Consider the following 127,389-nt stretch of genomic DNA (forward strand, 5'->3'; position numbering starts at 1 on the left):
CTTATGGGCACCCAGGTGTACTGGATTATGGACCTAAGTATAAAGGACTAATGTCTCTGGGACACTCTGGGAGGTCACTAGGGTGGCTGCTCCTAGCTCTGAATGAGGTCTATTAATTTTTTACTCACAGCTCCCAGGATCTTTTCCTATTACCTAACTCATGGACCTGCATGTGAAGGGTTTGTGACCCAGTCTGTACAACGGGCTTGAGTGATCTGTAAGCCCTAGACTTATCTTGACACACGTTCTCATTAATAATACTATCTAAGTTTAAATTTAGGCTTTCTGCACCTTCAGTACCCAAAGATTCTTCTGAATCACATTTGTCTCTTAAGGGTTATGTATATAATCATGGTGATATACTGTTTTTCATGAATTTGAACTGGGACTCTATTGCAACTTTTGATCTGATGGTAGAATTTTGAGGCTTATCAAACTATACCAAGGTTTTAACTACATTTTCTATTTGATTAAGTTCATAATATTATGGGTTTTTTTTATTTTGTCTTGATTGTTTTTAATTTAATTCCCTATCATTGAAAGTAAAATTGTTTCTCTCAAAATCAGTTGGAAGCATTTACAGACAGAACACTGCCTAGAATGCTACTATATTTAAAAAAGCTTTTTTCCTCCCCCTTTTAGCAGCTCCACTACACCCTGTGTTAAATGCTAAAGCTAGGTAGCATTTTAGTACATAATAATGAGATAATGTTTTCCTCTAATTGTTTAAAATGATAGTGTTCCCAAAGAATGGTTTCCAGTTGTTTTGTCTGATTTAATCAAGAACTCAACCTCATTATCTGAGGATTTTATTCCCTATCCATTTGCAGTTCTCTTTATAAAGCACAGATGACTGAGACATTTGGCTCATGGGATAATCAGTAATGTGATCCTTCACCATGTCCTAGTTGGCACAGAAAGGCATGGGTAATGACCTTCTGGATTAGAGGATTATTTTTTAAATTTGTTCCCATGAGCGTATCGAACTACTTTGCTTGGTACGTGGATGAGAAAATTACTCTCGAATTGAGAGTGCAGTCGTCTCAAAATGTAGGAGCTTAACCAGCCACAGAAATGGCCTAATGATGTATAAAGTGCTCTGAATTAGAGCCTCATCCCGCTTCAACTCTTCTGAATGCAATGGAGCACAATGTTGTCTGCACCTTAGAAATACCTGGGGAACTCTTAAACTAGGCCAATGCCCAGGCCATGCTGCAGACCAACTACATTAGAATCTTGGGAGTGGGAACGAGGCATTGGGATTTTTAAAGTTTCCCTGGTAATTTCAAAGTTCAGTCAAGGTTGAGAACCACTGCCTTGAGGAAATTTACAGAACGTCAAAACAAGGGAGTGTTTCTTCATTTTGAAATTGAGGAGAATAAAATCTAGACAGGTTAAAGATTGCCAAAAGACCAGGTAAGGGAAAGGCAGGATTCACACCCAGGTTTTCTAAGTCCAAAGTCTGTGCTTTTTATGCTTCATAAGAATTGGAAAGCCTGAGCCACAGTTAAGCAATGACAGAAATAAAATGGAATGAAATAAAACAAAAAGAGCATATTACTGATATAAATATTTAGTGAGAAAAAAAACTAAGCAACAAGAGCATCAAGTCGCATCATTATGACTTTTTTGGGAACAGGCTTTTAGGAGAAGTAAATAGCCTGTAGTTACTTCCTATAAACTGTAAAATTTCTGGCAATTACCCTTGAAGCACTAAAGTATTTGCTAAATGACAGTAAATCATCTGTGCACAGTATATAGAAACTGGAACAAATACTGGACTAAACTGGAAGCAGAGCTATTTGGGGCAATAAGATAATGCTCTAATAGGATGTCAACAATGACCTTTCTAATACTATTTTGATCTTTTAATTATTTTCCAAGAAGGAATAAAACACCAAGGCGGAAAAAAATCTTCCATTTTTAATAGCATATATTCTGAAAATATATGACATTTCTGGGAGTCCCTGCTACCTGACATTCATCATGAGAGGCACTGGAGCTTTTCAGAGATATGATGGAAGTATGCAAATTAGCTCTGGCATCTTGAAAGAAGTACCTTAAAGCTAGCTTAGGGGTCTAGGAAGGTCTTTTTAGAGTTAGTGATACTTGGAAATAGTTTGTCTTTTTTTTTGTCTGAAATCAGGTACAAAGAGGGGCAGTCACACTAATTCATTGTATGTTATCACCCATCTGTGCAAGGCCCTTTTGTTAATTTTTCTCACCCTTGTGAGAAATTCTCCAAGTTATATACCCAGGAGGATGCTCACTGGGTCATCGGGCATACTCAATTACATTAAACACTCCCAAGGAGTTTGGAAGGATGAACAGAAGTTAGCTAGAATAAGGTGTAGAGGAAAGGCCACCATAGCAGGGAAAACAGCATTGGTAAAGGAATGGAAGAGTGCCACAGCATGGTGGGTTCTGGGAACTAGGAGTTCATCGGGGCCAAGGGAAAGCTGAGCGTGGGGTGTGGTGTAAGGAAACTGGAGAGATCTCAAGACTAGGTTTCGAAAGGCCTCCTATGCTAAGATAAAGGGTTTGAATTGTAGACTGGACACTTCACTGAGCCCTTGACAAGTGTAAAGCAGGTGAGAGGCATCATAAGATTTGCATTTTAGGAAGGGCACTCTGCCTGCCCTGCACCCTGACAGAAGCATGACCTCACACACCGAAGTGGCTCAAATGCCAAGGCAGTGCATTCTATCTTGAGAGATCAAGAGGCTCATCTCCATGTCTGCCACACATAGTGTGCAAGGGCAAGGACTGGGCAGTGTGGGGACTGATGACGATGGCTAAATCCTAGTTCCTATCTCTCCAAATTGGGCTTTAAGAGAGGAGGAGCACAGAGGGGTTGGCCAGGTCAGGGCGTATACAAGAGAGGATGGAAGTGGCCCAGGAGAAGCTAGTGTTCCTACATCAAATACCAAAGAAGGTGGTGGCAGAATCATTGTTCTCAGAAGTGGGGATGGATGGACATAAAGGCAGAACTCTGATCCGGAGGGTTTGATAGAGAAAGGGGGTCTGTATGGTAATAGTGCTACCCAAATCCTATGTGTACAGACTAGGAAAACAAAACACATAGGTAAGATGTGTATAATACAAGCATTACGATACTACTACTCCTGACTTTCAGCTGTCCTTCTTCACAAATTGGCTGCAGTTTTTATTTCCGGCAACAATACAAAACCTAAAGACCAAGAAGATTTTAAAAAAACAAGAAAAAAAAAAACAAAAAACACATTATGAACCAGTCTATCTCTGGGCCTTTAGGATCTTCATTTTGACAAATGTAAGCAGAGATGTCTGCCTTTTAGAATTGTATCTTCCTCTGGCTTCTGGGGCACTATGTCCTCTGGATCTCCTCTCTTACTGTGCCTTTGCTGGCTCCTCACCATCCCTCACAGGGCTGTCTCTGACACCTGGCTTCAGCTTCTGCCCTTGAACCAAAGATTCCCAAGTCTCCCACTCTGAGATCCCTCAGCCTGCCTTCAGCCTGGCATGCACAGCTGCCTTCAGATCTACTCACCTCAAGGTGAACATGTTAAAGAGAAACTCACATCCTCTCTTCACACCCTCTCCCTAAAACAACATTCCTTCCCAACTTGTCTACTGCTCTCCCGCACTGCTGCTTTCCTTGTTCCAACCTTGGAGTGACATAACTAACAGATGCTTCTCTATTGCTCCCAAGTCAGCAGCCAACAAACCCCAGGGATTCTTTTTCTGCAGTAAGATTTGGCTCTTTCCTTTTCCACTGCCACCACCAAGACTAAGCACCTAATACTCTCTTCGGTATTGGTATTGAGGCCTCCCAGTTGGATGCCTACCTCCATGGTTTCTCTACCATGCCATGCACCCTGCATAGCCCTGCTTCTGATAATTTAATGCTACTGTCCCGATAAAGAACATAGAGTGGGCTGGTTGGTTAGCTCAGCTGGTTAGAGCATGGTATTAGGACACCTAGGTCAAAGGTTAAAACCCCTGTGCAGGTCAACTGCCAAAAAAAAAGTGTATATATATATATATATACACATATATAGAATGTTTTCTTAAAGAACAAATTCACTTGAAGCTCCTGTATAAAGTTGCTTATTAACTAGTTCTATTTTATCTGTTTTGTTTTCATACTCTTGAATAAATACACACTTTATAGTTATTGAATTGATATGCTCTAGCCCTCTACTGTGTGCCAGGTAAGGATACATAAATATGAACAGAATATGGTTTTTGCCATTTTTCTGAAAAGTATATAGTCCAATTGTAGAATACAAGCACTTATCACAGTTTAATTAGGATTCAAGTAGAAAAGTGCTACAGTAGAGGCAAATCAAGATACCCCAAAAGTCTTGGGGAGAAAACTGGGAGCAGGAAAGATTTTATAGATGATAAAAAAATGTAAGAGTGCATTGAAAAATAAGTTGGCCAAGTACTTGGTACTTTGGCCTTTACTGTTAGCAAGGAACAGTCTCTTATAACTCCTGTGCACACTCTCCTCTCACCAGCTTCTATGACTCAGTCAAAATTGCCTTACTCCTCCCACCAGCCTCTTTAAGGGCTCCCCAGGACTTTGCTAATTTAGATTCTGCTTTCTTCCAAGTCCACCTCACGACCAATTTTCACCAAAGCTCTTCCTGGCTATCATCTTCATCTTTTTCTCCTTTCAGTACTGCACAGTATCACTTTTAACCAGAATGTTGGCACCACTCTTTAGGACAAAGACTCTCAAATTTAAATGTGTATTTAAGTCATCCGCACATGTGATTCAGTAGATTGAGCTCAGGGCCTAGGAATCTGCTTTTTAACAGGTCCCCAGGTGATTCAGGCACAAAAGGATCCTGGATCACTTTGAGAAAACTGTGTTCGATCTCTGCGGCTTGCTTCTATTTCTCTATAGGGCCTGTCCACAGCCCGCGGTGCCTAGCAAAGTGCATGTGCGTTGCTGAATGCTCTGGCTCCAAGAGACTGCTCGGCGGATGACTCTTAGCTACATCAATTATTCATGATATCCTGAGAGTCAAGAAGAGTGTCTGGGCCAAGTGAACCGAACCGCCCTCTCCAGAGCATGCTAAGTCCTGAGGCGTAAGATCACTCTGACAGCCACCAGAAGAGCAAGAAATTACATTTTCTGTCCTCTCAAAAAATGCGAAGCCATTACCCAAAATGACCTCAGTGCATGTTAAATAAATCATGTTCTCAGCAAATGTAGAATGCACTGCAAGTTAAATAGCTTATACAAGAAAGTCTACAGGTACTCAGTGCACTCAAAGCCATCATCCTTAACGCTCACGCTCATAAAGTGGGGCACCCCAAACAGGGATTAATGAAAACAAATGCCACGCAAATCCCCAGGGTTTGCAAACAGAATGCCGCCAGAACTCCTTGTCTGCGGTTATGCCCTGGCCACCCCCCGCCCCGCAAAGCGGGCTCCTGTGCAGAGCTTGGCTCCCCGGAGGGGGCGGGGCCGAGACGTCGGCGACGTGCTGACGTCACGGGCGTGGGGACGCCCGACGCGGGGCCAGAGCGGGGCTGGCGGCGGCAGCTTTCTCTGGCCTCGTTGCGTGAGCAGCGGGCCCGCTTCGCTCCCTCCGTCCTTCGCCCTTCGCCCTTCTTCGCCTCGTTTGGGCCTTGGCGGTCCCGGAGCCGGCCGTCATGGTGCCGTCGGCGCGCCCTGCGCGACCCCGCTGAGCCTTGGTGCGGCGGCGAGCGCGGTTCGGGGTCACCATGCCTACCCGTGAGTGGCCGGTCAAGGGCCGGGCCGGGCCGGGCGGGGGGCGTTGGGAAGCGGGGGCCCGCTCGGCGCGCACTCGCCGGGTCGTTCGTCCGCGGCGGCTGGGGAAGCCGGGACAGGCTGAGTGGAGCCAGGAAGTGCCCACGAGCGGCAGACTTAGTTTCGTTTCTGCTTAGCCTTACCCGGGGGTGGCGTGAGCCCGTTGTACAGATGGGGAAACTGAGGCCGGAGCGTTTAGGGAACTGCTAGGATTCCCGGCTGGTAGGTGGCAGAACTGGTGGTGACCTAGACCTGGGGAACTTGGAAGTTCAAGCTCTTTTCCCAGCCCGCCCCACAGCTTAGTGGGATTTTATGTAAGTGCTGGAAGTAACTGCTGTCCCATTGTCCTTCTTTTTCCACTTCAGTGACCAGGCATCCCCTCTTGGGACGCACCGGCTCAGATCCCTTACTGCGGTCCCGAAAGTCCCCAGCAACCTTGACTCTCGGTGATACGTCCGGGGTGGATGATGCAGGAGCTCTCTTGGGAACGTTTTAGGCATAGATGCCTCAGTGTGTGCCTGTGAGACCACCTGCTTCAGATTCACCTGGGCAGCTGATTTAAAGTGCCGGTTTGGGGCTCCTTTCTAGCCACGTTAAATATGATTCTGGAACTTGGGCCCTGGAATCTGCTTGTCTAATAAGCGCTCCAGGTGTTGCCAAGGGACCTTAAATAAGCGCTCCAGGTGTTATCAAGGGACCTTAAAGTTTGAAACTCATTGGGTTTTGGAGGCTTTTTGGACGAACACAGTACTACGGTACTCCTAGTGACCCATTTTAAAGTGACCCAGAAGATACATTGTGGTTTTAAACCCAGTGGTCCATATGGATATATGCAAACAAAGGAAGCTCTTGATCTTCGTTTCAGAGGAAGCATGATGGTGGTTGATTTGACATTCTTTTCAGATAGGGCTCTTTCGAGTAAATGTTGCATACTACAGAATCATTAAACACTTGTGAATATGCTATTTCATAGAATTTATAACTCTTTTTAATTGTCCTTACTTTTGTAGACATGGGACACTGAATTTCCTGGTCAGCCTCAAATTCATGTTCCGTCTAGTGGAGGGAAAAGAGGAATTATTTCCTGATACTAGAAAGGATTATGTAATGCTGTGGCAAATGATCAAATAAACTTTTAACTCTTCATACTTTTAACCCATACCACGTGGGGGTAGTGTGGATTTTTTCCTTACACAATACTGTGTGTCCTTAACTCAAGTTTTCCGACTTTGCATCTAGTAAATATGTCAGCAGTTTGTATTTTTGTTTTATTTCTCCAGGCTGGATGAATATCATTTACCATCATCTTCAGTATCATTGTCGTCAGTTTATTATTTCTAAATTCATGTTCACGTTGTTCAGTGAATATTTGAGATTAGCACTGTGCGAATTTTTTACTGTCTGGGAAAGCAAAGAGGAGGAAATAGACACGTACATATTCTTGAAAGTTAAAGCTTCAAATAGAATTTATTGGTAAAATGCCAATGTAAGCACCCTGTGAAATTAAACAATGTTTAGTAATGTTCTAGGGTTATCTAGCGTCCTAGAGTGGATATAAAAAAAACTTGTTTCTTTTAAAATGTTTGATTTTAGTCTGCAAAAGGATGAGCAATGGAGTAGTTTGCATAGTTAAGAATGCAGATTTCACTCCCTGACTGAAGACAAAAGAAATGTTTGTTTTTATCTGTAATTGTTAATATTTGTCATGGTACATTTTCTGAGACTAGATACAAGTGTGCTACCGATTGGGGATACCAGTGTGAAATGAGCAGTGTACGTATTTGCCTTTTCTCCCCCTTTGTGGTCTGAGCCACCAAAATTGCTGGGATAGTGTAGTGGACAGTAGTACTTATTAGAAATTCTGTTTGTAGAATACATTTCTGACATTTTAAGCAGAGACGGCAAATTGTCACTTTCTTCAGCTATGATTTTAGGAAGAAAGTCCTGTTCAAATAAGCTAAGTTTTTTTTGTTTGTTTGTTTGTTTTTGTTTTTTTAAATGGTTGAGGGGCTCATTTACAAGCTTAGCCAGTTAAACTTTAAGGGTTTTAGTTAAACAAATGTAATGCTTTTCTGTAAAATCAGAGTGTTGGAGCTGATGACTTTGGTCTCTCAGACTCTATAATTCCAAAAGCAACCCTTGCTAAGTCATAGAATTATTCTACTGTTGCTGTTTCGTTGCTTATTTGGAATATTGTTACTCAGTCATTGAAACTGGTATTCAGTAGAATTCTTCAAGCATGGTATTCTCCTACTGGCTAAACAATTGTGTATCCCATGAATGTTAGTAGCTCCTTCGTTGGAGTTATTTCAGAGATCTATAGACTCTTTTTGAGAAAGCAACTATCTGGAAGGATACCTGACAGGAAGCTAGCTGCTGGGACACAGGAACAGTTCTGTGGTCCTGTCACTCTCTATTCAGCCTGTAGTTTGAAACAGTCACTAGGCACAGATTTCAAGACTGTGTCACTGAATGATCTTTTCAAATCTGCCAACCTATAATTTGACACATCATTTTTCTAAAGGCCTTTATTTCATTCTCCATTCAAAGGATCATTAAGAAGCATTTTGATTTTAAAGATTTTCAAACTCTGAATAAGAATTTGAGTTGGAAGCAATATTAACACTACTTAATTCAGTCATTTTATTTTGTGTATCAGGAGACCGAAACTCAGCTAGTTTTGGTGGTTTGCTAAGGTCACACATGGAGTAGAACCAGAACTTGAACACAGATCTGGTCCCTATAATCAGTAACCACAGTGAACATAGATGACGTTTATTTTCTCTAGTGCTAACTTGATAATAGTTTAGCTTTTTTTTTTTTCTTCTGTCTTGCGTTACATTAAGACAAATGTAAGGTTGGTCAAAATTTAAATCATTTTGTGAGCTTAGGAGAAAGTTTGACTTTCTTCCATCGTATCACAGGAATCTGTGAGAACAAGGCTGTGAATTCCACTGGTGTTATAAGTAGATGCTTGCTTATATAGGCGTAGACTTAAACTTTTTAACAAACTACTTGTATGAAAGAGATTCCTTAGTTCACAGATAACTTGCCTCAAAACAGGTCCAATAAAATATGCTGTTTTGTTGTGTATGAAAAGTTATGTATTGGCTAGGGGAAACCAAAACTCAGCCATTGTTTACTATTAAACTTTGCTTTCAGAAATTATGGGTGGTTAATGCTTTCTTTTCTCATTTAGATGATGGCATTGATATCTGGGCAAATTTGTTAGGCTGTGGTAATGTGGTCACTCCATTTGTTTTTACTTTTTTTCTTTGATGAGGCTAATTATATTTAACTTATTTTTCAATCCATTCTTATGAAACAAATGCAGAATGAATTGTGAAATAAAGGATGGGTTCTCGTTGAAGTGTTTTCCTTTTAGAAACATGGCATGCAAACTTGATCTGCACATTAATGTCACTGGCTTGTGAGCCTTTTGTGTTCTTCATATTCATTCATTCATTTCTTTTGCTGTCTCCCCCTCCCCCTGCTCCCTCTCCTCTCTGTCTCCCTTCCTCCCCTGCACCACGCCCCCCTTCCCGCCTCCCTGTGTATCTTGCCAGGGTTGTAGCTGAAGAATTTTCATTCTCACAGTGACCTTTGGCTTGATACTGCTTTGGTTGCTGCCCAGATCTCATCTTTCAGTCCCACTCATGGGGCTGCATTAAAGATTATGTACATGGTGGGAGATAAGGCTGGAGAAGTGGAAGGGAGCCAGAATTTGAAGATTTGTTTTTTAAATTTTAATTAATTTGTTTTTTCATTGTACATGTTTATGAGGTACAGTTTGTTGTTTCAATACATGCATATATTGTACAATGATCTAATCAGAATAGTTAGCATATCTATTACCTAAACATTTATTATTTTTTTGTGGTTATAACATTCAAGATCCTCTTTTCTGGTCATCTCGAAATACACAGTACAATATTAACTATCGTCATCCTATGGCACCTGAACTTATTCTTCCTATCTAACTGTAACTTTGTACCAGTCTACCAACCTTTCCCAGGCCCCCCCACCCCCTCCTTTTCCCTTCCTCTGGTAACCACCATTTTGTTTCTCTCTTTTTAATTGATTTTTCTTCATTGACCCAGTATCTATATATATTTATGGAGTACAATACGATATTTGGGTACATTGATATTGCGTGCAATGATCATATCAGGGTGTTTAGTATATAGATCACCTCAAACATTTGTCACTTCTTTCACTTCTTTGTGTTACATTCAACATCATCTTGACTAGCTATTCAGAGATACACCGTACTTTGTTGTTAACCGTAGTCTCCTGTATTACCAGAGAACCCTTGATTTTATCCTTTCTGTCTCTCTAATATTTTGTATTCCCTGACCACCCTCTCCCCATCTGCCTTTTTCCTCATCCCCACCAGTCTCTAGTAACCACTATTCTACTCTCTACTCCTATGAGATCAACTTTTTTTGTTTCCACATATGAGTGAGAGCGTGTGGTATTTCTTTCTCTGTGCCTGGTTTATTTCACTTAACATAATTTTCTTCAGGCTCATTCATGTTACTACAAATGGCAGAATTTCATTCATTTTTATGGCTAAGTAGTATTCTGTTCTGTATACATACCACATTTTCTTTATCCAGTTATCCGTGGAAGGACACTTAGGTTGGTCCCAACTCTTGGCTATTGTGAATAGAGCTGTGATAAACATTGGACTGCAGGTGTCCCTTCATCTTGTTGATTTCCATTCCTTTGGATATATACCCAGTAGTGGGATTGCTGGATCATATGGTAGTTCTATCTGTAGTTGTTTGAGAAATATCTGTACCATTTTCCATAGTGGCTGTACTAATTCATGTTCCCACCAACAATGTATGAGTTCCTTTTTCTCTGCGTCCTTGCCACCATTTGTCATTTTCTTTTTGATAATAGCCATTCTAACTGGGGTGAGATGATATCTCATTGTGGTTTTGATTTGCATTTCTCTGGTAATTAGTGATGTTGAGCATTTTTTCATATGCCTGTTGGACATTTGTATGTCTCCTTTTGAAACATGTCTATTCAGTTCCTTTGCCCATTTTTTAATTGGATTATTATTTTTTTTAATATTGAGTTGTGAGTTCTTTGTATATTCTGGATATTAATCCCTTGTTAGATGCATAGTTTGCAAATATTTTCCCCCATTTTTTTTTGCTCTGTTGATTGTTTCCTTTGCTGTGCAGAAGCTTGAATGGTTTTATATGCCATGCAAAAAAGCAGTTAACTTTATTGAAAGTGTGTTCAAACTGTGGCAATCACAGTTACACTGGCTGGTCTATTTTATAGGCATACTAGCAATTTCCAACTTATTGGTTACTTTATAAAGACTTATAGTTTGCTAGTAGTAATAGGAATTAACTATTGAATACTGATTGTGTGCCAGGCAGAATACTTTGTGCCCAGCAGAATACTTTGTACTTTATGTGAATTATCTTATTTAACACTCTCACTTTGAGGGAGGTTCTATTTTTTTCCTGTTTTAGATATGGAGAAGTTGAGGTTCAGGAAAGTTAAGTAACATGCCTAATGACAGTAAATGGTAGAGGTGGGATGGGAACTAGAATGGTCTGACTTCTAAGTCCTAGTTCTTTTTTCATAATACTCTGCTCTGAGCCAGACAGGAGTTGAATCAGGTCCTATCAGTTTCTTTTAACACTGTCACTTTTGCTTAGCACTGTGCTTGGTTCCATAATAGGTGCTTGGTAAATGTTGAATAAATGAACAATTGAATTTTAACTGGAGTCAGAGAAGTTATTCTTTGGATACCATAACCTGAAATAATTTTTTTATAAAAAGAATTGTTGCTTTGCCTCTCATGGGTTTGTCACCACTTTTCCCTGGGTGATGGAGCTGCCAAAGATTACTAAAAGCCCATCTCTTCTGAGCAGTGAGAAGCCTCAAAAAGGGGTTAATATCCCATAACCCTCAAGAATGAGGCGTTCCTTCCATTTGGGAGATTAACCACGAATTGGGGTTCTCTTCCTGCATTTATTCTCCAGACCTCCAAGTTACAGGAAGAGACATAGTTTTTAACAAGTTTAACAAGAGAAGCTGGTAACAGTCAGTAAAAACAAATCAGATGGCATTCTATTAGGCAATTAAGTGATCCACCAATAAAAGCTTGATCTAGCAAACATTCCTTCTCCCTCCAGCAGCTTCCCAGTAACTTTACAGATCAATCAGTAACTAGTCTGTCTTTGAACCAGCAGCCTTGCTGTGTTACAACTCTTTATCTTACAACAGAGACTCAATGACCTGGGGAAAATTTCCTGTTTTTTATAAGGTCAATATTTGAAACTGCAAAGCTTTGGAAAACCAGGCCCTGTGAAGTACATTAGCTTTATGCATACTTCACAAAGAATCATAAAAATTTGTGATTAGGTTTGTAGCAGGCCTGCCTGTAACATTTTCAAGGTCTGGGATAAGAATACAGATGGAGGCCTGCAAATCATAGTCTAAATCAGGGGTTTTCAATCTTTGCACTATTGACATATTGGACTGGATAATTTTTTGTTTGGGTGGTGGCAGGGATTGTCCTGTACATCGTAGGACTACTACCCACTAGAAGCTAGTAGTAAGTCCCACCCCCCAAGCCTGTTGCATCTCCAGATGTTGCCAAATGTCCCCTGGGGGACAAAATTGTCCCCTGTTGAGAACCACTGATCTAAATATGTAAATGTTATAGATCAAGCTATGCTCACAGCCTGGCCTGCTTTCCCATCCAGGCTCCCTAGCCTGCTCCTCACAGATTGTCTTCTCAACCCAGAGGCCCAAGCAGCCTGCAGACTATCATCTATTTAGATAGAGCTGGGTCTTTCCTGATCCTGGACTGGGATTGATGCTGTTACATTCCTTCAGGGAGCCAGGGTGGACATGTTCCCCTTCCCCATACCTCACCTTTCCATCTCAGGATTTCCAGACAGTTCTAAGCACCTCCCAAAACTATACCATCTGAGCAGCTGGGCAGAAGGGAGGAGGAAGCCTAGATTTCTAGGCAATTCAGTCTGCCTAGATTCCCACTTAGGGTGATTTGGAATGGACAACTTTAAACAAAAACAGCAGCAACCATTTTTATGGTTTTCTAGGACCGTAATTTTCTTGTTTCACAGCTCTGACCCCTGCCTGCAGAGTCCATAAAAGAATAGAAAATCCTTTGTGTTTTGGAGGTAGAGGTCCTTTTTCATGGCTCAAATGAAGATACTAGTTCTTAGGATAAAACCACGTTTTACTTGTTCATGGCTCATGTTACCTGTTTCTATAGTAGTGGGATGGATTGCAGTAGACAAATCTGATTCTGTGTAGGCTATTATATTCTTCCTTTTGCATATTTATTTACTGCTCTCTACCTTTAGATATTAGATAGCATGATTCCAATTTTTATTAAAAGAGGAATCACTACTCAGTTATTTTCGTTGTACTTCGGAATCATAGTTTCTGTATGAACATTAGTTCCATTGCATATTCCATTTTTATATAACAGGAACTATCCTGGAGGAGCCCCTGTATAGGAAGTGAGCACCCTTTTATCCTATAGTGGTAGAAGAAAGATTCTTATTGATATCACTGAAGGAAAGTGGTTCCTGATATTCTTAGAAATGAGAGGGGGGTGCAGAAAATCCAATTATGGCTCCCAACTGCTTCAGGGAGGAAAGGGTGAACCAGAAGACAGGACAAGCTGTTTGTCTACGTTAAGGAGTCTTAAATATTTTTGCTAAATGAACACTGTTGAGAATCTAATGAAAGCCATGATTATTCTCCCCCATAGAAATGCTGATTTTCACAAAGTTTTGCATATAATTTCAAGGGATTCAAAGGCATACTGGGATGGAAAAACAGAAATGGAGTAGATCACCAGAGTGGCAGTTGTTCTCTGACCAAAGCATTGCAACTCAAGTTGTGGAAGAATATCATTTACTAAGTATATCATGTCATTCTGGTACTTCTGTTTTTTATTTTTGTTTATTTTTCTCCTAATTTTTTTTTACATGCTTTTTCTTGTTTTTCTTACTTTCTCTGTTAGCCTAGTGAAATCTTTCAGTTATGTGGATGAATGTTTACTAAGGCTTTTCAAAAGTAGGTAACTATGAAGAGTTCATTTAGGAATTGCAGGATCACCAGACAAGAGAAGGAAAACTGAAATAAAGTAGAATTTTGGAGCTAAAAATGGCATTTAGTTTGATTAGTAAGGGGAAAGTGAAACCGAGATATGTGGTGTGTGGCGTACAGCTGGGTAATGGTATGATATGAGAACCCAGCTCATCTGAATACTGGGTGGGTATACTCACAACTATATATTTCATACTGCCTTCAAGGGAGATAGAAGGCTGTGGGAGAGAACCATTATAAAAATTGAAGAAGGATTCAAAATTAATATCAAATAGAAAAAAATTAATGTTTATAGTAATTATACAAATCTTAAAGCAAAACACTACTTAGAGTACACAACTACAGTTATTTTAAAAGACTGAGTACAATGACTGATAAAGATTTTGGGGGAATGATTCAATTTCATTAATAAAGGAATGATAATTAAAAGCTAGAATCATTTTTGGATTACCAAAAGACTTTTAATAATGACATTGCAAAGGTAGTGAGGTACAGTGGAAAAGGCAGAAGTTTAAATTGGTACAGCATTTTTGGAAAGCAACCTGACAATATATTATCAAGTGCTCAAATAATGCCTATTCCCCCTGACATGTAAGTTCACTTTTGGGAATGTGTTTTTAAGAAATGATTAAAAACAGACTGTACCATGATTTCTGCATCAAGATGTCTGTCACAGTAGTGTTTATAAAATAGTGAAAACCCAGAAAAGTAAATATTCAGTAATGGAGAAGTGGTACAAATTGATTACAGAACATCCTTACGGCAAAATAACATGCAACCATTAAAAAAGATATTTATGAAGGTTGCTGGGATTAAGATTATTTTTATCTTCTTCATATTTTGTGTTCTCCAGATTTTATCATTAGCATTCTGCAATCAGAAAAGAGGTGTTTTTACAACTTTAATGTAATTATTTTCAAAATTTTCAGTTTTTTTCAAAAACCTGAAATGAAATATTAAAACAGTAACCTGAACTAGTTCTTCCTTTAGTCTGTGGAAAAGAACTTTAAGTAACTGATTAAATAGTGTTGAGTGTTTATACTGACTTAGACAATCAGACAGCAAATGCACTGTTTTCCTATCATATACTAGGAAATGTAAAATTCTGTGAATGATTTTATTGGTCAATTATGTTGTTCCTGAATAGGAAGTAAAATAATGGGGCTTTTTTCTTATCACTTGTAATTTTTTTTTTTTTTTTTGAGAGGAAGAAATAATATCTGCCTTTTTAAGTTGTGGTTTCAATTATGAAAACCTGAACAGTGGAGATGAATCATTATGTGGGGTTTCAATTTATTGGGAGTTTGCAGGCTTTTGTTTTTGGCAATGATCATGCATTGTAGAGTGAATACAATTCTAGGGAAGTATGATCACAAAATGAATGTGCGCAATTCCTCCTATGATTAATATATCAAACCTGTCAACGTTCTCTCATGTATATTTGCGGGTTCATTCAGTTCTTTAAATGAGCCAGCTTTCAAGTACATTCTAAAACAAACAGATTAATATTATTTTTCCTTTTTCCATGTAGGATATCATATTCTCCTCCTGCATATTTATTTGTTGCTCTCTAACTTTTGGTTTTATTAAATAGCATGAAGAAAGAATTACTACTCAGTTTTTTTTCATTGTATCTCTGAATCAAGAGTTTGCTGTATTCTAAAATTAGGCATTAAATCTTTTGCTGTATAGTTTTCAAGAGGAGTTCTGTCCTCCTAAATGCCATTATTTTTGTTATTATCCTTAGTCGGAGTGATTCAGCTATACCTTTTTATTACCTGGACTCCAGGGTTTTTCCTCTTCAGTGGTTTTCTGGATATTGCTAAGTGTTCTTCATACCCCTGCTATTTAATTGGCTTTTTTGAACAGCTCTCTTGGCAGTTTTCTACCAAGTTCTCTGTGCTGTGGTCGCAGTTAACTTTAAAAGGATCTCACTCCTGCTGAGCAGGAAAAAATGTAATGTAAAGTGTCTAAGTTTGCCATGGTCAATTCCTGGGACCTCATAAACTTTGCAGAAGTTGCCCCAGGCTAAAAGAATGGCCTGCAAGTTGAAAGGATTGGCCCATTTATGACGTCTGACTTAAATTGATTTATTTTATGAACTCAGTTAAAGGTATTTTTACTAGCTATTTCACCCACTAAATGTAAAAAGATAGTATCTCCTAGGGATATTTATATGCAATAGAATTTATGTAATCGTGCTTTGTAGGTAGAAATGCTTTATGAACATGTTAATAGAATCAGCTTGTTATCAGAACAAGATAGTTGCTTCTTGTATTATCATCCCAGCATTTGTTACAGCTGGTTCCAGAAGGGCATCTGTGGAAGGGAAGGCACTCCAGGAAAGATTCCAGGTCTAAGTTTCTACGGCTTCTCCTGTTCTCTTAGCTGTGCTGGATGATGAATTTCAGAAGTCTACTTTCTTCTTCAGTTCACAGCCCAGATTAGAAACAGACTTAGTGCCATGTCTACTCCATGCCATCTTTTCCCTTGGTTTCATTCTGGTTCTTTGCTTTATTTTCCAAGGATGGGGCACCTTTGAGAAGCTGTCCCAGCTTTGTCTTACCGAACCTGCTTCCTGAAATGAAACAGCTTAGGTCCAAGAGAGTGATGTGAGAAAAATGGGTGTATGCCCCAGGTCTGTTCTATTTATAGTACCATTACAAAAGCTCCTTACCCTGGCACCAACAGCATTGTTGGTTCCTCAAGATTTCATTTCTTTACATTGGAGGGTGATACAAGGGAAGCTTGAGCTGCCTTTGGCGGCAGATTTTCAAGATGTCTTCCATGGAAGTGTAATAGGGACTGTTGTGTGGAAAGGGTATGGAAGAGACTGAGCAGGTGGCCCTCTGTACCCCACCCAGCTGCATCTCGAGTAGCTTTCTTTTCATCGCATTTATATTGCTGGGATTTTGCATTTGATTTCAGTAGGGAAACAATGTTGGCTACTTTTAAAAAGTTTGAATATTATAGTCTTAGTATTAGAATATGCTCTCTGACAAGAACATAAGATGTTTTACAATCAAAAGCTCAGGAACCTGGAGGTAAAAACTGAAGCCATTTAGCTGATGATGTTTTACCTGTTTTGCTGCAGTGATCTCCAGGATTGGAGATTTTATGATCTCTACTTGCAGTCATTTCAGTCATAGGTACTTTCAGTGTACTCTTGGAATTACAAATGTTCTCAAACTTTTCTTGTTTTTCTGTTGAATTTCTCTTAGGCATTCATTCATTTAACTAAGTGCTTATATCTGCAAGGCACTGCTAGGGAGAGAATACAGAGGTGAATAAGAACTTTCTAGCTTCACAAAGTTTATCCCTTTATAGAAGGATGTGTAGACAGCTATAACACATGTCCCATGAGAACGGTGCTGTGGGAGGTCAGGGGAAAGACTGCATCAGTAACTGGAAGAGGAGGGCAAGGGGAAGATGAGTGGAAGACAGCTTCATAAGCCCGAGTGTGTTAAACGATATTACTGAAATAGTGATCATAGGAGAAGTGCTTGTTTGGGGAAAATGTTTGAGGTGAGTCATGCAGGTAGAAATAACCAGCAGGCAGTTGAAGTGAGACATTAATGCCGGGGAAGGTGAAGACTGTAAGGCTGTGTGTGTATATGTGTGTATATATAGACAGATTTGGTAATTTTGTCTTTTATTCAGCACACATTTATTCAATACTTTGTGTTATTTATTGTGCTTGACACTGAGGACAGAGTGGAATCCCCGTGCTGTACATATATATCACGGACATCGTCTTTGCTGTCATAAAACTTAGTCTGAAGGAGAAGAAAGGTACAGGGTACTGACCAGACCAGGAGCTTAGTGAGGGCCTATAGCTGTTTCCTTTACTGCTGTATACATAGCTTTTGGTACGGTGATTGGCCCATGGTACTCATTCAGTGTATATTTGCAGAGTGAATTAAAAAAAATATAGTGGATGTTATAAATAGAGAAACACAGGTTGCTGTGGAAACATGTAAATGAGGTTGGAGGGAGAGCAATTCGAGGTTATTAAACTACAGTAGTCTTAGTGGTGGCTGTGGACTTGGATGGTGGTAGGGGGATAGATTGCAGTGGAAAGATCTGAACACTATTGAGGAAGTATAATTGATAGGATTAATTGGACGAAAGAGTTGAGAGAGAAGGAGGAGTCAGGATTCCCTCTCAGGTTTCTGGCTTTATCATTTGGGAGAATTGTTCTGGTTTGATACAGGGACTTTTTGGATGAGGAGCAGTTTGGGGAAATTGAGATGGAAGATGAGTCTATTTTAGGATTTGATGAGTACGTGGTGCCTTAGGGGCATTCAGGGTACATTTGTAGGAATGACAGTGGATAAAATTGCCAAAGGATAGGTTGTAAAGAGAGTAAAGAGGCTGAAGGCAGATCCTGGAGGAATATGTTCATTTAAGGATAGAATGATGCAGAGGAACCAAAGAGGGAGCAAGTGGGACATTTTTAAAACAAATATCATTGCAGCAAATGTTTGCATAAGAACTGTGCAAGACTCAAATGACAGTCCACTTATTTATGGTAGCGTTTGAATATAACAATACAGCAAGAAAAAAAACAACTGGACAGTCTCACAGTTTGATCTGATGTTACAACAATAAAGATAACTCATGAAGTTTTAGTTAAAGAATTGTTGGAAAGTTTTAGGGCTTAAAGATAATCATTGTGTCTTAGTAATGGTGTGTACTGTCATATACTTAATGTCCTTAATTGTCTTGTCATTACTTCCTAGCTGGGGGAAGAGATTGTCAAATTATAATTGGGTGACAGGATGTAAACTGCTAATTTTGCAGTTTGCAAGTAGAAATTATGGCAGCTCCACATATGTAATCTAAAATAAATCATATAGAGCTAAACTATTAATAATTTATCATCCCGTTGCTCTCTTGTTTGAATCTCATTGTAATATGTATTTGTAAAGAACTGAATGATTTGCTGCCAGCAGATACAGTGCTATGTAAAGTTGCTGAGAAACTGCTTTTATTTCAAAGAACTGAGGGGCATTTAGAGACTTGAGCTGTTACCTGAGAGCATCGTTTAGCTGTTTGAGTTTTCAGTAAGATTTCCTTCCCTTACACAGCTAATACTGTTCTCTTTTCCTTGCCTGTCCATTCATCTCTGCACATTTACTTGGCATAACACAGTAAACAGGCTCTCTTCTTTTTTCAGCAACACAGAAATATTCCTGCATTTTGTTGAACCTGCCCCAATAGAGTACAGCAATGTGCTGATTAAGGGCTGAAAAATTTTGTACAGTGGTTCAGAGAACATTAGGGAGGATTGCATATAATTAAGTGTGGTTTGGCTGCTGTGCTTTTGCCAAAATGGCAGTTGATTCAACCATTCTTAATATTTTTTATCTAAAATTGCAGTGTAATTCAACCTTGTTAAATACTGAGTATTTGCATAGAGGTGAGATTATTTTCTGTTGATTCTTTTAATTTTCAAGCATAAACTAAGTTTCTTTTTACAGTGGCAGTGTTAAAGTGAATACTACAAATGTACATATTTCCAGGTCCTTTCTTTGTATGCCACAGAAAATAGGTTGGTTCGTTTTCACGCATCAGTAGAAATAACTCTTAACCTTTGAATTTGAGGTAATTTAGTAATACATTAAAATCTTATGGAAGCATCAGATTTTGGCTTTTGATTCATTTAAAAATATTTATCAGAAAAGATTCAATTGCCTTCTTAGAGTTTTGGTTAACATAAAAATCAATACTTTTTGTATACTGTGACCACAGTGTGTTTGTGATAAATTAAAAGAATATGTGAAAATTTAAAGAAGTATTAGGTTTTTGACTTCGTCTTGCTAAAAATCTCGTGTATGTAGTGAATACAAAACGTTGGGAGTTTCTATGTTTTAGTTGGAAGTTTGGAGAGAGTATATCAAGCATTGAATCTTGAAGGTTTAAATTAGTAATTAATTTTTAAGTTAAACTTTTTACTTAGCTAGGCCTGCTCAGCAAATCCTGTGTTATATTTTGCTATCTTCAAACTTTGGATAGAGAAATTTCTTAAAACATATATATATATATATAATATATCTTAGATATATATAATTAGAGTGCTACCTATTTTTTTAGTTACTGTTTAATCAGAAAATTTAAATTTCAATTCAATTGAAAATCTCTAACATATGGCTTAGATGCTGTGGGTGTTGTGGAATCTATAAGAAGAATCAATGCTGTTGGTATATTAAATGTATTTCTTTTAAAAATAACTTTGGAAGCTACAAACACTCCTACAGATTTAACACTTTTGTTACTCTATGACTAATAGGAAATAAAAATTTGTTAAAATTTAAGTAGTTGGGGACTTTTAAAACTGTTTTGAATTTTGCCTGAAATAACTCATGTACTACCTATGAAATATTCAGAGGACTTTTAATTAAAAATAACCCAAACCAGCCTTGATAGCTGAGAAAGATCCTCAGTCATTCCCTGTGAGAGATTCTTTATGCTCATAATTGCGACAAATTAATATCTTTTGATTTAAGGGTTTATATTCTTAAACTATAGTGCCTTGGTTTATTTAAGGAGACATTGTATTTGTCAGTGCTTTTTTTTTTTTTTTTTTTTAAAGAGCTTAGCTTAGCAAAAAAATTGCCAAAAACCCTATCCTTATCTTTTTTTTCATGTCCAGGTGTTCATTGTGGACAGTAGGGTAGCACAGTGGGGTTTTAAACTGTGATGTTAGTATTACAAGTACATATTAAGGTCATAATAAGTATACAGGAAGAAAGAATTGGTTTTTTAAAAAAAGCTTTATTGAGACGTAATTTTCATTCCATAAAATTTACCTGTTTTGAGTATATCAATAGACTTGAGTTTTACGTTAAACATACTAGGGATTACCTTAGCAGTTATTGCAAATGTGAATTCTCGGATGCCCCACTTTTCCTACCCCCAGTTTTGGTTCATTAGTACTCACACTTCAATAAATATCAGAAGACTTGCTAAAATTAAAGATTCTGAATTCCCAGTTTTAACCTCTTTTACCATCTTTTTAACCTCTTAATTGTAAAGAAGATATTTTTATCCCTGAATTTTAAAATTTGCATAGTATATTTTAAAATTTAAAAATCTGAAAGCATCCAGTATCAGATTCCTCTAATTATAAACGTTTCAGTTTGTGGAGGGAAGAATTAAATGGACTTTTCCTCTGCATGCTCAGGTTACAAAAAAGCAAAGAATTCCCACCTTATCTTTACAAGGTAAAAATGGGCTGTAGATTCAGAACTGGAGCTTGCTTAAGGATGGATTTGCTGCTAGAATTTTGTGAAAGATTATGTAGAAATACTTCCATTTTTTTCCTTGTTAGTTTTGGGACACTCGTGCCAGAGTGTTGTAAGCTGAAACTCACAGTGCTTCGTGTTCTGTGGGTAGGAAAACTTTATGACATCCTAGACAGCAGTGGCTATTTGGCTGTGAGTTTGTAAAGAAATGGAGTTCTTTCTCCCTTTCCCAAGAGGGGCATGTAGCAAGGATGGTTGAATGCTCCCTGCAGCTCTTGTTGTCTGATATGTTGAGAGCTTACAGTAACTTCTTGTAGAGGCATTCTACCAGAATCACAAAGGCTTCTCATTATTTTTTTCATACATGTTGTATTTTTAGGGACATTTTAGAGTTCAGAGTAACCTATAATAGGAAAAGAAGATAATTTCTAGAAGTGGTAGGTTTTGTAATATGACAGATTCTCAGGCTGGGTGTCACTTCTCCATTTTCTACCATCTGACTTGATTCTTGTACCTCCTGGGAGCTATGGTAATAATTTTATAATTCTTTGGAAGCTACAAAATATTTCGACTATGTTGCTTTAGTCTGTAAATTAGACAGATTATTATTATTTTTTTTTTAAAGAGTGATCTCAAGGAAGGCAGTATAGTATATAAAGTTTTAAGAGCACGCTCTTAGCTGGATCTAGCACTTCGAGTTGTGTAACTTTAGACAAATTACATTTACCTTTCTGATTCCCTGTTCGTAAAATGTAAATGTCAATACCTATCTTACAAGCTCATTCTAAGGATTAAGTAAGATAAAATGTAGAATATAGTGGACACTCTAACATTTGTTGACTGCTTTCTGAAAGAATCAGACTGGCAGATGAGGGATCGATAAGAGCAGAGAATTCCAGAAGTCCAAATCGGTAGTTTATGTGTCTAGAAACTTATCCATATCTTCCAGATTTTCATATTTGTTGTCATACCGTGTATAATAGCCTCTAATGATTCTTTATATTTCTGTGGTATCAGTTGTAATGTCTCCCTTTTCATTTCTGATTTTTGTTATTCGGGTCTTCTCTCTTCTTTTTTTTTTTTTGTTAACCTAGCTAATGGCATAACTTATTTATCTTCTCAGAAAACCAACTTTTAGTTTTGTTGATCTTTTCTATTGTTTTTTGGGTCTCTATTTCATTTAGTTCTACTCTGATCTTAATTATTTCTTTCTGTCTACTACCTTTAGGTTTGTATTGTTGTTGTTTTTCAAGTTCCTTGAGGCATAGTATTAGGTCATTTATTTGAAGGCTTTCCATTCTTTTGATATAAGCATTTACTGCAATAAATTTCCCTCTTAGTACTGCTTTTGCAGTATCCCACAAGTTTTGGTATGATGTATCTTTATTTTCATTAGTTTCTAGAAATGTTTTGATTTCCTGTTTAATTTCTTCTTGGACCTATAGGTCATTCAGGAGGCTATTATTTATTTTCCATGTATTTGTATATCTTCCAGTGATTTGCTTATTGTTTATCTCCAGTTTTAGTCCATTGTGGTCTGAAAAGATTGTTGGAATGATTTCAGTTTTTTAAAAATTTGCTGGGACTTGATTTGTGACCTAATATGTGGTCTATCCTGATGAATATACCATGAGCTGATGAGAAGAAAGTGTATTCTTTAGCTGTTAGGTGAAATGTTCTGTATATATCTGCCAAGTCCAGTTGGTCTAGAGTGTAGATTAAACTCTGTGTCTCTTTTGTTGACTTGTTGCCTGGAAGTCCTGTCCCATACAGAGAGAGGGGTGTTCAGATCACCCATTATTAATGTATTACGACCTATCTCCTTCTTTAGGTCTAAGAGTGTTTGATTGATATATCTGGGTGCTCTGGTATTGGGTGCATACATGTTTATGATTGTTATGTCCTCTAGCTGGATAGTTCCCTTTATCATTATATAATGGCCTTCTTTGTCTTTTTTAATGTTTTTTGGTTTAAAGTCTATTTTGTCCAATATAAGAATAGCTACTCCTGCTCATTTTTGGTTTCCATTTGCATGGTATATCTTTTTCCATCCCTTCACTTTTAGTCTATGAGTGTCTTTACAGGTGAGTTGGGTCTCTTGAAGACAGCATATACTTGGTTCTATCTTTTTAATCCAGTCAGTTAGTCTCTGTCTTTTGAATGAGGAGTTTAGTCCATTCACATTTAGAGTAGTTATTGAGAAGTGTTGTTTAATTCCTGTCATTTAATTGCTATTTAGGTGGTTTAAACATCTTTTGATCATTATTTCCCCTTTTATATCTCTTCTTCAATGTGAGTTGGGGATTTAAGGCAGAATGGTTTAGCTTCTTTCTCTTTCTTACCATCATTTTTGTTTTAACTATAGGTTTTGCTCTTTCTTGTGTATTCTTGTTGATGGTCACTATTATTCAGAATCCAGATGAATGACTCCTGTGAGAATTTCTTGCAGGGCTGTTCGTGTGGTAGTGAACTCCCACAACTTTTGTTTGTCTGGAAATACACTATTTCTCCCTCATTTCTGAAGGAGAGCTTTGCTGGATAAAGAATTCTTGGCTGGCAGTTTTTTTCTTTTAGTATTTTGAATGTATCGTTCCCCTTTCTTCTGACCTGTAGGGTTTTGGTTGAGAAGTCTGCTGTTAGTTTGATAGGGGTTCCCCTATAAGTGACCTGACGCTTTTCTCTTGCTGCTTATAGAATCCTCTCTTTGTCTTTGAGCTTTGCGAATTTAACTATAATTCTCCTTGGGGAGGATCTTTTTGGGTTGAATCTGTTTGGGGACCTTTGACCTTCCTGGATCTGAAGGTCTGTATCTCGCCCTACACCTGGGAAGTTTTCTGTTACTGTTTCCTTGAGTAGGTTTTTGATACCTTTTCCCTTCTCCTGCCCTTCAGGAATACTCACAATTCAGATGTTAGAGTGCTTGCTATCTCCTTAGGTTTTCCTCATTATTTTTAATTCTTTTTTCCTTTTTTTTTGTCTGCCTGAGTTATTTCAAAAAGACCATCTTCAAGCCCTGAAATTCTTTCTTCTGCCTACTCTACCCTGCTGCTCCAGCTCTCAGTTGTGTTTTATTTCATTGTGTGAGTCTTTCATTTCTAGAAGTTCTGCTACACTCTTTTTTATGGTGTTAATCTCTTTGTAGATTTTCTCCTTCATATTCTGGATGTTTTTTCTTGTTTCATTGTGTTTTCTATTTGAGTCTTCCTTTATTTCTTCAAGTTTTCTTAAGATCATTGCTTGAAATTCTTTTTCAGACATTTCAAGGATTCCCTGTTCCATGGAGTCTGACTTTGGGGCATTACTGTATCCTTTCGGTGGTGTCATTTCTTCTTTATTGTTTGTAATTCTAGTGTTTTTTTGCTGATGCTTGGTCATTTGGTAGGGGGTTTGCTTCTTCTGTTACACTGAGGTTGGCTGTGGAGTGGCCTTGGTTGCTACTGTGGGGAGTGAACTGTCTTACTTGACAGTAGGTGTGATGGTTATGTTAAACCTACTTGGTTCCTGTTTGAGACTTGTTGGTTGTAGAATGAGCCCCTAACGTGTGGAGTTCTGCTCAGCCAAACTTGGTGGGTCGGATCTGTAGGCTGGTGCTCCCCCCTGGGTCTGCGGCGGGATGGGGGGCCACGTGAAGCCACGTGGTTCTGCTGGCTGGCTGGCACTGGCGGGCTCACCTGTGTGGTGCCGGTTTGGGGTGATGCGGCGGAGCCTGGAGCTCCCCCCTGCCTGCGTCCAAGGTGGCGGAGTGGGGGGGGGGGCACGTGGAGCCATGCGGTTCTGCTGGCTGGCTGGTGCCAGTGGGCTCACCTCCTTGCCCACTGCTCTTTCCCACTTTGTCTAATTGTCAACCCCATTGCCTTGGTTTTCCAGGTGCATAATTATGCTTCAGTTTTGACTCTTTGTCCTTTGGTTTCAGTAGTTTGTTGGAAATCTTTTTTTAAGTTCTTTCTGTTTCTTGCTTTGTTTAACAACTTATGGTTATAAGTTGTGTTTGAAATTGTGAAGCTTTCTATTTTATAGCTTACAATAGATTTTACCTCCAGAAGCTTTTTGTAATTGAAATGCATATTATCCCATTACTGACTGCGTATTATGTGTACCACTTTTTATTATGACAAGGATATTGTACACAGAGAATGGTATGTGCTAATTTGGAGTGAAAAAGTTTGGGGCTTGATATGAGAGGTGTGGGTATTTTACCAGTAATACTGTGAAAAATGTTTTGTTTTATTGGAAAGTAAGAAAAGGTAGAGAAAAGGTAGAGATTGTTCCCAGGTTCACCTCTAAGACCAGCCTATCAATAAAGCATAAATACATTGGGGAGATCTTTATTTTGGCAAAGTATAACTGACTCAACTTTTTGAAGTGTGTGTGTAAAGCTAAAATAAGCTATTGAGCATGTATACTTTTTAAAATGGTTTGTGTTTAGTAGGTATGCTCTGAATGAACTATGTTATAAATTGTCTACTTGTGGATACTATATTATTTTTTTCTATTATATTCTCAATATATTTGTGACATATAATAAAATGTTTTGTACTTATATTCCTTCTAACGTGTTCGTTTTGCCTTATATAAACTTTCAAGCCTTTTCAAAGGCATCTGGGAAAATGTCAGGGCTTTTGGTTTTTGGTTTTACTTTGACAAATTGGAAATGCCACATTCAGATGATTTCTCAGGGAGAATAAAAGGCTGTTATTGTGAGTCTAGATTTGAACTTTTAACATTCATTTGCTTTTAATATAAAGTGTTTTGTTTACCAAGAACTTCAGTAGGCCTTCTTCTCACCTGCATAGCTGATTAATTCAGAAGAAAGGTATCAAAACAGAATGAAAAAAATGGAAACCAACTTAGCTAACTGAGTCATGGCCCCCTACTAAACCTTCTGCTTATGTAAAATCTGAATGGGGATGTTCTCAGGAATAAGTTATTTGTTTCCTGTGGCAGAAGAGAAGAACTAATTTTAAAATTTTTTAATAAAGTCCTCTCCCACTCCCCCAAAGCATAAAACAGAACAGTAAATTTATACAACAGTGGTGGTTCAGGCTAATGCTGGTATTCACCATGGCTAGACAATTTTTTTTTTTTTTTCAGTTTTATAATAAATGCAAAAGGTCAGTAATCACACTTTCAAAATTAAAGCCAGATCAGTCAGTGAATAAAACAGTTAAAATCTGTTATGGCATTATATATGATTATTAGCTTTTTTTGTGTGTTATATAATTGGTTACATGTATGTAAGACTGAAAGGAAGGATTATTTTAACTCCATGTTTTAAAAATTGTGAACCATACAGTTAGTTAAAATATTAGTACTTATGGCTGTTTCAGAGTCTTGGTTTGTTGACCACAGATGCAATGTAATCACAAAGTTTACTAACTTCATTAATCACAGACTTTCATAATATATTATGTTGACTTTAAAAGGCCATTTGTATCTTCCATAATTTCAAGTTCATCTCTGTTTAACTTCCTTGTAAAATATATATGATGTACTTTGTGGTTAAGGTCAACAGACTGCAATATTGCTTTTTGTGTGTGTAAAGTAGCACATTTTAAGCACAAGAACCACATCAGCAATGATGAAATTTAAGAAAGAAAAAATGTGTTTGTACCTTATTTTATGTGATCATGAAATCAAACCCTTAAAGCTTTATTGTGGCACAGTAATGCACAATGAAGTATAATGTCATACATGTGGTGCCAAATACTAAAAATTACATTTTAAAATATATATCTATTGACTACTTAAGAAACACAATTACAAGCTTTTATGATAATCTATTTAAACTTTTTATGTATTTAAGTGTGGGAGTCAAATGCTCTCAGTTTTGTCTATTTTGACTGTAACTGATTAAAGATAAAAAAAAAGATTGCTTAAGTGTAGTACGTCAAAGAGGATTCCACACTTCCAAGGTTGCATTTATCTTTTATAGAAAGGATAGATGTGCCTAACTGTAGACATATCAGGATCCTTACCCTTTCAACATCTTTCACCCTCTGAGTCTTTCAAAAATGAGTTAGCCACAGCCTTGCCCTTGAGGGACTTATAGACCTCTGAGAAAAATAGATTGATAGGTTATTTAACCAGGTGGTGGTGATTGTGGTGGCAGAGAAGAGTGGTGCCTGCTCAGCTTTAGGTGGTAATCAAAGACAACTTCCTTGAGGAGTAATGCTGGCAGGTAAGTTAGCTGAAGGAAGGAACAGCATGAACAGAAGCCTGCCCTATTCTTCATATACTTAATTTGCAAATGCCTTTTTATAATGTGACATTCAGAACATTTTCTCTTTGCTCTATATCCAAGCTGTTGAGTAGTTAAGCAAAAGGGCTAAGTTTGGAGCTTTGTGGCAATGTCTAGAAATCTTCCTCTAGGTTATTGTTTCTCAAACTTGAGAACTTTGACCCTGACAGTGTTCTCTCACGCTGGATCAAAAAGTACTACGTGAAAAGTTAAATACTGTTATTTTAGGTGATTACTTGGTGCCAATATGGTTTTAGACAAAGAGGTAAGCGTGGGCACCAAAATCAATATGACATTACTTGTTTATAAGATGATCATACATATACTCATATACAAAAGGAAAAGGTTTTTAGCAAGACATTTTCTAAGGAACCAGAATGGATTTACCAAGAAGTCATGAACCATTGCTTAATTTGTGCTATAATTTTGTTAAGGGTTGGTGTAATTTTATTGATTTGCACTTTCCAGACTCACCTTTGATCTCCTCACTTATTGGAAATTGAATTATCACATGTTCATTTATTATTTCAGAAAAAAAGCAAAAAAGTGAACATACAAAAAGATAAGAATAGCCCTGCCCTTCTGAAACTACATAGAAACAGGTTAAACAGATTCAGGTGTGGTATTACAAAACTATGAAAGCCTTGTAAATCCAATCTTTTATTTATTTTTTTTATTTTTTTTTTAATTATCAAATGCTTTTTATTTTTTTTTATTTATTTTTTAAAAAATTTTATTTTGTCGATATACATTATAGCTGATTATTGCTCCCCATCACCAAAACCTCCCTCCCTTTTCCCTCCCCCCTCCCCCCCAACAATGTCCTTTCTGTTTGCTTGTCGTATCAACTTCAAATAATTGTGGTTGTTATATCTTCTCCCCCCCCCCCCCCCCCCGGTTTGTGTGTGTGTGTGTGTGTGTGAATTTATATATTAATTTTTAGCTCCCTCCAATAAGTGAGAACATGTGGTATTTCTCTTTCTGTGCCTGACTTGTTTCACTTAATATAATTCTCTCGAGGTCCATCCATGTTGTTGCAAATGGCAGTATTTCATTCGTTTTTATAGCTGAGTAGTATTCCATCGTGTAGATGTACCACATTTTCCGTATCCACTCATCTGATGATGGGCATTTGGTCTGGTTCCAACTCTTGGCTATTGTAAAGAGTGCTGCGATGAACATTGGGGAACAGGTATACCTTCGACTTGATGATTTCCATTCCTCTGGGTATATTCCCAACAGTGGGATGGCTGGGTCGTATGGTAGATCTATTTGCAATTGTTTAAGGAACCTCCATACCATTTTCCATAGAGGCTGCACCATTTTGCAGTCCCACCAACAATGTATGAGAGTTCCTTTTTCTCCGCAGCCTCGCCAGCATTTATCGTTCATAGTCTTTTGGATTTTAGCCATCCTAACTGGGGTTAGATGGTATCTCAATGTGGTTTTGATTTGCATTTCCCGGATGCTGAGTGATGTTGAGCATTTTTTCATATGTCTGTTGGCCATTTGTATATCTTCCTTAGAGAAATGCCTACTTAGCTCTTTTGCCCATTTTTTAATTGGGTTGCTTGTTTTCTTCTTGTAAAGTTGTTTGAGTTCCTTATATATTCTGGATATTAATCCTTTGTCAGATGTATATTTTGCAAATATTTTCTCCCACTCTGTTGGTTGTCTTTTAACTCTGTGAATTGTTTCTTTTGCTGTGCAGAAGCTTTTTAGTTTGATATAATCCCATTTGTTTATTTTTCCTTTGGTTGCCCGTGCTTTTGGGGTCGTATTCATGAAGTCTGTGCCCAGTCCTATTTCCTGAAGTGTTTCTCCTATGTTTTCTTTAAGAAGTTTTATTGTCTCAGGGTGTATGTTTAAATCCTTAATCCATTTTGAGTTGATTTTAGTATACGGTGAGAGGTATGGATCTAGTTTCATTCTCCTGCATATGGATAGCCAGTTATCCCAGCACCACTTGCTGAAGAGGAAGTCCCTTCCCCAGTGAATAGGCTTGGTGCCTTTGTCAAAGATCAGATGGCAGTAAGTGTGTGGGTTGATTTCTGGATTCTCTATTCTATTCCATTGGTCAGTGTGTCTGTTTTTATGCCAGTACCATACTGTTTTGGTTATTATAGCTTTGTAGTATAGCTTAAAGTCAGGTAGTGTTATGCCTCCAGCTTTATTTTTTTAGAACAAACACCTTGTTCATCATGATTTCCCCAACTACTGACAGTAATTCTGCAACCATGCTCTTAAAATTATCTATTGATAATGAAAAATAAAATCTGACAACTAGAATTTTTTGAATTTTATCTTTCTAGTTTGAGAACTTTTGAAAGAAACATATCCTATATTTCTGGCTTCTTGCATGTAGTCGATACCCCATAAACCTATTTGGATTGATTGGCTGTTCATGAAATAGTTTGAATGTTCCTTGAATGTCTTTCTTGGAAGAACTCCTCAAGGGTGGAACTTCTGTTACTATATCTATTATTAGAGTATGACCAGTGCCCAGTTCTTAATACTGTTAGAAGAAATCTCTGTCTTTATTATATGTTCAACGTCAAGTGTCAGATGAAGGGTGGGGTTTCTGCAGACATTGAAGACATTTTTTTTTCTTCAGATATTTACTTTAATGGAACTTTTTTGCTGTTGTCTCATTCTAGTCAATTATTTTATCCTTCAACATTTACTTGGAATTACAAAATATAATCTTAAATTCCATATTTTAGATAGAAAAATTTTAGTGAAAACTGATTAAAATAATAGTAAAGTATATCAGTAGATTCTTAAAAGGGACATTTCATGTTATACATTCTTTTTTAAAGAAGTTACAATCTTATGGCTTTTTTAAAAAAGAATGTGATCAGTCTCTTTTTCTACATCAGATGTACAGTCTATAGAACAATGATTTTCATTCTTGGTATTCTGAAACTGCCATATTTTGATTTATTTTTTGTCAAAATGTTTAAGTTTTGTCAAACCAAAAATCTTGATATTTTAAATTATATATTAAATCATGTGTCATGTTTACTTGGTGTGTTTGAAATGCTCTTAATTTCTTTTTCTGCTGTTTCCCCATTCGTGGAGCATTTTTTAAAGTCCCTGTATCTTTTATATGTGTAATTGGTATTTTGTAGGAAGTACAGGATTAGAAAAATTCTCTTTTATTTTCTCTAACACTATCTTGTTATAGTTTTCTTTGTATTTCTTCAGAAATCTTCTCTTTCACTTCCTCCTCTGCTGATCATCCCTTAAATGTTTGCCTTTCCCAGGATTCCCTAACTTTCTATTTTTCTTCTTTGGTAGTCTCAGCTACTCCAGTTGCTTTTGCTATCACTTAAATGCTTTTGGTTCTGAAGTTTCTATTTCTAGTCTAAGTCAATTGCCTATTGTTTTTGTCCGTTTTGTGTTGCTATAACAAATACCTGAGACTGGGTAATTTATAAAGGAAAGAGGTTTATTTGGCTTACGATTCTGGGACAGCTGCATCTGGCATGGGCCTCAGGCTGCTTCTACTCTTGGTGGAAAGTGGCAGGCAGCCAGCGGGTACAAACAGATCACATGGTGAGAGGAAGCAAGAGAGAGAGAGGAGGTGCCAGGGTCCTATGAACAACAAGCTCTCGCCAGAACTAACAGAGCGACAACTCACTCATTACTCCCCTCTCCCCCAGGGAGAGCATTAATCCATTCATAATGGCCCGCCTCCATGACTCAATCAGTTTCCAACACTGCCACATTGGAGATCAAATTTCCACATAAGTTTTGGAGGGGACAACACATCCAAACTCCGTCATTCCACCCTGTTGCTTTGTGTTGCTTCGCCCCCCATGGATTTGTCACCCCAATTCCCCTGGGTGATGGAGGTGAAAGGATTACTCAAAGCTCATCTATTCTGAGCAGTGAGAGGCCCTGAAATGGTTAACTTCCCTTGGGAATACTCAAGCAAGAGGCATCCTTTCCTTGGGAAATTAATGCCAAACTGGGGTTCTCTTCCTGCATTTATTTTCCAGACTAGGAACTTACAGGAAGAGAACAAAGGTGGGGTTATAGTTTAACAGTATAGGCTGGTAACTTTCAATGAAACAAGCCAGATGACATTCCAGTAAGGCAATTAAGTGTTCTTATCAACACAAGCTTGATCTTAGCAAACATTCCTTCTGATAGCAATTTCTCAATATCTTTACATAACAATCAGTAGCTAGGCTGTCTTTGAGCCAGTAACCTGCTGTGCCACAAATCCTATCTTGCAACAGAGACTTATAGCCTGAGGAAAATTTCCTGTCCTTGCAAGGTCAATATTTGAAACTGAAAGGCTTGGAAAACCAGGCCCTGTGAAGTACATATGCTTTATAGTATATTCCGCACCATCCCTGGCCCCCCAGAACTCATGTCACTCTCACGTACAAAATACAATCATTTTATCCTAACAAGTCCCCAAAGTCTTAGCTTGCTTCAAAGTCCACAGTCATCTGAGACCAAAAGCAAAAGTTCTTCCAGCTGTGAACCTGAAAAACAAAACCAAATTTATCTACTGCCAAGATACAATGGTGGAACAGACGTTGGGTATACATTCCCATTCCAAAAGGGAGGAATAGGCCAAAAGAAAGGAAAAAACAGGTCCCAAACAAGTCCGAAACCCAGCAGGGCAGACATTATGTCTTAAAGCTCCAAAATAATGTTCTTTGACTCCAAGTCCTGCATCCTGGGCACAATTGGGCATCTGGACCCCCAAAGCATCTGGCAGCCTTGTTCCCACAGCTCTGCCAGGCACAGCCCAGTGGGCCACGCTGGTGCCTGTGGCTTTTCTAGGCCTGTGTTGCACGTTACCAGTGGCCCTGCAGTTCTGAGGTCCTGGTGTCAGCCCCGCTGCCTTGGCTCTATTAGACATTTTCCTGGTGAGGTCTCTCTGTGGGGGCTCTCACTCCACTTTCCGGCTTGGCATTGGTCTAGTAGATGTCCTCTGCAGTGGCTCTGCCCCTGCGGCAAGTCTCTGCCTGGGCCTCCAGGCTTTTCCATACATCCTCTGGAATCTGGGTGGAGGCTGCCACGCCTCCACTGCTCTCCTATCCAGCCTGCAGACTTAACACAATGCGGATGCCACCGAGATTTCGGGCCTCTACTCTCCGGGGCTGCTGCACGAACCACACTTTGGGCCGCTCCAGCCAGAGCAGCTGGGATGCAGGGAGCAGGATCGTGAGAGCAGCTGCGCCCCAGGTCTGTCCTCCAGGATAACTCAGTCCTTCTAGGCCTCAAGGTCTGTGATGGGTGGGGCACCCTTCCAGACTTCTGAAATGCCTGCAGGGCTTTCCTCTCATTTTCTCAGCTATTAATGTCTGGCTGCCTCACCACCAAGAGAATGTCTTTAGCAACCAGTTTATCTGCTTCACCCTTGCATTGTTTGCTGGCTCTCCACTTTTTTACCGCATGGCCAGGCTGCAAATTTTCCAAATCTTTACACTCCATTCCCTTTTAAATTCAGGCTTTACATCATGATTTTGCTGCCATAACTCAGAGTAGGCTCTTAAAAGCAACCATGCAGCTTGCTTAATGCTTTGCTACTTAGATATTTCTTTGGCCAAATGCTCTGGTTCACAACTCTTAAGTCCCACCTTCCACAAAGTCCAAGGGCATGGACACAGTGCAGCCAAATTCTTTGCTGTGGCGTAGCAAGGGTTATCTTTTGTCTAATTCCCAATAAGTTCTTTATTTCTATCTGAGACCTCATCATCTGAATGACCTTTACTGTCCACATTTCTATCAGCATTCTGCTCACCACCACGTAAGTCTCTAAGACATTCCAAACTTTTCCTCGTCGTTTTCTCTTCTTCTTAGTCCTCCAAACTCCTCCAACCTTTGCCCACTACCCAGTTCCAAAGCTGCATCCACATTTTCAGGTATTTGTTTAGCAGCACCCCACTCCTCATACCAATTTTCTGTATTAGTCTGTTTTGTGTTGCTATAACAGAAATACCTGAGACTGGGTAATTTATAAAGGAAAAAGGTTTATTTGGGTTACGATTCTGGGACAGCTGCATCTGGCATGGGCCTCAGGCAGCTTCTACTCATGGCAGAAAGTGGCAGGCAGCCGGTGGGTACAAGCAGATCACATGGCAAGAGGAAGTGAGAGAGAGAGAGAGAAGGTGCCAGGGTCTTTTTAAGCAACAAGCTCTCGTGGGAACTAATAGAGCGAGAACTCACTCATTAATCCATACATGAGGGATCCGCCCCCATGACTCGGTAAGTTTCCAACACTGTCACATTGGGGATCAAATTTCCACATGAGTTTTGGAGGGGACAACACATCCAAACTCCATCACCTATTATAAGATGTCCCACTTTCAGATTTGCCTCAAATTTAACATGTGCAAAATAGAATTTTTTGATACTCTCCTTTTAACCCAAAGTGACTCCTCCTGTGTTCCTTGTTGGTCAGTGATACGACCATCCAACCAGTTGTTTGAACTGTCTGTCTCCTTGTTATTTTTGGATCCTCCCTCTTTTCACCTCCTACACTGAGTTGGTTTCCAAGTCTGCTTCCTGCCAGTTTGTAGCCAAACTTTATGCTTATTTGCAAATTAAGCCACACTCTTGTTTAAACCTCAGAGCCTTAACATATGTGGTCCCTTGCACCTGGAAATGATAATCCTCTCCTCTTTGCTTAATTACTACTTTTTCTTCAAGACTTAATTTAGTCATTCTTGCAGGAAGGTTCGGTGTCCCACTGCTATCATCCCATGGCAACATGTTCTGTCATAGTTGTTCTAGGCAGTTGTTATTGTCTCAGGATGTGATTATCTTCTCCCACCAGATTATGAGCTACTAAAGACCAGGCACTGTGGCTTCTGTTTTGTATTTCCTGCATTTAGCTTAGTGCCTGGGACATGGTAGGCTTCACTAACTGCTTGTTAAAGGAATAAATAACATGGTGTTGATAACATGGAAGTCAAGGGTTTGGATCCCCAAACCAGCCAGCCACCAAAAAATAAAAAGAAAAGAAATCAAGAATAAATGAGGTTGAGTATAAGGGTTTTTTCTAGTCATATATTTTCTGAGGTATATATTTGTTGGTTTTCAGAGGATACCAGTCTCATCTTTGTCCTCCTCTGAGTTTGGAACCAATTGAAATATAGAAATAGAAATATAGAAGTATAAAGGTCAATCTGATACAAGTCAAAGCATCAGCATTAGTAGTAGTAAAGCTGTGTTGGAGAATGCATCTTGACTTTTGTCCATCATCACGCTTCCTACTACTTTCCCTCCAAATCTAGACCTTCCAGTGGTATAACTAAGGGACATCCCAGGTCAGCGGAGCAAACACGCTTACCCATAATTTTGCAAGGAGGGCACACTGACTCAAATTTCTATTCTCTTCCCCATGCTGGCCATGTAGAGAGACAGGCCTCCAGACCCAAATATGCTTATCACATTGAGGCAGGAAGAGTGAATTGCAGAATACAGATCTGAAAGAAAAACGCTTGAAGGTTCATTTGTTTGTTCATTCATTCATTAAAAAAATAGATTTTTAGTTCTTACTATGTGCTGGGCACTGTGTACATGCTGAGCATACAGATATGGGGCTTATGTTTTAGGGCATGCTCTGTTCCTTCTGGATTCACCAGTGAAGTAAATTACTCTTACTCTTTTATACTATAGCAGGACTCTTCTCTAAGGAAGATTGGGACAGGGAGACAGAATGGTATAACCCTTTCTCTAGCATGTAAAATAAATCCTGAGGACTATGATAATTTTAAGGACACAGTGGTACAAAATACAGAGAAGCATACTAGAACAATCTTAGGAAAGAGAAAATTTCCAAGGTCTGGTCATGTTTTAGAAAAAAATGTGAAAAATCTGATCATGATCATTTCTGTTTTCCTTTACTAGCAATACTTGGTTTAGGATTTTAAAGGTCATTTGGTACCTCATCCTGGTTTATTTCTAGTGTGGGTCTGCCCAATATTCATTTATACAAGTTGCTTAGAAAATCTACCCCCCAGGGAGGTATGGTTGCAGCACTGGAAAGTAATGGGGAAGTTCTAGAGATCTCAGCCACAGATACCAGTGCACTGTTGCCAGTGAGAGGTCTTTATCACGTCAGTGTCTTCTGTGAAATCTTTTCTGAATGCCCTAACATTTATCTTTTCTGTCACTCATTTAATCTCCTATATAGTGCTTTGTATGATGCAGTTATTGTAATATATAAGATGATCTTATAGGTGTAGCTAGTATGATAACTTTTTGTCTATTGCATGACTTAGGTAAGGGCAGTGTCCCCAAAACCTGAAGTTACACAGTAAGAAAAAGTCGTTTGCTTAATTCTTTGAATCATTATATAAGAGGAGTGGTTCTGTAGAGCAGTGGCTCCCAAACTTGGGTGTGCACAAGGGTCAAGGTGGGAGGGGTGCTGATTTTTAGAAATAGTAATTCTGGTATCTGATCCCAGAGATTGATTCAGAAGGTTTTGGGTGGGGCCAGGGAGTATTCACTTTTAAAAGTCCTCCAGGATATTTTTCAGATGGCTCACAGGCCACCCAAGAGAAGAATTGTGCTGTGGAAACATAGTTTGCTTAAATAGGGCTTATTCTGATGTGACCTTTTACCATAAGAGAATAAATACAAACAGTAAAAGTAGAAGACTGTGTTGAATGTTGATTTTGTTAGATAGTTTGAAGTAGTGATAATTGTTCCTTAGAGATGCGTTAATGTTAAGAGTGTGGTAGAAAAACTGGCATAATTATGTATATATAATTCTGCTGAGAGACTGAGGGTGAATTCAGTCATTTGCCATTATTATGATTTTATTTGCATCTATGTTGTGTTCTGAGTGAAGGAATTCTCATTTTCTGTAGCTTTGAGTTCTTATTATCTTGATGTATTTTAAAGGTCTTGATGTCAGGAACCAGTTTTATGAGTTGTTCGCACATTTCACAACGCCTAGCTTAGTATCCTGAATGTAGTAGACATTTTATAAAACATTTAATTACAAGTGTTCATTTAATGAGCTTTCTACAAAAATTATTTTGTTATCTGATATGTTAAGTTAGTAGTTATTGTATACCAGAAAAAGTAAAGCTAGGCAAACTCTTAAGGTTTTTTTGTTGTTGTTTTAACCAGTCTTTCATGTTTCTTTTTTCCTTACCTTTCTGTTTATCTGCCCTGGCTGAATTGTTGCTTTTTCTCATTTTGTAACTGAAATGTTGACTACTTTATTTGATGCCTTTAGACATATCTCAATACTAAAAGGGAGTAAGTAGGAAAATCCTAGGTCTTGGTTTGCCTGGGATGGTCAAAGTTTATGCTGTTAGTCCTGATGTAATTATTGATAGCACCCTCAGTCACTCTCAAGATGCTAAATTGTGTAAGTACATTTGAACCTTGAAACCATCTAAATCACTGATTTGCAAATTGAGTTCTTCCCTTCACTTGTTCACAGGGGCTCTGTGAGCCCATTGCTTATCCTGTTAGTTTCTTGCTCCTTCTGTATTTTGACTTCTAATGTAAGTGTTTTGTAAACCCCCAATTTTGGATGTCCTGTTTAACAAGTAACACTAGTAACATCTTTATTTTTGGTGATAATTTTTGTGTTTTGTGAGTGGGATTTTAAATTTATTATGATTGTATTTTTGAACTCTGGGAAGTTTTGGCTGTCTCATGAAATTTTTGCCCTTTCAAAATGGGTGAGAATTCCTGGGCCATTAGTTTATGTCCAGGCATTGGTTTAAAAAAAAAAAAAAAAAAAAAAAGTTTTCAAAAAGTCATTTAACAGTGTTCCATGAAAATTTGTTTTGGTTGTTTGAGAGTCCTTTGCAGGAAATGTTCAACTTATAAGCATACTCACTAAAGGAAAAATTGCAAGTTCAGTTTCTTTTGTCCTTTCAAATAAAATGAAACTGTCACTGGTCATTGGATATACATTGATCTCAGTTTCTGTTTATTTTTATTTTTATTTATTTATTTATTATTTTTTTAAAAATCATTTTTTTTTTTTTTAATTTTATTTTGTCGTTGAATGGAATACTACTCAGCTATAAAAACGAATGAAATACTGCCATTTGCAACAACATGGATGGACCTTGAGAGAATTATATTAAGTGAAACGAGTCAGGCACGGTTTTTGTTTATTTTTAAAGAATACTTTTGCTTTTTAAAGTGAAATATTCCTCTTCTTTTTGCTAGCTTTGTTATTTTGTGTATTTAACAGACTTTGCTCTGAGAAATGGAAAGTAAGTTCCTGTAGAAAACTGCAAATACACTGATTTGTTGAAATATACTCCAGAGATTGAAATTGTCACCTTAATGACTTTGCCAACTGTTTCTCTGACTGGACATTGAAGTTTTTTTTGTTTGTTTGTTTGTTTGCCAGCTGATGTTTTTGTTAGATTGTGCTTTAGTGGGATTCTTAAAATACATAAGTGCTTAGTATTTTACTTTCTCAATTCCAGTATACAGTCAGTGTAGTCTGATTTGCCTTTTATCTTTTCTGTATTTTTCTCCCACTTAATCATGATCCCTAACATTTATCTTAAACCACTACATTACTTCCCTGCCTCTAAAATACATTATTTGTGCAAAGTAAATATAAATATAGTAAGTAGTACAGTCCCATAGTTTGGATTAATCAGGAAAGTTATTCCTTACGTACTTTTTTTTTTTTTAATTACACATGGAGAAGATGTGATTTCTTTTGTAATTTTTTTTTTTTTTTCCTGGTGGCTGGCTGCTGCAGGGATCGAAACCCTTGAACTTGTTCTTACAAAGCTGTGCTCTAACCAACTGAGCTAACAGGCCAGTGCTCTATTTGTAATTCTAACAGGGCTACTGACATTATTGTAGAGGATATCAGTTAATATTTTATGTATTATAAAAGGGAATCACATACTATTTCTGTTTTCAATTCTATGCCATCTAATTACTTACCTCTGGAGATTGGGACACAGGACTAGTATACTCCTCTTACCAGGACTCTGCCACCTGAACACATTTGAAGATAGTCTGTGACATGCAGCGTCCAGGGACATGGTCTTAGAAACAGGGGTAAACCACATGCAGTATCCTGTGGTGGTGGGGCAGAGCTCTGAGTACTTTTCTTTCTTGGTTGTTGCTCTGGTTTCTCTGTCCCTCACTGCATCATTTCTTATTTGTTTTGCAAACTAAGCCAACATCAGAAGAAATTAATAGGGAATTATATTTTTTTATTTTAATATTTGCATTAATATTGTTCTTAATGATGATACCAGAAACTTTTCAGATGAAATCTCTCATAATGATATTTTCTAAAAGCCAGGATTATTATGTACTTTATTACTCTTGCCCTTGGGTAACTCTGCTGAGCAATATTTAATTTATTTTCAGGTAAGTGTGAAAGCATACGGTAATGTTTAACCTAGGTGTAAATCTGTAAGCTCACTACTTACATCTAGGGGGATATCTAATTAATACCTTTTTTAATTAAAAATTGCGATAATGGAAAAAAATTAGTTGTTGAATATAGACCAATCACCAGTTGACTCAGAAAAAAAGCTGTTTAGTGGTTTTTTTTATGCAGGTAGTATTCTCAGAATAGTTCAGAAAAAGTGTACCAAAGTTTTTTCTGTTACGCCTATTACAAAGTACTGTAATGCAAGGGGAAAACCATCTTTTAAAACGGATTAGAGCTTCAATTCCAATTATTGATTTGCTGTCCTATTTTCTATAAGGTTTATGTGCCTGAGAATAAAAAATTAGTAGTGAAATTGAGAATGAAAGGAGAGGAGGTATAGAATTACACGTGGAAAGAATTGTGTAATAAAATACTCCTCTAATGGATTAAAATCCTTTTAAAGGGAGCACTTTCCTGAAGATAAGACTGTTTTGTTCCCTTTCCTTTGACCCTGTGTCTAATTAGTCACCAAACTCTTTTCATGCTTCCTTTGTGACGCTTCCCCTGTTCCTTTTAAAGCTCTGAGTCACTAGAATATGCGTTTTGGTTTTTCCATGTCTCATCCTTTATAGTGATGCTTGCTTGCATTGTTCCATTTAATTACAGTTATCCTTCACTGTCCCCAGTTTATTCTTGTAGTTAGTCCAACTCATCCTTTAGGGGAGCCCTCAGCATTCCAGTTCAAGTCTTATGTCCTTAGTAAAACCTCTCTTCACTTGAGCTAGAAATGTTTTCTCTCTCCTCTGAACTTCTGTGGCCCTTATAGCTATGTGGTTCATTTGACATTGGATATTTCTTTTCCTCAGATGTCCAAGTCTTGTTTTAAAAATTTTTAAACCTTTGTCTTCTCAAGTAGATTGTTACCTTTTTAGTTCCCTATAGTTCTTATGCTTAGCACAGTGTCCTACGCACATGTAATTGAAGTACAGGGATAACACCCATATTACAGGCTATATATATGTGTGTATATGTGTATATATATTTAAATAAAGTGTTCTGGTGCTTGGAAAGGGTATGTGTGTGTAAGACTGTAATATTATTAAATCTTTTTGATTGTATGAAGTGAGTGTCTTGTTCTGACGCTAACTGAATGAGTAACTTTACTTATAATTTTAACCTTAAAGGGAGTATATGTGAGGCAGACTCTTTTCACGGGTTTCAGACACTACAGAGCTAGAGTTTTTGAAGAGATGAATTTTTTTTTTTTTTTTTTTGAAGAGATGAATTTTTGAAATCTAGTAGAACATCTGTCCCTTTTCATCTTGATTACTGGGGGCCTCTGCTAGGTCTAAAATAAAATATGAATTGTTTAAAGTGATTCAGCTGACATTGTCATCTGTTTGTAGGAGAAATTATATTGTTCTGGCATTTATTGAGTATTTTTTGGTGGACAATGTACTTTATCATTATTTTATTTGATTTTTATAGTACCTAGACAGATATTACATTCATTTTGTATATCTGTGAGTTTTGTGTCCTCATTCATTTAATGAAGAAACATTTTTGTAAATGTCTGCTATATGCTAGACATGCACAACAGTGAATAAGATATATGGGCTTTGCATTTGAGGGACTCATATTCTGGTAGTAAAGACAGACGTATATAAATAAGTGCAATAAATTGTTACAGAAGCTCTGATAGAAATATATGGTAAGGGCATAAAGGACCAAAATTCAGTAGTCATAGCCACCCCTATTTAAAAGTTTGAAATTTAGTGAGCCCTAAATATGTCAGTGAATTCAATACATTATGATTAAGAATTAAATGAGATAGTATAATTGCTACATAGAAGGTGAAGATACTATTATTTTCTACTTTTACAGATCATGAAACAAACCTAATTCAAAGTCATACAGTTAGTTTCCATAACAGAATGGAAGCATTCTTCAAATCCACTGACAGTGTTACTGATAGCAGTTTTGTTTTGGAGGATAGCTTTATCCCAATTACCCAGTGGCATGGTGGCATTTAGTTTATAATTGAAACATTAGTATTTCCAGATAGATTTAAATTATCGTTGAGTAATATAGTCAGTTGAAAGTGAAAGTTGCTTACTGTAAAAAGGGGTCTTTTTAATTACCTAAGTCCCAAACTTACAGAGTTGGATAGGAAAGCAACTGTTATCACAAACCAGTACTCACTGGACCAACTAAGACTATTGGTTCCCATTGTGCAGAATTCTCCCAGCTCTTTTGTGTGTCCACGTGCCTGATCCATACTATCTGTTCAGCTGCGGGGTTCTCCATGTAGCTGCTGAAGTCCTTCTATGAATGCCTCTTTTAGCCGGAATGGATTGGAAATTAATTCTAACACCTCACCATCGAAGAAGGAAGATGTTTCCTCTGTTAGAGGTCTGTACATCTTACTCCTGTGTGAGGACCAAGAGACATTGCTGACTCCACATGAGAATGATGTTAGGGGAGCTAAAGAGGAGAAATCCTCTTGAGATGTCTTTAAGAAGAAATTATTAATTTAGAAGTATGTAAAAGAGTGTTTTTAGGTGGCTTCTATATTCCAGGCATTTTTTATATTATTAATTTAGTACTTCTAATCATGAGAGATAAGTAGTAACATTTTCCTTTTCACTCACCAAGGCTCTGGGAGCCTTATTGAACATTGCCCCTGAGCCTGTCTGCACACTACTGTAATATACAGTTTGGCATTTTTTTTTTTTTTTTTTGGTGATAATTTAGCTCTTTCGAGCTGTGCCCAAGTTCTATTTGCCCATTGTTTGGTTATCCTACTTGAGCCTTTCTGTTTCTCTCTTCCTAGTCTATCATAATCGAAATTCTGAATTCCACATGCTGTAGGAGGAAAATAATGGATTGCTTTCTCTTGTATGTGATAAAATTAAACTTAAAGAAAGAATTCATATTAATTAGACTTGCCAGTTGCTTGAGGCTTTCTGTGATATGCGTGGCCCTTTTTTCCTGTGGAAAAGAGGAAGTTGGGAAGAGGTTGATGGTATTAGAGTGAGTTTGTTGGAAGGGATCATAAGCTAGGATGAGGAGGAACTAAAGGAATGCTTTAAGGGCTGTCCGGTTAGCTCAGTTGTTTAGAGTGCAGCCTTGTAGCACCAATGACAAGGGTTCAGATTCCTGTACTAGCCAGCCACTGGGGGGTGGGGGGGGGGAAGCAGAATTTTAGTAAAGGAATGCTTTAAGGAAAAAAAAAAAAAAGGCATAGGTAGGCTTACTTTCTTATATAAACTATGAAAATCTACTTTTATTAAACTAGAAATACAAGTACCCAAATAGTATCTTATTTAAACTAATTGGCATTGCTAGTAGAATTTGATATGGATATTATCAAGTTCTTGATAGCTTTATATTTGATGTCAACAAGTTAGATAAGTTACAGTACTTTAATGCCCTGTGCTAATTAATTAGAAGTAAAGTGAACTAGGAACTTCCTGAACAGTATGTAAAAGGATCTAGAAGCAGGGAGATCAGCTAGAAAATAGTCTCATACAACATGAAGGACTATATTCAGGTACCTGCAACTGAACTCGAAAAACCTTATGAATTTACTTCAGCAAGGGAGTCAACCACATTTCTGTACTTGAGTAGGTCCAATGATTTTATTTTACTTGTTCTTGTGTCTGTAAGTATATTCTTTTATTTAAAGTAGTCTATAGGGTAATTTCTTTTGTGATGATTATTGTTAATCGTTTTAACCTTCTGTTGTCTTCAGTATGTTGTTATTTCATAGAAACCTGTGTAAATTGAAAAATCTTAACCTAATTTTATGGGTCTTCTCTATAATGGGTAGCTTTTCATTTATGGTAAGTGGTCAAGAAAGTGTTTATGTTTTGCTTTGGGCCTTCCTGAGAAACTCACGGTGATCATTATTTCCCTGTGTGAGAGCGCATTCCTCATGTTAGGCGCACACATTCCTGCAATCATATCCATTGGTCGTGATTTGTAGAAAGCTAGAATGTTTAAAGTAATTTAGAAATTGTCTGGTACTTGAATTTCGTGTGGCAATAACCCTTTGAAGTCATCAGATCTGGGTTGCAGTCGCAGCTCCTCGTATCCTTACTGGACGAATTGGCTTCTTTGAGCCTCTGTTTCCTCTTCTGTCAAACAAAGATGATAATAACTGCCTCAGAGAGTTGCTATAAGAGTAAACAAATAATGTTGTAAAGTCTTTAGGATAGTGCTGCACACACCATGTTCTGAAAATGACAGTTACCCTATTGATACTGATACTGTTACTGAAAACTTGTTGTGAACCATGTATGAAATTTATTGCGATTTTCTAAATGATGAGTTTACAGCAAAGGTTTTCCCACTGTTGGGAATACTATCTTAAGGGCTCTACATCTGCTGCTTACCCCGATTATAATACTACTCCTACTGCATTACTGATAATAGCTGCCATTTTATTGAATGCTTACTTAATAAGAAGATTGTATATTGTACAGTTTTGTTGAATTTTTTAGAATAATTATGACAAAGGCATTAGTACATCTCTTTTCCCGATGAAGAAACACAGGTGTAGTAAGACAAAGTAAACTGCCCCCCAGTTGGACAGTGAGAGACCTTGGATTCACTCTGATCTGACTCCGAAGTCCGTGCTCTTTAACCTTGCTGCTGTCCGATGTTTTGCCGTCTGCTTGTCTATCCCCAGTAGACCTAAACTTCCTTAAAGTGGGAACTGGGTATTGTTTGCATTTGTGCACATTTGTTTTTCAAGCTCCTTTGAACTAAAAATGATGTATAATATCACAAAATCTCAATGTAAGTGAAACTTATAGTTTAAAAATGTTCTCTTATTTAAATTAATAAAATTTACTATTCTAACTGGAAACTTGAAGCATTAGGATTTATTTTTCAGCCTCATTGTGTCTCTTTGTCATGCTAGCAGTTTGAATTCACTGTATTTGGCCTTGCATTAGTGTTAGCAAAGTATTCACCTTAATCTTATCAGGTTATAAGCCTCTTTCATTATAGTAGTAGCTAGTAGAACCTAGCTCAGTGTCTGTATGACAGCTACTCAGTACCTATTTGATTTTAATTTATTTCACTGTCAGTATTAATATTTATTTGAAGTGTTTTTATATTAGGTGTAGTAGATACAGAAATATGACTTTTGCTAACTTGGCCACCATGACCTTTCTTTTTCCTTTTTTAGTAATCAACCCTGTTTTTTGGACTCTAAACGAGTTAAAGTATATTGGTGTTATTTAATCTGAAAAATTAACTCTTCGAAATATTTGGATTCTTTGGAATTTTTTCTTTTATAAGAAAACACTCTGAACAATGGATACCATTTTGTATTATCACTGATTAGTGCCTAAATATATACTGCTGAATTATTCACTGTTTTTCATTAGTTTATAAATTTACAAGGGTAGGGATCTTGTCTGTTTTATACTTTCTTGTATCGTTGAATCTAGCATGGTATTAGGCACATAGTAGGTGCATATTAAATATCTGGATGTTGATTGATTTGACCACTAATATCTATGGTGTGGAAAGGGCCTGGGGTTTTGTTTTAGATACCAGATTCTCATCCAGCTGTTAGTGTTGAGTAAGTTACTTGATTAGTTCTGCTGTAGTTCCTGCTTCTATAAAGTGATCATGATAAAAAAAAGCTCACTAGGTTGCTGGAAATGTTAAATAATATATACACAATGTTTTATGTCTGCTAAAGATGCTGTGTAACTCTTAACTGTCTTGTTTTTATCACTACTTTGATTGCCCCACTCTACTGCAAATCTGGATGCGGTTTTATTTGTTTTGGCCTGTGCTGGACCCTCAGTTGACATTTGGTACATGAGTGCATGAATGAATGATACAAATTTCTTAAGGAAAGTGAGATCTGGAGAAGTTGTCTCTTGCATAATATTACTCCATAAGATGGAAGTAGAGATCTGCGTAGAACTGAATTCTATTAACTTCTTCAAGTGTTCACTCATACATCATTTTGTTTTTTTAAATACATACAAATATACATTTATGCACTCCAGTTTTATAAATCATGAGACTAATTTTATAATGGCTTAAGACTAGTATTTCTATTAAGTTATTGGTTTGCAGGAAGAGAAAGCTGATCCCTCCCACTGATACAGTTGTTTCTGGATAGCTGATGTTCCCTATCAAGGCCATGTATTCATTTAAATGAAAGAATTAGAATGAACCCAGGCCCTCTGGATCAAAATACATTGCTCTTCCCAAGACCAGCAACTGAAAATACATAGAACAGCCTTTGAGCATTTTTTGAAATTCCTGGATTTTCTCTGAGGTTGTTTTCCCCCTCTACTATAGTTACTTATATGATGTAGATATACTAGCTACACTGAGAGTGAACTGCCATTTTAAGACTCATTGTGATTACTTTTTGGTTCTTATTTTGAATTCTGTCTGACTCATACATAGTAGAGATTTTTCCAAAACATATTTATCCTGGAGTGGATTCAAGTCCTTATGACCTTAAGCAAGTTTCTTATTTTTTTTGAACTTCAATTTCTTAATCGGTAAAATAGGTAACAATACTTACCTTGCAGGGTCAAAGAGAATCAGAGGTTAATGTGGTAAATTGTCTGGTATGTAGCAGACACTTAAGGTGCCATATGTCATGCAAGTTCTAGGAATTTGGGCTATCAAAATGTCATGGACCCCATTAAGGTACTTATTCTGCATGTAGGCTTTTAGTTTGCTTTTTTGTTTTGTTTTTTAATATAAATACAATCACTGCTAAGAACATTCTCTTCCATATAGCATTTTGGCCTCCTTGTTTTAATATCATTAGCTAAAATTTCTAAGGGTGGCATTTTTGGACCAAAAGATAGGAACATTTTCTGACCCTTTATGTGTATTGCTAAATTGCATTCCAGAGTAGTCTAAAAATTTATACGGACATTTGTGTGTGGAGCATATAATTTGTAAGGCTGCTGTTATCATTACTGGCCTTATTACTTAAGTGCTGGTATTATTACTTAAACAAAAGGGTCCTTTTAAGTTCTTTTAATTATTACTTTTATTAAGTAGGTATATTATATGTTTATATGATAGTTTTTTCTTCATGTTCTTTTCCATCTATTTATTGGCCTTGTTTCTATTAAGGATTTATAAATTAGACACATATATCCTTTGCCATATTGTTGCAGATACTCTAATCTTTGTTTTTATTTTCACTTTAGTTTTAAGATTATCAATTTAATTTTTTCTGTGACATGTTTTTACAGACTCGAACATGTTTATTTAAAATTTTGGGAAGTATACAGAGTGGTTAGTAATACAGAAAGGTTATAAATTTAAAAGGATGTTATAAGATATTAGGACATTTGTGCATGTTTAAAAGTATCAGTTAGCTGTTGGAAGCATCAGTGTAATAATATTGCCAGAGATGGGCTGTGAATACCCTCTCTGTGCAGGAGCCACAGGAAGAGGCTGGGAAACTAGTTAGGAAGCTGTGGGAAAAAATATAGATAAGATGTTATGTCTGAACTAGGTTAATAAAAGTGGACAGGAAAGAGCAGCAAGGAAAGCATTAAGTAGAAATAATACATACAGGTGCATTCATTCAACAAATATTTGGATATCTGCTGTATGCCAGGTATAATTCCGTTTGCTTGAGATTCATTGGTGAGTAAAACAGTGATCTCTGCACCTCTGGTGAGGGGAGATGCGGAGTGGTGCAGGGAGCAGTAGGCGATGCGATCAGAAAGGAGGTAAAGGAGTGTACGGACTATGTGTTTGCTTTATAGGACAAATTTGATAGGCTTTGTATCTGTGTATTACATGCTAATTATTAGAAGCTGCATGTCTTTGGGGTGGGGAGAAGAAATTTAACTTTCTCATTTCTTAATCACTTATTGAATTTGCATTCCTTTTTCTTTTGTGGCAGTTTGACCTTTTTCTCCTTATTTTGAATAGCTCATTAATATTTACAAACTTTAATTTCTGTCAGTTTATAATATTAATAATCTCTATACTTTTTTTTAAACAGGAGTATGTTGCTGCTGTTCTGCTTTGCGTCCTCGCTACAAACGCCTGGTGGACAACATATTCCCTGAAGATCCAAAAGTAATTTGATCTACATCTACTGATCCTTCTCTTTGCTGACCCATTCTGCCCCCCTGCTGACCTCCCTAAGGTTTCCCTAATTTCATTTCTCTACTTTTACCCTTACATCTTATCATGTATACTACTATTTTTATACTTTGTTTTTGTAATTTTTAAATGACCCATGTTTGCTTGTCTAGTTTTCAGATCCTTTTTATAGATTAGGCACAAATCTGGAGTGATGGACAGAGATGTTCTTTAATACTATATAATTTTATTACTTTATAGTGCCTGTACTATATATTTTTGTTACTATATAGTGCCTGATTTAAGTAACATTCGTCAAAAAATTATGAACCAGTGCCAGGTTATTTACACTAAGTGCTCAGGATACAACTGTGCACACATACATGGTTTTCTGCTCTCACCAAGCTCATAGATAAGTACATTGGTAATTGCAATATTGTGTGCAAAAAAATGTTGTGATAGAGAAATGAAGTACAGTATGTCACTGGAATAGATAGGACTGATACCTAATTTAGGCTTCAGAGAAGAAAGGTCTGGGGGAAAGGTAACCTAAGCTAAGATCCAAAGAATAAATAGGGGTTGGCCACACAGTATTTATAAGAAAATTGAGAGTTCCAGGACGAGTTTGTTATCTTTTTACTTAAATACTGTTTCTTTTTTTATAAAAATTACCTTATTTGGGAAGAATATGGTTTCAAAGCAGCTGGGTTTGAGTGCTTTTGTTTGACATTGTCTTAAACATTCAAAGATTCCTTTAGTTTCATGTTAAATGGATATGAACAAGAAAATGTTACATGGGTTTGATTTCCAGAATTTACATTATTTTAAAATTGAGCCAACTATAGAAACCTTTTGCTTATCTTAACATTACTTTAATGTCGATATATCTCATTTTCAGTCAAATCTGTTTAAACATTGAGCTATATAGAGGAAGTTAATTAAATATTATTGGCTGCCAGTTATCCTGGATAATTTGTGGCATATTAAAAAACCCTAATATATTATACTGGCTTTCAAGGAGCTTTCCATCAATTGACTGACATAAAGCAAAAGTATACTAGATATTAAACCATAATGCATAAATTAGAAGTATAATGCTAATCAAATCAGGTGGTAAAGTTTTTGCCTCTCAAGCAGGGATGTATCATTATGAGTTGGCAGTCTCTGGGAAGCATTCTCAGAGGAGATGAGATTTGCTGAGCTGTGAAGAATGTACACCATCTGAAGAGAGAAGGAAGATTAGTCTCGTCATTGCAAGTGAGAGGAAAGAGAAAAGGCATGGGAAAGCAAAAGATGCATTTGAGGTCAAGATCAAGTTGATCCATTAGGCTTCAAACAAAGGTTCAGATAACCTAATTGTGGAGTATAATGAGGTTAATAGTGTTGACCATGATTTCTGACTTGAAATTTCAGATATATCAGTTATTAGAATGAATATCCAAATTATTATTTTCCTGAGGATTCTGGGATATGGTTACTGAAAGTAAGGTGGAGGCCAGATTATGGAGGACTGTGAAGACAGGCAAGGCTTTACTACTTTACCTGTTTTAACTTGTAGGCAGTGAGGGAGCTTTGAACACTTGATTATGGGAGTGACAACAGGTAAATTAGAGAATGGTTACAGAAAGCATCTTTATTTTTGCCAAAGATTTACATAAGATTTATTTAAATAGCTGTCTTTATTTTTAAAAGATTTTTAAAAATGAAGATTTACAAATCATTTTGTATAATTACTAGCCATGTGATCTTGGGCATGTCCCTCAGTTTCTCAGCATGTAATGGAAGTACTAAATAGTACCTGTCTCATAAGGTTCTTATGAGGATTAAATGAGTTAAGACAATTCTTTGCTCACTGTTACTTCCTTAGTGTCTATCACAGTGCTTGGCACATAGTTGGTACTCAATTAGTATTTGTTTAATGACGTAAACCACAGTATGATAAAACATAATAGTAGATACGAGTGCTGTGAACTAAAAGAACATATAGTAGGAACTTCTCATGCAGTCTGTGGAGGGGGAGTGGGAGAGTGCAGCGAGGGTTCTTTAGAGGAAGCCTGTACTGGAATGAGGAGGAAGAGTTATCCAGGTGAAGTAGAGAAGTGTTGCTAGGCAAAGAGGTGAGCTGAGGGAAGGAAGTCACACACAAAAGCGTCGCAACCTGTATGATTCTACTTTTATAAGATGCATGCTGATTCAGAGTGATAGAAAGCAGAGCAGTGGTTCCTGGAGAGGGAAGGATGATTGCAAAGGACATGAGGAATCTTTTGCAAGTGATGAAAATGTTCTGCACCTTGTTTATAATGGTGGTTTCACAGGTATATACAACTGTCACATTTCAAATTATGTACTCTAAGTAGATGCCGTTTATTGTATGTAAATTGTTCCTCAGCAAAATTAGTAAGGGATTTTTAAAAAAGTAGATGAGACACTGTCCTATTTAAATGATGATATGGAAGAACTGATACAGAGAGAGGGGTCAAAGAACAAGGAATGAGAGGCTTACTAAGGAGCCAGATCCGAGACTGTGTGAGGAGGACAGCTGGAGCACTGCAAACCAGTTCCTCCTAGATGGGAAAAATAGGGCTCTTCCACATTGCCTAGGGTAGGGTTTCTCAACTTAGGTTCTGTTGACATTTTGGTTTAGATAATACTTTGCTGTGGAGGCTATCCTGTGCATTGTGGGATGTTTAGAAACGTCTCTGGCCTCTATAAACCAAATCCCAATATTCTCTTTCCTTCAGCTGTGACAACCCAAAATGTCTCTAGGCATTGCCCTGGGAGGCTGAGTCACACCACTGGTTGAGATTTACTGGCCTAGAGGGCATTTAGAAAGAAGGGTTGTTTTTGCTGATAAATTCTAATCTGATGGCTCCCACCTTTGAGAGAGAGAAGAGCTCATTTGCTGTCAGTGAGGAAAGAGAAGTGGTGAAGCAACACGTTGAGGAAAATGGAGTAGGTGCAAAATAAGAGGGATGACTCTCCTGGGGAAACAACAGAATAGCCAGAGAACGTTGAGGATCCTGTTAAATTTGAAGATACAAATTTACAAAGTTTTCACTTGTAGATTTACCATCTGACATAGTTTGTCTGTCTACCTTTCCACTTCTTTCAACATTCCTAAGCAGCGTTTACTTACTCAGACTACATATGACTGGGAAATATAGGGTGATGATTGACTCATGGTTGTATTTGGGTAGGGAGAATCTTTAGCCCTCTTGCACAACATCTTTTAGAGGGGAGACAAATGACAGTTTTATGGTCCTATATCAGGGACCTGTTGTTGTTGCTTTTTTAATATGTTGACTAAGCCATAGATTCATACAGTTCAGAATACTTTCTCATTCATTAACTACAATGGAACTTTATAGTAATATCAGCAAGTTCTGAATCATTAAAAAGCAGTATGTTCACTGTTGTATATGTAAAGGAGTAAAACAAGCTTTTAAAAAGTTTAAATTGAAACAAATTTTGTTTGAAATATTTTCACTAAAATCTCATTTCCTACATACTGCAGATAATTGAGCTATTTATCAAGGAAGGTATCAGAATCTAATTCATTGCTTGGGAAGGTACATTTAAATGCTTTGCCTAAATGGGGTATTTCTTTAACTTTTTTAAAGTTCTTTGAATCCAGAATGGTGAATAATTAGCACTATAGAGATTATATCCAGAAGGTTCAGCATAAATAGGGGTGCATTCTCAATCCAAAAAGGGAAAATGTGAAGCAGGCAATACTTAAAAATACAAAAAATAATCATGAAAGTATCAATAACCTATTTCTCTTGTTGTTGTTATTATTTTTAGGATGGCCTTGTTAAAGCCGATATGGAGAAATTGACATTTTATGCAGTATCTGCTCCAGAGAAACTGGATCGAATTGGTTCTTATCTGGCAGAAAGGTTGAGCAGGGATGTTGTCAGACATCGTTCTGGGTAAGGGAATGAATTGCTGCTAATATAGTGTCTTTAGAATGTTCTTCCTAGGCTAAATCATCCTATAAATTACTGTGTCTTTTAGTCAGGTGAATAATATATGGAGGATAAAACATTGTGATTATTATACAAAGAAATGTGTAATACCTGTGTAGATTGCTGCAGCACTTACTGCTTTCCTGGTGGTCAAGTTTTATGAATAGACTCCTGTTAGTTAACAGAGTTACCTTTAGCTTAATCCTTAATTTTTGAGCCTTCTCTAATGGGAAATAGTAGAAATTGACTCACTTAGTCTACCAGTGTGATACTATAATTTAAAATTCTATCTCTGAATTGAAAACAAACGGAAAGATCCCATTAACCAACTGACTTTTCACATAGCTTCTGCTTTACATCTCAGAGGAGTAATAAGAGAGAATCACGTTAGGCTTAGTTATCAAGGTTCAGAAGGTGTAAGCATGATGATTTGGAACTGTGCTATAGAGAAAGGTCTACCATCTTAACCCATTCTCTGTGCTTGAGCAGTAATAACTTCACAGTTTGGAGTATAGGTACTGACCCATATTGTCATTTTATAATCGTAGTTTAGAGTATTCCGTCCTCCAAGTGATACATTGGCTTTCTGTGCCTCCACATTGTTACCACTTAGAACATTTTAGTGAATTGTGGCACAGATAGTTTTATAGTTGGTTGTCGAAGGAAAGTTATCTGAAGATTGAGTTTTAATATTTAGTACATGATTTAAAATGTGATGTATTGTAAAGAAAAGTTATGAGACATTTTCTTATAATATTTCATTGTCACCAGTACTGTCTTATTTACTCAAATAAGTACATTATGTTGGCGATTTAGGCACATTGCTTTAATAACTATTTTGGACCAGATAGAAATAAATATGGTTAAAAGTCTGGAAAGTAGAAAAAGTTTATGTTTACAAAGAAAAATACAAAAGTAGTGTTAAAGAAGCTCTGAAATAATTGTTTTAAGAAGGAGAAAATGGAGTAGTGTAGTATAGTTTTTGTGTCATTCAATAATCTAAGATTATTAGTGCTGTGTGAGAATTATGATTTTACTTAGAAACTACTAAATTTGCCTTTCTATATTTTGTGCATTTAAATAAACTTATATTAATTATTCCAATCAAAAATACTTAGAAGTAAGAGAGGTGGCAATGCTTTGACATTCTTTTTCTCTTATACTTAGGTATGTTTTAATTGCTATGGAGGCATTGGACCAACTTCTTATGGCTTGCCATTCTCAAAGCATCAAGCCATTTGTAGAAAGCTTTCTTCATATGGTGGCAAAGCTTCTAGAATCAGGGGAACCAAAGCTTCAAGTTCTTGGAACAAATTCTGTGAGTAAAACTATTGTCTTACTAATTTTAATTAGCATATCTAGAATTAGTCTCTTCTTAGAATGTCCTACCTGGTAAATGCAAGATTTTTGGTCAGGGCATTTGGACAACCAGTACAGATGAAGGTGATTAGGACACTTTGTCTGTAGCTTTTTCTGTTTCTTCTTGTGAAATTTATGATATTAACTAATCGTAATGGAATACCTGCATATAAATGAATTTATACCTGTCATATCCATTTTCTCTGGGTCACCTTTTACAACACTAACTTTGCATCCTGCTCTTCCTTTGAGTTTCATGCTTTGTTAAAAATAGCTTTATTGAGATGTAATTCACATACCATAAAGTTTACCTTTTCAAAGTATACAATTCATTAAGTTTTAGTATATTCACAGAGTTGCATATTCCCACCTCCCCCTGCCCTGGGAAACCACTAATCTACTTTCTGTCTCTATGGATTTGCCTATTCTGGATATTTGAAATAAATGGAATCATCCATTATATAACCTTTTGTGTCTGATTTCTTTCACTGATCATAATATTTTTAAGGGTCATTCATGTTGTAATATGTATCAGTACTCCATTCCTTTTTATGACTGAGTAATACTCTATTGTATGGACATACTACATTTTTATTTATCCATTCATCAGTTTATGGACATTAAGGTTGTTTCAACTTTTTTGGCTAATATGAATAATGCTGCTTATGAACATTGGTGTACAGGTTTTGGTGTGAACATGTTTTTCATTCTCTTGTGTATATACGTAGCAGTGTAAGAGTCATACGGTAACTATATTTAACTGTTTTCCAAAGTGGCTGCATCACTTTATATTCTCATCAGCAATGCATGACTGTTCCAATTTCTTCATGTTCTCATCAATACTTGTTATTGTCTGTCTTTTTTATTATAACCACCCTAGAGACTCTGAAGTGATATCTCATTGTTTTGATTTTCATTTCCCTAATGACTAATGATGTTAAAGCTTCTTTGCCTGTGCTCATCGGCTATTTGTATATCTTCTTTGGAGAAATGTCTATTCAAATCCTTTGCTCATTTTTTAATTGGACTGTCTTTTTATTGAGTTATACAAGTTCTTTATATATTCTTGATATAAGTCCTTTATCAGATATATGATTTACAAATGTTTTCTCCAATTCTGTAATGTTCCTTTTTTCTTTGAGTCCCCAAAGTTTCAAATTTTGATGAAGTTTAATATATTTTTTCTTTGGTCTCTTTTTTTCTTTTGTGCTTTTAATCTCATATCTAAGAAACCATTGCCTTAATGCAAGGTCACAAAGTTTTATTCCTATAGTTTTTTCTAAGAGTTTTATAGTTTAGGTCTATGATCCATTTTGAGTTAATTTTTGTATGTGATGTGAGTTAGGGGTTAACATTTTGCATGTGGATATTCAGCTGTCCATTACTACTTGCTTAAATGTCTACTCTTTCCCCATTGAATGGTCTTGGAACCCTTTTAAAAATCAGTCAACTGTAAAAGTAAGGGTTTACATCTTCATTTCTTCTTGGACTACTTCTGAACTACTTCTGTTCATTTTCTTCTGTCCTGAACTACAGTATGTTAAACATGTGGGGTTGGGGAAGGCATTCGTTCCTGAAAAGGAAAATAAATACAGTGGTAATGTTTCTTCTCTTGTCTTTAGTTTCATTGTACAATCTTCAGTCTTTCAGTTTCAACTCCATCTCTGAAGAAGCTTTAAGTCATTCAACCTACATGAATACTATATGTTCACATATAGATTTTTATCAGAATTAACAAAATAATATATCACTTGCTATTGTTTATGGATAATTGTTTTCTGTTATAAGAGAAGGAAGTATAGGTGGTACTGACAAGGATTTGAGAGTCCAACTGCCCTAGGTTCATTTATGTCTGTACCGCTTTCTAGCTGTGGATCTTGGTCAAGTAAGTTATTTAACCTCTCCTTGCCTCAGTTTTTTATCTATGAAATAAGGATAATAATAGTACCAATCTTAAAGGATTGTTATGTGACATGAGATAATATATATGAAGCTCTTAGAACAGTGCATGGCACTGTTAGCCGTTACTGGTAGTAGTAGACTGTTAAGCAAGAATGTATAAATACAATCCTCATTAAAAAGCCCTTGGTATGATTTTGCCCATGTATTTCAGAGGGAAAATACTGGATATTTCCAATTGTAATTAGGTGCTCAGTTTCAGGCAAAGTAGCTACTTATGCTTCTACAATTTCTTTTACAATCAGATGAGGAAAATTTAGGGAACATTATTTATTAGCTGGGGTGGGGCGAGTGGAGTTGTTTTAGTGTATCTTCCCATAAATTTCTTTACTCACCTCCAGCTATGCCATTAGGATTACTTTAATGACTCATTTGGGCAACAGACCAAATTCTCTTCTTATCTACTTTGATTTGAATGAATTGTATTAAATGAAGTACCATATTATCTTGACCAACATTCTTTATCTAATTTTCCCTGGAAGTCTGATTTTATTTTCTTAGTGGTACTGAATGCCTTATATTAGCAAACATGACCAATACTGATTTAATATTTTTATATTTTATCTTCGAATGTTTTAATTTGTTGACATTTGCCTCTTTATATTGATGCCACCCCAGTATGACAGTAATATATACAATTTATTCAGGTTCTCCTTAGTTTTAGGAATTGTGCTAGATACTTTTTTTATCCCTTTTTAATTGTTAAGTATTTCAAATACCAAAAAGTATAAAGCATAATATAACATACCTGTAGACACACTGATTCAGGAAGAAAAAAATTAAGTAATATCAATAAATAATATACAATTTTTGGTAGAAATAATAATACCAAATGGTAATAAATTTTTTTTAAAAATTTATGATTATACAATGTAAACATTTTTTGTTCCCCTTTCCCAATTTCTCTCTTAACTCCCTTCCCTCTTCCCCCTTCCCAACTCTGTTGTCCTCAGTTCTGTTCTCTCCTTTGAGAATTCAAGGAATTATTGTAATTGTTGTGTCTTTCTTTTTCCTTCTTCTTTTTTTTTTTTTTTTTTTTCCTGCTCCCACTTAGGAGTAAGGACATGTGGTATTCCTCTTTCTGTGCCTGGCTTATTTCACTTAACATAATTTGCTCTAAGTTCATCCATGTTGCTGCGATGGGCAGAATTTCATTCCTTTTTATGGCAATGTAGTATTCCATTGTGTATATATATATATATACCACATTTTCCTTATCCAGTTGTCTGTCGATGGACATTTAGTAGGTTGGTTCCAACTTTTAGCTGTTGTAGGTAGAGCTGCAGTAAACATGGGAGTGCAGGTATCCCTTTGACGTGATGATTTCCATTCCTTGGGGGTACACACAAAATGGTAATAAATGTTAACACTATAAAATATTCAGGTTTTTTTAAAAAATAAGTGATACAGTATGTACTAGGTACTTTATATATACTGTGTCATTTAATTCTCATTAAAATCCTTGAAGTTTAGAAATATTCCCATTTTATAAACTTGTGGCTAAATAACTTGTTCAAAGACATGGTGAAATCATTAGGTCTTTCTTACTCCAAAGCTTGTGTTCTTTGCAGTATAAATACACTATCGTTATTGTGGAAGAAGACTTAGAGAAAAGAGATTATTTTTGTTTTTTTCTCTCCTCTTGTATTCAGTTGGTCCATCTCACTTTTTTCAAGCCTCATTGCTAATCTTAATCTTAAAGAAATTGTTGACTGTTGACTACAGAGATGAGCCATTGAAACCATTCTATACAATAAACCAGTGATTCTCAACTCAGGGCAGTTCTCCCTCCCCTTCCTGGATGTTTGGTGATGTCTGAAGATGTTTTTGATTCTCACGACGAGGGGTGTGAGTTCTAGTGATATGTAGGAGGCAAGGATACCTAGGTGCTGCGTCTTATAACACAAAGGATAGTCCCCACAACAAAGAGGTTGTCAGGACCCAAATTTTAATAATTCGAGGGTGAGAAACTTTGCATCCTAAAGGAATGCATTGCTGCCGCCCTTAGTTTTCCTTTGGAAACATGTAATTCTCCATTTTCATTTTTAAGTGAAAAAAAATAGGACTTAGTTTTTATTGCATATGTACTATGTGTTAACTTTTGTTTGGTTCTCTTTGAACCTCTCAACAACGCTGTAGGTTAGGTATTACATTTCATAGGGCCTACATCTAGTTAGTAAATCCAGGATCGAAACCCAGATCCATCTGACAGTCCATACATAATCACTGCACAGTATTGAGTCTCATTTTCTCTACTCCTGCATATAAGAAGTGTGTAATGATACTTTTATTATATATTTTTAGTACAGACCATATGGGTTTAGAATTTGCTAGCAAGCTTCTAGAGTTACAGGAATTAGAAGAGATTTTCCATAAAACTGGGAGGGAAGATATGTTTTGTGTGTTCTGCTGGAGCATAGCAGCCCATTTTTTATCCTGTTCTTTTATGCTCTAGGACAATAGAATCTGCTTCTGTAGGTGATCACTCACTTATTTGTGACTTTCAAAAGTGAAAAGAGAAACTTGCTTCCTCTAAAACTTCTTGAGAGCATTGACCATTATAATGGCCATTTTAAAAAATTTCTGATATTTTTTCTTTTTTTATATGTGTATTTTATTGAAACATAATTGATTATAGATATATGTGGGGTACATAGTTGACTCCATATTTGTGTACAGTATGTGATGATCAAGTCAAGATAGTTGGCATATTTGTCTTACAAAACATACTCATTCTGTGTCCATTAACCCCCTTTCCCCTCCCCCTTTCCTCCCTATAATAACCACAGTTCTATTCTATTCTTTTGAATGTTCGAAGTATTATTGTGTTTGTTGTTTGTTTGTTTCTTTGTTTTTTTAGCTCCCACATGTGAGTGAGGACATACGGTATTTCTCTTTCTGTTCCTGGCTTACTTTACTTAACGTAATTTTCTCTAAGTTCATCCATGTTGTGGCAAATGGCAGAATTTCATTCTATTTTATGGGCAGAGTAGTATTCCATTGTGTATATATGTCACATTTTCTTTATCCAGTCATCTGTCGGTGGACATTTAGGTTGGTTCCAACTCTTGGCTGTTGTAAATAGAGCTGTGATAAACATGAGAGTGCAGGTTTCCCTTCTACATGATGATTTCTATTCCTTTGGTTATATACCCAGTAGTAGGATTGTTGGATCATATGGTAGTTCTGTCTGTAGTTGTTTGAGAAACCTCCATACTGTTTTCCATAGACTGTACTAATTGATTATTTTGTTCTAATATTAAAAGTAATATGTTTATTGCAGCAAATTTGGAAAATGCTAAAAAATAAAAGAATAAAGTCAAAGTCACCTGTAATTCCAAAATTCAGAAGTAATCCTTTACTACTTTCATTTCTTTGTACATTATATAAATATATAAATATATGTATAAATATATACACTTCTAATATATAAATATTAGAAAATGGGGAACATATTGTATATAGACCTTTGTGTTTTTTTTTTTTAATTTAAAGTTTTAAGCATTTCCTCATGTCTTTTAAGGCTTATTTTTATGAAAAGTATAAATATTTGGTTTAATGCTTTCTGTAACTGTTTATATGGCTAGTGTGTAGTATGGGAATCTTGAGAATTGGGTCATTTTGGACAAATGACTTAACCTCTGAACTTTGCTGTTTCCATCTGTAAAACGGGGATAATGACATTCTATACAAGGTTGGAATGAGTAAATTAAGAACTCGTGTGAAAACACCTAGCACAGTGTATGGAACAGAATAGGTTGTGGATATCAGTTCAGTCTGAACTAGATTACTATGTGTCATCCTTTGAAAGTTATATAAATCATATAAAATTGTAATTTGAAACAGATGGTTTAGCTCTAGCTGAATTAATTAAAAATCTTTAGCATCATAATTTTATTTTTTCAAATCCATTCTATGCTTATTTCAGTTTTATTTCCAACAGAGATTAGTAATTCTGATTATTCTGACATTCTGGTTGACTAATTTTTTGGATATAGCCTTTTAAAGCCATTAGTCTATGTCCTGGCAGAGGTGTGTGTGTATATTTAAATTTCCAAGTAATTTAACAGTTTGTTGCTTTATACTATTTAGCATACAGAAGTAATGCATGACCGAGTGAATGAGAAAGCTAATGAAAAAGACTGTATATAAAAGAAACTTAGGGGTCTAGTTGGTGATGCATGTAGGATATTTAAAATTTTCTAGACATAAGGGGATATACATATATATATATACATATTTTTTTAGAAAGGAGGTAGAATAAATTTTTACCATCAGTATTTTTTTTTCTACTGAGTTTGTCATGTTTTTTTTAGTTTGTGTTCCCTTTTTTGTTCCATTTTTTTGTATAAATTGTATTCATTTGTGTTTTAACAGCTGTCAAGGGAGATTTTTCTACCCATGATTAAAAAGTAATATTCCCTGGAGGTTGCATCCTAACTAAGGTCATCACTGAAACATCAGCATCCAGGAACTGTAGAAGAGCTTAGAACAAGACCTCTCCTAGAGAGTGGGCTCACTCAGTCAAAAGGAACTGCATCATATACTTATATTTAGTATGCTACATTCTTGGTTTTCTAAAAGTTCATTATTGGGCCGAGCCCATGGCGCACTCGGGAGAGTGCAGCGCTGGGAGTGCAGTGACGCTCCCACTGCGGGTTCGGATCCTATATAGGAATGGCCGGTGCACTCACTGGCTGAGTGTTGGTCACGAAAAAAGACAAAAAAAAATAAAAATAAAAAAAAAATAAAAGTTCATTATTAAAAAATTTCTTTTATATACATATATGTGGTATTTGATATTTCATCTTTTTCATTTATTATTTTGATGTTGCTTGTTAATGTAACAAATAATGTATGAGTAAATATTTTTTTCCATACTTTCAGAAATGTGGTATATATTGTTTGTATTGTTATTTTTGTTTTACAGTTTGTTAAATTTGCAAATATTGAAGAAGATACACCGTCCTATCACAGACGTTATGACTTTTTTGTATCTCGATTCAGTGCCATGTGTCATTCCTGTCATAGTGATCCAGAAATACGAACGGAGTATGTATTGTTTTACTTTATGATTTGTAGTAAATAATTTGCAGTTATTTATTGATGAATACCACATTCATACATCACATAATGATCACCAAAGGAAAGGAGAATATGGTTTTCCATTGCTGTTAGAAGTTGTAATGACCGACTGAAGTGGTAAATTGAGAGTGGCCCAACTTACTAAAATCCAGAGCCTTTACACAGTGTCCACAGTGTCTGCTCATGCTTCCCCTGCCTGTCTCAGAGTCTGTCATTTTGTTATTTTCTCCTGTTTTCGCTCTAATCCAGCCATGTGGGTCTTCTTGCTGTTTGTTGAACACTTCAGGCTCACTTCTCTTCAGGACCTTTGGACACATTGGTTTCTCTGCCTGGAACGATTCTGCATATGCTCACATGGCTTGTTTCCTCATTTCTGCTCAAATGTCACCTATCATGAGACTCCTACTCTGGCCACTCTTTATTTATTAAATCTCAACCCTCCCATCCTACCCCAAGTTATTCTTTATCTTTTTATCATATTTATTTCTCCTCTGTTGGGAGGACTACTAAATCACTAGCACTTTGAACGGTGCCCAGCACATAGTAGCTCTCAGTAAGTACTTTTTGAATGAATAAATAGATTGATTGTGTAAATGTATGTATGCTACTGAATCATTGTCAGTCTGAAATTGTGATGACAACTGATTTGGACATTTTTACATATTTCTTCTAGATATATCCTAGTAAAAATCTGGCATCAAATACTTGTTTGCAAACACAGTCTGTAGATTGATATCTGTATAGAAATGGGAAACTTTAAGGTTAAGAATTAAAGTCAAAAAGACCTTGGTAAACATAGAAAGTAGTTTGAGCATTACAGAGTCATTGTGGGCAGTTGTTAGGCAAGATTTAATATGTCTTGTAATTTTTACTTTTTTTTTCTGAATAAGGGAATGTGCAGAAATATAGCTTTTAGTTGGAGCGTACAAGCTACAGTCTTGGTTTACACAAATGAAAACAAGTGTAAAAGTTATTTTAACTTGGAGAAAGAAAGCTGTGAAGTAATTTAATAGTTTTCAGATAAGAGAGTTGTTTCTGTCTGTGATGTTAGTATTTTTCCTCAGTATCGTATAAGCCATTTAGAATCCCTACTGTTTATTATTCCTTTACTATGAAGTGTAAAGTCTTAGATGTAGAGGTACTGTAATTACCTTATGATGGTGAATTTCCTGTTTGTCCACTCACCATTAAAATTCTTTTTTTTTTTTTTGTCCATAAAGGACATTTAAAAAATGTTTTATAAAATTGTTCCCTCTTCTCAAAGGCTGACATTAAGTGTTAATGGGGCAAAAAGATATAAAGATTAGCTAAATAAAATGGCAATTTTTCCCAAGATTTTAACATTTTAACTTTCTTTAAAATACGTAAAATATCCAGAATGTAGTATGCTTTTCTTTAGTATTATAAGGACTAATAAACCACACTTCTCATATTTTGCTTATGATGAGTTTTGCATATAAACCAATGTAGGTGAAAAGTGTTTCTGATATCCGTAATATTTATGAAAGGATGCATTTAAGAAATTTAAAAATTTGTAACATAGGTATCGTATTTTTAGGTATTTATCGCCCCCTAGTGAAACATATTTTGAACAAGTTTTCTTGTCTTTTGAACATATTTTTGCATAACATTTTTCATTATCATATCTCTTGAAATTTTCTATACACAAATAACTTAATACTTTTTTCTAATTCTAGGTCTTTCCAATATTACATATTATTCAAAGTTCCAAAGTGCCAACATTTCATTTGAATCACTATAAAACAAATGAATAAATTAAAATGCTTTAAGATACTTAAGGGGTTTGTTTTTTTTTCTGCTTAGCCTTTTAAAATAAAAGACATTTTGGTTTTCTTCAGGTGTATTTATAATTCCTTTTAGGTCCTAACTTAGATACTTATTATCAGTGCCTTTATTTTTAGCAAAATCCTATCAAATAGAACTCAAGGGCATGTGGGCAGTAGTAGACGGGGCTGGTAATTTTTAAGATTTTCTTAAAATGTTTGCCTTGCAGAAATGGTTTCCACTTGTAAAGTCATACATTGCAATCTTAAGCTGACTCTAATTTCCTGAAGAACCTTCAGCTGTGGTGGAAATCATCCTCTTCCTCCTCATCATCATAGTGATTAACAACAGCAGCAGGAGCAGCTAACACTTACTGAGTGCTTACTGTGTGCCAATTATTGTTTAAGTTAATTCATGTAAAGTGAATTAACTCATGAATTAACTTCAGTGAATTGACTCAATTAAATCTTTACAACATTTCTATGCTGTAGGTATGACAATTGTTCTTTTTTACTGGTGAGGAAACTGTGCAATTCCTTTGGGAGTCATGGCTAGAAAATGCTGGTTAGGCCAGATATTAGATCTGGATTGGATGCCAGCTGTGTAGCTGTGGAAGTGATTGGTGGTCACTACCAACATCCCCTCCATCACAAGGTCAAGGGCAGCACCATCTGCTGCTGCTCTGTTTAGGTGACAAGCACGAGCTACCCTCTCTATGTCATCTTGTTTGTTCATGATTTCTGTGCTACTTTGTGCTCAGCCCTCTTGCCACCCAAGGAGTGGCAGCAGGTGGGTAAAGCAGACATTGTAGTAGTATTAGGCTTGCCTCTGTGTGATAACTGTGCAAGAGTTTCTTAAGACTTCCTAAGTTTTAGAAAGCAGTACAGCTTTGAAGTAGGCAAAATTTGTCTTTATGTCTTCCAATTCACTTTTCTCACCTGTTCAGTGTCATATTACTGCCACCTCCCACTCTCTATCTGCTCCTTCTGAATGCCTACATTATTTCCCCATTGGTTTGTAAAACAATATCACCTTCTTCCCCATATCTTTCATTCTTTAAACCTATTTGCAGTTGTTGCAAGAAAATGCTAGGTAAACTGAATAAATCTCTAACTGGGAAGTATTTCAGATAGTAGAAAACAGGGAGTAAATAACAATTATATTTGTCCAGAAGAAAGATGTCTTGAGACAAATGGATCTTCAAGTTAGCTCTGCATGAGACTTTGTTCTTCCACAGCTTTTGCAGGCTTTTTAAAGTCACTTTTCTTCTCATTCTCTAAGAGAATCTACCTTATATTAGTTTGAGTTATCATTTTAGGAAAACCTATGCTTATTATTTTTTTAACTGAAAAATAATACATGGACAAGATATTTCTGTATTTTACAGTTCTTTTAAACTTCAAATGCTCATTTCTAAAAGATGATATTCAACGGTAGTGGTTTTTGGATATATCTCAGTGTCCATCTTAGATTTTTGAGATTTTAATTTCTTAGACTTGTGTGTTATGTTATGATATTTTATTGTTAAGATAACAGTATTTACTTGACATTCATTCTCCTAGCTAGGTAAATAGACTCGTTTAAATAACTTTTTTCATGGCTCATTTTTTCTTTTGTAGAATCCGAATTGCTGGAATCAGGGGTATTCAAGGTGTGGTTCGCAAAACAGTTAATGATGAACTTCGGGCTACCATTTGGGAACCTCAGCATATGGATAAGATTGTTCCATCCCTCCTGTTTAACATGCAGAAGATAGAAGAAGTTGACAGGTATTGAATAAAGATGTTAGGGTTGATGCTGTATTACTTTTCCATGTGTGCTTGGTAGAATAAGAAAGTTTTGCCCTTCATATTATGCAGATAGTAGTCTCATAAAGTTAAGTAAATTTAAAAATATATACCCACCTGGAAAAATTATTAGTCTGTAGTGATCACATTAGGCTTAATAGACCGCAGATTCTTATTCATACACTTAAGCCTTTATTTTCTTTTAGAATAGATTTACACTTTACTTGCTGCTTATTATTGAACATCCAAATTGCTATTTTAATAAATGCTATTACGGTTGCAAGTGAGAGAAATAGAAATTATAGCTGAAATTCTGTTAGTCTTTAGAGATCCAGCATGCTTTTTTCTAGAGAGTTAAGAACTATCCGAACAAATAATAATAGTAATTGCTATTCACTCTATTTTTTCAATGAAAAGGTTAGACACTGTTCATTTCTGATTCATTCTTCTAAGATAATGTGGAATGGAATATTGTTTTTGGATATATGCTGCTTTTCTTTTTTCCTTCCACAACATCCAGTTGCACTTAGAGTTCTGTACTTTAGTCCACTTTTTCAAAAGTCAGAAGCATGTTTTTCCTCCATGCTGCTGTTGCCATACACAGAGATAATGTGTGATTAAGCTGCTGAAGCAGGCTTCTCCAATTTGTCTTATTATTCTGATCTTCCTGATTCTTGCAGTTTGAAGAGGAGAATCTGAGTCAAATTTAAGAGATTCAATTCTGTAGTTCTAAAATCTGTTTCATTTATACTTTTCATGGTTATATTTGCAATATCAAAATAAGTAGTCTAGAAATTAGATGTAATTGATAACTCTGATAGCACTAATATGATCACTTAAATTTATGTTAATTACAGAAAGAATTTATACTTAATTCCTTAGATGTGACTGTCTCCAGCTTTGTAGACTTTTCCTAAGGTGTGCAATTTAGTATATTTTAGCACCTTCCGTATTTTTCCTATTCTTGGCACTGTATCTGAGCCTAATGTTTTTCTGTCTAAAATATTTGCAATTTAAAAGGTCACTGGCTAGTTGGGAATCTATTTCCCATTATTATGGCTCTTGAGGTCTAAGGTTAGCATAGGTACGGTACAGGAAACAGAGACCGTTTGTTGCCAATTTTTTTTTTTTTTTTTTTTTTTTTTTTTGCTGGCTAGCTGTTAGCGGAATCAAACCTTGGACTTCGGTGTTATCAGCACCACACTGTAACTGACTGAGCTAACCAGACAGCCTAAATCTTAAGAAATTATATTTTCTCATGACATAATCCCAGTGCCACAGATACTTTTTATTATTATTGCATATGAATACATTAGCTTAAAATAATGTTTTAAGACGTGAGCAAAACAAATATGGTCTACTGAAGACATTTTCATATACAGGTATTTGAATTAGCGTTTAAAATTGATTTTTTGTACTCAGGCCATGTCATAGTTTTCCACTTCATTTTATTTTTGCCCACTTACAGTCAAACTGGGGATACCTAAAGATGGTCTCTGGGCACTGTGTTCTTACTAAGATTCTGCTGTAAATGCAGAGAAGTCGTATGAAAGTGAACAAACAGCACGCTGCTGAGTATTGTTTATGTAGAGGACGTTCTGCTAGAAACAAGTCACACAGCTGAATTTAGTTCTATCTGAAAGACTGTATGATTAGCTTTGATGCTGTTGAATCCTTGCAGTTAGGATTAAGCTTTAAAGTTATTTGGCTTAAAAAGAAAATGTCATTTTAACATTTCTGAGAAGTAAAGTCTGTTCAGTTTAACTGTTAGAACTAATGTTAGAATTCTTACATTAGTGTTTCATCATTTCTCTTTGTTTTTTAGTCGAATCGGCCCACCTTCTTCTCCTGCAGCTGACAAAGAAGAGAACCCTGCTGTGCTGGCTGAGAACTGTTTCAGGGAACTGCTCGGTCGGGCAACTTTTGGGAATATGAATAATGCTGTCAGACCAGTTTTTGCGTAAGGAGTTGGTGTTTTACTGGTTATTTGTGACTTTGCTATATGAATTCTGCGTTCATTTACTTACAGAGGACAAACACTCTTTTGCCTGGGTGGGAGAGTTATTAATAGAACTGGTGTAGCATTGTGGTCAGACATACGTTTGAACTCTGGTTTAACTACTTAACTAGTGTTTTCCCTTTAATTGTGAAGTATAATAATGTGCTTAATATCACATGCATCATTTAATTTACAGATCTTGAAATGCATGGGTGCAGTGAAATAGTCAGTGTCCAAGTACACTGTATGTTGTTACTAACTTCTGTGGTCAGTTTTTCCTCTTCCCTGGCTTCTGTTTCTTGGCTTTCTTTTGGCCATGGCTGGGCCATCTTAGATCATAGTCACTTCTCTGTAAATTTCATCTTTTACCTAGTGACTAATCAAAGCAAGATAGTTAAATATCTCATCGTTACTTTAAATATTCTCCTCACATTTATGAGCTTTGAGTTTCTCCACATAGACATTTTCTCTCAAGCCTTGTCAAGCCTGTATGTTTCTAACTCAGTCATCAGGTGATATATCTACTGTATAATATTCTGTAGTTTCTGGGCATTTTCGATAGTGTTTCTGTTTTTAAAATTCACCTTGTCCTTTTTCCCTTCTGACAGTAATAGTGGCTTTATGGCATATATAACTACAGTGAAACACATTCCCCCCTTATCCATGGGGGATGTGTTTCAAACCCCCCAGAGGATGCCTGGAAACCGTGGATAATACTTAACCCTATAGTTTTCCCTATATATACATACCTATGATAAAGTTTAATTTATAAATTAGGAATAGTAAGAGATTAACAACAATAACTAGGCTGGCCAGTTGCCCAGTTGGTGGAGTGCAGCCTTATAACACCAAGGTCAGGATTTTGGATCCCTGTACTGGCCAACTGCAAAAAAAAACCCCTAACAGTAAAATGGAACAATTATAACAATATACTGTAATAAAATTTATATGAATGTGGTTTCTCTTTCTGTCAAAATGTCTTCTTGTGGTATACTAACCTATTTTTAGACCACAGTTGACTGCAGGTAACTGAAACCGTGGAAAGTGAAACCATGGGTAAGGAGAGACTACTGTATTCTAAATGTAACTTCCAGAATTCTTTATTTAGGGCAGATGTTCTTAGCTTAAGGTTCAAAGTTGAGCTTTAGTTATAAGAATCTATAAACCACAAAACTGTATCAAAAATTAGAGAATCATTAGATTTTCAAGGGGATCTGTGATTATCCTTGCAACCCTGAAATTGAGATCTACTTTTTAAAGACTGTGTGGGCTTATGGAAATGCTACTAAAAAGTAATCAGAATTATGTCAAATATACTAAAGGCAGGTTTATTTTTAAATGTCTAGACATGCTAATTTAATATCAGAATTTCAGTTTTTATCTTAATACTCTTATTAACCAAATGGTAATCTGTAAGGCCTTAAAAATCTAGAGAGCTAGCCTGGAAGAAAGAAGTTACCAAATTAACTACACTTGAGTTGAGTAACTTGAAGTGGGCATAGAATTTAATGAACTTAAGTCTTAATCATGTGTTAATTAAATTAAATGTTAATTAAATATGTAATTATATATTGGATATTTAATTAGTTCATTAAATATAATGTCCTCTGCAAGTAAGGTACCAGGTATTTGGGGGAATATATATATGAATCACATTGACATGCACGATAATTGTAATGGATTCTGAGAAAGGACCAAAAAGAGCTCTAGCAGTTCAAAACAAAGAATTCATGTCTATTTTGAGAATTTAGAGGGCGGTATCTTTTGAGGTAGATGTAGATAAGTATCATAAACTGCCCTTGAAATTTTATTTTGTTTGTAAAGAATGCAGAAGATACTGATACCGTTGCCAGGAGTGTTAGATGCAGTTAAGGGGTTACAGTGTGATATAAGAGAAAGTTTAGGCTACGCTGTAGAGATCTTAAAATTTTGTATTTAAATCTGTTGCTAGTTATTGGCGATCTTAGCTCAAAGGTTTGAAATGGCCAGAATTGCCCTTTGAGAAAGTTAATCAGAGAGAGCTGTATGGGATGGATTTGAAACAGGATCAGAATGTTAGGAGGTTACTCTAAGAAAATTATTAACAAGAACAGGTGAGAACTACGAGCCATTGGTAGCGAGCCTGAAGAGGTATATAAAGTGTAGTTCTCTGCCTCTTAGCAGAATGGGTTTTGAACTTTCTAGAAGAGTAGTGGTTCATTTTAATTTCAGGGAAGTTTACAACCTCTTTTAACGCTAACCAACTTACTTCAGGAGGTTTTTTATTCTGTTACACAGAATTCTCCCTTTAGTTTCAGCCTACAGATTTCTCTAACCTCCTTCTTTTGGGAATAGTATAGTTATAAGCTAGATTATTACTTCTTTGCATAGTGTTCTTAGATATTGAAAAATGTCTCCTATGCTCACTATTGATAAAAATGTGATATTCAAGATTTCTATAAAATCGTTTATTTTATTTACTAAATCAAGTAACAATTGAAATAGAAAACCTACCTAAATGTTGAACTAAAACATTCTTTGCAAATAAAATATCCATAGCAATTTTTTTCCCATTGTAAGAGTAATTTTCTATATTCATTTATTAACTAGAAATACTTTTGTTTTGAAACTAGTCCTTACTAACACCAGAAGACTTTCATGAGGTACTGATTTCTTAAGGGCATGCTACAGTTACCATTTTTAGTTTAACTAAAAGAAAAAAATTACTTTGTATGTAATTGTAATAGTACATCAATACTGTCGTATTGCATACTTTTTCGTATATTATAAAGTTAAACATTGAAAGAGAAAAATATTGATTTGAAGGTAAATGTTATTTTCATAATATATTGCCTATGTAAAATATTTTTACTTTTTCTTTCTATTCTCTTTTTAAAAACCATCTGACTATTAGGAATCTTCCTGTTTTGTGTTTTGCAAATCATGTTTATTTTTTTTTAACTGGAATATGTTTAATTTTTTTTAACATTGAGTATCTCCATGACTTTTGTAGATATAAAAATAAGTTTTTTTTCTTTCAAAAGTCTGAGTGAAATTGTTGTTCCAGACAAAGGAATAATAAGGTGAAAATTTTATACCTCATTTAACTCCTTGGTCTTACTGAGTTGATAAATTTTCCCACTAGTATCCACATTGTGGAATTAAAACATTTTTTGTTCAAACCATATATATTGTGATCAGTTCTTGTTTTAGAAGTGCTTAAATTGAATTTTTTTTTAACTTTTGAACATCTCAGCTGGTTGAGTTTGTATCTCTACTTTTTCTTTCTTGTTCTACATTAGTGACCCCTCAATGTGAAACTTTCTACTTTCTTTGGAAAAATATTATGAATATTAAATTGTGTATATGAACCTAGCACAGTGGTTCTCAGAAGTTAGTATGCTTATGAGTCCCTGGATATTTATGTGTAAGATCTTAGGCCCCCAAACCCATAGATCTTGGAGGCTGAGGTACAGTAGAGAGCCCAGAAATCTGTCTTCTTCTTGTTCTTTATTTTAACCAAATTCCAAGGTGATTTTGATGCACATTGTGTGAAGAACATGATTTGAGAATAAAATGGTCTGAGAAGATGAGGCTTCTATTTTGCTGAGAAATAATATTTGTTTGGAAATTCTTTTCCTCTCCCTTTCCCCATATTACTTACTAAATTTTTAGAAAAATAGTATTGAGTTATTGCCTTTGGCTTCTTACCTCCCATATTCCTGGCCTGGGTACTGGGTGTGTGGTTGAAATCTTCAGAAAGACTTTTGTTATTCATAGTTTCCATCAGAGCCAAGGACAGGACTGGCAAGCTTCTTGACAGACTCCTACTATAGAATATTCCCCCTGATTCATTCATTGAGGGTGTTATCTTTTAGGGGTCTTGAATTGGTGCAGGGATTTCTAACCCGCTAGCCTACCTTTTTTGGGTGGGCCCTAAGCCTTGTCTGCAGTATACAACCCTTTAAACCATTGGCTCTGGGCCCTCGGGAGCTGAAGATATGCCTGGGATAGCTGCCGGCCTTTGTGCACACTCACCTCTACAGGTGCTTGCTTTCTTGTGCAGTTTGGGCAGAGGGACTTTTCTTTCTTGCCACTTCACCTAGGTATTTTGAAGTTTTATACAGAGTCTAGCATTTATTGTTGTTGTTTTATGACAGGGTTTGGCCATTGGAAATACATATCATGTATTTCTGGAAATCGAAACCTGTTTTTTTTTTTTTAAGATAATGTTCTGACTTAAACATTTTGTAATGTTGAGGGTTTTAGAGGAAGAAAATGTAATAAAAATAGGGAATTCTCAAAGTAATTTTTAATTGTTATTCACAGGCATTTAGATCATCACAAACTGTGGGATCCCAATGAATTTGCAGTTCACTGCTTTAAAATTATAATGTATTCTATTCAGGTAAGGTTTGATGATTAACTATTATATTTATATAAGTAATTTTGGTTCTGTATAGATAAACACATCATCAAACAGAGATACAGAAAACTGTAGGATATAAAACATGTTGTTAATATAGCTATTTTGTCTCATTTTTATTTCTTACTTATTTTTTTATTTGCCAAGTTGAAAAGATATCTATTAAAAAGAACTAAATAATTTTATGATGGTGCTCTTTATTGTGCATTTATTTAATACATGTATTGTGTATTTATATTTCATTGAACTTTTACTGGAATTCATGTTTATTATAGTAGTATATAGCTGATAATAATAGCTAAGGTTTATTGAGTATTTACTATGGGGTAGTAAATGAATTAACTCCTTTAGTCTTTATAGAACCTCACAGTGAGACACTTATCTACTGTAGAGGACCCATCTTGATTTTTCTCAGAACCTGAATGGACCTGGTAAGGTCTTAATTCAAGAAGGATTTCAGGTCTTTTTATACTGTTTACATTTTTAATGCCCTAAAAAAGCTTCTTTGCTTTAAAGGACATAAAGTTGCCAGAAGCAGCACAGATTTTAATATAGGTCAGATCAGGATTTGCATCCTGTATGTACTGTTTACTAGTTGTATGAACTTGGGAAAAGTATTCATCCTCTCTGAGCTCCCATTTGTTCATCTCTGAAAATATTTTAATGCATGCATTAAATGTTTTATTTATATATTATACAGAAGCTACCATTTATCAAGTGCTGGCTGTACCCCATGACTGTGCTAATAACCTTATATGCTTTAACTCATTTAATTGTCCTTATCCTATGGAGTGGATACTGACCCTTGGAGAGATCAAGTAACTTATTCAAGGACACAGAGGTAGAACATGGAGTCAGAATTCAAGCTCTGATCATTTTATTCCAGAATTTGTCATCTAAATTAACCATTAAGTTAAGGCTGATATTTTATGCCTAGCATAAATGGAAAAAAAGGGTTTTTTTAAAACATAAAGTTTTTCGGTAGATGATGTTATAAAGCTGGTTTGGATATGGAAGGATGATTTTTTAAAAATTCAGTTTATCAGGTGATCTGACAATCTGTGGACATAACAAGGCTGTTCTGCTCTTTTCCAGCCTTGTATTTTTCCTTCATTCAGATTTAGTTGATACATGAAATTGTTCTTTGCAAGAAGGAAAGTTGAAAAAACTTAGGAATTAATAAGTATTTATTAAGTATCCGTGAAACTACTGGTCCACAACATTGCTTTGAAAATAGCTTTGATTGCAACATATATTTTATGAAGTCCATTAATCAAGAATTAAATGATAGTATCCCCCAGAACAGGAATTTCTGTTTAATAAGACTAGCCTGATAGAATTAAGACTTCTGATACATTTGATCATTTTAATTGCCATTTACCGTAAAAGTGATTAGATATCATTCTTAGATAATATTTCATCCTCTCTTCATAAAACAAACTAGCTAGCCCTGACCAGGATTTATATTCTTAAGGGATGACATAGATACAGTTTCAAATATCATAGGACATTTGTAATAAAGGGAAAGTATTTTGTCTAAAGTTTATCTTTTGTGCTAAATTGATTTGTTGAAGGTAATAAGGTGTGATTAAGAGCTGTGCTCTGAGATCAGACTAGAAGTCACTTCTTTTCCTTAGAGTTTCTGTATGACCTTAGACAACTTACTAAAACCTGCCTTATTTCCACTGTGAAATGCACAGAGTAATTGAGCTGAACCTATCTCCTACACTGTTTGTGCATGTATTACATATAAAGTGCTTAGAAGAGTGTCTGGCATCTGGTTACTTCTGAATGAAATGCCTTTTATCATCATTATGAAGTTTAATAATATGTTACCCCAGGAGTCACCACCTGAACAGTAGTAATAATAACTAATATTTATTGAGCATTTTGTATATGATAGAAACAATTTTGGTGTATTATACAAATTAGCTCATTTATTTGCCATAGCAGTCTTATGAAATGACTGTTACTGTTTAAATATTGTAGATGAGGGCAACTGAGGTACAGAGAGATTAAGTAACTCTCTCATAAGCTATGAGCTATTTAGCTATTAAATGATGGAGCCAGAGTTGAATGTGGGCAAATTTGACTCCAGGGCTTATGTACTTCACCACTATTGTATTATGTTGCTGCCCTCCCCCTTTTGTTTTTGATGACTGACTGGTACAGAGATCAAACCCTGGACCTAGGTGTTATCAGTACTCTGCTCTAACCAACTGACCTAATGAGCTAGCCCCTAAATTGCTTCTTAAAGCTATTCATCCACTGATATGATACTGCCTTAAACTTCAGTGTAAGGGTGAATTTTACCATAAGTAAATAAAACCTCAATAAGCCTGACTTAAACATACAGTGTAAAGTATAACATCTTTGCTGTTTCATTCCTTTCACTCAATGTTTTCTTTTTTAATACTTGACTTTATTCTTGAGTTGTTTCTTATAGGTAGAATGAACATATGCCTTGGTTTGCATAGGATAACTCTATGTAATTATTAGCAATGTCCTCATTCATTCTCTGAAGTGTCCTGGTTTGGACAATAAATCAAATGGCTACTTTATTTATAAGGCACTCTGTTTGCATAGGTTCACACATCAAAAGCATGCTGCTTCCTGGGTAGGAAGTTCAGTTTCAGATTGTGTGTCTGCCTGTCTGTCTGATGTTCTTTTATTTTCACATAGTTTTAAATGAAGTAAAGAAAAAATGAAATGTGAATTTATTTTTTACCTTGGGTTGTTATAAAAGTAAATGTGTTATGACAGAAATACCTGGAAATGAAATCTGCTATATTGATAGAGATGGAGGGTTGTTTTTTTTTTGTTTTGCTTTTGAGCAGAGTAGCCATTATAGGACACTGCTTCTTATTATAAAACCACCCATTCAAATGAGAGACAGGCAACCAGCCTGAAAACAGGACTGGGGGGGCCTATCTGAAGGCAAACACAGACAGAGAGATTCAGGGCCAAGGCTTCTTTACAACTTGGTGCAGAGCAGTGGACCCACTTATGACTCATGTGTAGGTGTAGGTTTAAAAAAAAAAAAAAAAAAAAAAACTTTGCTACTCTGTTAAAAAAAAAAAAAATCTGTTCATTGGGATTAAACATTTTTCTGGCTATGCTTTTTTGTTTTAGGTCTCAATAATATTCATTGTAATTGACCAAATTCATTTATATGTGATAAAATTGCCTTTGTAAATTGTGAATCTTCTGATATCTTCTTGATTTAAATTTTGTTGGGTAATACATTGATAAGACTTTCATTTGACTCTTTATTAGATGAGGGTTTTGCCTGTTTAACATTGTTAGATGTCCGTATGAGTAGTATTTATCTAGTTTGGGTAAGGGAGAAGTAGTGTAAATGTCAATTTGCCCCCCCAACCTTGTCTTATTATCAGATTATAAGACTATATAAATGATTTTTGTGAAATTACAGAGAAGTATAAAGAGAATAAAAATTTCTCATAAATTCCTCTCTCGGTGGTCAGTGTTAATATTTATTATATGTAATTCTAGTCTTCCTTACTTTTTAAAAACCAGATTGAATTTTATTGAACATTGTATTTTGCAACTTGCTTTTTTCATTAAAGTTATCACAAATAATTTTCCGGTTTCCCTATTTATTCTTCAAAGGAATAGTTTTTAATGGCTACGTATTATCTCATAGCATGATCACAAGTCCCCTGTAATTGGACATTTAGGTGTCACATGGTTTTTTGTTCTTATGTATTCTTTTAGGATACATGTACTTATTCATACATCTTTGTACTATGTTATTTCCTTTAGGCGCAGTATTCTCATCATGTGATCCAGGAGATTCTAGGACACCTTGATGCATGTAAAAAAGATTCTCCACGGGTTCGAGCAGGTATTATTCAGGTTCTGTTAGAGGCTGTTGCTATTGCTGCTAAAGGTTCCATAGGTGAGTGCTAATAAAAAAAATAAATAATGCAGTTATCTGTCTTAAAGTGTTTTTTCAGTAGGTATAGCAGTGTAAGAAAAACTCTGAGAATACTTCTATACATTTTTAAGTGTGCTGTAATTTCTCTTGAAATTTTGGGTTCATGTGATTATCTTCAGGCTTCTTTAGTGCACCATTAAGAATTTTCCTCCAAATCAATTTCTTATTCTCTTCCTCCTTTCTTCTAATAAAGGCATTTGAATATCAGTTAAGTACTGAACATTGGGAGAATACAGGTACATGAAACTGACAGGTTACTTGTAGTTAGACAGCTCTACCTCACACTGTAATACAAGGCAGGCTTTGATCACAGATTATAAGAAAACCAGGGTTCAGAGAAGGGAGGGAAATGGATTAGCATGAGCAAAATATTATGTGGCCCATTTTGGCTAGAATGTGTAATCTTCTTTCGGAAGAAGTCAGAGAAGTGGCTTTAAATTAAGTTGCAGCCAGATGGAGAATGTAGTTCTACAGTTAACTGACAGTCTTTAAAGATTTACTGTAATCTTTATCAGAGATTCCAGTAGAATCATTCATCTGGCAGCAAAACAGGGCACATTAAAAATAACAGGTCATTGTCATTGTTGTAGGCATGAGGGAAAGAACTTGTCCTTGGACAGCAACAGTAGGAATGATAATATAAAGTCAGTAGGATTTGATAACTGACTGATTGGAAGGGTAACGAGGAGAAGGGACAGGTCAGAGCTCTTGATATTTCACCTACATGTGATTAGAAAATTAGAAGGGTCTATAATAGAAATATGGAAGTTAGCAGGTTATGGTCTTTGCTTCAAGATCAAAGTGGAAATATATTCTCTGATGAAATATTCTGATATTCTTTCACTGTCAAATAAGGATGGGCATTTTGGATATGGATATTCCATTATTTATCTTATAACTTATGTCAAGAAGATGAAAGCACATTATTTAGTTGGCAAGTTATTTAATTTGAAATATGAAGTGAAACACAGATGATGCATTGAATCATCACACTTACTTTATGTTACCTACTATGTCCTAGGCTCTGTACATTCAAAGAAGCATTTGTACATGGTTATCTGTTGTGGAGAAGCTTGTAATTGACAGTAGGAGGCAGAAATAAAACCCACTAATTAAAATATAGTGTGATAGTTGCAGTGAGAGAAACATGTGCAGAGAACGAAAAGCAGAGAGCAAATTCAATTTACCTGAATCTGAATTCAATCTACCCAGTTTACCTGGGTAATTTCTAACTCATAATTGAAGCGAATTAGTCCTTCCTTATTCTCAAAAGATACAAAATAAATCTGTGCTACAGTGAGCTATGTTATTTCAATTTTATGGATTGTGATCCAATAGTCAAGTTAAATGTTGTCCTAGTACACATTATTTTAAATAGCCAAGATTAAATAGAAAGTTTTTGGTAATCCTTATATGCATATATGCGTTTTGTGAGGGTGATAACCAGAGATTCAAACAGCGAGTTGCTCATAGGTGCAAGTATACGTTTGTTGGTATAACAGAAGACTCTCATTTAGATATTTCTTATTTACTTTTTTAAACAAATAAACTGGGTAACTTATAAATTATTATGCATTTTTGACTACTTAGAAACTGACCAAAAAAATCTCTGTTGAGACACAGGAGAATATATTGGAAAAGTGCATCTTTTCACATAAATGATCCTTTACAGGACCCACAGTGCTGGAAGTCTTCAATACACTTCTGAAGCATTTGCGTCTCAGTGTGGAATTTGAAGCAAATGATTTACAGGGGAGTTCTATAGGTAGTGCCAACTTAAACACGAGTTCTAAAGACAGTGATGAGAAGATTGTGCAGAATGCTATCATCCAAACAATAGGTGAGTACATTTCACTTTTCAAAACTATCATGTAAAACAGTTATTAAAATGCTCTCATGTAAGATACATTTATAGTAAGTACATTGATAGTACATTTGTCAAAGGTGAATGATAGCTTTTATAAAAACTTTATATTTGGAAAATAAGCATAAGCAAACAATATTGTATACCCTTTACCCAGATTCATTTGTTAACATTTTATGCCAGTTACTTTTTCATTTGTTAACCCCTGGCCCCTCCCCCAATCTCTCTCCTGTCTTTCTCTCTCTCTGTATGTATGTGCATGTATATGTGGGGAAAAATATATATATGTGTGTATACACACACATACACATGTATATTTTTTCCTATTGCACTGGATATATAGTAAATTGCATACGTAGTGGCCCTTTACCACAAAATACCGTGGTGTGTTTTTCCAAAGAATAAGGATATTTTCTTACATAACCAAGGTAGAGTTAATACTTTAACATTTCATATTTCAGTTTTGTCAATTGATCCAGTAGTGTCCTTTATAGCATTTTTTCCCCTTGGGTTCAGGGTCCAGTCTAGGATCATATATTGCATTTAGTTGCAATATTTCTCTAGTTCTGTTAGTCTGGAGGGCATTTCTCAAGAATAAAGTCCTACCCCCCCTTTTTTTTTATTAAACAAAAAGTTTCTCATTTGGTTTTATCTGGTGTTTCTTCATGATTTAAGTTAGTGATGCATTTCTGGGTGGAGTACTACATACGTGATATATATTCTTCTCAGCGTAGCACTCCCAGAGGTGCTCAATGTACATTTGCCCCTCACTGGTGATGTTAATTTTATTCATTCAGTCAAGACATTGTCCTGTTTCTCCACTGTACATTTTTAGTTTTTTCTGTTGTGAATAATAAGCAGTTTCTGAGAAGATACTCTTAGGCCATGCAGATATCCTGCTCTTCATCCAAACCTCCCTCTAGATTTAGCATCCATTCATAATTCTTGCCTGAACCAGTCTTTACCATGATGGCTGCAAACTGATGGTTTTTAAACTCCAATACTTCCTCCTACCAGTTGGCACTCAGTGTTTTCTTACAAGCAAGAGCCCCTTTTTCTACCTTTCTGTGTACACAGAAATGTGTGTAGTTATGTATTTGTTATTGGTATAAACTTGCAGGTTTATATTTTTGTGATTTATACTTTGTTACTGGTCTTAATTATTTTGGTGCTCATATGGCCCAAATTTGGCCAGTGGGAGCCCCTTCAATCTGCCTTTTATGTTTTTGTAGCATCTGTCCATTTTTTTTTGAGCACTGCCTTACCTTGAGTAAGCTGTTCCAGGCTAAATTTAAAATTTTTGTCCCAGTCCTGGATCAGTCATTTCTCCAAGGAGATGTGTGGTTCTTTTTAATGGGGAATAGTATTAGAGATCAGATTCTGGATGCTGATTTCTTGGGCTTTAATATCATATTCTTTCTTTTCCTTTCCTTTCCTTTTCCCTCCCCTCTTCTCCCTTCCCCCTCCCTCGATCCCTCCCTCCATGCCTTCTTTCTTTCCTTTCTCCCTGCCTCCCTCCCTCCATCCCTTCTTTCTTTCCTTCCTCCCTCCCTGCCTCCCTCCTTCTTTCCAAGGATGAAGAGCTTCCTTTTAATAAAAGCTATGAGAATTATTTTTTCTTTTGGGGAATGAAATAATCCAACTGTATATAAATACAAATTAAAACAAGCAAACTGTTTTTCTACTTTAACCCTCCCCTCTCAATATTTTCTTTAAAATAGCCAGATTATATTTTAATGTAACTACATGATTGCTATGATAATTTCAAAATTGGATTATATTCCTAGGGCTTAATGCCTAATTTTAGTTATTGCTAAAAGAAATGAGCAGTGTATAGTGAACCTAGCTTCAGTGATGACTCCCATATTTATTTGGATTATTTATGGATTTTGTGTGATATTCTAGGATGATATATCAAATCAGTTAATCTTGTTTTCACAGAACTAAATTGTTTTAGTGACTACTAATTAATTCAGTGTTACTGTTTCTCTCTAGAGCATTTAATTTATTTTTTCTCAAGTATTTTATTATAAAATGTGTATATTAGCAGACTCAAGCAATGTTTCAGTGCTATAACACATTCAAAGTAACATGTGAGAATTAAACCACGAGAGAACAGAAATGCAGTGTGGCACAGTGATAAGATTTCTTTTCAAAATTACACTTCTGATTTCCTTAATATTTTTTTTAGAACTTCTGACTGTACTGGTAGTTATCAGCTCATGTGGACATTCCTGTTGGTGGGCCATGGAACAGGGCTGCTGTATTTTGTACTTTAACTTTTGAGGCTGTTGGCCAAGTTCTTCTTTCTTTTAAAATAATTAAAAACACAGGCTCCCTGCTGTGTTCTTTTGGGGGGGGTCCATTTGCATTTTTGTTCATAGTCCAAATACAGAGTATTATAGAGAATGAGATGCATTTGAAGACTCTATCCTTAGAGTTTATCATGTTGAAGACTTTTGCTCAATTTTAAGTTTAAAGAAATGAAAGAAATTGTAAAGCATAAATTAGTTGCATTTCTTTCCTACTGTGATTATTTTCAGTTTTTTTAACAGTCTTATATATTTAACTAACATCAAATATGCTGAACTCAGTTGACCATGTACTCAGGAGAGAAAGAGTTTTTCCTTAGGGCAGTGGTTCTTACATTTCGCTGCCCATTGAAATTACCTTAGGATCTTATAAAAATACTGTTGTCTCAACTCCTACCCCCAGATATTCTGACTTAATTAGTTTGGTGTACAGCCTGAACATAAGCATTTTTAAAGCTCCCCAGGATCTTCTAATATGTAGTGTTTGGGAATTATGGCATTAGAGGAAACTATTGAGCACTTTTGAAAAGCATAAGATATGACCATAAATTAATGATAAAAGTGTTGTTGAATACAGGAGGGTATGATGGTGTTTGTTAACTCTTTAAGCTTTTAGCAGCACTGTAGTTGGTCAGTCTTGTGTTAGGTGCTTGGTAAACAGAGGTGCATGCTGTCTTGTCTCCTTTTGTAGTAAGTCGGCATTCAGTTTTGTGCAGTGATTAGGAATGTATCTAATTGGGTGCTTGGAAAGTTAAAAAGTAGCTTACATGGAGGTGGTACAGAGTAATAAAAGCATCAGTTTTGGAAATAAGTACCTCTTACCTTGTATCTTAATATTAGCTGTAATTTCTTATATGGGTTCCTAACCTCTCTTATCCTCATTTCCACAAGAGGAAACAGAGACAAGTAATAGTGCCTTGGCTCATGCTGGTATTGTGAGGATCCAAATACAAAGTAGTTTCTCACCCCATAAATATGTACTCCATAAGTTAGCTAGAATAATATACTTTATGCAGATGAAGTAATGTTAAGATCATAAGGTTTTGATTGTTAAAGTATGTGATTTGGGGAAATAACTTTTACCCTCAGGTACAATCAAAATATTGAATAGAACGGTTTGAGTTTGTATAAATAGATTATTAACTCCAATAATAGAAGCTGAAGAGTTAAATTGAAAAAACAATATATTTTTAAAGAAATATTAAAAATGCAGGTTTATGCTTTGATTATATTGAATTTTGAGAAAGAAACAAAAGCAGCCATGATTTGATATCTGTTCTCATCTTTGAAAGAAAAGTTTAAAGTGGGAGTAAGTAATAATTCAAGATTGTAAATATTTTATGACCAAGAAGTAGACCATCAAAAACTACAGCAGATAAATTTAAAATATCCTCAGAACTCAAGAGTGCGTGAAAATGACCAAAAAATGTTATTTATTTGGGGTTTTTTTTGTGTTTTTTTTTTTACATCGGTTGAATTATGTATGTTGAATTAACTCACACGGTTAAGCTGTAAACCTGGCTTATTATTATGACATTCTAAAACATTGGGCAGTCCTGGGAAGTCAGAGTAGTAACCTAATTATTGACTTTTTTCCAGACAAAGTGTGGCCTATTTACTGACATTCTTACCTGAACAAGAATTTGGGCTCACAATATATGAACAAGAGTTTCATCAGAAATACTTCCAAAAGTTTTTTTCTTTTTCTAAAACTCCAGTGAACTCAACTTGATAATGGTTTGCCACTGTTAACTACATGCAAAAGACTTTCAGATATTTATTATTTTATGTAAATATTAGTCTATTATACACATCTTATATTGTACATGATTAAGTGATTTTGTACAAATGAAATTATAACTTCAGTATTATATGTAGCTTAAAGGTAGTTATTGTTTTACTATGTTGAAAGCTTTGGTTAAAAATATATTATCATTTTGTATTATATGGAAAAATAAACTTTTTCAGTTTATAAAATTTATCTTAATATTTCTGTAGGATTTTTTGGAAGTAACCTACCAGATTATCAAAGGTCAGAAATCATGATGTTTATTATGGGGAAAGTACCTGTTTTTGGAACAACTACCCATACTTTGGATATCAGTCAACTAGGGTATGTTCTCAGACAATAAATCTGAACTTAATCTTGGGTTAAATTTCATTTTAAAGAAATCTAGATTATGTTATTTTGTTTTGTTTTGTTTTTTCTAATCAGTAGTAAAAACAGTCCTTGGAAAGCAGTTAGTGTTTTCATGGCACTAGGTCACTAAGCAATTGAATCAAAATTTGCATGCCTCTAGAATCATTTTCAGCTTATCATAAATTCTCAAATTGTCTTTGTCTTGTTATGTCCAGGTGGAAGGTTTGGTTATCCTGGGCATTGTGTATATGCATACATATTTAGGGTAAAGCTTCAGACTTTCTGAAAAATTTTTAAAGTTTATGTCAGTGTTTTAGGAATGTTTGCTTATTCCTAGAATTCTAGAATTAAAAGTGATTTTAAAGATCATCTGTTCTGGCCACTTATTTTATAGATTTGATTTGATTTGATAACATGCTAAAGCTTTAGTTTCTGTTAATTTATTAATAAGGGGATGATAGTGTTTTATTTGGCTTACATTCCTTTAACCATGAATTAAATAGCCCTTTTTCTATTTGTTAAATTTTTTTTTCATTGTTTGTTCTTACTTGTTAATTGGTATATGTTAAAGAGATATTCATTAATTATATTTGCAGTAAATATTTTTTCCAATTTACAGTGTCTTAATTTGGGTTGTTTAATTGCGTATTTGTATGATTTAATTTTTATGTCTTCACATGAATAGGTCTATTTCCTTTGAAAAGCCAATAACTTGAATTTTTTTTTGTGGTATGTTAACATGTAACAGGTTTTAATTTTTAACATATAACATATGTTTTAATTCATATGAAATTTTACTTTAGAATATAAAATGAGCCATGACTTCAGCTATTATAGAAGTCAATTTAGTCAGTAAGAATGGAGTTCTAAAATCAGGAGATAGTAATAGAAGTAAATGAAGTAATATGAGATGTTAATTAGTATTAATAATACCAGCATTTTGTATATTTTAGGGATTTGGGAACCAGGCGGATTCAGATAATGTTGCTGCGATCTTTACTTATGGTAAGGCATTTAAGACAGGTGAAGGACACACTTTACCTTAATTACTGAAAAGGTTAAAGGAATAGCTTCACATCAGCTTCCTTTCCTTATTTAGTGAGATTACTATTTGTGACTGGTTGTTGCTGTGGTTTGTGTATTTAGGTATTATGCTCTCTTTTTTAATTATAATATCCTTTTTACTTTTTATTCGTCACTTCTCTTATCATTTGTTTGATCTTCATAATGAAATACACACAGGGCAAAAATTGTTGCCATTTTACAGATAAATACACTAGGTTCAGAGACTTGGAGTAGAATGAGTTGAAGAAGTTCACCAAGATCTCTGAGCTAAAGAATAGAACGTGGACTTGACATCTAAAGTTGTTTCTATATAATGTGCTGTTTCTTCACATACTGACCAAAAAATGGCTTCTTGTTGGGAAAATAATTCATAAAAATGAAAATTTGTCATTTTTAAATTTGGAATGGCTATAAATAGCTGAGAAGGAAAAAGATACCCAAAGTGAGATGTCCTCTGGTTATTTTATACTAATTGTATTTATTTTTGATTCACATACTCCTCGCATAATGCCAAGAACAAACTCTAGGGGCTGTTTGTTTGGAATGTGTGTTCTTTCCAAATCAATATCTTTCAAAGTTATCCTGGAAATTTTTATTAAACATGATCCCATTTTTTTAAAGGAAATATCTCATACCTAAGGATAAGTACAGAAATATTTTCTATAACTTCATTTTTAATTTATGGTGCTTGTCATACAGAAGTTTTAAATTCTAATATATCCAGATTTATCAGTTCTTCCCTATATGTTTTACAATTTTTTATTTGTGTCTTGTTTAAGAGCTTTTTGCCTACTCTGGTGATATAAAGACATTTGTTTATATTTTCTTACAAAAGTTTACATTACAAACTTCCTTTATGTCTTTCTTTCAGGCTACATCCAAATTTTTTGTTTTCCTAAGTTTATGGTTCTTCTTATAAAATAATGTGAGAATTTTACCAAAGAAGGACTCATGACAAAGGTTGGTTGTTTTCTTCCCTGTAATCAGGTAACCTCTGGATACAAAGCAAAGACAATTGTTACTGCACTGCCAGGATCTTTTCTGGATCCTTTGTTATCACCATCTCTCATGGAAGACTATGAGCTGAGACAGTTAGTCTTGGAAGTAATGCATAATCTCGTGGATCGCCATGACAATAGGGCAAAGCTTCGAGGGATCAGGTAGTATGCCATTTTGAAATGGGCTCAATGATGATGTTTTTAAATTTCTAAAGTGGTGTATTTAAATATTGCGATTTTTTATATCTATGATTTTCAGGTTTTATTAATCTAGAGTTTTAATTGATGTCTGGACAATTTAATTATTAATATTTTTTAAGATAGCAAATGTTCAGAGGACGTTTAATCTCCTCTACAGTAAATCTCATCTACTAGTAATCACTACTTAAATGGATTTTATTTTGGTTTTGTTTTAGTTTTGCTTTAACTTAGAAATGGCATGAGCAGTCAAGATTACTTTATGCAGTTCCCCTTAATTAAACTTGGCATTTTAGTAGTATCATTATGTATAAGCATATTTAAAATGCTCATTGAAATGAGTGTTAAATAGTTCAAACTCCTAATTATGTTTCTATGTAAGACATGAAACTAAATGTGCTATTCATTAAAAATGGTATATTGATTGTCTCTAGAATAATACCAGATGTAGCAGACCTAAAGATAAAAAGAGAAAAAATTTGTAGACAAGACACAAGTTTCATGAAAAAGGTAAGATTGTCTTCTATATTCCCGGCCCTGCCCTCTTCCCCTTCCCCAAACACATACTGATTCTGCTTTTAGTGGTTCTTTTTATAGACAGCTTCAAGTCTTTGAAAATAGCTGTCACCATTGAATAAATAACTGTTTCTTATATATTAGGCACTGTTCTTTCTATACACTATTGGAGATATAAAGATAAGTTAGGCAAGATCTCTACTCTTAATAAGCAGTTTCTAGCTAGATTTTTATGATGATGATTTAAATCCTGTAGGTATATTGGCAAATGGCTGAATTTAGAAAATTATGGTATCTGAGATTATTTAGCATGTTGAATAAACTTTCTTTTCAGTTATTATTCATCCAAACCTTGAGTACCTAATAATTGCCAGACACTGAGCTTGACATTGAGAGATACAATAACCATGACACACATGGAAACTGCCCTGAAGATGCATGCAGTCTTGGTCGCTAAGGGAGCCCTGATTGTAGAGATGCAGGAAACAGTAGACACAGAGCCTCATAGGAAGATAATAAGTACAGAGACCTAAATCATCCATGTTCTTTTTTGCCATATGCATTCTTCATATTTACTACTAGATAATGGCAAGCCACTTTTGTGAAGTCATTACACCTATGTTGCCAGATTTTAATTTTATCTAATACAGTGGATATATAGTAGGTAATCTTCAAAAATAAACGAATTACTTAAAGAAACTAAAGGCTAAACTCCCACGTATGTAAGCATTGCTTTAATATTTGTTAATGAAGTTTACAAGCCATGGCATTCAAGAGTATTCCTAGATTGTCAGAGAGCGCGGTACATATGACCCTTGTTTCCCATCCAAGTATAAACCATTTGAGAGAAAGACAAATCTGGATTCAGAAAGGTGGAAACCTAAGAATCAGTTTCAGAAACACAGGATCCTCATCGGAGAGCATGGCTTCATTTCTGTAGCTAAAAAGAGGCTTGCTAAACTGTAACACACACTTAGACTTAACCAGTCAGTCACTGTCACAGCTGGAGAATGACAGCCCTCTTTACCAGGATGGGACGTTAGTGCATGTTAAATAGAGAACAGAGCAGAATTCATGCTTATTACAGACAGACAACTGGCTTCAGAAGCATCTGTGCTGTTACTGCCCAGTTTCTTCTCATAAATTGATCACTTGGATTAACCTGCTGAGAAACAGGCCTGACATGTTAAGCTAGAATCCCTGCACATGGGAATGAGTGGGCCCCTACAGTTCTTAACCCTGGGTGCACATTGCAATCACTTGGGGGAGCTTTTGGTTTGAAAACACTGATGTTTGGGCTTCATTCATCGCTGACTAGTCAAATCATATTGGGGAGAGTGGACAGTAGTTAGAAGTGGGGAGGGCAGGAACATGGTGGTTATTCCAGTTTCTCAGTGATTCTAGCTTACAGTTGGGGTTGAGAACTAACATACCAAGTTGAATTAATTATTACATAGTGATTGGAAATAGGAAATTCTTTTATTTCTGGTAGCTCTCACGTGACAGTTGTTCTTATACACAGGAATGCTTTAGATGGGAAAGTCACATGGAGATGATGTTTTTGGCATGCTCCTTGGCGCTGGCAGTGTACCTGGTTGTGGGAGGGGTGTCTGGTCCCTGGTTCCATGCCTCATGTCCCGTGGTGGGCCCCAAGGTGATGGTGGTGTGTCTGGGCCAGAACTAATTTTTGTCCTTTGCTTACTTCTAAAACAGAGTAACTTCCTGAGGGAACCAGTACTTGAGCTGTGTGGTTGAGCTAAATTGCTGCTTTGCTGCTGTTTCCCTATGGAAGGCTTTTTGTGGTGCTCAGGGTTTAATGGTTGACCATATAGGTACTTCTGGCTCTCCAGAGACCTGATGCATGTGGGTTGTGTAGAAACTCTGATCTGGGCCTGAGTTTTTTCATCAATCTGCACCCCATGCAATTCTATATTCCTGACCAGTCTCTTCTGCATAGTCCTGTGCTGATTGGGGGGTTGATCGGCTGTCCTTGCTGTGTCCCATTGTTCTCCTGGTGGGCCTGTCTCCCCCACCTCCTGTGCTCCAAACACTTCCCATGGGGCGGGCCCTGTGCCAGTCCCTTGCGATGACTCACCAGCCTCTGAATGGCTCCACCTTTTCAGCTGTTCTGGTTCCTCGCTCCTGTGTGGGGTCCACGGGAACCCTATTAGTAGTCTTGCTGTCCTGGGGGCCACCAAGGCCCTTTCTCCCCTACTGTCTCCAAGTAACTCCATCTGAAGGGCACAACTGCAGCTCCTGCCATCTTCTGCTCCTGCTCCATGCGCTCAGCAAGTCCAGCCTTAAAGCGGCTGTGGCCCAAAACACTCCAAGCAATTTTTTCTTTCTCTCGTTGTGGCTTCTCCCACCTTCATGAACTCTGTAGGTCTCTCCTCCTCTTCCTCTGAGTTCCAGCGGCCCCAGCTTGGCTGATATTACATTTTTATAGTTGTACTTTGATTTGTAGGAGAGAGTGATGCTGGGGGCCATCTATTCCACCATCTTGACCCTGTTACAAAAGCATTTTTATTGTTTGCCCTGGAACTCTTTCTTACTTGCTGTTTTTATTTAAGGTTTGTTCTTCAATGAGAACGTTAGTTTGTGGTTGTATATTAGCACATTCGTTGTTAATAATAATGGGAATGTATTTTAACCATCCGATTATCAGCTTAAATTTCACTTTCATGTCAAGTTATGTAATAAGATAGCTACTTTGTAGAAGGTTTTATGCACGTGAAATCTGCCTGTACTACATTTTAAGCAAAATTATTTTCCTGTGTCATTTCTTTTCAGAATGGGCAGCAGTTATATCGGCACATATATTTGGGCTGTAAAGAGGAAGACAATGTTCAGAAAAACTATGAGCTACTTTATACTTCTCTTGCTCTTATAACTATTGAACTGGCCAATGAAGAAGTGGTTATTGATCTTATTCGATTGGCCATTGCTTTACAGGTATGCTTTTATAACCTTTCAGTGAAGAAAACATTTTTTATGAAGCAGACATCATCTTTACAGTTTTGTTGTCTTTATCCAAGGACATGAATTTTAATTAGAAAGCTGTCTAGTTGTAAATCTAAAATGCTCAAGACTGTGATGACATTCATTTATTCTTTTAACAAAAGAGTATTGACTGTGTGCTAAATATCGTTCAAGGCCATAGAAATACTTTGATGAAAAAGACAAACACAGTTCCTATACACATATTTACAGTCTAGTGGAGAAGATTGTCTTTTCATCTATAATGTTTAATTCGAGTTGTGTGTTATGTAATAAAAGAACAGTATGCAGTGGCGATACACGTGTGCACGTGTGCACACACATGTTAGAATAGGAAAGGCTTTCCTAAGGAAGACACATTTTTGTTGAGAGATTTAACTCTGCTGTAAATGGGCATTTATTTTCCTTTCAGAATTTTTAAAAATATAACTCTGATAAGGTGACATTTTTGTTAGGATTCCAAAGTACTTGCAGTTTTCTAGAGTAATCAGAGAAAACGCTTAAGAAGCATAAGAACTTATCTGTTGGATGTGTTTGTTTGTTATTAAAGGACAGCGCAATTATCAATGAGGATAATTTGTCAATGTTCCATCGTTGTGGAATCATGGCACTGGTTGCAGCATACCTCAACTTTGTAAGTCAGATGATAGCTGTCCCTGCATTTTGCCAGCATGTTAGCAAGGTAATGTATTTAGAAAAGTCCTTAAACTTGAGTTTTGTACAAAAATGGCTAATTTTCTTCCAGTAATGATTATTTTTAATTGTTATTATATATCAAATTAAGATAATTCTATAAAAATATGTAGTGACTGAATTGAAACTGCAGCTAAAACTATAACTAGTGTTTATATATTTTCTTTGATACCAGTTTTATTAGAATTTTTTAATGTAGTGGTTGAAGATGATATATGATTTTTTTCTAGAATACCTCATGTGATTTCTTCAATTTTGTCTCTCTGAGACATTATGAATCTTAGTATCTAAATTTTCTTAAATTATACTATTTTTGTTGTTGTTATTGCTTTATACCAACAGGTCTCAAAAGTTGAATGATAAATGTGCCTCTTAGAGAATTGTCCTGTGTCTTTCAACTATATTTAGCTTTTTTCATAAATGACTCTTAAATTGTTTTTTGCATAATTTAATACACATTTCAGAACCCCTAATTCACCTGGCCAAAGAAGTCTACTTTTAAAGACATCTGTCAGAGAGAACCTTATTTTTATGAAATTGAAAGCACATCTTTCAGTCCTTACTAAAATGTAGGTTTTTAGTGCATTCTAAGAAATGAAACCCATTCATTTATTTGAATGCCTGCTATTAGATTAGAGATACAAATACTATGAAAGCAGAGCACTGCCTTTTAAATTGCTCACAGATCAGTGGAGGAGCCAGACCTCACAAATGCATTTAGTCATGCACAGAAGGAGGAGGGTGGTGATTTGTCAAGGCATTTCCAAAATAGTGCATTTGAGGAAATATATGTTCTTATTTCTTCCTAGTAGGTTTTGTCAAATGTAATGTATCATTTTTTACTTACATGTTATTTTATTATTTTATCTGCTAAATTTTAAAAATAATAAATGTAAACAGAAAATGAATTCTGCATTTGAGCTCTAAACTTAGCCTAAATTCCAAAATGAAGTGATGATATTTCTTAATAAATGTTTTAAAAAGTTTTGTTTTTGATTTTGTTTTTTTAGTTGTTTTCTAAATTTTTATAACAAGGTCTTGAGAAGTGAGGTTTCTGATTTTTGTTTTGTTTTGCTTTTGTATATTTTTCAGGTTATTGAAATTCGAACTATGGAAGCCCCTTATTTTCTACCAGAGCATATTTTCAGAGATAAGTGCATGTATGTTAATTCTTTACACTTTAAGGAAGGGGCAACTGGCTTGAGAAACCAAATTGATGATTGTAAAGGAGTATACTAATGTTGTAATAATTTTGGGGGGCTTAATAATGATCGTTTTGCGTTTCTGTTATTTAATTCATCTGACCTTTTCCATTGCTGTAAAAGTTCTTGCACATTATAAATGTAGACTCATGGACACATGAAGTCGATCTTGAAAAAAATTGGAAAAAAAAAAAAGACTTATTCTGCTTTTTTCTGATATGGAGCAGTATCTCTAATATAACATTTTTTATGTTCTCATATACAAAGGAACACTCCTTTAAGAGAATACAATATCGTGTTGAAGGTTGTCAGTAATAGATAACAATGCTGATAAAGTTGTGAGAGGAAGAATGTATTAAGGAAAATCTATAAGTTGTATCTGCGTTCTTCCTTGTTCTCCAAAGAAAAAAATATGTATGAATAATATTACTCCCATACTTTATTCAAACTTTTAGGCTCTAAAAGCAGTTTAATATTGAAAGCATCAGCAACAGATAATATCAAATACTTTGAAAGAAAAGTGAAATCTTATATGGTTGGGCAAGTGCTTTCTATCACTTAGGTAGTTTAGATCGTTTTCATTAGTAATCAGTGAGCTGCATTTTTATTTGCTTCTCTCAGTAAATTTTTAATTAGTATGAAAATAAAAGCTGAATTTAGTCCTCTTCATCATTTAATGCTCAAGTATCAACAGAATAATATAAGGCTAATTCACTATTAGAACATTACTGGGAGAAGAATCACAACAGAATGGTTAATATATGGGACCATTATACCATGTGTTCTTAAAGAGCTCAAATTAGTCACCTAAAGTATACTGATTTTTTTATTATTAGTTACAATTTATTATTTACATTTAGAATATTGAGGCTTTGCTGTAGAATGTTTTGCATGTTTACTCATTTTTGCTTGGTAATTTCAGTAATACCAAATGATTTTTGTTTTGATCAACCTTATAGGCTTCCAAAATCTTTAGAGAAACATGACAAAAATTTGTACTTTCTGACCAACAAAATTGCAGAGTCACTGGGTGGAAGTGGATATAGTGTTGAGAGATTGTCCGTACCCTATGTACCACAAGTGACAGGTAAGAGGAAGGTAATTAGAACTCTTACTCTGGTGATTGATCATGTTTCAGTAATTTTCCCATTACCCAGTTAGCAATGAAAACTAATTCTGGCATGTATACTTACCATAGCACAGCCTTTTTCAAATGTGTGAGTGTTTACTTACATTTTTAAATTTTGCTCTTGAAAATGTTAGGAAATCTCTAAAGAATGTAGATATGATTTTACCATAAGCAAATCAAGTCCTTGAGTGTTTTTTATTATACTTAATATGTTATTACACAAATATCATATTTAATATGATCCTTTAAACAGTGAAGCAAAGTGAGATCATTCCGTATTAAACAATATTGTATTTAACTTAAACAATTTTCACGAATTTCCTCAATAAATTATGATTATTGAGCTTAATGACTTAGGGAACGTTTGTCATTTGAAAGAGTACAGGCTGTTTGCTATGTAAAGAAACCTGCAAACTTTAAGTTAGGGATATTTTTTTCCTTTGTGAACTATGTATTTCCTTCTGTTCTTTCCATTGCCTGAAATAATTCTGTTGTGTTTGAAGGCAAAACTGCATGTTGTTTTGCATTCAAGTTTTACTTTAAAAATTAAAATAAAAGAATTTCTGTCTTATACCCCCTTTTCATTTGATGATTGTATAAATATTAAATTTGGGAGGAGAACTAGTTCTTCCTTTGGGGATACCTTTCTTTTATAAGAGAACTATTTGATTTCACTTAGATAGTTTTCTGGATTAATCACTAAAAGTAGCACAATCTTAGTAATAACCATCTTTTTTATAATGTGGATCCAAAATATATACATTAATTACAATGATAGTTGTTCATAGTTGTCTGAGATGTTAATGAATGCTTTTGCATCTTCTTTTAAATTTCATACATAAAAGATTCTGTTCCTCAGAAATTCCTTGAGGAAATAAAAATGCTAAGAATATTAGTAGAGCTTTGTAACTTAGAAGACTTTTTTTTAAATACTTTTAAAATATTTCATTTTTATAATTTGGATTTAGCTCTCTTTCCTTCAGGCAAAAAGCCTCATAAACCCAGGCACAAGCACAAAGGTAAATCCAGCTGTCAGTTTGGCCCGCTCTTTCCCCCACCTGTCCTCTAGGAAAATAGCTTAATAAAATGTGCCTTTTAGAAAATGGAGCCAGTGATGTGTATATTTATACAGTTGTAGGTTTAGTTAGTATCTTGCCCTACCTTCCTTATAGCCGTAGTTTATTTTTACCCTTTTGTTGTTTCCCCTGTTCTTTGTTATTTACCCCTGTTCTTTTAACTCTTAACAAATTTTAATGAAAGCTCTGGTACTTTGTTTTTTTAACAGATAGTTTGTTCTTCCCCATTTCCTCTTACCTCTAAAAAAGATGAGTCTCATAATGCCTCTGTCATTGACTGGAAGAATTCTGAATATTTCAATATATACTTAATTATATTACTGAATAGAAATCTCTGTGTGAATAAGACTTTTCTGATTTATAAAGACTTTGATCATTTAGAACCAGCCTGTGGCATGTGTATTCTCCCTTAAAGCTGAAGGAGTCAGAAGAAACAGTGATATTTTATGGAGTAATCAGTTATTCAATTTTCTTTTGCTGTGTAATCATCAGATATTTATTTTTTAAAATTAAAGGAATTTAAGAGCAATATATCAAAAGAAAAAGCAAATATATTTAGCTGCTTGTGCATCATGCAGTCCCCGTTGTTGTCACAATAGTAGCTGACATTTACTATGCACTAACTGCTAAGCACTGTCATAAGTACTTTGTATTCATTTTCTTATTTAATCCTTATAATAGTTTGGTAAGGAAAGTAGCAATTATCTTTGTTTACAAATGAGTATAGTGAGTCTGAAATTAAATGGTTAGGTGACTCCACTGAAATTAACTGCCTCTCTAGTTCAGTTAGGTACTTGATAAATTGTTTGATTTTGGTGACTATTTGGGGGGAGGGAGGCTCAAAGGTTGTTCGGGCATTTAAAATAATCCAGATTGATTTTTTCATTTATTTCACAAACCTTTACTGAGTGACTACTATATATCAGGCAGTGCTAAGACTTTTGGGAAGTAGAAAAGTGTTAAGATGTGCCACCTATCCTCAAGGATTAAAATGTAGTGGGGAAGACAGGTGGAAGATTGAAACACAGTGATAACTGGATCTAGAGAAAGAATAGTGACCTTCCTAAAGTTAATTGAACAGTTGGTGCATTACATAACAAGTGGTCAGTAAATGTTAGCTGCTTATTGCGTTTTTCTTTTATCACCGATCAAACTAGAATTCAAGTGAATGGTGTGTGTGTAGGGATGTGCTAAGTGCTACTATATGGGGGGCGGGGGTACAGTGATATGCCTCAGTTGGATCACTCATAGGTACCAAGTGGCTTTAGTAAACTTACACAGTTATTTAAGTAATTAATACCTCCAGTGTGACAGCTGCTGTGCAAACAGAAACAAGAATGAATGAGATAGGTAGAAGTCTCTACTTTCATAAAGCTTATAGTCTCTCTCAGCTGGGTTCTTCATCTAAACCACAAAACACAGATGATTTGGATGACTCTTTTCTCAGTTCTCCCAAGATGACACTTTACCAGTATCATTCTAGATGCATAGGGAATAAGTTAATTTCATCATGTAATTTGTCTCTAACAAGACAAATAACTAAGCAATTGTAATATGCCTTGAGGACTATGATCAAGGTAGTTTAGGGTCCTCAGGCAGCACCTAGGAGAGTATTTGATCCAGATTTGGTGGGCCAGGGATGTCTTCCAGAGGAAAAAATCCTTAGGCTGAGCCTGAAGCAAGTGTTTGGCAACTGAACTGTGTTTCATACAGAAATGATGGTATATGTGGGGAAATTATTAGGCAAGAACATGATTCGTTCAGGGAATTAATATAAAGTTAGTCTATCTGGATTGAATTGAGAAGTGGGGTTGGGAATTGGAAGTCCAGGTTAAATAGTTAGAACTTTATTCTGAAAGCAGTGGGGAGGCATTGAATGATTTTAATCAGGGGATAGCATGATCAGAGTTGCATTTTAGAAATATTACTCTGGTTGTAGTTTAGCAAACTGGAGATGAAGGGGACCACTTAGAAGGCTCTTTAGTAATCCCCAGGAGAGATGACAGTGGCCTGTACTGAAGAGGTATCAGTGAAAATAAAATACAGGGAAATGGGTAGATTCTAGAAAAATTTGCAAAAGAGAATCTACAGGCATTTGATTGTTGTGGGGGTGGGGGCGGTGAGGAGAATGCCAGAGACATCTGGGTTTCTGCTTGGGCACTTGGGTGGATGGTGCAAAACTGAGGAAGAGCAGGCTTTACTTGCCATGTTATTTGCTTGTTTTTTGTTTTTTATATTTTTTTTAATAGGAAGAATGGGTGATATGACTGTTTAAGTGAGAAAGAAAAAGAAGTATGCATTTCAGCTGTAACTGTCTGTAAGTAGTTTTGAATCTGGGATGATAAAAGGATAGAGTTTTTATTAGCAGAAACGAATAGGCAAGAGTGGCACATTTTGGAGATCAGCCTCATGTTGAGTATCTTTGACAGTGGAGCATCCAAGTGAAGGATGCTGCAGGCAGGTGTCAGGGCTGGGTTTTGTGTGAGAGTTGAGAAGTTATAATGAGAATTTTGGAATCAGCAGCATGAGGGATTTTGCTAAAGCCTTCTGGGAGGATGACTTCCCAAAGTGAAGACAAGAAGAAGAAGAAGAGGATAAAATGGCTTTAGGGCATTCCCTTTTCCTTAGGGAGGGTATGTTGGGAATGAGCTCAAAAGCCTGAAACCCAAAAAGCTTCATTAGAGTGTAAAGGAGAATAAGATAGTGCTGTGGTGTGTGTGCTAGGAAGTGGGAGATGGGAAGGTAAGTAGAGGGCAGAAGCTTCAAAAAAGGGAAAGGTAACTTGTCACAAATTGCTGAAGCTTCAGGGAAGTTGAGAGGCCTTTCTTTGGATTTTCCTAGAAGGTGGTTAAGGCCTCTGAAAGGAGAGTTTTGATGGTGAGCCGAAAAGGAATAGCAACATACATATGTAATTTTTCATTGTTGCTGTTCTGTTTTTGCTCCTGCTGATTTTTGCTGGGGATGAATGGAGGTGTTGATATAGCCCAGTCTTTGAAAAACAAAGAACAGGGGGGGAAGAGAGAGAGAGAGAGAGAGAGAGAGAGAGAGAGAGAGAGAGAGAGAGAGAGAGAGAGAGTGTGTGTGTGTGTGTGTGTGTGTGTGTCTACAACTGTGTGTGTGCGCCTGTGTGTCTTTTTGTGAACTCATAACTCTCAAGTTAGAACAAATAATAGGCAAAAGTTCATTTACAAATGAAAATCCAACTATTTATACATCTTCAAACCAACCATTTGTTGCCATTGAAAAACAGTTACAGTAAATGAAGCAGTGTACTTTAAAAGACATATTGACAGTAGTTAATTTTTCTCTGGGCCAGGAAACAAACTTACATGTAAGGTGGCTTAGCATTAGAAGTTGTTACATACAATCTTGTCTCTATTCTAGTTATGTGGCCTTGGGCATGTGCCTTAATATCTCACTGATCCCTTGTCCTCATAAGAAAAGCAAGGACCATAGCTTTTAAACTGTTTAGTTCAAATGATATATACACAGGAAAGTACTTTAAAAACTGAAGCATCCTATATGAATATAAGAAAGATATTAATATTTGTGTCTTAATCTTCTAACTGGCTTTTTGAGTGTGTTAATTTGTCCTGTTAATTCAAAGTACTTGTAACACATGGATGCCTTAATCTGCTTTATCAAAGCCCCCACTGTTTTCCAACCAATCCTTGCTTGTAAAAATGTTCTCATGTATGTATCCCATCTTGCCTTTTTGGAGGGGGTAGTGGTAGAGGTTCTATTTTAAAGTTTGTTTTAAAAAAAATCAAGATTGTCTTTTACATTACCCTAACTTTTTTATTCCATAGTGCGATGAGTTTTAGTTTGTTTTTATTCTGTAAATATGCATTAGTTCTAGATGTAGTTTTTTTTTCTATAGGACCAAAAAAACTTGTCTATTTGAGTAGTACCACATTATACCATGACATTTTGAATTTTGTGTGCAGATAAATTACCTTGAAGTTTCTCTGTGTCCCAGTTAACTTTCTAACTTTCTAATCAAAATACATTTATGATTTATTATATGCAATTAAGTGATTTTCTGTATCTTATTTTCTATAGTCATGTTAAATTATTGTAGAAGTCAGTTAATGCAATTCTGTGCCATACTTATATTCAAACTGTTTTCTCTATTCTTTGGCTACCTGAATGCATCAGGTGGCAGCAAAATATTACTGAAGGAAGTTAGGCATAGCTCTAGTACTGACCTTTTAGAAGCACTGCTTCTGAAATTCGGGTCTTTGTACAGTTAAAAACAAAAAGAAGAAATGATGATTACCATTGTGAACAGCAGACATGAAACAGAGGTACAAGGGATAGCAAAATGAAAAGGGCAAGGTAAGTAGTGTCTAGGACTATCCCAACCCAATGTGAGGATGAGAAGCAAGAGAGAGATCTGAGATGGTGATGTGACAGCTCTCTAGACTTACCAGGACAATGCAGCCCACAGAGGAAAAGCAGGTCAGGAACAGATTTAGATAGCCCATGGAAGCAGGGGCATTATCTTCCATAAGCTCTGTTTTAGAAACCTTACTTTTGTATAGACATACAACATGTCTAATGACAATTTTGTCTGGGCTTTATTGTAGTCACCTGTAAGCAAGTTATTATATAGGTCAGAAAAAGTTTTGAGAATGTAGTGGGATAGTTTTCCATTGAATTTTATTTTCTTCTGTTTTAGAATTCATAATTTTTTTTCTGAAATCTCTGCCTACTGTACTTCCTTTCTGTTCACATTGATTTTGCCACTCAGTGATCCCTTTCCTGCCCCCATATGTCTTTTTTTTTTTTTTTTTTTAAATTTTAGACTTCAATTTGATTCTTTTCCATGACACATCAGCCTTTGGAAATTAACCCAGAAATTCTTTTTATTGGGTCCTTTGTGAGAAGCAGGCTATTATTCCTGATTTTGAGTTCTCGTGAGTCCTTGTTAACTTAGATGCTTAAATACTAAAGAACTCAGCACGGATGACCGCATGCTATCTTGTAGAAGTTCTATTGATGTCATTATGTTTGGTAGTTTATATCAAAGCGTGGGGTCATGAAGGAAAAACAAAGAATGTATGGTCCAGGTTAACTCAGCAGTAGCCACGTGTAGGATATAACATTCTCAACCTGAAAACTACAGGAAAACAATATGTAGTGTTTTGTTACAGGGGAGTATGTATTGGTTTTGAATCTCCAGGCTTCATACAGTAGAACCTGAGGGACTTCTGTATGGTAGATGCAAAGCCCAGAGCCTGCCATTGAATTTCTTACGTGGTTGGGGAGATAAGACATCTATTTACTTGACTGTAGTACAAAGCCCAGTAAATAATGAAGGATGATATAAGGGAAATTCATTGAGAACCGGTAGTAAATTTTTGTAGGTCAGAGGAAGGAGAAATAAATAGAAATAATTGGACTGATATTTAACATTTTTAAGGAAGCGATGTAATGTTCAAGTAGGCCTTGAAAGGTAAGACTCTTTATAGTGGAGAGGACCTCAAGAAGGACGGGTAACGAAGCATTTCCAGTGGGGTTTCTGTTTGGAGGAAAGCATGGACGGCAGATATGCCAGAGCATGCTCAGAGACTGGAAAATAGGCATATTTGACATGAACACTAAATGAGGGAGCAGTCAAAGTTGCTCTTGGTAAGATCTGATTAGAGAGCCTAAAAAGCCTTTTTAATTTGTAAGCAGTGGGGGAGTATTGCTTGGGGAACGATGTGGTTAGTATTTTAAGAAGCTAGGCATGATAGTGGCATGTAGGGAAAATTGTGGAAAGGTCTGTCATCAGTCAGGATGGGTTGAGTCAATGGTTCTCAACTGAGGATGATTTTGCCCATTCTAGGAAACACTTGTCAATCCTGGAGACATTTTTAGTTGTCACAACTGGAGCAGGGAGAGGTAGGATAGGCCTACTGGTATCTGGTGGGTAGAAGCTAGAGATGCTGCTTAACATCTAACAAAGTAACGGCCAGTCCCCCACAACAAGAATTATCTGGTCCACAGTGCCAAGTTTAAGAAACTCTGGCTAGGTTATCCCATGGTAACAAACAATCCCAAATTTCTAGTGGTGAAAACAGTAAAGACTTGTTTATTTTGCAGAGTAACTGTGCCTAACTTTACATCTTTTTCCAGAATCCAGACTGTTGGGGCTGCCACGCTGTAGCATTGCTCATACTTTTTTCACTTGTACTTGTTTTAGAGCCCTCCTAACCACAGAGGAGGCAGGAATTGCAATCCTACATGTGCCCAGACAGGGACAAAACTATGATATTTGATTCACAGCATTAATTACTACATGGAAGGCTGCCTTCGAGTGGAAGAGTAGTCAGTAACAGAGAAACCAGTTTCTTGCTGATTTCTTTTAGGTCTTTATTCTTTACCTTTTCCAGAAAATAAATTCGTAGTATATACAAAATTGGATTAGAAAGATGAAGTGTTGACAGATTATGAAATGACTCTGTGCTGTTAGACTACAGTTCTAGACATGAGCTTCCCCACTGTTATTGGGAACGTTACAAGTGTGTCTGGATGTTGTTCTCCTTAACTCTTCATTTAGCCGGGCAGGCCCTGGGGCAATTAGAGCCTCCAATGTAAGTAGCCTTTTCCATTTATCTCTTTGTGCTATATATAAGTATTATAGTTTTATGTATGCACAGTGATGTGAAAAACCTTGGGAAGCTCTGCTTTAGTCAGTGGGCAATATTTGTTTAAAAATTATAACTAGGACTGAAAATGATTTATTAACAACTCTACTGTCAGTATAGAAGGGAGAGATGTATTAGGAATATCAGTTAGAAAGCTATCCTAAGAGGTTAGATAAGAAGAGATGAAGATTTTTGAATGATGCCACTATTTAAATAGAGGTAAAGATGTTTTATTAGAGAATTGGGTTTAGAACAAGTCAAATAAAATGGATTAATAAAAAATTGGAAATATGGAACTGAGGCTCAGAAGAGGAAATGAGGCACTAGAATCCTCCTCTTGGTCAGTCACACAAGTAAATAACCTGCTAGGTGCCAGTTGCAGCTGCCGTAGTACTTGGGAACTCTCTGGGAGAGTTGGAGGATCAAGGATGTGACTTAGGTGAGTACATCCCTTTTAGGGATGGGAGTAGAGCTGCTGACTCAACGTCATGGTACCCCTTCTAAATTTTCTTCTGCATCACAGAGGAAAAACTGGGGACTATGTTTCCCAGAATCCTGTCTTCCATGTGGCTCTGATTAGAGACTGACAATGAAAAGCACTCACACAAAATTTTGAAAATAGAAGAGGAGAAACTAAATTATCCTTCAAAGACAGGTAGGAATCTAGATGGAAAGACAGCAGACTTGAAGCAAGCTTCTGAGGAGCTTGAGAATTGCCCATTTCCGTGCTGCAGGCTGAGAATGTCTTACAGCTCTGCTAACCTTTACTCACGCAGCTCTACCAAGGGTTAAATGAGCCTCTCATTCTATGTTTGGTAATACACAAAGCGGCTTCCTTTTTTCTGATGAAACCATAATTATTTATTAGATGTTCTCATAGCACTCTGTACTTCTCCATTACACTCTATTATTTTGTTTATTTTTTTATCTTTCCTGCTAGACTGTAAGCTCTATGTGAGTGTGGACTATATATATTGAGCAGTCTGTCCCTAACACCTGACATGGTCAGTCACTTAATACATGTGTTGAGTATTGGATGCTGAAGTAGAAAAAAATGTATGGAAGGAGATTTTGATCAAGAAATTCAAATTTCCATGCAATGGTTAAGCAGAATATAGGCTAGAAACAGCTATTTAATTTAGTGACTTGCAAGACTGGAGTTTCATGACAAAGCACTGTCAGAAGAGTAGTTGGGGGTGGGATTATAATTGCAGGGCTTCAGAAAAGTCAGTAATGAAAAATCAGAGCAATTGATTCAGACTACACAAACACGTTTGCAACAGGGGGCAAAATAGTAGACTAGGTAGAACATTGAGGTGAAGAGAGAGTTTTTCCGGACAGGTCATCAAATATAAAGCAAAAGAGCAATCTTGTGGAGATGGGTGACTGAAAAAATGGTGGAGAAAGAGGTATTAATGGAAGCAACAAATGCTTTCAACCCACAAATTTGAGTGCACTATAAGTACTTTTAGATGTTGGTTCCCAAACTACCATCCTAGAACCAGAGTTAGTTGACAGCTTCCACTGTTTTGTGGAAAAATTAGAGATACAAGGGCAATATTGTGAGTGTTCAATTAGGCTGAATATATTGTGTCCTTCTCCTTTTGGTATTATGTTGGCTTTTTTTTTTTTCTTTTTCATTGAAACATAATTGATTATACATGTTTGTGGGGTACAGGGTTAACTGTCAATACCAGTGTACAATATGTGATGATCAAGTCAGGATAGTTAGTATATTCGTCATTACAAAATGTAATCATTCTTTGTCTGCATTAACCAATTTCTTGCTGTCTGCCCTCCCTGATCTCCTTTCCACCTCTTAGTAACCCCAGTTCTTTTCTCTCCTTCTGAAAGTTCAATATGTTATTATGATTGATCTTTCTCTTTCTTTCTTTTTTTCTTTCTCTTTCTCTCACTCTCACTCTCTCTCTCTTTCTCTCATTCTTTGTCTCTTTCTATTTATTTTTTAGCCCCTGTTTATGAGTGGGGACATGCAGTATTTCTCTTTCTGTGCCTGGCTTATTTCACTTAACATAATTTTCTCCAAGCTCATCTGTGTTGCTGCAAATGGCAGAATTTCATTCTTTTCAATGGCTGAGAAGTATTCCACTATGTATATAAACCATTTTCCTTATCCAGTCATCCATCAATGGACATTTAGATTGGTTCCATATCTTGCCTGTTGTAAATAGAGCTGTGATAAGCATGAGAATGCAGGTATCCTTTCATTCCTTTGGGTGTTTACCTAATAGTGGGATTGCTGGATGATATGGTAATTTTATCTGTAGTTGTTTGAGAAACCTCCATACTGTTTTCCATAATGGCTGCACTAATTTACAGTCCCACCAGTAGTGTAGAAGAGTGCTCCTTTCTCCATATTCTCACCAACATTTGTTATTTTCTTTTTGATAATAACCAGTCTAACTGGTGTTAGATGATACCTCATTGTGATTTTGATTTGCATTTCCCTGATGACTAATGTTGAGAATTTTTACATATTCCTGTTGGCCATTTGTATGTATTCCTTTGAGAAATTTCTGTTTAGCTCATTTGCCCATTTTTTAATTGGATTATTTGGTTTTTTATTGTTATATGAATTTCTTGTATATTCCGGATATTAATCCCCTGTCAGATGTATAGTTTGCAAATATTTCCTTCCATTCCGTAGGTCGTCTTTTCACTCTGTTGATTGTTTTCTTTGCATGCAGAAGCTGTTTAGTTTGATATAATCCCATTTGTTTATTTTTTCTTTTGTTGCCTATGCTTTTGAGATCTTATTCATAGAGTCTTTGCCCAGTCCTACATCCTGAAGTGTTTTTCCTGTGCTTCCTTGTAGGAATTGTATAGTTTCAGGTCTTATATTTAAGTCTTTAATCCATTCTGAGTTGATTTTGGTATATGGCAAGAGGTATGGGTCTAGTTTCATTCTTGTACACATGGATGTCCAGTTTTCCTAGCACTATTTATTGCAGAGGCTTTCCTTTCCTCAATGTATGTTCTTGGTGCCTTTTTTGAATACGTGGATTGATTTATGGATTCTCTATTATGTTGCATTGGTCCATGTGTTTGTTTTTATGTCAGTACCATGCTGTTTTGGTTGATACAGTTTTGTAGTATAATTGGAACCAAGTAGTGTATTTCTTCTTGCTTTATTTTATTTTTTTTTTTTGCTCAGGATTGCTTTGGCTATGCAGTGTCTTTTGTTCCATATGAATGTTAGGATTTTTTTTTTTTTTTTTTTTAATTTCTGTGAAGAATGTTATTGGTACTTTGATGGGGATTGCGTAGAATCTGTAGATCACTTTGGGTAGTATGGACATTTTCAAAATGTTAATTCTTCCAATCTAAGAGCATGGAATGTCTATCTTTTTGTGTCCTCTTTAGTTTCTTTCAGCAGTGATTTGTAGTTCTCATCATAAGGATCTTTCACTTGGTTAAATTTATTTCCAGGTATTTTATTTTTTTGGTAGCTGTTGTAAATGGGCTTTATTTCTTTTTCTGTTAGTTCGTTGTTGGAATAGAAGAATTCTACTGATTTTCATGTATTGATTTTGTGTCCTGCAACTCTACTGAATATGTTTTTCAGCTCTAAGAGCTTTTTGGTGTAGTCTTTAGGTTTTTCTATGTATAGGATTATTTCATCTGCAAAAGGGTCAGTTTGACTTCATCTTTTCCAATCTGGATGCCCTTCATTTCTTTTTCTTGTCTGATTGTTCTGGCAAGTACTTCCAATACTGTATTAAATAGGAGTGGTGAGAGTTGATATCCTTGTCATGTTCCTGTTCTTAAAGGAAAAGCTTTCAGCTTTTCCCTATTCAGGATGATATTGGTGGTGGGTTTGTCATATATAGCTTGTACTATGTTGAGATGTTTTTCTTCTATGTCTAATTTGTTCAGAGTATTTGTTATGAAGGTATGTTGAGTTTTGTCATATGTGCTTTTTCTGTGTCTTTTGAGATGATCGTATGGTTTTTTGACCTTGATTTTGTCAATGTGGTGTATCACATTTATTGACTTGTGTATGTTGAACTATCCTTGCATCCCTGAGATGAATCCCACTTGATCATGATGCGTAATCTTTTTGATGTGCTGCTGTATTCTGTTTGCACATATTTCTTTGAAGATTCTTGTGTTATGTTCATCAAGGATATTGGTCTGTAGTTTTTTCTTTGTTGTATCTTTGTCTGGTTTTGGTATCAGGCTGATGCTGGCCTCATAGACTGAGTTCAGGAGAATGGCCTCTGTTTCAATTTTTTGGAATAGTTTGAAAAGGATTGGTATTAATTTTTCCTTAAACATTTGGTAGTATTCTGTGGTGAAGCCGTCTGGTCCTGGTCTGTTTATTGGGAGACTGCCGATTACTGCTTCAGTCATGTTGCTTGTTAGTTAGCCTGTTCGTGTTTTCTATTACCTTTTGATTCAGTCTTGGTATTTTGTATATGTCTAGAAATTTATCCATTTCCTCCACATTTTCAAATTTGTTAGCATGTAGATGTTCATAATACTCTCTAATATTTCTTTGTGGTATTGGTTTCGGTAGTATTGGTTTAATGTCTCCTTTTTCATTTCTGATTTTTATGTGGGTTTTCTCTCTTCTTTTTTTAGACTAGCTAATGGCTTTTCTATTTTGTTTTTCCTCAAAAAAGAACCTTTTTGAAAAATAAAAAACTGTTAACTTTATTTCAGTTCACCCCATCAGTTTTATTTTTTAATCTGCTTCACAAAATTTAAGTCTGAGAACACACTGCTTTATATATTTAAACTGTGTCTTAATTTTCTGAAAATTTTTGAAATCTGAAATAAAGTTGATAAATGAAATCAACATAATGTTTCTAACTCCAAAACACTTTTTGTTTTAGATGAAGATAGGCTTTCTAGAAGAAAAAGTATTGTGGACACTGTATCCATTCAGGTGGATATTTTACCCAACAGCATTCCTTCTGATGATGTGGTAAGTTGATAAAAGTTTATGGTAGAGTACTGTCTTGAGATAGATATCATTTAAAAGAATTTTTTGCCCTCTACACTTTCGAACAGGAGAAAATACAACTCTAAATTATCCCCAAATCAACTAAATTGTTAGTGGAAATTAATCTGATTTAGCCTTGAACTTATAGTTTATTTTATTGAACTCATTTTAGCTGTCTATAAAGATACATAAACTTAACATTTTATGTTATGATATTGTTAGATTTCACATTGTAATTCATTATAATAAAAGATACTGTGAAACAGCATTAAGTGAGATTCTTTTTGCAAGTTAAGAAATGTTTTACAAGGCCTGTTATTATATTATTAGGCCTTCTAGATTCTGGGTTTTTTTAGATTTATGAAACATAAGTTTACAGGAATAAATGGAACTATACACCTTCATGTAAGCCAAATGCTTACTGCCTTTAGAAATTTTTGAAACTTAACCTGTAAGGGAAAAATTTTTTATCATGTTGGATAGTGAATATAATGAATTGAATGTAGCTGAAGCTGTGTCAGTGAACTATGTACTCTTTAAAGACTGTGGCTTATTTGATACATCACAGATTTAATGCTCTCCTCCTGTTTTAATAGAGCACAAGAGTGTACCCTCCTGAGTTAATAGGAAGAAAAAGCAGCCAGTATTCCCTAGGACATACTCCACACAAATCAGCAGAGAATTTTTTGATAGTCAAGTAAAAATGCCGAAATGCCAGCATGTCAAGTCAGCCTTCATCTTGTGGTTTATCCATTGTTTGCCTTCCTAGGTATTATTTCTTGTTGGTACAATATAAATAATTAAAACAATGTCCATACAAGAAAAAGGAAAGGAAGTTGTCTGAATTCATGCTTTCTCAGCCTCCTTTCTTGCCCACCCGCCATCCCTACCCCCATCCCTATCAGTTAATTTGTCTTCAGTAATTAAAACTATCTGGTCACCAGGGTACAGCTGACTAACATATCTTCCATGCTTTTTAACTCCCCATAATGGAGAATTAATCAGTTTTATTAAGAAATTATCAGCAAAGCATTAAGACTGGCTTCAAGTTTCTCACCAATTTAAAGCTTAAGAAAAATCATCTTCCTTAAATTTGTCTCTTTCATCAAAGCCTTTCTAATTTATATACTTATTACTAGTAAAGAAAGTATCTTGCTAGTTCTATCTTTTAATGAGTATGAATTTGTTGCTGTTACCTTTTGAGAGAAGAAATTCATCTAAAGCCTTATAGACTTAATTTTGTCAGGAGTGCAGTATATTTTATTGACTGGTATTTTTCTGTTCTTTTGTTAACTATTTTTATTTCTTCCAAAAATTTATGTATAGCACTTGAAATTATTGCAAAGAATCAGTCTATTTTGACAAATTGAAAAATATTTTCATAAGGATTTAATGTGGGAGAAGATTCTTGACATGAATTTTACATTGAATGTCCACTAATATATTTAACTTTTTGTAGATCCTGTAATTTTCCATTTGCAGTAAGTCCTAAGTCAGATGTGTCTCTGAAAAGCATCTGACTAGTTTAAGTAAGCATCTGACACTAAGCATCTGAAAAGTTTAAGTACAGTTTAGTACCACATTTACTTGAGCACATTTGTGGTTTTATCTCATTTATCATTGTGGAGTCTGCTTTTGTATATTAGAAATGATTGTTCTAATACCAGAAGACAGAATAATATTACCTTTTACCTTCTAGGCTAAAACTAATTAATTTCGTAGCATGGACAGGAGAAATTCACATCAGTTAGATATACACCAGTTAATGGTGTAACAAAGTATCAGTAAGTATATTTGGTTACAATGAATCAGATAAGAAAATTGCTCATTAAAAATTGTTCTTTTATTTGATCGGAATTATTTGAAGTGTTATATACATAATCCTATTTTGTCCTCAGATATATCTGCTTTTAGAGCTTATAATTAAAAGAAAAAAGTCAGTAGATTGTTTAGATAGAGACCAAAGCAAACTTCTGTTATCCCTAGACATAACTCAAATTGTTACTGTAGTCTGTTGAAGTACCTGGCCCACTTGAGGTATGTTCTAATACTTGCAATTCAAACCTTAGTCCATTGAGAATCACTTAGTGAACCTTTTCTAAAAATTGCCAGATATATAAAACATGTGTATGCATATACTATATACATGTGTATAAACACCCGTATACAAGTTGTACTTCAACAAGTTCATGGAAAAATAAAATCAGAAGATAATATGCATCTTTCCATGAACTTTTTGGAGATTCCTCATAAATATGAAGATACCTAAGATACCTAAATAAAATCAAGGTAGTCAAGAAGATAAATGACTAAAATAAAATAGAGATGTCTCTACCTCCTGAGGTAAAGTTATTAGTTTGACTAATAAGATAAAGCACTGTAGGCGTGATTCTTTGATGTCTTATCCATATAATGGATACCACTCAGTTCTCTCCAAAAGGTAATAGTAAATGCTTGATTATTTGGGAGCACAGATGGGATATTATAGATATTAAGTTTTCATTACATGTTAAATTTTCCTTTGTACAAAATTAAGTCACTGGCTGCAAAGGATTGTTGTTTATTCTACACCAAACAACAGATCATTGTTTTATACACATGTACTTCTGCCTTTTTCCCATATACAACTGGAGAAACCTATGTGTGCTCCCATAAAGTTAATATTAGTCACAGTCTGCCATACTATTTGCTGTCAGATTACTGAGGTATCAGTGGAAGTGGCATGACAACTACTCTGATTGGAAACAGATGAATAGATTTTATGCAGGCTCAAGGGCATTATACAGACTAGGTTAGAGTTGTAGGTCATGTGCAAAGCAAAAGTCACAAATAGTAAAGGGAATGTTGAAACTCCTTTAGGGTGGTGCCTTTGCACCATTTTGGCATAACTCCAGCACAACCAATTTTTCCTTTAGAGTTGAAACAGATTATAGTTTGGTTGTGCACCAAATAAAGTACGTAGGGTAGCTTATATTTAGCAGCTACATTATATGAAAATATGAATCATTAAATGCTAACATAAAGAGGTTGGTCTTTTTTTTTTTTTTTTTTTTTTTTTAAATAAGAGGCACAAAGTGGAAGAGTGGGAGATAAGATTGGAGCCAAATTAGAAAAGGTTTTATCACCAGGCTGAGGGCTTTGTATGTATTTTGGTAGGAAGTAGGGAAACACTGAAGTTCATTATGAGAGCTACGCTTTCATAAAAGGAATCTCAGAAATGTGACTAGGCTAACCTGGAAAGAAGAGACTGGAAGTAGAGAGGCCAGTTAGGAGATCCTTGTAATAGTCCATGCTTGATGTAACAAGGACCTAACCTAGAGTAGTCAGACTGCAGATGAGGAAGAAGGACAGGAAAGCAGGAGTATACAATTCCAGAGGAAGAATGGATAAGACCAACACATGACTTAAAAGGATTTAGAGAAAAGAGGTTAAAACAAAAAATAAATAAATAAAAGCAGAGACAGACTGACTTAGAGATTCTTGATGTTAGGAAACTATCGTAATTATCTACATTAAAGAAAGCAAGAACAAATAGGGAAGAAGAGTTAGGAGGGTAAGGTACTTTAGCCTTTTGCTTATCCCAGGATTGAACAGGTAATATGTAAAAATTATACAATAAGAATGCCAGCCTTTTAACTTCTCCCATATTCTTTCTCCTATACTATAGTTGTTTCTCAAGAGTCTAACGCTCTTAGCCAATTCTAAGAATAGTAGCAGGTTGTTTTTTCATTGAAGTACTTAGATTGCTTCTAGGTACAAATAATTGACCAGCTAGAGCCTAATCTTGTATGTCTGCTCCAAATATCTAGAACAAAGCAACTGAAGATTCCCAAGTTTAATCTGACTTCAACTAGAAATATGAACCCTCAATAAAAAAACCGAGGTAGTGGAACTCTTGCTGCTTGATTTCCAGCTAAAGCCTTTGCATTACAGTGAAGCTAAGGTGCAGAGCATAAAGTCTTTTGCTTTTATTAGTCTTGCTGCCTTAGACTTAGCAAAAGAAGTTCATGTGCTAAATTTAGGGATGACCAGAGTCCCAGGCAAGTACTCATGTATCGTTTCTTAATTTTTATTCAGAGATACTATAGTAACTGGATTTATTATTACTTTTGAAAATGTGCTAAAATGACTTTTTTAATCATAAAACTTGGTGGTTGACCTTAGAAGATCCAGAATACGCTTATTTAAAGATGTTGATTAATTATACACAATGAACACTTCCCAAAGTAGTGATTCTTACTTTTAAACCATTTAAAATCTTAGATTATTTCATTTTTGATTTGTATACTGTATATGGTACCAAAATTACAGAGGCTATATATAGTATTTAGTTCTTATGTATCACATGGCTAAAAATTATATATATATAATCTCAGCTCTATCTCATAGCATAGTTTACTTATGAAGTATAGTTCAGTAGGTGGGATTCAAACCTTGTTGTACATCATGTCAGCCGGAGATTTAGTTCTGTAATTCAAGAGTGATTATATTGCCTAGGGGATTCTAATTCTGCCAGTCTAGTGCTAATCTGTAGACTTGTTTTGGGGATGTGCTGTAGTAGGCCATTGTTACAACCAAAGAAAAAAATGGAGATTTTTTGATACTGTGGCGTATAATCACAAATGAAGATAACAAAAAGAAAATAAACTGTATAACTTCTTAGATGACTTGTAACTAGATGGAGAACTGTTGTTGACTTTCCTTTACTCTTTATTTTACTTAAAATCACTTTTGTCTAGGTTAGTAACACTGAAGAAATCACCTTTGAAGCATTGAAGAAAGCAATTGGTGAGCTATTTTGCACTTGTTAGCTCTCCTAATATTTAACTCATCTTTATCTTGGTAGTTTTTTAGATACCAGAATAAATAGAGGCAGCATGGCAAAAACAAAACAAAACAAAAATTCTTGGTTTCTATATAAATACATCATTTATTTAGCTACAACTTTTAGGCTTTTAAAATTGTCTTATCATATCAGATTCTTATTCAAACAAAGTTATAGCATTAGTATAAAAAAGACATTTATTATTTTGCTGTCTCAAACTTTGGCCAGATCATATATTAAGATTAAAAAATAAAAATAAATCCCTTTCAAATTGTGGAAAAGACTAAGATGATATGGTTTCCAGTGACCCCATCTGTATTTCTTGTTGTTGGTTTGTTTGTATTTGTTTTGTTTTTGATGGCTGGCTGGTAAGGGGATCTAAACCCTTGACCTTGGTGTTATAACACCATGCTCTAACCAATTGAGCCATGAGCTAACTGGCCAGCCTACCCATCTGTATTTCTGTTATTCCACTTAGTATCAAAATTTAGCTTAGCAAATATTTTATTTAGTACCTCATATGTGCAAGGGCTCACTTACAAATAAAAGAACTGTCCTTCAGGATGGACCTTGAAGTTGTTTGGCTTGTAGGAAGTTACCATTCTCCTCCCCTTTTTGGTGGTGGGTAGGGAAAGATAGAGATACTCTATGAAAGAGGGTTGTGTGCTATGTAGTTTTAACTGTTAGATTTTTAATTTTTTAGCCTTAAAAGACATTTCAAGAATATTATGCCTTTTGCTTTTTTTCTTATGAGAGTAGCCCTGTAAGTTATCCTTATTTTTGGTTGATAGATCATTAGCTTTTTTAGTCATTAGCAGGGTTCTGTGAAATTCTATATTCCATTTAATGAGTCTTTATTATAAACATTTATATAGATACCAATGGAATGGAAGAACAGGAAAAGGAAAAGAGGCGTCTTGTGATAGAGAAATTCCAGAAAGCACCTTTTGAAGAAATAGCAGCACAGTGCGAATCCAAAGTGAGTGAACAAATGGCAACGAGGGTCGGGGTGGAGTGCGGTTTTGTGGAAACTCTTTCTCAGTGATTGGCTGGTAAGTTCCAAGCTTAAGACTTGGAACAGAACACAGGAAATGTATGAGACTGGGACTGAAAACTGAAGGCATACCTAGGAAGCCTAGATAATTTCTTTGTGTGATGTAAGCTGATGGAAATGGCAGATAGTAAACTAAATATTAATGATTTTTATTGCTTTGACACTTTTTTTTGCAGTGGTTTCCAGTGATTTAGCTATGAGTACTTTGCTTTGTGGTTTTTTTTGGTTTGTTTTTAGCAGTGAGACTAGGAAAGGAAAAAAAAGAAAAAACAAATTCTAATAAATGAGACAGATCAGACCAAAACATTGAAGCATTCTGTACTGTCAGCTTAATAGTTACAGTTATGCTTTGTCCTTTAAATTACATTTGTATTATTATATATGGGTATTTTGAAAACAATAAAATCCTTTCTTAACATTTTTTTTTTTTCTTTGCAGGCGAATTTGCTTCATGATAGACTTGCTCAAATACTGGAACTCACTATTCGGTAAGGTTTTTACTACCAGCAATAATACAGCAAGAACAAAATAGAAACTGTTAGGCCCTTGTTAATTTGTGGCTGATTATGTTGACGTAATTGTGTTTTTCATTTAGGATAAACACACGATTATATAGGTGACCCTTTTCTTAGTAGTCACTCTGTTTGTTTGGTTGAGTCTTATACCATTACTTGTCCAGTTGTTGTCTAGCTTTCCTAGCTTCCTTTTTGAGATCAATCATTCCTTTATAATGGTCCCATAAGGACATCTGGGTAATCTGGAAGACCCATATTCTAAAGTTACATTTAATCAGGAAATTGTGTGGCTTCCAGTCAAGATGGCAGAGTAGACGGTTCCTAGCGTCGATCTCTCCCACAAATCAACCAATTTGCAACTATTAGAAAGCAACAACAGGAGGCCTGAGAGCCACACTGAAAGAGACAGGAGCCGCATGCCTCGGGACGCCCAGCCCAGGCCAGTGCCTGCCGCCCAGAAAGGCCTGAGAACCGCCGGGCCCACATGCCCCAAGTCAGCCATGCTGGAACAGGCAGGAGCCGCAGGACCTCCAGCCCAGGCCAGTGCCCACTTCCCAGATAGGCCCGAGAGCTGCCGGGCCTACCTGCCCCAAGTCAGCCATGCTGGAACAGGCAGGAGCTGTGGGACCTCCAGTCTATGTCAGTCCCCGCCGCTTAGGCCCGAGAGCCGCCAGGCCCACGCACCCTGAGTCAGCCACACCAGAACAGGCAGGTGCTGCGGGATCCCCATCCCAAGCCAGTGCCAACTGCCCAGAGAGGCCTAAGAGCCTCTGGGCCCACATGCCCCAAGTTAGCTGCACCAGAACAGGGAAGCACCCCCTGTCCAGGCCAGTCCCCACCGCCCAGAGAGGCCTGAGAGCTACTGGGTCCACACACCCCAACTCAGCTGCATCGGAGCAGGCAGGTGCAGTGGGACCCCCCAGCCCAGGCCAGTCCGCACCACCCGGAGAAGAGAAAGAGCCACCACGCCCACACACCCTGAGTCAACTGCACCAGAACAGGCAAGCACCATGGGACCCCCCAGCCCAGGCTAGTCCTTGCTTCCCAGAATTAGCAGTCCCTTCAGGATCCAGGCTAGACATCAGGGTGGAACTAGTGGACCATGATACTCCCGGCCACAATGAGTAAACACCAAAGGAAAGATAACAGAAATATGAAAAATCAAGAAAATACATCACCATCAAAGGAAAATAATAACTCTCAAGCTCTAGAGTCTATAGAACATGAAGTCCTTGAAATGACTGACAAGGAATTTAGAGCAACAATTCTAAGGAAAGTAAGTGAGTTACAAGAAAACTCAGTTAGACAACACAATGAAATGAGAAAACATATACAGGACCTGAAAGAAGAAATGTACAAACAAATCAGTGCCCTGAAAAGGAATTTAGCAGAGCTTGTGTAGCTGAAGCATTCATTCGACGAAATAAAAAACACAGCAGAGAGTCTAACCAGCAGGCTAGAACAAGCAGAAGAAAGAATTTCTGACCTTGAAGACAGGCTGTTTGAATTCACACAGGCAGACCAGAAAAAAGAAAAAAGAATTTGAAAAAATTGAAGAAAATCTAAGAGAGACAACAACATTAAGCGCTCAGATATCCAAATCATGGATATTCCAGAAGGAGGAGAAAAAGGAAATGGCATTGAAATCATATTCAACGAAATAATAGTAGAAAACTTCCCAGGTATAGGGAAAGTCACAGATCTTCAGATTCAGGAAGCTCAAAGATCCCCAAACATATTCAGCCCAAAAAGGTCCTCTCCAAGGCATGATATAGTCACACTGTTAAAACTCAAAGACAAAGAGAATCTTAAAAGATGCAAGAGAGAAGCGGCAAGTCACCTAGAAGGGAGCCCCAATCAGACTAACATCAGACTTTTCATCAGAAACCCTAAAAGCCAGAAAAGAATGGGATGATATCTTCAAAATACTAAAGGACAAAAATAGCCAGCCAAGAATACTTTACCCACCAAGGATATCTTTCCAAAATGAAGGACAAATAGTATATTTCTCAGACAAACAAAACCTGCCGACTTCACTACCACATGATCAGTCTTACAAGAAATTCTCAAGGGAGTACTGGGTTTGATACCTGAAACAACCATCACTGCCATGAATACTCAATGAAGAACAAAACCTACCAGTAAAACAAAAATGCTAGCAGTAAAGAAAAAAGAGTTTATCTACCACCCCAAGAAACCAACAAACACAGAAGACAAACAAAATCAGAAAGGAACGAAAAATACTTAAGATATCTAAACTAAAATCAGTGAAGTGCTAGGAGTAAATCAGCACCTTTCAATTATAACTCTAAATGTAAAAGGATTAAATTCCCCACTCAAAAGACACAAACTGATTGGATTAAAAAGATGGACCCAACAATATGCTGCCTTGAAGAGACTCACCTCGTCTGTAAAGACATACATAGACTAAGAGTGAAAGGATGGAAAAAGATATACCATGCAAATAGAAATGAAAAATTAGCTGGAGTAACTATTCTTATATCAGATAAAATAGACTTTAAACCAAAAACCATAAAAAGAGATGAAGAAAGACGCTATGTAATGATAAAAGGATCTATCCATCAAGAAGACATAACAATCATAAATATATACACACGCAACATCGGAGCAGCCAGATTTATAAAGCAAACACTCTTAGATAAAGAAAGACATAGACACTAACACTGTAATAGGGGACCTGAACATCCCACTCTCAACATTGGACAGATCATTTAGGCAAAAATCAATAGAGAAACACAAGATCTAAACAATACTTTAGACCAATCGGACTTGGCAGATATCTATAGAACATTCCATCCAAGAACCTCAGAATATTCATTCTTCTCATCAGCACATGGAACATTCTACAGGATAGACCACATGTTAGGTCACAAAGCAAGTCTCACCACATTCAAAAAAATTGTAATTATTCTATGTCTTTTTTCAGATCACAATGGATTAAAATTAGAAATCAGTAACAAATGAATCTCCGGAAACTATACAAACACATGGAAATTAAACAACATTCTACTTAATGACATATGGGTTCAAGAAGAAATTAAACAGGAAATCAAAAATTTTGAAACTAATGAAAATAATGATACATCGTACCAAAACCTGTGGGATACTGCAAAAGCAGTACTAAGGGGAAATTTATCACAATAAATGCTTACTTCAGAAGAATGGAAAGATGGCAAATAAACAACCTAACACTTCATGTTAAAGACGTAGAAAAACAAGAACAATCCAAACCCTAAGTTAGTAGAGGGAAAGAAATAATTCAGATCAGAGCAGGACTAAGTGAGATAGAAACCCGAAAAATGATACAAAAGATCAATGAAACAAAAAGTTGGTTTTTTGAAAAGATAAAAAAAAAAGTGACAAACCTTTAGCAAGGCTAAGAAAAGAAGAGAGAAGACCCAAATAACAAAAATTAGAAATTAAAAAGGTGATATTAGAACTGATACCTCAGAAATACAAGGAATCATTAGAGATTACTATAAACAACTATATGCCAACAAATTTGAAAATCTGGAGGAAATGGATGAATTTCTGACACATGCAAACTACCAAAACTGAGGCAAGAAGATATAGAAAATCTGAACCGACCAATAACAATAAAAGATTGAAGCTGTTATCAGAAGGCTCCCAACAAAGAAAAGCCCAGGACTGTACAGGTTCACTGCAGAATTCTACCAAACCTTCAAAGAGGAATTGATACCAATTCTCTACAAACTATTCCAAAAGATCAAAACAGAAGCCATTCTCCCAAACTCATTCTATGAGGCAAATAACACCCTGATTCCAAAACCAGACAAAGATACATCAAAAACAGAAAGCTACATGACAATACCTTTCATGGAGATAGATGCAGAAATCCTCAATAAAATACTAGCTAATAGAATATAACAACAAATACACAAAATTATACACTGTGATCAAGTGGGATTCATCCCAGTGATGCAAGGTTGATTCAACATAAGCAAATCAGGGACTGACCTGTGGCTCCCTTGGGAGAGTGTGATGCTGATAACACCAAGGCCACGGGTTCACATTTCTATATAGGGATGGCCGGTTCACTCTTGGGAGAGCACAGTGCAGACAACATATACAGATCAGTAAATGTGATACACCACATCAATAAAAGCAAAGACAAAAACCATGTGATCATCTCTGTAGATGCCGAAAAGGCATTTGACAAAATTCAACATTCGTTCATGAGAAATATTCTCTACAAGTTAGGTATAGATGGAAAGTATCTCAACAAAGTTAAAACCATTATATGATAAGCCCGCTGCCAATATCATCCTGAACGCGGAAAAGCTTTCAGCTTTTCCGTTAAGAACAGGAACTAGACAAGGATGCCCATTCTCACCACTCCTATTCAACATAGCAATGGAAGTATTAGCCAGAGCAATCAGAGAAGAGAAGGAAATAAAGGGCATCCGATTTAGAAAAGATGAAGTCTAACTATCCCTGTTTGCAGATGATATGATCCTATATATTAAACAGCCTAAAGCCTCTATAAAAAAATCTTTTAGAGTTGATAAATGATTTCAGCAAAGATACAGGATACAAAATCAACACACAAAAATCAATATCATTTCTATACTCCAACAGTGAACATGCAGCAAAAGAAACCAAGAAAGCTAGCCCATTTACAATAGCCACCAAAAAAATAAAATACTTAAGAATAAAGTTAACCAAGGATGTGAAAAATCTCTGTGAAGAAAACTGTAAACCACTGTTGAAATTAAAGAGTACACAAGAAGATGGAAAGAGATACCATGCTGTTGGTTTGGAAGAGTTAACATTGTGAAAATGTCTGTATTGCCCAAAGTGAACTACAGAACATCAAAATTCCAATGACATTTTTCTCAGAAATGGTTTTGGCTGTCCAGACATTTATATGGAATACCAAAAGACTATGCATAGCCAAAGCAATCCTGAGCAAAAAAAATAAAGCTGGAGGCATAACACTACCTGACTTTAAACTATACTACAAAGCTATAATAACCAAAACAGCATGGTACTGGCATAAAAACAGAAACACGGATCAATGGCATAGAATAGAGAACCCAGAAATCAACCCATACACCTACAGCCATCAGATCTTTGACAAAGGCACCATTCTACACACTGTGGAAGAGACTGCCTCTTCAGCAAATGGTGCTGGGAAAACTGGATATTCATAAGCAGGAGAACGAAACTAGACCCGTAGCTCTCACCATATACCAAAATCAACTCAAAATGGATTAAAGAATTAAATATACATCTTGAAACAATAAAACTCCTTAAAGAAAACATAGGGGAAACACTCCAGGAAGTAGGAGTGGGTACAGACTTCATGAATATGACTCCCAAAGCACAGGCAACCAAGGAAAAATATAACCAATGTGATTATACCAAACGAAAAAGCTTCTGCACAGCAAAGGAAACAATCAACAGAGTACAAAAACAATCAACAGAGCAGCAGAAAATATTTGGAAAATATACATCTGACAAAGGATTAATATCCAGAATATACAAGGAACTCAAACAACTTTACAGCAAAAAACCCAAATAACCCAATTAAAAAATGGGAAAGGAGCTGAATAGGCATTTCTCAAAGGAAGATATATGAATGGCCAACAGACACATGAAAAAATGCTCAACATGTCTTCAGCATTCAGGAAATGCAAATGAAAACCACTTTGAATTACCATCTCACTCCATTTACGATGACTAATATCCAAAAGACTGAGAATGATAAATGCTGGAAGGTTGCAGAGAAAAAGAAACTCATACACTGTTGGTGGGACTGCAAAATGGTGCAGCCTTTATGGAAAATTGTATGGAGGTTCATCAAACAATTACAGATAGATCTACCATATGACCTAGCTATTCCACTGCTGGGAATATACCCAGAGGAATGGAAATCATCATGTCAAAGGGTTACCTGTACTCTATTTTTTATTGCAGCACTATTTACAATAGCCAAGAGTTGGAACCAGCCCAAATGTCCATCATCAGAGGAGTGGATAAGGAAACTGTGGTATATCTACAGAATGGAATACTACTCTGCTATAAAAAAGAATGAAAAGGTAGTAACCTTTTGCAACAAACATGGACTTAGAGAAAATATATTAAGTGAAACAAATGAGGCACAGAAAGAGAAATACCACATGTTCTCACTTCTTTGTGGGAGCTAAAAATGAATGAATGAATAAATAAATAAATAAACATACATACATACATACAAACAAACAAACAGTAGGGCAGCCAAGAAGACAGAACAATCACAAGTCCTTGAACTTGTTAAGACAAGTGAACAGATATAACGTAGTGGGTTGGGGGGGTGAGGTGGAGAGAGGGTGGGGGGAAAGAGAAAGGGGTAAAGGGACATGAAAATCATCTACAATGTATATTGAGAAGTTAAAATAAAAAATAAATAAAAATTTTTAAAATGTATACATATAATCAGGAAATTGCTCATATTTAGCTGTTTTCTCCTGTAGAAACTGCAATTCCCCTGGTTCAGGTTTCCAGGGCAGAATGATTCTCTTTATGCAGCTGTCTCTTTTGAATTATTGAATTTTCCTTGAGCTTTGCTACATCTTATCCCTTTGAATCCGTGTATGACTTTTATGCTTCAAAACATAGAGTGTCTAACATGCTTTGGTTATTCAATGTCTGTTTGTTATTAAGTAATGCAGCACTTGTAAGACAGATAGGCAAACTGTAGGTTCCATCCAGGTAAAGATTTTCTGCATAGTCTTATGTAGACTTCATTGTGGAAAATGGCCTTTGGGTAAGGTGGCCTGGTAGAGGACCCATAGACAGCTCTGCTTCTGGAATTTTTTCGACATCAGCTCTATCTTTTATATTCATAACTTGATTAATTAAGTCTGTTTTGCTTCAACACCTGTATTTTATAAATGGAAGAAACAAGTAAATGCTCTAGTCCACTTGCTTTTTTATTTCAGCCTTTTTCTGCTTTCATATGCAGGGCACATTTTGGTCAGTATTACATTTTATTGTCACTGTGTACTTGATCTTATGCTACATGTTTTAAATCTATTTCTGCTAATATTTACAACAGCCCTGAAAGGTAGGTAGATGCTGTTGTTTTCATTTTCTGGGTGAAGGCACCAAGGCATATAGAAGTAAAGTAACTTGCTGAAGGTCATGTAGGAAGTGAGTGGCACAGTCAAAATTCAAACCCCATGACCCATGTTCTTAAAAGAAATGTTGTTAGGGATCACCATGTTACATTTAGTCACACTAACAAATCTATGTATTTTGATATTTTAGATAAGTATTATGACTAATTCTGTTTTATTGGTGCTACAATTACTACTAATACTTACCATTTATTGTATACTAATAGTTAACATTTAATGAGCACTTTATGATGTTCTAGGCACTGTGCCAAGTGCGTTATTTTATTTATCTGCAACAGACCTAAAAAATAGGTAGTGATTATTCTCATTTCACAGGTGTATAAACAGAGGCACATAGAAGTTAGGTAACTTATCCAAGATCACCTAGTTAGGAAGTAGTAGATCTGGGATAGCTGACATGATAGAGAGAAGCTAAACTGACTTCATGGTGTACCTTCAGAGTTTTCAGTTGCTGTCTGATACACTTCCTCTTACTGATTTGCCTCACTAACCACCAGAGGAAAGGTTTTATATTCTCCAGAAAAGAGACAAAACAAACAATATTATACTCATACCTCAGTCCCCACTATTCTTTTATTCACTGTCACCTAAGTACAGTTAAAAAAAAAATTACAAGAAATACAAAGGAACAATAAAATACAGTGAGAATAAATAGCCTCACAGATGACCCAGTTATTGAAATTAGTACACAAGGACCTTAAAACAGTACACATACAAACACATCAATGAATTTACAGGAAAAGATATGTATTTTAAGAGAGAAATGTATATGTGGGGCTGCTTATTCTCACTGTAGTTTTCTGTTTCTTTGCATTATTATAATTGCAAACTTTAACATTTGTAAGAGTACTAAAACATTAATAAGAAAACAAAAATTCAGAAAGGTTATAGAAGATTTGAACAGTGTCAACCAACTTAAGTGGCCTTTAGAGAACACAGTACTAAACAACTGTAGAATATAGATTCTTTTGATGTGTGAATACAACATTCACAAAAATAGAACAATTAGGACTATATAGCAAGTGCAAGTAAACATCAGGAGACTGGAATCGTGTCAAGAGACTGGCCACAAAAGAAATTATAATTTATTGACCCTCATATCTAGAAAAATCCCAAATATTTGGAAATTAACAGATATATAAATAAGCCATGGGTCAAAGAAGAAATCATAAGAGGAATTAGAAAATATTTTAAGCTGAAAAGACATCAAAATTTTGTGGGATGCAACTAAAACAGTGTTTAGGAGGAAATTTATATCTTTAGGTGCTTAATGTTTGCATAGAAGAAAGATCTAAAAGCAGTGATCTAATAATTATGTAATACACTAGAGAAAGAAGAACAACATAATGCCAAATTAAGTAGATGGAAGGAAATAACAAAGAACAGAAATCAATGAAAGAGAAAACAGTAGAAAAAAATAACAAAGCTAAAAGTTGGTTCTTTGAAAAAGTTAGTAAAATTGATAAACTTCTAGTAAAAGTAATCAAGGAAAAAAAAGAGAAAAAACAAATTACCAATATCATAAATGAGTGAGGGGCATCTCTAGATTATAAAGGAATTTTGTAAACAATTTAATGCCAGTAAATTTGACAATTTATACCTACTGACTAGGGAAGCAAAAAGAAAAATAAAAGACAATTTAGATAATATGGGCAATATCATTGAAAGGCACGTTTTCCTAAAACTGACACAAGAAGTGAAATATCCAAATATCTTAATAAAGAAATAAATTTGTAATTTAAAAGCATCCTACAAGGAAGCATATTTGGCTTCACTCTTTAATTTTATCAAACATTTAAGTAAGAAATAACACCAGTTTTACACATTTTCAGGAAATAGAGGAGGTCCAGAAATTTTCTAACTCATGAGGCCAGCATTACCTCAATACCAAAATGAGACAGAGCTATCTATTACAAGGAGGATAAAATTTTAGATGAATACTCCTCATAAATATTGTTACAAAAATATTGTTAAAATATTAGCAAGTGAATATGAATATAGTCACAAAAATCTTTATTAAAATACTAGCAAATCTATAAAACTGATGACATAAGTAAATGGGGTACTATGAGGAAAGCAAGATCAGTTTGGCATTAGAAAATCAGTCAGTCAGCATAATTCACCATATTAACATAATAGAGTAAAGTTATATGATCACCCCAGGAATTGCAGTAAAAAGCATTTGTTAAAACTTAACATACATATAAGACAAAAATTCTCAGAAAATTAGGAATGGAAGAACCCAATCTGATGAAGACTAATGACGAAAAATCTACTACTGATATTATTTACATGTAATGGTGAAAGTCTGATGCTTTTCACCTAATATTGGGAACAAGACAAGGATGTCCACTGTCACCATTTGTGTTCATCATTGTATTAGAAGTCCTAGCAGTAAGGTAAGAAAAAGAAATAAAAATGTAAAGTTCGAAAAGGAGGAAATCTAAGGGTACTTTAAAAAGTTTGTGGAAAGATTCCTATTATCCTTTAATTCTGTTTTCCCAAGAACTTTTTGAAGTACCCTTGTGGAACTCTTTTTACAGAAGACATGGTTGTGTATGTAGGAAATCCTAAGTAATCAACAACAACAATAACAAAAAAAAAACTCTACTGGAATTAATAAGTGAATTAAAGTCACAGAATTCAAGGTCAGCATTCAAAATTCAATTATATAACCACATGTTAGCAACAAACAATTACAGAATGAAATTTTAAAACATAGCATTGAAAAAACTAAAATACTTAGCCATAAATTTAACAGCATGTGAGACCTCTGTTACAAGTACAAAACATTGTTGAGAAAAATTAAAGACCTAAACAAAGGAGAGGTAAACCCCCCATGTTCACAGATTTAAAGATTAAATATTATTTACATGCTGTTTCTTTCAAGTTGATTTATAGTTTCAGCAGGTAAGTAGAATAGAGGAAAATTTGGAAATAGAAAGTATCTATGGTAAAGACAAGATTTCAAATTTTTGAGGAAAAGAGCAAATGTTTAGTTAATCTTGTTTGGACAACTGCTCGACTGCTGGCCAGTAAGAGAAGGAGGGAGGATTTTTACATCACTTCCTTTACCAAGATAGAAAAATTAACTCTTTGTTTAGAAAAATACATAGAAATACTAGAATTTACAGGAATATTTTTTGTAATCCTCATTTGGGAGGAAAGTGTTTCTTGGCATAACTCAAAAACTAAAACTGATAAGGAAATAATGGATTTATGTAAGGTTTTTAAGCATTTGGCAAAAAAAAAATAATAATTTGAGAAAAACATTTTTATGATATGACAAAAAGTTGGTTTTCCAAATTGGTAAGGGGAAAACGTCTGGCTAGGAATAGAAGCAGTGAACTTAAATAGGCAAATTACATTTTCAAAGGAATATAAAATGGATAGTACGAAGAAATTATCATTATTGTAACCTGAAAATTGAAAATAAAAATAAGAATGAATTTCCTTTTGTCTGCCAGATTGACAAGGATTTAAAAAAAAAACGAAAAAAGATCGACTGTATACAGTATTTATGACAGTATATGAGAATAGGTACACTCAAATGCTGAAAGTATAAATTGCTGGTATTCTGGAAATATGTACCAAGGTCACAATTGTGAATACACTTTGATCCAGAAATTCTACTCATAAGACTATAAACCAAGGATACAATTGGCCAGGATAAAATTATATATGTATAAGAATAGACTTGTGAGCATCATTTATGGTAATGAAAAATGGAAATGAACCTGTACTTGTTCACTGGATTAAATCAATTATGATATATCCGTGTAATGAAATACCATGCTTTCTTCAAAAAAGATAATACAGTATATATGAATGACTTTTTTGTTAATGAAACAGAGCAGCTCACAAGAATAGCACTTAATCCCATTATAAAAAATTATATATACATATATTCAAAGGAAAATGTGTTTAGGCTTAAAAACAGTGTGGTCTGTTTCCCATATAGCCTTGTAGCTGGCCAGCAACTACATCATGTTGGTATCTGCAATTAAGTAGTCTTACTTTGCTGTTTTCTGGTAGTAGATAGAATGCTCTGAAATGAACAGCTTTTAAATATACATGTTGATAATGCCTTGTTCTTCTTTTACAGTCCTCCTCCCAGTCCATCAGGAACACTGACTGTTACTTCTGGGCATGCCCAATACCAATCTGTCCCAGTCTATGAGATGAAGTTTCCAGATCTATGTGTGTACTGAGGTTCTCATGAAGACCGCAGCATAGGATTTTAAGGCCTAAACATTAAGTCCAAGCTAAGTTTTCAGGGTTTACTTCACGCATATTAACATACTTCTTGAAAATAATGATGGAACTTATCTTTAACCAAATGCTTGGCATACCATATTAGAAGGTTTGGAGCTATATGTGATTTAGGGTACTTTGGAAGATAGATTTATGCCATATTAATTTGTTATGAGGTTCCTGGTGGCTTTTAAAATTGAATGTGTATTGGTCTCACATTATTCCTTTGTTGAATAGTATATTTTAAACTTTTCATAAACATGTACTTTTTTAAAAAAGTAAGCCTTCAGAGGGTTGAAAATATATAACGTGTCTGCTGTATTTTTTAAACGTCTACACAGCTGCTTACAAATAGAACTGCTTTTGTCTTTGGTTATCTGCAAAAGCAAATACATACAAATATATTCCTAATCCTGCGGCTGCAAAACTGTTTTGTGGCTTTTCATCCCCATGCTTTAGATAAGTTGTGATAAGCATCCCTCTACTTGTTTACTGTAATAATATGTGATGAGCATTCCTCAACTTGTTTATGGTAATAAGACATCTATTGAATAGTATTCCTAGAATATGACCCTAAAAATTGCCATACTTTAAAGCGTCTAGTTCTTGTAATACTCTGTTTTCTGCTGAGAGATTGACCATTCTACTAGAGAGGCTTAGAGCTTACTCTCGGAGTACCGAACTGTGCAATATTTTTTACATCATACGATGTATTAGTTTACAGGCTATGCTTTGAAATTATAGTAGTATTTTGCTGTGGCTCCATTAATTAAATGAAATATATATTTAGTATAGAAAAAAATACATTTAAAACAGCTACTGGTTCACCTGTGAGGAGTTTGTACATTTCTGTTTCTATTAAAAGCACATTACTTTACATTTTTATGTTGTGCATTGTTTTAAATCTTCACAGTCAAAGAACTCCCCAAACGGACTTTGAATTTGTAAGATTTGAACCATAACTTTTATGCATCTCTGTTTAAGATTAGTTATATTACATTTGAAAAGAGTGCCTATCTTTTAGAAATCAAGTGTGCTAAGGCTTTTCAATTTAAGTTTCTTTTAAAGTCAGCTACCAGACTCACAGGTGCACTTTCACATGCATTCACAGACCCGTAAAATTATGTACATTTTAGTGAATTCTATCACATTGTAAAAATAAACAACTTTCTTTGCAATTCTTATAAAATTCTCTTAGGACGTTTTATAAAATCACCTGTTTATAGTTCCACTACCTTTTCAGATTCAGTTACATAAAACAATACACATATCAAAAACTATAGCTCAAAAAATTTTTCTTTTTTGTTTGAAAAATTGCAGTGAAGAATAGGATGTTTTAACTTTGTGTTTATGGTTATTTGGGCACCTTTAGTAGAAACAGAAAAAAGTAAGGAAATGATAATAGAACAAGCATACTCAAAAATTTTTGAATATTTAAGCCAAAGTGCAACATCTTGAAAAAGAGTCTATTCATTTAAACCTATAAAATGACCCCAAAATATCCTGGGCTGTTTATTAGATGTAAACCACAAGATCTTGCTTTCAGAGTGACCACTGGAAGACTAAATGGCCCTATTGCAGCTGTCACTGTAACTTTGCCTCTTGATTGGGTAAAATGCGTCACTTGTTAATAAGCCAAGTTTTATGTTTTTTTTATTTTCCTTTTTTCCTTCTGTATTTTTAAAAAAGAATATTAATTTTTATTGTGCATTTTTAAAAATCTAAGCAGGGGGACATGCAAAAACAATCATCATCCACTTGGATGTCATTTTATAGATTAACACTGTGTGCTTTTGTATGGAAAAATATATATAATAGTATAGGAAAAGAATATATATGTTCATTTGCACTCATTCAAAACAAACTTTGCTTTACAAAATTTCATGTTTCTCAGTGATTAAAAAATGCATGTATTGCATGTAAAGGAAAACCATTGCAATTAATGTTTATCACACATTTCTCTTGGACATTTTATACTGTTGATTTTTGTTTTATTGTGATTTTGTTGTTCTTAATTCACAGTAGACTTCTGTATATCCTGGATTACTGAACTGGTCTTATTGACAAGGATTCCCAAGAAATGGATCTTTTCTCTGACCCGTCCATGTCTGCAGGGGATTCTGTAGGGACTGGGTGTGCATACTGTGTTGTAGCCAGTTCAGATATTGAAAATTTAGGATTTGTTGAAGTTTACTGTATTGCTATATTTTTGTAGATATATAAAACTCTTAATAAATTGTTAATCATTCTCTTTTTGCCGTATTTAGTTGCTTGTATCATTCTTTTTTCTTGACACTGAACAGTTAACATTTAAATGTTTCTCCTATCTTGTGTTGTCTGTGATTGCTTATATAGTGTTTAATTGTCATTGGAGTGTACCTGAATACAAACACACACACACATAAATATTTCCTTAATATTTATGAACTCATTATCTTTTAGAATAATACTAATACAATTTACCAGCAATTAACTTCCCCTTCCTCAAAATGTTCCTTTTCTTTCCTGTCTGAGAAAAGAACTAATTTGTTTTATTCAAGTCCATATATGTATTAAATGTAATGAAGTAAGTTTTTTTGAGATGTGAAAATTCACTGTGCAATTCATATGTAAGCAATAAAATAAAAATTGAATACTTGTGTATAAGTACATTTTTATAATAGCTATTACTACATCTGTTGAATTAAATTTATTCAATATTTGCTTTAGTTAAAATGAACTGCTTTAGTAAAGATCAAGTTGCCAAGTAGATTTATTCCCATGTACATTAGACATATCAGAATGATAACTGCTTGTTATGACGATATATAGCTAAGATAAAACTCATACATGGTGTGCTTATGAAAGCACAGTTGCTATCTCTGCATTAGTCTTATGACTATATTTTCAACCCTACCTTCTTCTTGCTCTATAAATTACATAAAGCCTCTCTCTAAAAAAAAAAAAGAAAGGAAAGCTGCTCGGTAGTACCCTATGCCACCCTGGTTTGCTTATTTTACTACTTGTATAGCTGTGCATCCTAGCCCAATGAGTTCAGGTACCTCCTTTATTAGGCCGTGTAGCATAGCAGCGAGGATCTTGGGCTCTCTGGTTCAGATTCAACCCCATCACTTCCTGGCTGAGTGGCCTTAGGCAAGTGACTGAACTCTTTATCTGTAAAATGATAACAGTAGGTTCTGCCCTCAGAGGTTAGCTATAAGGAATAAGTGAACCACTTAGAAGAGGTGTGTTGTGCTGTGCCTACATGACATAGAGTAAACATTCAATAAATGTTTATTAATAATAATCCTCCTTGAATTCACTATACTGATATGTAGAAACCTGGGCAGCTGTCACAGCTCTATAGTCTTGGGCCAGTCATTCCATATTTCTGAATCTGTTTCCCTAGGTACAAAATGAACACTATGATATTCTCTCATATGCTTTCTTTCCAACCCTAACTTGCTATGATCATGTTACCTGATAAATTATTGGTCTCAAGTACCAAGTTTGAATGAATGAAAAAGCAGAGCCACCATGGAGCATCAAACTTTGCGTCTTCGTTTTAATACATTCAGCCTTTTACTTACACTTTGCGTCAGAGGCAGACTGTTAGGAAGGCAGTGCCTTAACCTAGGTTTCCCTAAAGCAGAACCTGAGACAAGCCCATGTGCAGTTATCACTTTGGGAATGATCCCAGGGAGCCCTAGTAAGGGAGTGGGCAGTGAAATGGAAGGAGAAAAAGCTAATCAAGAGGATTCAGTTTTAAACTGGCCATCACTGTAAATGCCTGGAGATCCATCCTACTGGACATTCTAAGGAGTCTCATGAAGTAATCTTAGAACTGTCCACCCAGGGGATGAAAGTTAGAGAAGCATTTATCCTTTGGCTTCTGTTCATGATCAAGGGTGGCCCTGTAGGCATTAAGGCCCCAACATTTCTGGGTTGTATGTTCTTTAGTGCTGAACTGTTACTCAAGGTGTTCCACCCATTGTTTTTTGAGAAGTCCTGTGTCAGAACACAGGAAGTATAGAACAATAATTTTATATAAGATAGTATTACCAGGGATCTGGAATGCCTGGATCCTGCCTTTGTCCAGCCACCCAACCAGAGTGAGATTCTTGAGAAGTGATTAATAAGAAACAGAAGTAAGTGGAAATCAAATTACTACTTTACTCCAAGCTGTATGACTACCTTACATTGAAAGTTCTCTCCAAGGCTGTCTAGTCTAAACACCACTCTCCCAGATGGGACTCTATAGGACTGTGTGCCTACTTAATGCTTAACACCTGAGCAGCTGGATGTTGCTGGTGAGATGTAGAGCAAGGGAGATAGACTCAAGAGTTTATTGATGGATTGGTTTGGGAAGATAAAAGGAAAAGTCAAGGATGAGTCCTAAGTTTTAGGCTAGATCAAGTTCAGTGATTGGCTATTTCATTCACCAAGGTGGGAAGAGTTAGGCAAGCAAATACATAGTGGGAGAGGGTGCATCAGGCTAGAACAAGGTGTTTGTTTTGGCCAGGTTAACTTCAGATGCCTAAAGACTTATCAAGTGAAGATTCAAATAACTAGATATATGAGTTTGGAGTCATGGAAAAGGCCTGAGTTGAGCTATAAATATGGCAGTCATCAGTAGGTTGTAGAAAGAGAAGAGAATGCTGACAAAGGCTTTCTCCTTGACAAAACTTTGGTTGGGCTCCTCTGAGCCACTTCTTGACTAGGCTTCAACCCTATGAGAACTGGAACTCTCAGCACAAACGATTTTGTCCACCCCCTACACTAGGACACTTGAACAAACACTAGCATACTTTCTAACAGCTCAAGGCCACATCCTTAGGGTGATGATCATAGCTCTCTTAAGTTCCTGTCTGAGAAAACTCATTTCTGCTTCCGAAAGAATTTAGTCTTTGTACCAGGTAAAACCTGAGTTTAGGCCCCTGGCCTCCTTTTTCTTAGAGCATTTACTTTAGAAAGATTGCAGTATAAATCCTTTCCCTGCTCCATTGAGATATAAATCTTCTACCTCCCAGAAATGTCTTCTCAAGGACCTGGGAGCCATCCCTATGATATGCAAACATCCAGGGAGATATTTTGGTGGGCACTGGGCTCCAATTTGCAAAACTACCTACTGTCCTAAAAATATGAGAAGTTTCTGCTCCAGATAAGCACTAATTAACAAACCCAGATGGCCTAATCGTATAGGCCAACTCCCTTAATGTCTTTCAGTACCTTTCCTTTAGTACACTGCAGCCAACAACTATCTGAAAGGGAAATTGAGAAAAAGTCCCGTTTACATTAGCAACAAAAAATAAAACACTTAGGAATTAACCAAAGAGATGAAAGACCTGTGTAATAAGAATTATAAGACATTGATAAAGGAAACTAAAAAGACACAAATGGAAAGGTATCCTTCCTGGATTGGAAGAATTAATATTGTTAGAATGTCCATATGACCCAAAGTGAACTACAGATTCAGTGCAATCATTATCAAAATCCCAATGGCATTTTTTACAGAAACTCCTAAAATTTGTATAGAACCACAAAAATCAACTAAAAATGTACTTAAGTCTTAAAACATAAAACTTGACCCTATAAAACTGCTAGAAAACATAGGGGAAAACCTTCTTGACATTGGTCTTGGCAATAATTTTTTGGGTGTAATCCCAAAAGCACAGGCAACAAAAGCAAAAGTAAGTGGAACCACATCAAACTAAAAAGCTTCTGCAAAGCAAAGGAAACAGCAGAGTGAAAGGCAACCTGTAGAATGGTAGAAAATATTTGCAAACCGTATATGCAATAAGGGGTTAATATCCAAAATGTGTAAGAAGCTCCTATGACTCAATACCAAAAATACAAATAACCAAATTAAAAAATAGGCAAGGGACCTAAACAGACACTTCCCAAAAGAAAAAATTTAGTTGGCCAACAGGCCCATGAAAAGTTGCTCAACATCTTTAATCATCAGGGAAATGCAAATCAAAACCACAGTGAGACATCACCTCACACCTGTTAGGATGGCTGTTATTGAAAAGACAAAAGAAAAGTGTTGGCAAGGGTGTAAAGAAAGATGGACCCCTACTACACACTGTTGGAAATCAGTATAGAAATTTCTCAAAAAATTAAAAATAGAACTATGTAATTTAGCACTCTCACTTCTGGGTATATGCCCAAAGGAATTAAAACAGTATCTCAAAGGGATATTAGCACTCCATGCTCTTTGCAGCATTATTCACAATAGCCAAGATATGGAAACAAACGTCTTTTGACAGATGAAAGAATAAAGAAAATGTGGTGCATATATACGCAATGGAAAATTATTCAGCATTAAAAAAGAAGGAAATCCTACCAATTATGACGACATTGATGGAGCTGGATGGCATTATGCTGAGTGATATAAGCCAGACACAGAAAGAAAAGGTATTGCATGCTCTCACTTATATATGAAGTCTAAAACAGTCAGACTCATAGTAGCAGACAGTAGGATGGTGCCAAGGGCTGGAGGGAGGAAAGAATGGAGTGATGTTGCTAGAAGGGTACATAGTTTCTGTCACGCAAGACAAAAAAGTTTTGGAGATCTAATATACAGCATGGGGATGACAATTTAAAATACTGTATTGTATATTGGGGGGAAAAAAAGGCTCTGCCATTCGTTTAGGCAGAGTTGAGCTCAGGTTGCACTGAGGTCTCTCTCCAACTGCAGTAGTACTGAATAAAACCTGTCTTGCCATTTTACAATTTTACAAATTTTTCTTTAGCAATGTCTAGGGCTGAATCCTAAAGTATACAACATTTAGAGGGTAGCTAAAGAAGGAGGAATAAGTGAAGGCGACTGAGGATGAGTAACCAAAAAGGAGGACGAAAACTAGGGGAGTGAGTGGTCATTGTGGATAAGAGAAAAATATTCAAGAAAGAAGAAGTGGTTAGCTGTAGAATAATGCTGGAAGATTAAAATGAGAGCAAGCATGTGACCAGTGGTTTAAGCAACGTGGAGGTCATGTGGGACTTTGGAGCAGTTTTTGTTAAGTGATGGTGTCTGTTAGAAAGGGGGACAGGGAGTGTATGTAGCCAGTTTTTTGAGAAGTCTTGAGAGGATGAATAATGAAATGGGGTAATATATGGAGCAGAATGTAGAGTCAAGGGAGGGGTTTTTAGAGATGGATATTTTAGGGCACGTTTGTGTGCTGATTAGAATGATAACAGAAGAAGAAAGGGAGAAATAGATACAGAACAAACGAGATATTTGCAGGAATCAAACCCTGGAGAGGGCAAGAGGGCATTGTACCGGAGCATAGGTGGAAGGCCTTTGATAAGGAGAGGAAACACTTAATTCATTGTAACAAGTAAGAAGAGAAAGACTACCAGATAATTTTGTAGCTTTGGTGACCAGAAGATGAGGCCATTCCCATCAGAAAGCTTCAATTTTCTCAGTGGAATATTAGGGAAGGTCATTGTTGCTAAATAATTCTCCATGTGTCTCTTGTGTTTCTGCATATCTTATGAGCCAAGAGACTAACTGTCTTTATTCTGGACTAAATTTTAAAGGATGTAGTAGTATAGCAAACAGACTTGGAAAATAGAGATAGTGTCTCTCTTTGGAGCCAAAGGCAGATGTACTTATTGTCCTGTGTGACAAAGATAATGTCTCCATGTGGGATAAAGTTCAGGCAGGCTTACAGTCCAGTACAAATGGTCCAGGTTCCCTAAATTCAGTGTTCTCCTGTGTAGTAAAAACTGCTGCATGTGTACGGTATCTCCTGGCCTTCTCTTCTTTGCCTTCAGGGCTTGGGGAAGCAACGTAAATGCTGACTCTCGGGTTACTGCTATTGCTATAAGTAATAAAGTCCTTTGTCTCTGACCAAGAGTCTCATGTCTTCTGCCAGCATCCATGAAATTCAGACTAACTTGTTATGTTAAAATAAGGTAAAATCTCAAAACTCATGGTTTTTGACGGTCATCCACTGAGAGTCAGGGGGAAGTGTGAGAGGTTTGAGAAGGGAAGAGAAGGTACAAAACAATTGTCTTGGAGAGCAGAAAAGTCACCTTATTAAGAAAAGGTTGAACATCTGCTTGAGTTTTTGTGGCCGTGAGTTTTAAGTGAAATGGGTCAGCTCAGTTGCATTTTTTCCTCCAGCAACATTCAGCCGCCTCAGGTGAAGACGTAGCGAAGGCAGATGGTCGCCATGGTGTGGCTGGTCCAGCACAGTGATTGCCATGGGGAGTGGACCCCTAATACATTCCTGCTTGATTGAAGGGAAGGAGGAGCCAGCCAGCAAGCTCCAGCCCTTGCAGTTTTAGTGCATGTTGGCTGATTGCCAACTGTCAGCACCTGCGTTTCTTAAAGGCTTTTTTTCTGGACACTGGAGCCCACTTTGCCACCACTGTGCAGTAGGGCCGCAAGAAATATCACCCTTCCCAAGAGTAATGGCTGATGGAAGTTGATCTCTGTGTGGGTGCGTGTTCTCCTGTGGCTCCCAGAGTCCTCTGGTGGGATGTGCTCTAGTCACCCACAGTGGTAAGTGGCTTGATAACACACCCTAATTGGCTGCCTTTTCTGTCCTGTCTCATTTCTCCACTCTCCTCGCAGTGTTTCCTTCACCTCCCAAATAAATTATTTGCCCTCAAGGCCTTGTATAAGAGCCCACTTCTGGGAGAACCCAATACTGAGGCTGTTAAT

The 127,389-nt window shown here is 35.8% G+C and overlaps 1 protein-coding gene across 2 annotated transcripts; it reads left to right on the forward strand.

Moving 5' to 3' along the window:
* Positions 1 to 5,502: 5,502 nt before the first annotated feature.
* EFR3A (EFR3 homolog A) lies at positions 5,503 to 120,984 on the forward strand. Of its 2 annotated transcripts, none has more exons than XM_063079770.1 (23): positions 5,503 to 5,731; positions 46,744 to 46,820; positions 50,631 to 50,758; positions 51,962 to 52,112; positions 59,043 to 59,164; positions 62,602 to 62,751; positions 64,595 to 64,729; positions 69,077 to 69,155; positions 72,957 to 73,092; positions 74,804 to 74,971; positions 79,306 to 79,420; positions 80,401 to 80,452; positions 81,500 to 81,672; positions 82,143 to 82,218; positions 85,015 to 85,176; positions 85,772 to 85,903; positions 87,007 to 87,074; positions 88,076 to 88,203; positions 100,816 to 100,907; positions 105,665 to 105,713; positions 106,626 to 106,729; positions 107,243 to 107,292; positions 118,588 to 120,984. In XM_063079770.1, the coding sequence occupies exons 1-23, from the start codon at positions 5,722 to 5,724 to the stop codon at positions 118,691 to 118,693; spliced, it is 2,463 nt and encodes an 820-aa protein (XP_062935840.1). In that variant the 5' UTR covers positions 5,503 to 5,721; the 3' UTR covers positions 118,694 to 120,984. The 2 variants fall into 2 exon arrangements, with proteins under 2 accessions (XP_062935840.1, XP_062935841.1); XM_063079771.1 differs by having other exon boundaries at positions 5,712 to 5,731; positions 46,744 to 46,890.
* Positions 120,985 to 127,389: the final 6,405 nt, after the last annotated feature.

Source organism: Cynocephalus volans, chromosome 15 (assembly GCF_027409185.1).
Source record: "Cynocephalus volans isolate mCynVol1 chromosome 15, mCynVol1.pri, whole genome shotgun sequence".
Taxonomy (NCBI): Eukaryota; Metazoa; Chordata; class Mammalia; order Dermoptera; family Cynocephalidae; genus Cynocephalus; species Cynocephalus volans.

Excerpts from the sequence above, each read along its gene's own strand:
- EFR3A (XM_063079770.1), top strand. Across the intron at positions 73,093-74,803 it reads TGCTGCTAAAGGTTCCATAG|GACCCACAGTGCTGGAAGTC; the intron begins GTGAGTGCTAAT and ends GATCCTTTACAG. Across the intron at positions 85,904-87,006 it reads TTTGCCAGCATGTTAGCAAG|GTTATTGAAATTCGAACTAT; the intron begins GTAATGTATTTA and ends TATATTTTTCAG.